The sequence below is a fragment of the Capra hircus genome, chromosome 15 (genome assembly GCF_001704415.2).
Source record: "Capra hircus breed San Clemente chromosome 15, ASM170441v1, whole genome shotgun sequence".
Classification (NCBI taxonomy): domain Eukaryota; kingdom Metazoa; phylum Chordata; class Mammalia; order Artiodactyla; family Bovidae; genus Capra; species Capra hircus.
Window position 1 is genome coordinate 67,078,416 of NC_030822.1, and position 144,179 is coordinate 67,222,594.

The 144,179-nt window shown below is 40.4% G+C and overlaps 1 protein-coding gene across 3 annotated transcripts; it reads right to left on the reverse strand.

Annotated features, from left to right (window-relative positions):
* SESN3 (sestrin 3) lies at nucleotides 12,042–93,542 on the reverse strand. Of its 3 annotated transcripts, XM_018059865.1 has the most exons (11): nucleotides 93,224–93,287; nucleotides 67,601–67,702; nucleotides 41,307–41,372; nucleotides 37,749–37,946; nucleotides 36,139–36,321; nucleotides 33,280–33,516; nucleotides 32,302–32,476; nucleotides 26,108–26,226; nucleotides 25,091–25,281; nucleotides 22,146–22,290; nucleotides 12,042–19,888 (listed from the first exon to the last, which is right to left on the reverse strand). In XM_018059865.1, exons 4-11 carry the CDS (start codon nucleotides 37,854–37,856, stop codon nucleotides 19,802–19,804), a joined length of 1,245 nt encoding a protein of 414 aa, XP_017915354.1. In that variant the 5' UTR covers nucleotides 37,857–37,946; nucleotides 41,307–41,372; nucleotides 67,601–67,702; nucleotides 93,224–93,287; the 3' UTR covers nucleotides 12,042–19,801. The 3 variants fall into 3 exon arrangements, with proteins under 3 accessions (XP_017915354.1, XP_017915353.1, XP_017915355.1); XM_018059864.1 differs by lacking the exon at nucleotides 67,601–67,702 and having other exon boundaries at nucleotides 93,224–93,542; XM_018059866.1 differs by lacking the exons at nucleotides 67,601–67,702; nucleotides 93,224–93,287 and adding an exon at nucleotides 64,577–64,595.

The window sequence follows — 144,179 nt, forward strand, 5'->3', positions numbered from 1 at the left end:
GAAATGCACGAGGCGCAATCCCTGGCTCTCCCTGCCCACTGGAGGAGATGGGCTTGTGGGGATAGGCGGGATAGTGCAGTGGTTACCGGTGCTGGCTCTGGGTCGGAAGGCCTGTGCCCTGGCTTGGCTGTTGCTGGGCTGTGTGGCATTGGGCAAGTTAGCTTTTCTGGGCCTTAAGCTTTGCATCCTAAAATGGGGTTCATTGCAATACCTACATCCGTTGAATGAGCTCAAATAAAGTGCTTCCACCCAGTGCTTGGTCCTCCTGTTTATTATGATCATTCAGAGGGTGGGGAGGAAGTGTGTGGGAGCATGGAGGAGCGTGCAGCTGACTGTCTGGAGGTGGCAGGGGTGGCTTCAAAGAGCAGGTGACATTTGAACTGCACCCGGAAAGGTGAGGAGGAGTTTGGTAGACCAAGGTGGTGCTGGCTGAACCCAGGGAGAGGGGAGCGTGGTCAGAGCCGTGAACTGGCTGGAAGGAGGGCCGGGGGGCCAGTGGGGTTGTAGCTGAGGACTTGTATCTGGCCTGGGGAGGGAGTGAAAATCACAAAAGGAGTCTGGAAATGCGAGGTCAGGCTGGATTGGGAAAGGCCTCCAGGTCCATTCGTTTGGTCATTAAGTCCCTGTGACCACATGTGATGTATTTGAAGTGCTCAATAAATATTAGCATTGTCATTATTATGATGATTTTCAAGTCTTCTACAGATATCATCTCACTGGATTCTCACAGTTCGGTTCAGTTCAGTTCAGTTTAGTTGCTCAGTCACGTCTGACTCTTTGTGACTCCATGAATTGCAGCATGCCAGGCCTCCCTGTCCACCACCAACTCCCGGAGTTCCCTCAAACTCACGTCCATTGAGTCGGTGATGTCCTCCAGGCATCTTCTCCTCTGTCGTCCCCTTCTCCTCCTGCCCCCAATCCCTCCCAGCATCAAAGTCTTTTCCAATGAGTCAACTCTTCGCATGAGGGGGCCAAAGTACTGGAGTTTCAGCTTTAGCATCATCCCTTCCAAAGAACACCCAGGCTGATCTCCTTCAGAATGGACTGGTTGGATCTCCTTGCAGTCCAAGGGACTCTCAAGAGTCTTCTCCAACACCACAGTTCAAAAGCATCAATTCTTCGGCGCTCAGCCTTCTTCACAGTCCAACTCTCACATCCATACATGATCACAGGAAAAACCATAGCCTTAACTAGATGGACCTTAGTCGGCAAAGTTATGTCTCTGCTTTTCAATGTGCTATCTAGGTTGGTCATAACTTTCCTTCCAAGGAGTAAGCGTCTTTTAATTTCATGGCTGCAGTCACCATCTGCAGTGATTTTGGAGCCCAAAAAGATAAAGTCTGACACTGTTTCCACTGTTTCCCCATCTATTTGCCATAAAGTGATGGGACCAGATGCCATGATCTTCGTTTTCTGAATGTTAAGCTTTAAGCCAACTTTTTCACTCTCCACTTTCACTTTCATCAAGAGGCTGTTTAGCTCCTCTTCACTGTCTGCCATAAGGGTGGTGTCATCTGCATATCTGAGGTTATTGATATTTCTCCCAGCAATCTTGATTCCAGCTGTGCTTCTTCCAGCCCAGCGTTTCTCATGATGTACTCTGCATAGAAGTTAAATAAGCAGGGTGAAAACATATAGCCTTGACGTCCTCCTTTTCCTATTCGGAACCAGTCTGTTGTTCCATGTCCAGTTCTAACTGTTACTTCCTGACCTGCAAAGTAGGTTGTATCATCCCCATTCTGTAAAACCAAGAAGGAAGGCAGAAGAAAGTTTCAGAACCTGCCCAGCATCTCTGAACCTGTAGAGTGGAGCCAGTGGGTGGTGGAGCTGGATTATGAACTTGAGTTTGTCTGACCCCAGCGTCTAAGCTCTTTCCCATGACTTTGTGCTTTCTTATAGTGGTTAAGGAGGATGCCTTCAAACAGAGCTTCCCATGTGTGTACTTAATGGGACTGTGTATGAATGACTGGGGCTTCCCAGGTAGTGCAGTGGTAAAGAATCTGCCTGCCAATGCAGGAGGCGCAAGAGACATGGGTTGGATCCCTGGGTTGGGAAGATCCCTTGGAGTAGGAAATGGCAACCCACTCCAATATTCTTGCCTGGAGAATCCCATGGACAGAGAAACCTGGCCAGCTGCAGTCCATGGGGTTGCAAAGAATAGGACACGACTGAGTGCGCGCACTTGCGCGTGCACACACACACACACACACACACGAATAATACTATATGATTTACTTCGTAAGAAATTTAATTAAAAAGATCCAATAGAGGAGCCTGACGGGGCCTTGAGAGAATAAATGCACCCTTCAGTTGGGGTGTCTTTCAGACAGTCTTCTCAGGCAGGGAACTCTTGGGCTGTATCCTCAAGGCCAGGCCCCAAGGCCCTGCCATCTAACCTCTAAAGCCTGCAGCACAAAAGTCACCATGGCAACCACAGTTAGCATTTCTTTGCAGACTGCTTGGCAGGGCTGAGTGGTACCTGACACCCTCTGGGGCACTCAGCTTTGAGCAAGGGCTTGGCTCCCTTAGGGGCCAGTGCAGGCCAGGTAATCAGGTCTCCAGGCTCAGACAAGAGCCCAAACATCTTCTGATTGGCACAGGGCCTGTGACAGCTTCTCTCCCACCCATTCATGGCTGGCCAGGCCTTTGTGTCTCCCGTTCTTTGGGGAGACTCACTGGGTGAGGACACTTAGTCCCTGGGCCCCCAGCAACCTCAGGGAAGATGCTGGGGAGGAAAGAACATTCTCTAGTGGGGAAGCACGTGGCAGGCACCCAGGAATTCCCCTTCCTCTAACACCTCCCTCGTCATTGTTCCCTGGTGCCACCAATGCCAAGGCTTTAAGAAATCACAGAGAAACCGGTGACCTTGGCCGTGGGACAGCTGCCCCAAATCAACATCCTGTGCAAATGAGCTAACCTGCATAAATGTCACCTCCTCCGAGAACCCTGCCAGACCACAATTCACTCTTGTTCCCTGTCTTTCCTTTGACAACGTTTATTGCGATTTCTAGGCTACGATACTAAGATTTTCTTGCTTACTATTCCCTGACCCTGCTCCTGACTGTAAACATCTTGAGGGCAGGGAGCTCCTGTTTTATCATCTGTTGCCCGCTGGTGGCATTGAGAGAGAACAGGCTTTGCAGGCGTGTGGGTCCAGTCTCTGGCAGCTCCTGCCCCACCTCCTTCCCTGGCCTTCTCCTCATGTTGGCATCGACTGTTGTGTTTCTCAAGATGGGCTCTTCTTCTGCACAGCCTTTCTGGAAAGCAATTCGGCAATGAAGAGCATTAGAGTGGTTTTGCCTTCTGGTCGAGAAGTTCCATTTCAGGAATTTCCACTTCAGGAGATATTTGTATCTGGAGTTTATGGTAGGGGATTCACTTTCACTGTGGGGAAACTGTCTCTGACACAGATTCTTCTGGAGGCCTTTGGATTAGCTGCTTTGTTAACATGCAGTCTTCTTTGGTTTCTCTGTCATATACTGAACATCCAGAGGAGGTGAAGACAAGGTGGATTTAACACTGTGTAACTCTGTATACTCTTGCCTGCAAAATCCCATGGACGGAGGAGCCTGGTGGGCTGCCGTCTATGGGGTCGCAGAGTCGGACACGACTGAAGCAACTTAGCAGCAGCAGCAGCAGCAGCAGCAACTCTTTGTATAAAGCTGTCCAAGGGAGGGGGTGTCCCCAAAGATAGATGGTTCTCAAAAGGAGCCTCTTGTGGTGCAGAGTGCATAAAAGTTGTGTGGGGAGCTTGTAAAAAGGGACATTGTATTGGCCCCTTACCTCCCATTCTGATTCAGTAAGTTTGGGTGGTTTCCAGGAACATCTGTTTTTAAGAAGCTTCCCTGTAAATTTCAGCGCACAGGGACGTGATTTGAACACCATTCTTCACACTTGTATTCCTCCAGAGTCCATTTCATTTTTAAAATTCCCCTAGGCCTTATTTTCATGGGACTGTTTTATGTCATACAGGATCTGTGCATTCAATAAATACTGAAATACCAGACAAGCATTCTTACCACAAAGTTAGAGAGAGAAGAGTTAATTATGAAAGACACCACATAACTTGTATACCACACTTTCAAGGGTACACACTGCATACAGAGACAGAGACATCTAGAATGACTCCAGTCTGCAAAACTTGCTCTGCTCACAAGCAAGCGTGGGCACGGGCCTTCTTTTCCTGGGGTCATGTGAACTGATTGTATGTTTCCATGTTCACCACCCATCTCAGCACTTCTGAGACTCTGCTATAAAAAGTGATTTTAGAAGGAGCTGGGAATTCCTTTTTGTCTGTCTCTATTCTGGCTCCCTTCTCTCTATTCTTTCTGGAGGTCAGAAATCAGGCTGCAGTTCTTTCCACTGTTAGGAAGAGGTCTACTTGGTGGGAGGGGTTATTAATTTCACTGGTTCTCAAAATGTGCTGGACATTGGAATGACCAGGAGAACTTTTCAAAACCAAATGTCTTGCATGCACCTCAGACTAACACCGCAAGAATCTTGGGGTAGGATTGGGGTTTTCAGAGATCAGTGTCTTTAAAGTCCTCATGTGATTCTAGGTGCAATGTGGTTGAGAACTACTAATTTGGCCTAAACTTCACTTGAGGTAGAAATCGAAGTAGGGCAGGAAACTTTATTGAAAAGCCTGGAGAAAAACATTTCTTTTCCTTGTACCTTATTTTCTGTGTCCACGTGTTTTCCTGTTGATTGGTTTGCTTTTTTTTCTTTTCTCAGACTGCAGTTATTACCCTGTTGTATCACCCTGTGGACTTCTCAGGTGGTGCTAGTGGTAAAGAACCCGCCTGCCAATGCAGGAGACCTAAGGGGCATGGGTTTGATACCTGGGTTGCCCTAGAGGAGGGCACGGTAAGTCGCTCCAGTATTCCTGCCTGGAGAATCCTATGACGGAGGAGCCTGGCGGGCTATGGTCCATGGGGCCGCACAAAGTTGGACACCACTGAAGTGATTTAGCATGCACGAATGCATGACTCTCTATTGTAGCTTCATTCCATTCAGAACTGGAACGCTCATTTTGTAACCCAACCATTTTCCCCTCAAAGTCTGAGCATGTGGCTTTCCTGCTGCCACAGATGCTTTTTAAAAATGGAGATTCCTGGTCTCTGCCCCAAATTCATTAAATCAGAATTTCTGGGGATGGTTCCATGAACCTGGATTTTTAGCAAGTTCTTCAGTGATTCTTGCTTCCCTGGTGGCTCAGATGGTAAAGCGTCTGTCTGCAATGCAGGAGACCCGGGTTCAATTCCTGGGTTGGGAAGATCCCCTGGAGAAGGAAATGGCAGCCCACTCCAGTATTCTTGCCTGGAAAATCCCGTGGACAGCGGAGCCTCATAGGCTACTGTCCATGGGGTCGCAGTCGGATACGACTGCATGACTTCACTTTCACTTTCAGTGATTCTTATAGTCTAGAGTTTGGGTATTTTGGCCCTAACCTCACCAGCCCAGTTATGAGTACAGTCATACTTTGGATCCAAAATATTGAGGATGAAGTCTTAAGAACAAGCTTAACAGGAATGCCATACATTTCACCCTGTGAAAATGGACATTCTGAGGACAAGGATGAAGAAAGTGCTGATTATTAAGTTACCAATGACATTGATTTTAGAGATTTGTAAGTGGAAACCCCTATGACTGTTTTCAAGGCTGCCCTTCATCGACTGTGATATAAGAAGAAATTTCCTGATCTAGTTTCTCTGAGGATGAAGAGCTAGCTGCCTCCAGCACTGGTGTTCTATCAGTTATCTATTGCCACAGACAAGCTGTGTGACATACAACCACAAAACCTCAATGGCTCACAATACATACTGGGCTCTCCTCATGAGCCTGTGGGTTGGTGGGGTGATTTTGCTGACCTTAACTGGGCGGGGTGAGGCACCACCCTCAAGTCAGGAGTCAGCTGTCAGGCTACCATCCAGGCTAAAACACTTCACTGATCATGGGTGAAAATACCCTGATGCTGGCAAAGACTGAGGGCAGGAGGAGAAGGGGATGACAGAGAATGAGATGGTTGGATGGCATCACCAACTCAGTGGACTTGAGTTTGAGTAAATTCCAGGAGCTGGTGATGGACAGGGAAGCCTGGCGTGCTGCAGTCCACGGGGTCTCAAAGAGTCGGACACAACTTAGCGACTGAACTGAACTGACTGAATCTTGGGTGAGCTTTTTCACATCTTAGCTAGAACCACTGCGGCAATTCAGCTTGCTCCAAGTGGCTCATCCTCTGAGAGAATGGAAATGTGCAAGGCCTCTCAGAACCTGTGTCTGTGACTTGTACGTTGCACCTCTGCCACACTGTTGGTCAGCTCAGCCATCGAAGGAGCCCACGTTCAAGGAGGAGGAGAAACAGTCCCTCCCTTTGGACAAGTGAAGTTGTCAAGTCATGTTCCAAAGCATGTGGCTATAGGAAGGACATCTGTTGGTGCCATTTATGCAAACACGTCGATTACTGAATCTTTTTCTCCTTAGGTACGACATGGTTAGAAAGCACCAAGCTCTGAAGGGTCTTACATTGGTTCTAGACATCAGGAGTGTCTGTGTGCACACAGGTGGGAGGGTACGCCAACCTGCACGCCAACAGTTTGCTTCGAGTGTCTTAGGCTTTACCAGTCACGGCCTGGAGTACATCACCGAGGGGGATGTGCAGAAGCATTCGAGAAATTACTCAAGGCATTCAGAAAACATCCCAAAGAAGGCATCACAGTCACCTGGCAGATGCTGTTTCTATGCGTGTGTGCATGCTCAGTCACTTTAATCATGTCCGAGTCTGTGTGCCCCTGTGCACTACAGCCTGCCAGGCTCCTCTGTCCCTGGGACTCTCCAGGCAAGAATACTGGGGTGGGTCACCATGCCCTCCTCCAGGGGATCTTCCCGACCCAGGGATTGAACCTGCATCTCCTGCTCTGCAGGTGAATTTTTCACCGCTAAGCCACAAGGGAGGCCCTTCTGTTTCTACACTGCCCTGAAATTCTAGTCGGGCTCTGGTTGCCAAGGAGATGCTATTATTTCAAAATAAGGGACAACTCCATGCCAGTGCTAAAGACCCATGGAAAATGGTTTCCATCTCCTTTTCCAAATGAATAAATACAAGTTCTTTAGCCTGACCGTTCAGACCCTGCACAGTGTGACCAAATTACAGCTTCCAAATCCATCTTCTAATGTAGATCCTGCACATGCACACTCCACACTGCAGTGGACTCTTGCCCCTCTGTCCTCCCTTCTAAAGGTGTAGCTCCTCCATCACTGCAAATCCCAATCTTGGCAATTCTACCAGCACCTGTCTCAACACAGGCTGCTTGAAAAATCATCACTATTAACAGCTAACAAAAATGTATGATTCTCCCAAGTAAATGGCAACCCACTGGGGTATTCTTGCCTGGAGAATCCCAGGGACAGGGGAGCCTGGTGGGTCAGTCCATGGGGTTGCAAGTTGGACATGACTTAGTGACTCACTCACACACACATATCTCTTTATTTGGCATAGAGGGAAAAGACGAAAGGTTAAAGCCAGACAAATCTGAGGATAGTTCTACTGTCCACTTGTTTGGCCTCAGACAAGTTGCTTCATTTTGCTCCACCTCTATTTTCATCTCTCTAAAATGGGGAAGATACCCACTTTCAAGGGGATTAGGATAAAATAATGTATTTAAAGTTCTTAATGTTTAGATAGGATACATGATAACTTGATAAATGATGGCTCTTTTTATACCACATTACAAGTTATTATCTTCTTCTTTCCTATGTTGTCTCATGTTGCCTCTCTTACCCACACTTCCCCCCCTTTCAACGACAAGGGCCATGTCTTCCTTCTTATTCCTGTTATCCACATGTATAGATGAACCATAAGATCTGGTGATTTGCTCATGGCTAAATAGTTGGCTGTGGTGGAGCTGAGATTTGAATTTATTCTAGGACCTGCCACCTAAACCCCTGCACTGCACTGCCTTATCTTGGTATGGACATCTGGGAAGCAAAGCCGGAGATTAAAGTTTATTTGAGCTTGAGGGGCAGGAGTGGAGGACAGGGAGAGTAAAGTAGGAAAAGGAGGAAACAGTGGACTGGTACTCAGTTCCACCAGGCTCTCTAAGTCTCTGAACTGAGATCCAGCAGATGGAAAGAAACAGTCATCCCTGGTCTTCAGTTAGTCACTGCACAGGGGTTGACTGCCAACTCCTCACCCTTGTGGTTGTATGCGATCAGCATGGAGGTGCTGGAGAAGACTCTTGAGAGTCCCTGGGCTCTTGAGAGTCCCTTGGAAACCAAGGAGATCAAACCAGTCACTCCCAAAGGAAATCAACCCTGAATATTCACTGGAAGGACTGATGCCGAAGCTGAAGCTCCAGCACTTTGGCCACCTGATGGTAAGATTCTGCTCCTTGGAAAAGACTGTGATGCTGGGAAAGATTGAGGGCAGGAAGAGAAGGGGATGACAGAGGATGAGATGGTTGGATGGCATCACCGACTCAATGGACATGGGTTTGACAAGCTCCAGGAGATAGTGAAGGACAGGGAAGCCTGGAGTGCTGTAGTCCACGGGGTCACAAAGAGTCGAACATGACTGAGAATCTGAATGACAACAACAAGGTCCTTCTGGTACCCTGCCACAAGACCTCAGAGCAGCCCCAGGGCAGGAAGCCAGACCTAAGAGGTGCTTTCCCACTGTCTCTGGGAAAACCTGGCCCCAGCCTGTGTGAAGCTGGTGGCCACAGCACGGGGCAGGAGGGGGTTAGCAATGGGCCACAGCCATGGTGAAATGGCTGGTGTGTGAAGCGGCTGGTGTGTCTGAAGCAGTTGGCACTAATGGCTCAGCAAACAAAGGAAATAGTCAATGGGTGGTCAAAGTGTAAGCAGGAGTCTCCCTGAGTTTCATGTTGATATGAGGATGAAGGGTTCGTTTATGTTTATTTTAAAAGCAGGCTAGTGCAAGAGGGATTATTAAGCATTCTTGTCTCAGATCCCTTTAAAGAATTCTATCAGTTCAGTTCAGTTCAGTTCAGTCGCTCAGTCGTGTCCGACTCTTTGCGACCCCATGAATCACAGCACGCCAGGCCTCCCTGTCCATCACCAACTCCCGGAGTTCACTCAGACTCATGTCCATTGAGTCAGTGATGCCATCCAGCCATATCCTCTGTCGTCCCCTTCTCCTCCTGCCCCCAATCCCTCCCAGCATCAGAGTCTTTTCCAATGAGTCAACTCTTCGCATGAGGTGGCCAAAGTACTGGAGCTTCACTAGCATCATTCCTTCCAAAGAATACCCAGGGCTGATCTCCTTCAGAATGGACTGGTTGGATCTCCTTGCAGTCCAAGGGACTCTCAGGAGTCTTCTCCAACACCACACTTCAAAAGTATCAATTCTTCGGCGCTCTGCCTTCTTCACAGTCCAACTCTCACATCCATACATGACTACTGGAAAAACCATAGCCTTGACTAGATGGACCTCAGTCGGCAAAGTAATGTCTCTGCTTTTGAATATGCTATCTAGGTTGGTCATAACTTTTCTTCCAAGGAGTAAGCGTCTTTTAATTTCATGGCTGCAGTCACCACCTGCAGTGATTTTGGAGCCCCCAAAATCAAGTCTGACACTGTTTCCACTGTTTCCCCATCTATTTCCCATGAAGTGATGGGACCAGATGCCATGATCTTCATTTTCTGAATGTTGAGCTTTAAGCCAACTTTTTCACTCTCCTCTATAGGTGAATTAAAATAAAAGCATTCTATGGAAGGGTGTGGACTCACCTGTGTTTTGAAACATGTCAAGTATGTGAGATTATGGGAGAAGAGACATTTTTCTGAGACCGACTTTCTTTTCAATTCACAGAAAATTACCTGAGTTAGAAACTATGGCTTTGGATTGGTAACTTCCACCACATAGAAAGGTCCTGAAAAAAAAAAAAAAAAAAAAAAGGCAATATAGTTTTAAGCTTTTCTGGGTCTTTTTTAAAAAAATTGTCAGTCGTTCTTTGCAACTGCATGAACTGTAGCTCACAAGTCTTCTCTGTCTATGGAATTCTCCAGGCAAGAATCCTGGAGCGGTAGCCATTCCCTTCTCCGGGGGATCGTCTTGACCCAGGGATCGCAGCTGGGTCTCCTGCACTGCAGGTAGATTCTTTACCATCTGAGTCCCCAGGGAAGCCCAAGTCTTCTTCAGGATCAGGCTTATTGTTCTCTTGGAAAAAACTTCCAACCTTTAAACTGACAGGTGAAACTCCCCCCTAAGATATCATGTTTTAAATCAAAAGGCTTATTCAGGACTGGAGGGAGGGGGGGAATAAAATCTATTTTTTAAAATTTTAAAAAAGTTGCAAGTTAGCCAGAAAAGTAAATTATCTAAACTTTTGTTTGGGAGCTTGAACTATTCTTTAATTTTTCAAGAAGGATGTCATGTTGCAAGCATAGTCATTTGTATCATTAACCAAGAAACTTAGCCTGGATTAAGGTAGTGAAGTTCAGTGTAAAAGTGGTGTCAGAAAGATGGAGTTCAGATCCTCACTGTGCTGATTCTAAGGCACCAACTCTTGGGCAAAGCTCTCAAGACTGTTTCTTCTTGTGTAAAATATTATCAGTTCTTTACAAAGTTATTATGAGGATTTAATGAGACCATATATGTGAAAAGACCAAGTACACACATAAAGGGTTTCATTTCACTTTTAAAAATGGCCAAAGTTATTAATACGTTCTTAGGGAACTAGGATCTTGAATTGGGGAAGAAGTGGAAATTTAGCTATCGACTGAGTGTGGTCTGACGTGCCCTGTCCTTTATCTCCCCTGCTACTGCTGCTGTTTGCTCGCCAAGTCATGTCTGACTCTTTGTGACCCCATGGACGGAAGCCCACCAGTCTCCTCTGTCCATGGGATTTCCCAGGCAAGAATATTGGAGTGGGTTGCCATTTCCTTCTCTGTTATCTCCCCTAGAGGTAACATGTTATTGAAAATGACAGACTCTAATCAGCAAGAAGCTGGTTTCTGCTGATCTCCCAGTACAGCCGGGGGCTTCCCAGGTGACACTAGTGGTAAAGAACCCACTTGCCAATGCAGGAGCAGCAGAAGATGCGGGTTCCATCCTGGGTCAGGAAAATCCCCTAGAGGAGGGCACAGCCACCCACCTCAGTCTTCTTGCCCAGAGAATCCTGTGGATGGAGAAGCCTGGTGGGCTACAGCCTATGGGGTCACAAAGAGCTGGACACGGCTGAAACCACTTCGCATGCATGTGTGCAGTATAGCTGGACATATGGCACAAAGGGAGAGTTCTTGCCTTTGCTATGAGTTTTTGTGTAATTAGTGAGCTAAGAGAAATAGAAAGTTAAGGCTCTCCTTGGAATACCTTGCACAAAATACTTTGCACATCCCCTCTAGCTTTCCCAAAGACTACCTTACATTTCTACTTGACAGTCTTACTATCACCTCATTACACGTGTATACTCACCCCCGCCTCCCAAAGTCTCCTTCCTAACTCTTTATTTCAATTAGCAACAGCACTATTCTCTGGGTTTTCTCAGGCATCCAATGAGACTCATCACTGTACTGCTTATTTCAAATCCCTTCTTACACATCACCCAATCTCAAGCAACTATCTCAAGAAGGCAGTTATCTCCCTCAGATTGTGGTACAAAAATCATGGATCCTAGAAATCAAGTTACTTAAGGCCACAAAGCTTAAGTGAAAAAGAATAAGCTTTGAATTCAAGCTCTAACCCCAGGTTCAATGCCCCTTTCCCCATTCTACCTTACTATTTTTGGTTAATAAGAGATAATAGTGAAATTAATTTTCCTATTTCTGAGATCACAATGGACAGTTTCAAAGGTAATAATAACCATTTTGCACAATTTACACTATTCCATTAATGCAATATTAAGTGGTTGTAATAAATGTCATAAGAAAACTGTGGGTCAGGAAGAAATAAGAGGGAAAATGACTCTTACAACAATGCTGATATCTTTCAGAATGCATATCCAATAATTAACAAAACCTACACAAGAATGCTTCTTGAATATTCAATTAAATATATATATAAAAGTAAACAGTCAGTGTTCAGTTTTGCCAATTTTATTGAACCAATAAAATTCCTACTAATAACAATGAAATAAATTTCTGCAAGTATAAATGTGATACAGTTTAACAAAACCCATTGTTCTGTACCTATAAATAGATTTTCAAAATGTCATAAAAAGTGCAGTTATGAATTGTTAACATGTTAATACACAGTTGCTTTATTTCAAATGTGTTTGCCTTGACTCACCAACGGTTCCTTCTGTAGCTGTTCAAATAATATTACCCATCCCTCCAAAAACAAAAAAAAGAGGCATTAAAGCACTAGAATATTACACATAAACTGATCCATTGAGGTCAGCTTTAGTCAGAATTGTAAAATCAGCAACATAAGAAAAATAAAACCTAGTTATACATACAAAAAGCTTTCATGGGTTCTATACTCTTCTTAACTGCTGACTCATGTGGAAGGCATAATATTTGAAAAGGCTTATATGGTTAACTAACTTAGACTACATCTACAGCAGGGTCTGATTTGCCAGAACAAGTTTAAAGTGGCTGTTTATCAAGTTTGTTGTCTTCAGAATTGAAGCTATAAATGTAAGATCGCCATTTGACACTGAAAATTGTGTGAATCCTAAATTGCATCAATGATCTATTTGATAAAAGCTTATTCTAATTGAAAACCTTATATAGTAAGAGACTGATAGATATATAGCAGTCTTAAAGATCACGTCATCCGCCTCACATTAGTCCAAAGTCACGTGCTTCGTAAAAAAGAAAAAAATTACAGTAACAAAGCACAGGACTACAAAGGCAAAACATCACAGCTTCTGATTACATGGAATAAAAAGTACCAAGGAACGCAAAAAGATAATTCTGTATTAATACTGATGAATTAAAGAACTATAACAGACATTTCACAGCATGCTACATATATCACTCACAACTTAAGGATAAAATGATGTCTAAAATTGAAAGATAAGAAGTTGGCAATCTGATTTCATGTGCAATTCAGCTACAAAGTCTTAATATATACATTCATGATGTAGCTGCCCTGCAAAATCAGGTTCTTTTTTAAAAAGAGAGATTTCAAGTTCAAATTCTATTTCATAAGCTAAAGGATACATCCAGTTCTTCCATGACCAGGAAAGTTATTTTCAGGGTTGAAGGAGCTAATCCAAGTAGCAAGGCCATGTTCCACGCTGACCTGACAGGGTTCTGTGTAACCTTGCTCCAACTGTGCATGTGGCTGTGAGTATTCTATCAGCATGGAGAAGATGCCAAACTGGCTTGTGGTTTGCTTTCTGTGTCTATCTTATCTGATTGAAAAAAGAGTAGATGTGAAAGAGAAAAGAGGAAGGGAAAAAAATGGCATTTTCTTTCCAGGGAAGATATATGGATGTAAAGGGAATATCTGCACTAGGTATAGAGTTAGGAAGGATGACTTCCCTTGGTGAACAAGGGTAGCATTTAACGCTTTCCCTTTATTTTAGAGAATCAGTGAAATTCAGGAAGGAAAAAACAAGTCTCAACGTTACAAAGGAAATTTCTTGGCTACCCAACTGATGAATTTCCTTGATCCTACTTTTTGATCCTTCCTTATCAGATTTGGGAATCAGTCGAGAACTTGTAAAGATTGATTAACTTAAGAAGGAGATGTATAATCAGTTTCATTCAGTAGGTGTCATAATGCATGAACTTAAGCTAATCAGGATTGATAAACAATACTTCAGCATTAAAGACTAGAGAATCTCTCTCCTTTTGATTTTTTTATGAAGTTAAACTGAGGAATGCAAGAAAATAGAGTGCTTTAGCAAATTTATATACCCAAAATTACATTTATCATAGTTAGACTTACTAACATTTGATGTTGTACTATGAGCTGTAAAATAGAGTGTTTGTTTTAATGGCCATTCTATAGTATGAATTTCATTACTTCAAAGATTTCCACAAGCATTGAAAAGAATCAGGTATTCATCTCCTCACCCCACCCCCCACCCTCATATTCCTTCTTTTTCAATTCTGGACCTCACGGTGGTGCACTCATAATTAATTTAAAGCTAGAAGGAACATTTTATAACATAGGATTTAAGAAAAGCTTCCTTTAGGCTCTATTTATTCAAGTCTCATTTCTTAACCAGGCATATATTCATTCCTGGGCCCTTAAAGGTATTTACTGGACTCTTTTCGAGTTGGGGTGTTCACAAATGGGCGTGGAAGGCACCCAGATACCACCACAGATCATATTTTAATGTGTTCTTTCCAACAGGGTGGGGTTTGTCTTCAGGTCAGACTAGTGTCTACAGATGAACACGCCCCCTATTAGAAATCTGACAGCGTTCATCTACGGACTGCGCTAAGCAGGCATCGGCCAGACCGGAAGCGCTGTGGCTTCTTCCCCTTCTGTGCGCTCCCTGTTCCTGGATGATACTGCCTGGATATCCTGGAAGTATGCCAGGGGAATAAGGACTATGAAGGAAGTGCATTCCCTTTTCATCTCACAGCTCATTTTCCCCAGCGAGAAACAGGGTAGGAACAGGGGCTACAAGCTTAGTCTAATGAGGGAAGCTTGATCAAACCCTTAGGTAGCCAATTTTGTGGTATTTTATCTATATTATAAATCCAGTGGGCTTCTGTGATCCAATGGGTTCACCTAAACGCCGTTTATCATATGTCCTTCTATTGGAAATATGTTTCAAGGCCTAAATGACACCCATAAAACAAATGTCAGAAATACCACCCATGTCTATGCCAGAAATTCCCTGTTCCACTGATTGGTTACAGATTAGTCTGGACTGCTGGAGTTCTTCACTTTACATTCAAATAACGTGGACTAATGCAGGTATTTACTACCTAATATAGATCCAGGTTAAGATGGCATGTCAATCACTTTAAAATCCTGCTAAATGCTAAATTCTGCATGGTAGAAATAGTTCGATTTCTTATCATGTATAAATATAAAGATTCATACTTTGATAGAAGGCAAAACTCTTCTATGATTTATTTAAAATATGGAAGTAGTACTTCTGAACAACAGAGAGTGAATCCATGAAAATGGTTGGATACTCTGAGTTTATAGGCTCTTCGGGGATGAGGTAGAGGAGAGCAAGATATTCTGGCAGCCGGGAAAGGGCAGAACAGTATAGGATGGATGCGATCACACGTGGTGCTACATAATTTCCGGTAGGGGATCAAGGTCAAAGGTGAGCCAAAATATACCTAGATGATTGAGGGATTTCAAGGGAGTTGGGACAAGGTGTATTCCTCATGAATGGAGAAAAAGTAACTGGGAAAAGTAAATGCTGGTGATGATCAGCAGGTGGCTGGTGATGTCTGGTTTGTGAAAAGGCATTCACACCAAGATGGGCCGAGGGGAGGGGAGGAGAGTGAGCATGGTTGAGGCTGAGGCACTTGCGAGGAAGAGCAAGCAGGCAGGAAAGGGTGGGCTGAATGCAGGCAGGAGCTCCAGCAACAGGAAGGGCTCCTTTAGACCGGGTGTGTGATGCTGAGGGCAGCCATGCTAGTAGTCATGGTTCATGCGTTCTTTGAAAACTCCCTTCCTCACAGGGCTCTGCCTCGACAGGTAGCTCTACCTCTGCGATCCATTTCACTCCAGCTGTTTCTGTTCTAGGTCTCACCTGAGCAGACACTACTGATGAAGCCAAATTAGCAGGGAAGTAAGTTCCACATGGAGGGGGCACTGAAGTTCTGTTGACTGAGATGGATACATTCATGTTACAGTACTGTTTTAAGGAAAGACTAATTTGATTCTCAGTCTTCAGATGGATATAATCGGGAAACAGAGTTTATGATGATGGCCACCTAGAATAGGTTCTGACTATGAAATTAGGTAACTTAAAACTCAGTCTGAATAGAGGAGCCACATATCTTTCAGCTTCCTGTTAAATTATACTATTAGCAAATTTCATATACTATTTATATAACATTATAGTTGCATAATTTCCACTCCATGCAAGACCGTCTATTTGCATAAAATAAGAAAAAGTCCCCCTAGATAAAGAGTTTAAGGTCTTGCTTTCCAGAGGAATGATTTAGAATTGTCTTTAAAACGCAACATAAAACAAAAATGAAAACCTCATTTTACTAGCACAGTGCAGATAATTTTCATAACATGCACTGAAATTTATTTTTTTCCCTGATGAACTGCCCTTAGAGTTTAAAAGAATCTTACCACCATATAGGCATGTACTCTGCACAAAAATGGTGAACTATATTTAAGTACACATTTTTAACTGCTGGTTGATAATTTCATTTTGCTCTAGCATAAAAATTTAAGATTTTGGATTTAAAAACTCTGTAAGGTGGGAAAAAAGTTGCTCAGGAATAATGTTAACTAGGTTTTAGAAGCATTTGAAATCTTTAAGGGACTTTATAGCACAATTAAAATAGGGGCTCTGGTTCAAATATGATTGTGATATAGAGCTGACATTGAGAGTGCTATTCTAAGACAGTCTTGTGTTGTTATTATTTGGGTTTAAAGCTATAATTACAAGCCAAGACCATGCCCCGGATTCCACATTAGCCATCTTTTACTTAAAAGGTACCCCAAATGGGACAAAGGTTCTTCCTGAGACTGAGACAATATCCTTAGCTCAAAAAGGTGAAGAAAGTTACAAGTTGTTCCATCTCAAAAGCCTGCTTTCCTCTAATTATCACCAGTCCATCTGAGGAAGCTGAATCCGAAGGATTTAAGGAGGCACCTGTCTGGCCACTCCCACAGTCAAGGGACTGGGCTCACCATTTAGTTTCAGAGAGAGGAGTATTTGGATTTTCTTAAGGTGATCTGAGAAAACTGAGCATTCTAACTCTAGCGGGAAAATTCGAAATTCCTAAGTAAACAGAGAACCATTTCAAGCATATACATCAATGGATTATTAGACTAATTGGAAAATAATAAGCAACGGAGTTAGAGACTTCACATTCACATGTGCTTTTTGTTTTTTTCACGTACATGTGCACATCTCAGTTTGGCACAATGTGAGCCCAAGGGGTAGGTTAGCAGATCGTATAGTCACATCATGACACCAATTGAACCAGAGAGCTCTTTTAAAAAATATCACATTTTAATATAAAAAGCTATACTATAAATTACTACATAGTAAATTCAATACTCTGAAAAAATACCACCCTGGAAAACCGCATCAGAATTTCAAGTTTGCAGTAGCTGAAGTTCACAGCAAACTCACTGTACAAACGGTATTCACAACCTAGAAGGCTGTGCAGGCTGCATCTTGGCAGGCGCTCTGGCACCTCCAAAGTCAATTTTTCTAGGCTGATTCAGTGAGGTTCATAAATATCTTGTTTTATTTTTATTTATAGTTCCAAGTCAACTGATTTTCCTGATTAGTGATAAGATACATCTATGCTAAGCTAAAAAGAAACTTTGCTAGGAAAGAGATCTAGTAAAGGCACTAATGATATTCCCATAACCCAAACTTCAACTCCTTACATTTCTGGGGCAGGGAATGCAAAAACAAAAACTAAGTGGCCATTTTAGTTACTTAAACCTTGTTTCCCCTTTTGGTTTAAAGCTCTTATGATGTTCTATGAGAATTTCTCCTCCTTTTCAATATATAAATTATTTTTCAACCTCTAATACAGGTCACCTGCACAAAAACAAAGGGATATTAGCTGAAAGAATTCTAGTTAAAACAACAAAATGTCAAGAGTAAAGGGTATCCTCAACTTGAAAGTTCTAAAATTAGGGAAGTCAAATGGACATGCACTTGTCATTTGTATTTTGCCATTCCCCTAAATACTTTCTTTGTAGTTAGTACCTATCTATATAATGTGATATGGAATAACATCAACATATGGTATATGCAATAAACCAAACAGACTCGATCTGGCATGAGTTCTTTGAATAATCTTTTTAAATAAACCACCCTGTCTTTAAAAGTATTAGCAGTTTTTTTCCTCACATGGAAGATTTCAAACAAGATCCTGGAATCTAAAAATGCAGAACTACCTTATATTCATAGGTGTACAGTCATCTTTCTATTTTCTTACCTAGAACAAAGCCTAACAGAAAGCAACCTGATGGATTGTACCAGAAAAGAATGATAAATGGAAGGGGAAAATGATTGACGAGAACACTAGCCCACAATTCTTTCGTGAGAGGAAAGAAAAAGTTAAGTCCTAGATTACAAGTCTAAAATGAAATCTTTGTGGGAATGCTAACGGAAAAATTTAACTATCTTCTTTACTGTGAAAAAAATGGATTAAAAAAAAATTAGCATGTTTGTGTAAAATTCAAGTCACCCTTAGTTAACTAAAAAGTGTTTAAGCAGTGCAGTCGTGTCCTACCAGATAGCTGTGAGCATCTCTTTAGGCACTTTACTGGTTCATTAACATAGTACAAATTAAAGCTATAAATGTACAGCGTTGTGCTCTGTGAAGATAGTCTAATCAAGCAACATAAACCAATGCAAAAATGTGACTTTGGGGATGCTTTTTCCTCCCGTAAGACTTGAGATCTTTTTTAAACCAGTTGTCCAAAGAGATTGTTCTGGGAATGGGGATGCTTTGGCATTGTAAAAGGAACATTGTTCAACCCCAGGAAGGCAAAAGCCTTGTGCAATAAAGAAATCTGAACTAAATTTCTTTATAGCTCTGTGGTAAAAGGACACTTCTGCAGTGACATACATAATAGGGGGAAAGTTTGTTGAGTCTTTCTCTCTCTCTCTTTTTTTTTTACATATTGCACTCTTGTGTTGTTGTTCAATCACATTAATGCATAGAAACACAATTTTTTACCTTTGAATAATCAACTGTTCAACCTATCGTAAGAAAAACCATGGAAAGTAAGTTCTAGAAGCCTAACAGGAAAAAAATATAGGCATATTAACCTTCCTCTGCTTACTGTAACATAGAAAACACTATGAGAAAAGAAAAATGTGCAAAGATAATTTTTGGTCAGTTTTGTGTGGGTACATGTTTATATGTGCCAACTAAATGAACTGTAAGCAGTCCTGTGAGCACTGATTACTCTGATGACTGAGGATTACTGTCAGTGATAGAAAGGAGTGTGCGTAATTCCACTTTGAATATATACATCTGATATGGAAAACAGAAGCTTCTGTTTCAGAAGAGAAAGAAACTAGCTGAATTTGGCATTTCAGTAGCATGCTATAGAATTCATCATGATCAATTTCACATTAAATTATGGACAATGGCTGTATCACATTTCATGTTATCGCCAATAGCAGTAAAAAAAAAAAAAAAAATAAAAAAAATAAACAGTGCCTGACAAATAAACTCCTGGAGACACAGATGCGTGTCCTGTGAGCAGCTTAGTTCAACAGCACATGCTTCTCCTCCACCAGGTGTAGGACACAACCTTAAAATTCTAGAATAGCCAGAGGAGGTCATTCATTGCTGAATTCTGATATCTGGAAAACAATTGCTCGAGTAGATTGTAAGCGCTTTTCCTTATTAAAAAAAAAAAAGGAAAGAACAAAAATACACATACAAACCCCAAAGCACTGAAGTTAAGCATTAACAAACCAGGTTCATGATTTATGATCAGTATCCAAAAACCCAACTACAAACAATGCCAAGTAGTGCTCCTCGGTATTATTTTTGCAATTGTTAGTCATGTTAAGCATCAAGGAAAAGAAAACACATCATTGCACATTACAGCCGCCCCCAAAAAACGGCTAAAATTTTGACACTAGAGAATTGAATAATGTTTGATGCTACATCACAAACAGCTTCTGATGTATATCCTATGTGAAAAGGTCTTTACACATATATGATATCTTCCCTGGGTGATGCTTCAGGTCAAATGCCGAGTTATGGCACGAAGAGCATAGAGAAGCTCAGCTTGCATCCGTGCTTCCATTAGAAGTAAATTGACATGAACCTAGAAATCAAAGTGTTACCAATTTAGTGACCATTATAAACAACTGAAAAAACTTTATTTCATATATCAGACATTCACAAATGTATTATCACATTAGGTATTATAATTTCACCAGTTTTATAGACACACATACAAACACACATGCCTGTGTATGTTTATGCATGCACATGATGTAATACTCATAAGAAAACTGTTTATTAAAAAAATGTGAGCAGTAAAAATGACCCCCTAGAATCTTAAAAAGTCCAGTAATTTTCTTAGGATAGCTGTAAAGTCAGACAATCCTTTGGGTTATAAAACAAAAATAATTTTTGCAAATTATGGTTCTCCTACAAAAAATACTTTCTTCCAGATATAAAATTTTACATGGCTGAAAATCAGCCTGTACTTATTCCTTGGAAAGTTCTTAAAAACATGTTTTACTATTTACAGGCATACCTCATTTTATTGAGCTTCTGCTTTAACGCACCACATAGACACTGCTTTTCTTTCTTTTTTCACAAACTGAAGGTTTGCGGCAACCCTGCATTGAGCAAGTCTATTGGCGTCATTTTTCCAACAGCATTTGCTCACTTCTTTGTCACATCTGGTAATCCTCACAACATTTCAAACCCTCCACCACAAAAAAGATTATGACACTGAAGGCTCAAATGATGGTTAGCATTTTTTAAATCAATAAACTATTTTTTTATTAAGGTACACATACTGTTTTGTTTTTAAAGACATGATGCTATTATACACTTAACAGGCTACAATGTATTATAAACGCAACTTTTACATGCACTGGGAAACCAAAAATTCATGTGGCTTGTTTTATTGTGATATTGACTTTGCTGCAGTGGTCTAGAACCAAACCCAGAATATCTTTGAGGTATGCCTGTACATGGGAGAAACCAAGGTAAAAATCTGAAGCTTAAAGCAATCTGAAATTAGTATCTGGTAGTTTACTGAGTGGTGGCTAAATTTTGGTTATGTGTTTTGTGGTGTGTAAAGTAAAAGTTTAGCACTGGGCTTTGAAGTATTATGCTGGGAGATTGAGGGCAAGAGGAGAAGGGGGTGACAGAAGATGACATGGTCAGATGGCATCACTGACTCAAAGGACATGAATGTGAGCAAACTCTGGGAGATAGTGAAGGACAGGGAAGCCTGGAGTGCCGCAGTCCATGGGGTTGAAAAGAGTCAGACATGACTAAGGGACTGAACAACAACAACTTAGACATGTTTAGCTTGCCTAGAGTCTCTCATATACAGCTGTGAACAAGCACCTGGGGGAATTTTTGAGGGGGATTCATCTCATCAGACAGGTTAAAATAAGCACCCACATACCTTCAAAAGCTTTTACAAAGAAGTATGATACATTTAAATTATTTTGATATCTTTCTATAGGTTAGATATGTCATTGGATCTACTCTCTTGATGAGTAAGGAGAATTTCTAGATACCACTGAGCAAAGGGAGAAACTGTAATGCAAACTTATAAGCAGAGCATACAGCTCTGTCAAGGAGAGATGCTGGAGGTAACTGGGTGTTCATCTGATGTGTGATTGGCTCTAAGACTTCAAGAAAGACTGCTAGGGGTCACGGTCATAACATTCTCTATCAAAGTCATATAGTTAATTAGTTAATATTAGGACTCTAAAAAGGTTTTCTTACTCTCAAGCTTAGGAACTGTGGTATAAATGGAAGATTCTTGTATCTAAAGGTCAATAGACTCATGATTTAAGGCCATACTTATACTATACCATTATATTGGTCATTTATTAGGTCTTAAATAATGTTTCCTATGTATTGATATTTCAATCCAAAAAATTCCTCATATAATAATATACTTGGCTCAAAGGTCTGAATTATATTGTCAAATCACTAAATTACCAAATTGGAATGAGAACTATTGTTCTGATAGGTTAACTGTAAAATGGCTAGAGTGAAAAAAATCTCTAAATGGATATGCCTTCTGGGCCAAGATCCAATTTTCAGATCCAATCTTTCAAAGGCCAATGCTAAGCTTTTACTTTATACACCACACTGGGCAAAACACATAACCAAAATTTAGTTATCATTCAATAAATTTTGGTTATATGTTTTGTCCAATGTGGTGTTTTAAAACATTATAAAAAAAACCCCCAAAAACTGATGGCCAAATGATGCCACGTCCACCTTCTCTGATGGTGCTGATTTATTACTATTTTCACATTTAATTTTTCAGAATCATTACTCCTTACATGGAATATATGTCTATGTTAAGTCATGAAACACACCTTTTCTGAGTGTTTGAACTGACGCCAGTAACTATCATACATGCGCTTGGTAGTCCTCTCAGGATAGCAGGTCACTGTCTTAATGTAAACCTTCAGGCTTCGTTCAAGTAATTGATTAACTTCTCCATAATCATAGTCATCATACCTAGAAGCAATATGATAACAAGCTTTAGAATGGCAGAATCAAAATTTCTGATTTCTAAAGTTATATCAAGACACAATAATTATCTAGTAATTAAATGCCAAAAGCTCATTCATTAACTCCTTTAAATAATAAATATTTGAGTGCCTACTATAAGCCATGTAGTTTCCATGTACTCCTTTAGGCACTGATGAAGCACAAATGAACAAAATAGACAAAAAGCCCTAGTCTCATGGAATTTGAATTCTATTGGAGAAAAAAGAAAAATGAAAAAGAACACCATATAATACATCAGACGGTGACAACTGCTGTGGAGATAAAATACAGCTGGGGGCTGGGAGGAGAGCTGTGATTTTAGATAGAGTGGGCAGGAAGGCTTCTCTAAGAGACTGACATCTAAGCTAATACTGGGAGGAGGAGAAGGAGCCAGTGTAAAACCCTAAGGGTCTTAGTGAAAGTGAAAGTCGCTCAGTCATGTCCGCCTCTTTGCGGCCCCATGAACCGTAGCCTGCCAGGCTCCTCTGTCCCTGGAATTCTCAAGGCAAGAATACTGGAGTGTGTAGTCATTCCCCTTCTCTAGGGGATCTTCCCGACCCAGGGATCGAACCCGGGTCTCCTGCTTGGCAGGCAGAGTCTTTACTGTCTGAGACACCAGGGAAGCCCCTAGTATCTCAAGGAAGAGGGAATGATCAATTATGTCTGACACTACTGAGTAGGCAAAGAAGACACCACGGAGAGCTGGCCGAGGCAAGGAGCTATGGAGAGATGAAGGGCAACCTCAGAAGGAACAGTTTTGTAGTTTTGCTGCTATGCAGGAGTAAAAGCCTGACACTGCAGTCGGTTCACAAGAGAATAGGGGATAAGAAAATGGTGACAGTAGGTATACAAAATGTTTTCAAAGGGATCTGCTGTGCATGAGAGCAGAAGTGTGAGGCAACAGTCAGAGGGAAATTAAGGATGAAGAAAGGATTTTTTTTGCGATGAGAGAAATAAAGGCATGTTTACATATTGATGGGAAAAATCCAATTAAGAGAGTAAAGCTAATTATGCCAGAGAGAGAAGGGAGAATTGCTAGAAGAGGGATCTTTAGATGAGAGAAGATGGGATTCTGTGCCCTAGTGCATAGGAGTTTAGATAGTTCATTCATAAGATGAGAGAACAACAGCATAAACGGGCACAGAAATAGCTATGACAGTAAACGGAGCGGTGGGAGCTTGTGGGCTTTTTCTGTATTTTCAGTTTATTTTTAACCCAAACATAATCCTTAGTTAAAAGAAAAAAACAACTCAGGGATTTTACATAAGCTTTATTTAGTAGCACCCAGCAGAGGAAATATCACCAATTTATTGCCTTAAATATAATATTATTTTGAATATTAATTTATAACATGTATTGAATTAAAATCTATTTGAATTAAAATCTATTAGTGTTTATTTTCTTAATTAGCTTGGTATATTAAGTTTTAAAATGTGATGATTCTTTCTAGAATAGTAAATGGGTAAATAGTGGCGCTACTATTTACCATCATAATGGTATCTTTTAGGTAGAATATTTCACATTAGTTGACTTTTCCAGGAAATCTGGGATTTTTAAGTCAAAGTTTTAGAAACCACTTTGCTTAACAAATAGAATTCTAATTCCATTCCATAAGGGCTTTGTGATACTATATCAGAAAGGATACAGTACAGAGTCAATTGAATATATTCATAACTGGAGATTTTCTCTTTCGGCAGATCTATCTCCATAGATGTCTTCAAAACCTAGCTCAAAAAGGATGTTCTCCAAGAAGCGCTTTCCTGATTAGACCATTCAGTCTTACTCCTTCACTTTCAGTCCTTTCAATCCTAACTTGCTAAATTTAGGTGCCACTAATTTATTCTGACTTACAATTTCATTTCGGTATTCTTACATGAGCTTATGTAAGTTTTATGAAGGCAGACTCTTAGTTTCATTTATACCCAAATTATACCATACCTTCAAAAACCAACCAACCAACCAACCAACCAGCACTTGCTATAGTTATCTAGCAGGATATCATGGGCTTCTCCTGTGGCTCAGCAGTAAAGAATCTGTCTGCAATGCGGGAGATACAGGAGAAACAGGTTTGATCCCTGGGTCAGGAAGATTCCTTGGATGAAGGCATGGCATCCCACTCCAATATTCTTGCCTGGAGAATCCCATGGACAGAGGAGCCTGGAAACCTGTAGTCCATGGGGTCGCACGCAGGCAGACATGACTGGAGCAACTGAGTACGTCTGCACAATGGCATATCATATATACTTCAGAAAGGTTCAGTTCTTCCAGGAGGGATTCTCAAATGGAGAGTTTTTCTACTGTCCCCAATGATTACTTATGTTTTTTTCCCTCCTTAGTAAAATTTTACTACTGTATTTATATGTGCATATTAAGACTTTTAAACAAAGAAAAATGCTCTTCTATAAAACAGAATTAATTTTTTATAGTCAGGAGTCCACATGTAATTTTCTCCCCAGAAGTATATACTCTTAAACAGGAAAAAGGTAAGACTCCTGTCAGAATTTTCATTTAGAAACATGTACAACTGTCTCTATATGGCTTTCCAGGTGGCGCTAGTAGTAAAGAACCTGCCTGCCAATGCAGGAGACATTAGAGACACGGGTTTAATCCCTGGGTTGGGAAGATCCCCAGGAAAAGGGAATGGCAACCCACTCCAGTATTCTTGCCAGGAGAATCCCATGGACAGAGGAGCCTTGGGGTCTCAAAGAGTTGGACACGATTGAAACAACTTAGCATACACACACAACTGTCTCTATGACAACCATACCTGATTCCAAACATACAGTGAACGTAGTTAAATAAAGCTCTGCGCAGCATGGTTGTGTCAACATCCTCATGGGTGGCCATAGTGTTATAGGTGAGATTGTAGACCATGCGGAACTTCTCGTCAAGAAGATGTCCAATATCAGAATAAAGTCTGTTCACCAGGGAGAACCCGTGATTTTCCCAGGTATAGTCCTAACAGAATAAAATGTATCACAAAATGGTCACTCTCCATTTCAAGTCTATATTTTTGTGAAGTATAACCACTGAAGCAAGTGGAGATATTTCAGTCTGTAATCCTTTCACGGATTCTAAGTCTGTCACTTTACCAAGATTGCTATACCAACACAACAGTTTATAGACGGGAGGACCATGCTGCTTCCTCACTGGGTCCAGGATGAGGCACACTGGTGATAAACTCTGGCTACTTCCTGTGGTCATGTACTATGCAAACCATGCCCTCATCTGGAAGAACCCCAGAAGGCCCTGGAATAGTCCTACATGACTAAACCTGCTCAGCGACACGGATGGCTAGCAGATCATCTGAAACAAGCACAGAGGAGTATGTCTTTGATCTCGCCTGCACTGTCTTTATGAACCACATCACTACTGTGGTTCTTATCTAGGGATGGGGAACAGGTGGCCCTTCAGCCCATAATTATAGACATATGGCCTTTCTATAAAAATGCATTCTTATTATAAATGCGAACATGTCACTCAGTTTCTTGCCTGCTTCTCTCCAAAACATGAACATGATACTACTACCATGCAATAATGCAAGTAACCACATAAAGCAGTTTCCTTTTGCCTTCTTGAGGTTGGAGGTAGAGGGGATGATGAAATAACAATCCATCAACTGGGACATTGAATTAGACAAGGCTAAAAAGTAGGTTAAAAAAGATATTTATAGATTCTATCAAAATGATCAATTAGTTTCTTTGGGAGTCAACTTATTAAACATTTCACAGTTAAAATGACAGTATCTCTTCTCCAATTTCTCTGAATTAAAGGCATCTCATACCTGAGCTCGGAATGTTGGCAAATGTTCCTCCCCTCGTCTGGCAAAGTCTTCATATCCAAAACCAGGGTCTTCAATATATCGGGAGACATCAGATGTTATAATCATGTCATCCTCAAAATCTAAGGACAATAAGAACAATCTGGTATTAAGGAAACTGTACAGAGTTAGAACAATGAATTAACTGCATTTTCTTCCAATTTTTCACTATAGCTTTTCCAAGGATTTCCACAGTGATAATATTGACTATATGCCTTCCATTCACATAAAATACCTTTTGCTCAAGTTTTGAATATAATTTCATTACTAAATACTGGCAACTGTAACATTTAGCTGTAGCAAAAAAGATCTTCATGACCCAGAAAATCATGATGGTGTGATCACTCATCTAGAGCCAGACATCCTGGAATGTGCAGTCAAGTGGACCTTAGAAAGCATCACTACGAACAAAGCTAGTGGAGATAATGGAATCCCAGTTGAGCTTTTTCAAATCCTGAAAGATGATGCTGTGAAAGTGCTGCACTCAATATGCCAGCAAATTTGGAAAACTCAGCAGTGGCCGCAGGACTGGAAAAGGTCAGTTTTTATTCCAATTCCAAAGAAAGGCAATGCCAAAGAATGCTCAAACTACCGCACAACTGCACTCATCTCACACGCTAGTAAAGTAATGCTCAAAATTTTCCAAGCAAGGCTTCAGCAATTCATGAACCGTGAATTTCCAGATGTTCAAACTGGTTTTAGAAAAGGCAGAGGAACCAGAGATCAAATTGCCAACATCCGCTGGATCATGGAAAAAGCAAGAGAGTTTCAGAAAAACATCTATTTCTGCTTTATTGACTATACCAAAGCCTTTCACTGTGTGGATCACAATAAACTGTGGAAAATTCTGAAAGAGATGGGAATATCAGACCACCTGACCTGCCTCTTGAGAAACCTGTATGCAGGTCAGGAAGAACAGTTAGAACTGGACGTGGAACAACAGACTGGTTCCAAATAGGAAAAGGAGTACGTCAAGGCTGTATATTGTCACCCTGCTTATTTAACTTATATGCAGAGTACATCATGAGAAACACTGGGCTGGAAGAAGCACAAGCTGGAATCAAGATTGCTGGGAGAAATATCAATAACCTCAGATATGCAGATGACACCACCCTTATGGCAGAAAGTGAAGAAGAACTAAAAAGCCTCTTGATGAAAGTGAAAGAGGAGAGTGAAAAAGTTGGCTTAAAGCTCAACATTCAGAAAACGAAGATCATGGCATCTGGTCTCATCACTTCATGGCAAATAGAGGGGAAACAGTGTAAACAGTGTCAGACTTTATTTTTGGGGGCTCCAAAATCACTGCAGGTGGTGACTGCAGCCATGAAATTAAAAGATGCTTACTCCTTGGAAGAAAAGTTATGATCAACTTAGACAGCATTTTGAAAAGCAGAGACATAACTTTGCCAACAAAGGTCTGTCTAGCCAAGGCTATGGCTTTTCCAGTGGTCATGTATGGATGCGAGAGTTGGCCTGTGAAGAAAGCTGAGTGCCGAAAAATTGATGCTTTTGAACTGTGGTGTTGGAGAAGACTCTTGAGAGTCCCTTGGACTGCAAGGAGATCCAACTAGTCCATTCTGAAGGAGATCAGCCCTGGAATTTTTTGGGAAGGAATGATGCTAAAGCTGAAGCTCCAGTACTTTGGCCACCTCATGCGAAGAGTTGACTCATTGGAAAATCTCACTGGGTGGGATTGGGGGCAGGAGGAGAAGGGGACGACCGAGGATGAGATGGCTGGATGGCATCACTGACTCAATGGACGTGAGTCTGAGTGAACTCCGGGAGTTGGTGATGGACAGGGAGGCCTGGCGTGCTCCAATTCATGGGGTTGCAAAGAGTCAGACATGTCTGAGCAACTGAACTGAACTGAACTGATTCAGGAAAAAATTGACTGAATTAAAATATCTAAATATTAGTTTAGCCAAAAAGTTCACTTGGAATTTTCTGTAAGATGTTACAGAAAAATGTAAATAACTTTTTGAACTTTTTGGCTGACCTTATACAAACATTTTTTTCCTAAATTGACCTTAAGAAGTTAATTTTTTTAAAAAAAGGAGTTAAATTAATATTCTGACAAATCTAAAACTCTAATTTTAATTCTATTTAAACAAATATTTCAAACTCTGGACCAAAAGGAAATAGTACTTTGCATATTATCCACATTGTTCTGCTCCTAGGAGATGGATACAAATAAAATACAGAAAATACTATGTTACAGTAACGGAACATCATTCTAATTTGAACAGCAAAAAAACTAATAAATGCTAGTCAACTCTGTTACCAAGCTATAGAATAGTACCCTTGTAGAAAACTTCAAACATTTTCTTCAAAAGACTTGAAAAACTATTCTTAGAACCTCTAAATGGAATCTGAAATGCTTTATCATACTGATCAAACCAAGAAACTTATTATAGGGAAAAATAAGTTTCTATTTCCATTTTAAAACACGGTAAGTCTACGAAAATAACTCAGCCACATAGTGAGTCATTTTTCTTTTATCTTCGTGTGACCAGCAAATTTCGTACTGGAATGGTGAAGAGTAAAGAATGAAACAACTTATTTCCTAATTTATAAATGATGTAGCCTCTTGTTAAAATCAGAATATAACTTTCCACCAAGGTCTAAGACTTGCTGGTCAAAATTCACTTTAGAAGGCAAAAGTCCTTGCTCAAGCATCCAAGAAGGGAGAGACTGACATTCTAAAACATACTTTCAACAATAAGAAAAGGGCTTCCCCAGCAGCTCAGTGGTGAAGAATCTGCCTGCCAGTAAAGGAGGTACAGGTTCGATCCCCAGTCTAAGAGGATCACACACGACATGGAGCAACTGAGCCTGTGTCTCAACTACTGAGCCTGTGCTCTAAAGACTGAGTGCTGTAGTTACTAACACCCGTGCGCCCAGAGCCCCTGTTCTACCACAAGAAAAGCCACAGAAATGAAGTCTGAGCGCTGCAACTAGAGAATGGCACCACTACAATAGGCAGGACATGGAAGCAACCTAGATGTCCATCAACAGACGCTTAGGCAAAGAAGCTGTAGTATGTACATACAATGGAATATTACTCAGCCATAAAGGAACGAATTTGAGTCAGTGATAGTGAGATGGATGAATCTTTAAAAAATTTTAAAAAGAGAGTAGCCCCCACTCACCACAACTAGAGAAAAAGCCTGTGCAGCAATGAAGACCCAGTACAGTCAAAAATAAATAAACAAAAATTAAAAGAAATAAAACATTTATGTCCTTCAAGCTCTAGTCGTCTTAGAGAAGCTTTAACAAATCAATGTCTAGGGAATTTCCTGGTGGTCCATTGGTTAGGACTCTGAGCTTCCACTGCAGGGCACCTGAGTTCAATCCCTGGTTAGGGAACTAAGATCTTGCAAGCTGCCCAGCATGGCCAAAAAAAAGATAAATAAATAAATAAATACTGTCTGTGCCATCTTTCACTGCCATTCAGCTCCTAACATTTCAATTTCCACTGCAACTTTTTATTTCTCTGTGAACTATTTGGAAGTATACTATTTCATTTCTAAACATTTGAGAAACTTCTAGTTATTCCGTACTGATTTCTAGCTTACTTCTGTTACAGTCAAAAGTTATACCCTATAAAGTTTAAATCTCTTAAAATTTGCTGATATTTGCTTTATTAACAGTATATGGTTGATATTAGTAAATTTTCTATGTGCACTTGAAAACAATGGTATAGGTCGCAGTTTGGGATATAGTGTTTTATTTATGTCAGGTAAAGTATGCTAAATAAGTTTACTCTCTTTTTCTGGATTTTGTGTCTACTTACTTTTAGTTATAAAGAGATGTATATTAGAATTTTTCACCCCATGTGACCCCATGGACTGTAGCTGCCAGGCTCCTCTGTCCATGGGATTTCCCAGGCAAGAATATTGGAGTGGGTGGCCATTTCCTTCTCCAGGGGATCTTCCTAATCTAGGAAAAGAACTTCCATCTCTTGCATTGCAGGTGGGTTCTTTACCACTGAGCCACCAAGCAAACCCAAGTTTTTCACACTTACAAAAATTCATGTCTAAAAGTAAATGCATACTACTTTAATACAATGCTTGCATTTTAAAATATTGGCTTCCCTAGAAGGTTTACCCTGTGCTCATTACTTTCCTTTGTCCCAGTTGTTTTCTCTGGATGATTTTTTATAAACAACTCTTGATTTTAACTCCCAAACATATACCGATAACTTCCAAAACTTCATTTTGGGCTTAAAACCCTCTCCCGTTCAACCCTGGCTTTCCAAATGTGCAGATCAGGAGCATGGGCATTATGTGAAGCCATGACTGAAACGTAGCTTCTCAGGTCCTGGCACAGACAGACTGAACACAAAAATCTTCTGCATTTCAACAAGATTTCTCAGTAATTCACATGCATATTAAAGTCTGAGGGGTACTTGTAGCTGTTTCCAGACTGGAGGTTTTATAGACATTACAACTCAACATGTCGCAAATATGGCTGGCTACATGATCTTTAAGGCTGGAAAGGTCATCATGATAAGGCCTCTATCTACCTAGTCAGCTTCCTGTTCACAATACCTACCTTATGTGTCACATCCTAACGACGCAGAACCAATTGCTCCTGCACCCACCATCCTGTTTCCTCACCACTGTGTGCTGGCTCAGGCAGGTATGCTATTTACCACCAACTCCCCACCCCCTAGACACTGCCTGACTCCCCTGCACTCAAGTCTCTAAGGTTTAGCTCAGAGCCAAGCGGCTAGGGGAGGTCTCTCCCTAGGACCACTTCTGTCCACCTCCCTCCCTCTCAATCACTGGCTCCATTTACTCTTCACATTCTGCTTCATATTGCATTTCTTTCTCTCCCACTAGCAATGAGAGCCTGCAGAGGGCAGCAATCATGTCTCATTTAGCCTGGAAACATTAGTGCCTACCACCCTGCTGAGACTATGTGGAGTACAATAAATGTCTATAGTATGAATAGCAAAGCAATAACCAAAATGCTTCTTTATATTTGGGATTTCCTGCTGGTCAGAAGTTCTGAGAAATCATTATTAAATATACTCAATTTGGTAGATAAAATCTTTCATAAAAGAAATCACTGGGGAAAAGATAAAAGAGGGATCTTGCTCTTCCTGGTAAAATTTCTGAAAGCTATTGGTCAGTGTCATATTTAATATTAACAAACCAGTCATGGCCAAATCAATTACCCTCAAGATTTATGAGTCTGACTAACCTTACAACTAGTCATTTTGAAGCCCTCTTTTAAACCTACAGAGCTCTACTTTAAAAACAAATGTTATGTCGATTGATGACTTGGAAGGGTTTAAGCTTTCAAAGTCTACTGATTCCATGCTATTTTAATAACATGTACTATGTGGTGTTTAATATCTTTTTAAGTTGTAATTGAAAAGTTTCTCTCCTAGTTCAAAGTCTCTCAGAGTATTAGGAAAAGAAATGTACTTTAAAGACTAAAGCAAAGAAGCCTTTTGATACAGAAAAGCCTAACTTTTAATACAGGATGAATTCCTCCAAATTCAACCTAAGAAAATGACCTAAATAATACATTTTTATATAATTCCAAAGGTTTCTGCAAAGAAATCCAAATGCAAGTGCAATGTAACTTTAGTGTAACTTCAGAAATAATCTGGAAAAAAGCAGCATTGTGAGAACAATTCTCCCACATACTCCACACCTACGAAAAAGGAAGAGATATTTCTTACAAATTACATCTATTGAAACAGGATTTTACTTATCATTTAAAAAAAATCACACAAGTAGGATGGATTAAATACTCTTATCTAACTTTATAAGCAGTTGGTCTGCTCTGAATAACACTTTATCCAGGATAAGAGCATGAACTACATACACAGCTGAAGTACCTCTCAATTGGATCTGAAATATATTCAAAGATGCAGCAACACAAGAGGGGAAGCAACAGCATCAGCATCAGGTAGAGGAGAACTAAATAAGAGGAACACGAAGTGGAATCATTCCATTACCCACATGGAAAATACTGAAGGTGGTCTGAGGCGGTCAGTCTGGGTTCTAAGAACAACAGGGATCTTCCCGACCCAGGGATGGAACCCGGGTCTTCTGCATTGCAGGCAGATTCTTTATCATCTGAGCTACCAGGGAAGTCAAAGGCAAAGAGAAAAGGCAAAGATAGTGAAATAGAAAAAGCACCTGAATGAGGAAATGAATGAAAAGTATCTCCAGAGACCACAAAAAGACTTTCTTTCTTCTCCTTCTCAAAGCGAGTGGTCATTTCTTCCTGAGACGCCTCTTCATCTTCCCTTTCTTCTTGAAGCCTTTTCATTCTTTCCATTAAGGCCTCTAGCTCACTTAGAGAATCGACAATCTGGAGCCAGAGAAGATAATATTGGGTGTTATTAATATTAAAATTTGTTCTAGTAAATGTCTCCATCTCCTAATATCATCTTATGTACAGTGGCACTAGCATAGTCATTAATTTCCTAAGTGGGCTTCCATTAACTCCAAAGAAAATCACATGGCAAAATCAAACATTTTCAGAGGTATGGTGTTCCTGCTTCAGCTGTAAACACAGAAAGTTTATATGAATGGATTTATTTAATCCAGAATTCTACTGGGTTGGCCAAAAAGTTCATTCAGGTTTTCCCATAACAGCTTTCAGAAAAATGCAAACAAACTTTTTGGCCAACCCAATACAACAGAATTTGATATATATTAGATTATATTATCACTTGTTTCTAAAACTGGGGCAGTCTTACAAGCCTTATGATTTGTAATTGCTTTAAGAGCCTCCTTAAGACAATTCAAAACTTCAGCAACAGGTTAAATTTTTAGGGTAATAAAAGATTATACAAAATATTTCAAGCATATAATATCCTATTTAATCAGATAATTTCTCTAGATGTTTTTAATGTAGCAAGTTTAAAGGCAAAGTAGTAGACAAAAACAGTTAAGAAAACAAACCTAACATGTATACTATCATGTAGAATTGAATCGCCAGTCTATGTCTGACGCAGGGTGCAGCATGCTTGGGGCTGGTGCATGGGGATGACCCAGAGAGATGTTGTGGGGAGGGAGGTGGGAGGGGGGTTCATGTTTGGGAACACATGTAAGAATTAAAGATTTTAAAATTTAAAAAATAAAAAACTAAAAAAAAAAAAGAAAACAAACCCCGAAGTTGCTGCCTGTAAGGGATGCATTCTCTATGTTGTTGTCATTAGCGAGATCACACACACAGAAGTTGTTGACTGGTATTAGCCTGAATCCATTGGAGATTTCTGGATCTCTTTCTGGATTGATGCCACTACCAAAAACAAAGCTTGCCAAAGCATGATAATGAGCCAGTAGGACCACAGCATGTACCAGTTCAGGCAGAGACCAATTATTTTCTCCAGTTTTGACAAGTTTCTGAAATGAGAAAGCCAATCAAGAATAAAAGTGAAAGTCATAGAACGTTACAAAGCAATTTTATAAAGTATGGAAAAATGTATAAAATTTCATATGTCCATTTATAGTAATAATACTAAAAATTTAATTTAAACTGTTTCATATATTAAAGATACAGCTTTGGTCAAACAATATTACATTAAACTTATCAAAACTAACAACAGAATTACATTGTAGCTTCTCTGAAATTCCTTGTACATATAATGGAGTTTCTGTTTCCAAAGTACTTTTCTGTATTATGCTATTTTAATAAGGTATTTTAGAGAATCCAAGAACATTGATGCTAGAAGGGACTTTAAAGTTTCTCTAGCAAGACCATTCATTTGAAGGTTTTAAAGGTAGAGACTGTACCTTAAAAATAACAAATATTTAATTCAGTAGGTAAACTTTTAATTGTCTTTTAGACATTATTTCTGACAGAGGAAGAACCTACAGCAGATGATAGACACTGTAGAAAACTACCTCACACTTGAAGGGACATTTAAAAAAAATCTGCTCTATTTAAAATGGATAACCAACAAGGTCCTACTGTACAGTACAGGTAACTCTGCTCAATGTTATGCAACAGCCTGGATGGGAGGGAAGTTTAAAGGAGAATGCATATGTGTATTATGTATGGCTGAGTCCCTTTGCTATTCACCTGAAACTATCACAACAATGCTAACTGGCTATAATCCAATACAAAATAAAAAGTTAAAAGAAAAAACAAAACCAACAAAAACAAAACAAAAATATCAGAGCATTTTTTTAATATGCTATTTTATTGGATCCTCCAGATGAATGGGCTTCCCTGATAGCTCAGTTGGTAAAGAATCCATCTGCAATGCAGGAGACCTGGGTTTGATCCCTGGGTTGGGAAGATCCCCTGGAGAAGGGAACGACTACCCACTCCAGTATTCTGGCCTGGAGAATTCCACAGACTGTATAGTCCATGGGGTCGCAAAGTGTTGGACATGACTGAGCGACTTTCACTTTCACGTTTTCCAGATGAATGTTGGAATCATAAGTGAAGCCATTACACACAATAATCATTACAATTCCAGCTATTAATCCATTCAAGGTTTCCCCCATCAATCTTTATCTAATTAATTTATCTCTCAGTGTGTGTATGGGGATCTGTTCTCAAATCTAAAACTTTCACTTGGCTCACTTCACATCTAAAAACTAAAACCAAAAAACTGCTTTTGCTTTACTCTCCATTATTTAACTACATACAAATTTAATACATTACCAAAAGCTCAGGGGGAAAAAAAGGAAAAATCAATCATATTCAACCACTTTAATGTAACTTTTACATATCTTCTTTTATTTTTCAAAGTATAATTAAATAATCAGAGTATACATCCATTTTTCTCTGCTTTTCAAACTTTTTGAAAATTTTGATTTTCATGAGGCTCTACTGTCTTCAGTTAATTATATTAGGCATGGGCATATTGTAGCCCAGAACTACAGTTCCATTTCCTTACACATTTAAATTGCTTCTAAATTTATTTGCTACTATAAATAGCACCTTTCTGCTATAGCTTTGTTCATATTTTATAAACAAGCCCTAATAGATAATACAAATCTGAGAGTATACAGACTGACAAAAGCTAAGTTTGGTTTAACTGGGCAAATAACTAACAAAATGAGGGAAAAAACAAAACCAAGGACATTTCTAATGCATTAGAAGAAGGGATTTTAAGTACCTAAGGCTTCTACTGATAATGATTTAGCTGATGACTCCTACTAACTGAATAGTGCCAAGCATGGTGCTAAGCATTAATTCAACAACCTGATCCTGGAGGCTTTTCACAGATGCTGCTTTTGAACGGCAAGTGCTCCAGTCAATCACAGTTCTCTTTCTTACCTAAGTTCTAGTCTCTAGAGGCATGTAAGTATATACACATCAGTTGGCAAATCACTTTTATTTGCAAAATCATTTTTTAAAAAATCTTAAAATTATGAAATGTTAGAACTGCAAAAGAGTTTAGAACTCATTTAATCTAGGCGTCTCATTTATAGAAGGATGAACTACCAAGGCTCACAAAAGTTTACTTACTAAAGGTCACATACTTTGTAGTTAAGAGTTAAAGACTAGAACCTACGTATGTTATCCTCCTAATGCATTTTCTTTGTTCTGCCTACTGCTTGAAAATAGAAATCAACTTTTCTTATAGCTATTTGCTAATTACTGATTACTTAAAAGAGAAGTGGGCTTTCCTGGTAGCTCAGCTGGTTAAGAATCCACCTGCAGTACAGGAGACCCCTGTTCAATTCCTGGGTGGGGAAGATACACTGGAGAAGGGATAGGCTACTCACTCCAGGATTCTGGCCCAGAGAATTCCATGGACTGTATAGTCCATGGGTTCACAAAGAGCTGAACATGACTGAGTGACTTTCACTTACAGAGAAGTATTCATTTATATTTAACTTAAACCCACTGACTTATGTTTTCTACACATTTTAATACACTATTTTTTTATTTCTCAAATTCCTAGCATGCAAGTATTTCAAATTAAGTCTTAAGCAAAATACTTAACTGAAAATAACTCAAAGAATCATTAGTAAAATTTCTTTCTCCCCTAAAGAAATACTCGGTACCTGAATGTGCTCTTTTGTGATCAGCCAGGGTCGGTGTGCTAACAGCTTGTTTATTTCATTAAGATTTTTCAGTCTTTGTGGTACATATTGCAAACCATTCAACCATTCAGCAATACCTCCTGTCTTTAAAAATTCATCCACATGCATGTTTATTAAGTAAGAACACTGATGTCTAGCTGCAGCCTACAACACAAAGAAAAGAGTTGGTGGATAAAACAGTCATGGTATGGACTTATTCTACAATTACTAAGACAGTCATTTAAAGTTCATTTTTATAGCTAATAATTCTTTTCTTGGAGAATGCTCTTCCTAAAATTTTCATCACAATGTTGTCATAGATTCTTGAATCAATACGTAAAGCTGAAATGTAAGTAAATGTCACATGGAGCCAATTACTTCCTCATCCAGAAGTGGTAGGGGTCAATCCAGAACCCATTTTCTATTTATGTGAAGGAAGTATGTTCATTATGGTAAGTGAGATCAACTGTATTCTATTTAAAACACAATAAAATCTCATTAACTTGTACGAATTCAGAATGTATACTATTTTGAGTATTTTTCTTATTCCCTTTGAGATAACTGTGAATCAGCCTTATCTGTGCCCATACTCCTACTGAAATGAAACTGAAGCTCACTGACCCTTTCTTTCCTAGGCAAGCCAGAATCAGCCTTGATAAATTGGTAAATCCATGCAAAACAGACATTTCACCGCTTGTTTCCTCAGGGCTGCTTCTCAGTGAAATAGTACTGTTTTACTCTGTTTTCCACATCTTATTTCTCTCTTCGTCAGTGACCATTCTAAGTTGGCTTTCAGCCTTAGTGTGGCAAAACCTTAAGCTGAGTAATCTTAGTCAAGTTCATCATTTAATAGAACACAGGATGCAGCCCTTTTTTTGTTGTTTAAAACTTCAGTGAGAGCATAAACAAATTAAACTTGATAAAAAGCAACTCCTGGCTGGCTTTGATCGCTCTGCCAGCCCAGATGTTCCCCTAACTTCTCCAAATATACTGCACTTGCATCTTGTTGTTTTCTCCAGCAACAGTCCAACTGTAGCACTGTTTCTACCTTCTTATTCCTGCTGCCCATCATCCTAATTTATAATTTTCTCCCTCTCAAACATTAACTAGTTAACTAGCTTGTACCAAGTACTAAACTTAGAAGTATTATAATTTAAGAATTCTTCTCTGACAGGGTCGCCTTTGGTGCTAATACTTTGCTCTTATTTAGCCAAATTAGTGATATTCTTCATGTACAGAATGACTAAATAAAAAGTCACAACCAACCTGTTTTAATACTGAAAGAAAACTATCAGGAGTAAAGGGAAAATTTGAGGGACACTAGGAACATTACTTTCGACCCTATAAACATCTTTAATCATGAGATTAAACATGGAAAACTTTACTAATAATTTAATCAGAAACATTCAGTATATTAAGTGGGTCACAACATTCAAAATGCAACAAGTGGACTTGGAATCCAAAAGGTCACAAGCTTCTTGAATTGTTGTTTCCGTGTGATTATACTTAGCTCTGTACCACAAGTAATACCATCAGGAGAGGGACTAAATGAGGACAAAGTCACGTGAACACAGGACCGGAAGTGAGCGCACCATGATGGCGATGTAGTGCCGGTGCGGTAGAGGAAGGGGGCCGTCCATGCGCAGCATGTAGAACTGGCTCCTCAGGAAGGACTCCAGGTACTGCGTGTGCAGGCTCATGACCTGGGTGATGTTGTCCAAGCGACCGGATGTAGAGTATTCTTCCACAAGAAAGTTAGTACGTTCATCCACTGTGTTTGCCTGGACAACCTTTCAACCAAGAAACAAAACAAAATCATGGCTGAGAAGTAAACACACCAGTGGTTTACACGCATTATTCCACGACTGAAGCTGATGACGGTACTTTTGACATTAACAGATACCGAAATAATGCAGTTGTTCGTAGTAGAAACGGAAATGAAAATGAAAGCACCATTCATTTTTGGCTCTGGGACCACAATTTATTAAACAACAAATGTCATATTATCAAACATTATACACACAGCTATGAAATTGGAGAAAAGAAGCTTCCATCTGGTTTGCCAGGCACAGAAGGCAAAAATTTTCAGGGCCTGCTTGCCTGCTATTGTCACACTGATTCGTGGAGAGGGAAAGCATTTAGAATTTTCTCTCAATAGCCTATGAACACACTTAATGACTGTATCTTAGGACAGACATTTTTCAGTCTGATCCCTTGCTTGTTTTCATTATTCAACACAGAAAAAGCTTTCTGCGGTCTTTTTGAGGGACAAAGAAAAATAGGATAATTTGTGGGAAAGTGTTAATTGAAAAATTAATAGGACACTAGATTCCCATTTTGAGCCTATCATATTAATTACTAGAAACAAGGTAAGTTATTAAAATGGACGTGCAGCATCTGAGAAAATCAAAAGGACTTTCTCAAAAATAGATTATTTACATACAGGTTTATAAACAATGACAGCTTGGGCGTCATACCAACAATTAGCTTCTGAAGGTGTTAAGAGCTTATTAGCACCCGGTGGAAGGACTTGTTTCACTGAGAATCGATAGACGTCAGATGTGTGTTTCTCGGCTTGGTTCCTTATTTATTGGCATTTTAGAATGAGAGTTCTAGCCTTAAGAAGAATTTGTCCCTTATTTTAGATAAGGTAATGGACTCAAGATTAAATGTCAGCTCATACAGCTATTTAATAGCAGAGCCTGGTCTAGAATCTGCTGCTGCTGCTGCTAAGTCACTTCAGTTGTGTCCGACTTTGTGTGACCCCATAGACGGCAGCCCACCAGGCTCCCCCATCCCTGGGATTCCAGGCAAGAACACTGGAGTGGGTTGCCATTTCCTTCTCCAATGCATGAAAGTGAAAAGTGAAAGTGAAGTCGCTCAGTCATGGCCGACTCTTTGCGACCCCATGGACTGCAGCCCACCAGGCTCCTCTGTCCATGGGATTTTCCAGGCAAGGGTACTGGAGTGGGGTGCCATTGCCTTCTCTGGGTCTAGAATCTAGATCTCCTCAAATCTAGACTCGTGGTCTTTCTAAAGATCCACACTGCTCTTAAGAAGCTCTGTTTACTTTTCAGGGCTGGCCTCACAATCTCTTCTGAAGATAAGTACAAATTACACAAAGGCACTACTGATTGAGGAAAATTTAATCCAAAGGAAATGTAATGTTTGAAAAGTGTTAATTGTGAGGAAATGTTAATTACAACGGTGTAAAAAAAAGGCAATTCCACTTTGGCTCACTATAAAACCAAATGTATTTCCATTTGTTCATGTCCTCCCATTTTGTCAACTACAGGGAACCAAGATGACAGTAAAAAATGGAATAGGATCATGATAAACTGTATATAATTAGGGACAGAATATTTGTTGTTTTTGTTTTGTTTTCCAGCAGAAGATTCTTCTGCTTAACTGATGCCTAAAAGACATTCATAGATTCGTATGATGCAACAGAGCCTGGAAACAGCCGTTGCTTCTGCAAACCAGATTGTCTCCAAATACATTCTGTGTAAATGGCAGCATTTCAGGAAGTCTTTATATATGTATTAGGCAATCACTCTGCTAAGAGCAGCCGTGTACTCTATGAGGGAAACAGGACAAGCCCAGCAGTTTCTCTAATGCATGGTCATCACCTAGATCAGCTACAGTCTCTGAGCTCCTAAAACATTACAGGTAACTCTGGAGTTTCATGTAAATGGCAAGGTCACTAAAAAGTCAAAATGAACATGATGGAACTGCTGACTCTAGTGTGACCTGACATGTATTATTATTCAAATTCTACTCATTCTTTAAGGGATACCTGAAATATCATAGGTATTCTAAATACATGTTGACTAATTTCTGAACAATATAGGAATAATGCTAGTGCTTTAAGATAAATGATATCTTTTTGCAATCAATAGTAAATCAGTATAGATAACCACGGTTAATATGAGTTAATAACTCCTTGAAGCAGAGAAAAACTCAATTAGTGGGCCTTAAATTTTTCTTAGCCCAAGTATAAGTTAAAGGCAGCTAGGAATCTCCAGGTCCTAAACAGTGCCGTGATCTTTCATAGAGATATATACCCACTAAACAGGCATGCAGATTTCCTTATAATATCTTTTGTGTCATTTCACAAACATTCTTTCTGCATTTACCATCTTGACTCCCCCAGCTTCATCAAAAGTGCAGCTTGTAGTGGAGATTCTCTGACATTATGTCTCATCAGAGACTTAGAACCAAATGAAAAGATTAATTACTAGTGATTATTACTTTGCCAACAAAGGTCCATCTAGTCAAGGCTATGGTTTTTCCAGTGGTCATGTATGGATGTGAGAGTTGGACTGTGAAGAAAGCTGAGTGCCAAAGAATTGATGCTTTTGAACTGTGGTGTTGGAGAAGACTCTTGAGAGTCCCTTGGACTGCAAGGAGATCCAACCAGTCCATTCTGAAGGAGATCAGTCTTGGGTGTTCATTGGAAGGACTGATGCTAAAGCTTAAACTCCAATATTTGGGCCACCTCATGCGAAGAGTTGACTCATTGGAAAAGACCCTGATGCTGGGAGGGATTGGGGGCAGGAGGAAAAGGGGATGACAGAGGATGAGATGGCTGGATGGCATCACAGACTCGATGGACATGAGACTGAGTAAACTCCGGGAGTTGGTGATGGACAGGGAGGCCTGGTGTACTGTGGTTCATGGGGTCGCAAAGAGTCAGACATGACTGAGCGACTGAATTGAACTGAACTGAATATCATGTTTTCTTCAACAGATTTAGTTGGGAAACTCACTTTTTCATTTTAAAATGTATTTTCTTAACATTTATGTAACCTACAATCACCATGAAACACTGGCCATTTTAAAACCTTAAACCTACATGATAATATTAAGTTTTATTACTTTAAGCAGCTTTGTTCAGAAATATTGCATTTGAAATCAAATATGGTAAAATTTATATTTTTCTAAACTTGCAGTGCTAACTCCAAATAAGATGATTATTACACATATAATCTTTCAAGTGAAGTTGAGAAGAAAATACTTCTGTAGTTTTCTGACAAATAAGAATAAGAGCAAAACACATGTTTACTTCCATATTAAAAATGCAAATATTCTTTGACACAATTGAGTTATTTTTAAAATCACTTTATATATATTAAGACAGATTGACTTACTTCCTTCTCTGGAATAAAGGCACTTGGTCCTCTTGTCAAGGGTTGAGATACTCTGATTCTTTTATCCTGTTTTTAAAAGAAAAGTTTTATGTATTAATGATGACTTTCTATGAAAAGTTAAATTGGTATAAATTGCTAAAGTATAAAATAAATGGAATAAGTAAATAGAATTATGTAAAATCAAAGCACTAGGTCTTGGATTCCACCCCCTCCAGCCCCATAACAAACAACAACAACAACAACAGCAGACAACCTATGATGTCACTGCGTGAACAAGATAACGAGACAGATAAGCTCCTGCCGCGGTGCTGGGTGCACAGGCAGGCTCCTCAAATATTATTTCCCTCAGTCATATTCTATAGCACCAGAGATTTTTTAGCCCGTATTTGACATGACTGGAAACCATCAGCCTCCATAATAAAATCATATCTAACAGCATACTAGGACACTGTTGAACCTCAATTTGAAACCTAAAGGAAAAGTTAGATTCTAAGAGTATTACATGCAACCTCCTAAAGCAATGGTCTGATTTCTGTTTTCCTTTCTGAATAAAATAGGAGTAAGCATATCTAATATAAACTTCTGAAGCTTTAGGTAAGAAAGGTGTAAAACATGGAGAAGTAGAGGTTAATTTCACCTGAGAAATGGAGACTATAACAATGTTTATTGTTCTATTGCTATTCTATTTAGTATTAATAACTGCCAGATTACCAGTTCATCCTGTGTTCATTTTAACTTTTTAAAAATATTGTTTTTGTGTACCCATTTAAGTACATTCATCTATAAGTCAGAAAAATTCCCATCAGGAACAAAATTCCTCCTCTGTAGGCATAAGGAAGAATAGGAAGAGTCAGAGGTAGGCTCTCAGGTTTTGAGACCCTTCTTACCAGGAGAAGAGATAGGAGGAACAGCCACTTGATTTTCTATAATGAAAGTAATGTTTGTGAAATAGAAGCCCTCCAAAGTTGTAACATAAAAACAGGGACTCTGCTATGGTTTATGAATATTATAAAGACTGAGTGAGAAACTGAAGAACAGGGGAACAGATGTCTCCTGTTAACATTAAGCTTGCCCTTCTCCCCGCTCCCTTCTTCCCTATCTCTTTCTCCGCAAGGTACCTGAATCTTTTTTGTTCCTTACAATCCAAGAGCCTACCAAACACAAAAAGGTATTTGAATTCCTTACTTCATTAGGAAGCAGTCAAGTATTCAACAATCTTTTGAGAACCGAACCAGATACTGTGGTAGCCTCAAGATACAGGGTGAGCAAGATGGACGTGGGCCCTGCCCCTCAGAAGTTTGGCACACAATCTCCAACAATTTTCAGGGTGCTACTGAGATAAATACATTAAATAATGATCATCTTAAACTGCTTCTGCTTTAGGAAGAACTAATCATCTAGGTTATATTTGTGAAGGGATGACAGAGATCTCAATCTGCTGGTGAAGTACGTTAGAAGATTCCATGTCAAAAGAAACAATTTAGAATTTCTAATATTAGTATTTCTTGCCTGCATCAACCATGATCTGGGTTTACCTAGAAAAATAATTTAGAAGAAAATGACAGACTTCTTCCCCTTGCTAGTCTTAGTAAATTATAGGAAATGAAAATTTGAATACTCTCTATATAACACAGCCTAATGCACCAGTATGTGAAAAGCAATTTCCTTGACAACTGATCACTTCAAATAAACAAAGCAGTTAGAGGAACTGATTATAAGGACAGATCACAGGTTTGAGGGGAAAAATATCAATAGGGAGATAAGTGGAGTCTTTTATATATATTTATTTAAAAAATACATGAAATTCAGAGAAAGTATGGGGAGAGAAAAATAAACTAAACGTGTACAAAGGGACTTTGGAGATAGAGAATGATATGATTTATTTTTAAAAATCATTACTTGATATATTTATCAACTGATTTATCTTTAAAGGTCTGAAATAGTTATTTTGCCTACAAAAATATTTTCTGGATTGGCCAAGGTTTAAATCTGAAATACATTTTCATCACAAGTGGAACTGCATACTACTATACTTAAAGGAATACAACATCTGTTAATTTTAACCTGTTGATAAGCAACTGATAATGATTCCATTTGTGTCAACACTCATTTGTTCATTTATTCAGCAGATATTCACCAAGCATTCACAATGTGCTAAGTACAGCCAAAGAACTGATGCTGGTGAACTGTGGTGTTGGATAAGACTCTTGAGATTCCCTTGGACTCAAGGAGATTCAACCTAAAGGAAATCAGTCCTGAATATTCAATGGAAGGACTGATGCTGAAGCTGAAACTCCAATACTTTGGCCACCTGATGCAAAGAATTAACTCATTGGAAAAGATCCTGATGCTGGGAAAGATTGAAGGTGGGAGGAGAAGGGGACAACAGAGGATGAGACGGTTGGATGGCATCACCGACTTGATGGACATGAGTTTGAGTAAGCTCCTGGAGTTGGCAATGGACAGGGAAACCTGGAGTGCTGCAGTCCATGGGGTCGCAAAGAGTTGGACACAACTGAGTAACTGATCTAAAGTACGACGGGGACATGAAAAAGTAGTAGGCTGGCAGAAATGCCTTAACTATACCATAGTTTGGATATGCATATACAAAGCGGTATGGGAGCACATCATTTTATGAATTATCATTTACTTAGTCATTTGCTTCCTCAATGGCTCAGCAAATAAAGAATCTGCCTGTGATGCTGGAGACACAGGAAATGTGGGTTCCATACCTGGGTCAGGAAAATCCCCTGGAGAAGGCAATGGCAACCCATCCTAGTATTCTTGCCTGGAAAATCCTGTGAACAGAGGAGCCTGGTGGGTTCCAGTCCATGGGGTTACAAGAGTTAGACACAACTTAGCCACTAAACCACCATGGTTTATGTTGGTGTATAGTTTATATTGGTGTATGTACAGTTTCATTATTGTAAATAGTGCTATGATGAGTATCTTTGTATAAAGAGACTTGGGGGCATATTTTGTGGTATTTAAGATGGTTTCTTTAGAAAGATTCCCGGATGTGGATTTACTGGGGTTTAGGTTATAAATCTTTATAAAGTTCTTGTTGCATACTAGCAATATGCTCATGAAAAATGTTTTACCAATTTTATTTTCATCAGTTGAGAAAATGTTCACTTAACTCACTAACTTCAAAAGTGAAAAACAGCCTTCAAAAAATGTTTCTGAAACCTTTAATTGTATACACGGTAGTGGTGGTGACTTAGTCACTAAGCTATGTCTGACTCTTGCAACCCATGGACTGTGGCCTGCCAGGCCCCTCTCCCTATGGGATTTCCCAGGCAAGAATACTGGCATGAGTTGCCATGCCCTCCTCTAGGGGATCTTCCCAATCCAGGGATGAACCCTCATCTCCTGCATTGGCAGGTGGATTCTTTACCACTGAGCCACCAGGGAAGCAATTGTATACATAGTTCAGATAAAAATTCCCTAAGCAGAGTTGTGGGTCAGATCTGTGTTTTTAAAAATACAATTCTTGGTGTGATACAGTCACTCCAGAGGGGGGAAATAAAAACAAACCCACACAAACAAAAATACCCCAAAGCAAACCAACCAACCAACCCCCAGCTAGGAAGCTACTGCAATAGCCAAGGGGAGAGATGATGTGGCCTCACCTAAGAGAGCTATTTATACACTGAAAAGTGAGAGTTGCTCAGTTGTGTCTGACTCTTTGTGACCCTATGGACTACAGTCCATGGAATTCTCCAGGCCAGAATACTGGAGTGGGTAGCTGTTCCCTTCTCCAGGGGATTGTCCCAACTCAGGGATCAAATCCAGGTCACCCACATTGCAGGCAGATCCTTAACTGTCTGAGTCACCAGGGAAGCCCACTGAAGAGAAGGGAAAACATGTTTGTATAAAATTATACAAACATGTAGACTTCTTCAGTTATAGTTTTAAAATGGTGTCACTATTGAAAGAATCAGCCTACTTCCTGCTTCTGTAAAAGAAGCATCTTTTCTGGTGAGGATACTACTATCCTCTCAGTTAACTGCTTTGTTTATTTATATGAAGGTGGAAAAGTTCTTTCAATGATTAAGGCAGTTTATAAACTCTCCTTAAAATTCATTTTACTGAACGTTTATTCCCCACCTACTTTCTATCTCTGTATGTTTTTAAAGTTGATAAAATAAAACACAAAAGAAGTAGGATAGTACTGTTGACTTAAAAAACAGTCACGACCTAAAAGTTGAGTGAGTGAGTGAAGTCTCTCAGTCATGTCCAACTCTTTGTGACCCCATGGACTGTAGGAGCCTACCATGCTCCTCTGTCCATGGGATTTTCCAGGCAAGAGTACTCGAGTGGGTTGCCATTTCCTTCTCCAGAGGATCTTCCTGACCCGGGTTTGATCCCTGGGTGGGGAAGATCCCTTGGAGGAGGGTATGGCAATCCACTCCAGTATTGTTGCCTGGAAAATCCCATGGATGGAGGAGCCTTGGCAGCCTACAGTCCATGGGATCCAAAGAGTCAGACGTGACTGAGTGATTTTACTTTGTAGCTCAGTTGGTAAAAAGTTGAGAGTTATGTTTTATTTGATGGAAATTTTTAGGACTTAAGCCCAGGAGGCAGCATCTCAAGTAACCCTGAGAGAACTGCTCCAAGAGGGGAGAGGAAGGAGTCAGGTTATACAGAAGTTTGCAACAAAGGGCAAGTCTGAACATCAAAGTATTTTTGTGAATTAAAGAAAACCAGATACCTCAAGTCAAGGAATTTAGTGTTTTTCTACACATGGGAAGATGCAAGAGCCTGGGCTCACTGACATCATTCTTTTCATATGCATCTCAGCTCTCTGGGCCAGTATCCTGCATTTTTTTACATCCTGAGCTTCTGTGCTCACCACAGGGAGTGGCTGCAGCCATGGCTGCCAGATCACTTCAGCTTCCTGGGTGCCCTCAGGGCTCAGAAATTCACATTTGGAGAGATGAAATCACTGATGACCCTGACATCCTTTTTTACTGATATGGCAGGAAAGACTCCATTTTCTCAATACCATATCCAAAAGATTCCATTTACAACCATAAGCTGGAGTTCTGGTCTCCGGTAATACTTTGTAAAACCTTTCCTCATCTTTCATTTCAAATCCAAAATGCCCAAGAACTGGGTTCCTACTTCACTTATGCTCTGATTAACTTTCCTGAAGTCTCTAGACCTGGGTTGCCTTATATAGTAGCCATCAGCAACATGTGACTACATTTAAATTTATTAAAATTAAATATAATTCAAAGTCCAGTTGCTCAATCACACTGGCCACATTTCAAGTGCCCAACAAACACCTGTGGCTCTGACTCTGACTGCACAGCCTGCAGAGATATCACCATTGGACAACGCTCCACCATCACAGACATGCTACTCAAGACTACATTTGGTTTTTGTGAAATCACATCTTCAGGCATCTTAATGCCTTTTGAAATGTTAAATGACTCCTCTACAGAGTTACTGGTTTGATGGTCACACCTACTCAATCCCATAACCAAGCATTTTAATCTAATTGCAGAAATGCTCTCAACCATATTGAGAGTGAATTCAGACAGAAGCAATTCGGGAAAAGAAAAAAAAAATCAGCCAGTTCTAAGAATCTTTTGTCTCAATGTCTTCACATAGTACAGTTTGCAAAAAAGTTAACAAGGACTTTGTCTTTTCCCCTTTTAAAACTTACGGTAAAAAATATATAACATGAGCTCTACCCACCTAACAAGTTATAGTAATTACTGTACAGTACATTACTGTTAACTATAAGCACAACGTTGTATAACAGATGTCTAGGACTTTGTCATCTAGCATAACTGAAACTTCACACCCACTGAAGGGCAGCTCTTCACACTCTTCAGATCCCAGCTGAGATGCTACCTCTGTGATCTCCAGCCTTCTTGCCTCTGTGCAAAACTCAGATCTGCCTTTTGCTAGGCAACTCTCCCCTAGTTTGGCTTTTGTGGCTCTGAAGCCAGGAAACCTCCAATTTCTTTCACCACTTGTACCCTCTTCCTAGACATTCCCTGCATCTCCTTCATCAGCATTCATTCTCTCAAGTGAGTGTTCTGACCCAAGGCTTCCATCTTCCTGATACAAACAAAACTCTGCTGGACTATGTGAGCCTCACCACACTGGTGGGAGGAGGGTGGAGTGGGTAAAGGAGAGAGAAGGGTATGTGCATGAAAACCAAGCAGGCTCTGTAACAGACTCCTGTACCTTTGCTAAAGACCTCGAGTTAGCACTGCTCTGCCCTTCCATCGGACCTGGGCCATTTTGAACTGCCTGTGACATGCTGGAACCTTAAAATTAACATGTTTAAAACCAGTCTCCTACCATAAACCAGCTGGTCCTTACTTTCCTCTTGAAGTTATAAAATCACCACAATACCAGTAACCCTGGCTCTGATTTACAGTTATCCTGGACCCTTTATCTTAGGAATCTGCATTTAGTTAGTCACTAAATCTGATAATTGCCTTTTCGCAACAGTATCTTTCAGCTCTCCTTTCCCCAGGTCCGTCTCAACTGTAAGAGTGTTTCTCATGCTAAGAAATATTTCCCCCTCACAACTGAGAGTCATGTCAATTCTGCTGCTAAGTCACTTCAGTTGTGTCCGACTCTGTGCAACCCCATAGACAGCAGCCCACCAGGCTCCCCGTCCCTGGGATTCTCTGGGCAAGAACACTGGAGTGGGTAGCCATTTCCTTCTCCAATGCATGAAAGTTTAAAAGTGAAAATGAAGTCACTCAGTCACGTCCAACTCTTAGCGACCCCATGGACTGCAGCCTACCAGGCTCCTCCATCCGTGGGATTTTCCAGGCAAGAGTACCGGAGTGGGGTGCCATTGTCTTCTCCAGTTATAAAATAAGAACTCATACTTTTTATATATCAGTGTCATGTGTCCTAAGAGATTATTTTACAAAGGTTATGATCTCAAGAGTGCTACAAAAATGTATCTTTTATCAGATATGTTATTATAGCTGAAAGAAGTTATGCTTGAAATTCATCAGCTGAAATTATGCCTATTAAGTAATTATCTACTGGAAAACAAAACACCAAAAGCATAAAGATGAATTATATTTTAAAAATTGCTTATTCTGACACTTTTCACTTTATTCTGATACTAGATCACTTTATATAAATTAATCCCACTAGAAAATTAAGATATGTGAAAGTTACAAATTCTTAAAATTATGAGTCTTTAGAGGTAATTAGCCAGAGAAGGCAATGGCACCCCACTCCAGTATTCGTGCCTGGAAAATCCCATGGATGGAGGAGCCTGGTAGGCTGCAGTCCATGGGGTCACTAAGAGTTGGACATGACTGAGCGACTTCACTTTCATGTTTCACTTTCATGCATCGGAGAAGGAAATGGCTACCTACTCCAGTGTTCTTGCCTGGAGAATCCCAGGGACGGGGGAGTCTGGTGGGCCGCCGTCTATGGGGTCGCACAGAGTTGAACACAACTGAAGCGACTTAGCAGCAGCAGCAGCAGCAGCAGAGGTAATCAGCAAATTACTTGCCTCTAAGAGGCTAAATGTTAAAGAGAACTAATTGCTGCATTTTAAGCTACTAAGTATCTTTAAAATAAATTATTCAATTTAATTTTTACATTTTTCTTCTTGAGTTTATTTCATTAAAAAATGGAAAAGCAAAAAAAAAAAAACCCACAAATTCTATCCATTAAAATGTAAAAGAAAAATATACAAATTCTATCCATTAAAATATAAAAGAAAAACATACAAATTCTATCCATTCTTGAATTTATATCTATAGGAGAGATACAATCTCTATAGGAGAGAATATTACTGAGAGTAACGTGTGTAATTAACTTTACATACAGACACTTGAAGAGGTTAAAAAATGTGTTTAACATATAAACAATTCTAGCAAAGCAGAAATTTTTGATTCCACTGAACATACTAATCCCTCAATTTTTGACGATTTTTAAGGGCATCCTTAGAAGATAATTTAATAGCTTCAAAAAAAATTTAACACACTGCAATGACAAAATATCTTAAATATAAAAAGCACGCTCAAACAAACATTTTAAGTGTGACTGTAAGAAAAGTAACTGAAATTATCAATACAAACAGTAAATTACAGTTGCTGACTCTCCTCTCCTTTCTAGATGTTCCATTTTGGCAGAAACCACTGCAAAAAGGACAGAGACGGGCAGGTGGCTCAATGCTTTGAAATAATACTGATGTCATCTTATTTCTTGGCAGACAATTACAGGCAATTACATCAAATATAGAAATTGATGACATTACACATTTCAGAAGGAATGGACAAATGGAAAGGAACATAGAGATGTTCTAAAAACTCTCTATCCCTAAATGAGAAAAGCATGGGTTTTAAATTAGATTGTCATAGATGTGTAATTTTATAGTAAACTCATATTTAAATGTCTGCCATTACCTGAATATATATTATTTTCCACTATTCCAAAATGGCCTAAAAGATTATAAAATTATTAGTTCTCTTACTCTAGATTACAATATGAATCGACCATCAAAACAATTAAAATATGTATTATAATAAGTAACTGAGACCTAAGGTCATTTAGTGATAGATTGGGAAATAGAAAATCGTAATACCATCAGAGGCAAGAATCTTGCAAATTACACAACATCTCCTCTATTCCTTGGAGCCTGAGTGGTATAGGGACCCCAGGAGCATCAGGAGCCCAGCCCTGAACACAGGGTGTGACAAATATTCGCTGAGGATCTAAAGAGCACTGGAAATTCCCCTTTGTAAGTGGGGAATCCTGTCGCCTTCTAAAGGTCTGAGACTTTGGTTCCCCTTTTTAACTGAGCTCTTAAAACCAAAGCAACCAAGCCCTTTCTGCAAGAGCTCTACTGCTGGGTACGATCATTTGAGGAACACTGCAAAAAAGATCTTGTAACTAAAGGCATGAATTTCAGCTTTCTTCAACAACACATACTAATTGACTTTTAACTTCCAATCTCAAAACATTTCCACTAAAAGGAGTGCATTTGTCAGCTTCTCTACCTCCTTCTTCCCCCTAGTAAACTGTCAGGAACGAGTGGACTGGGACAGTACCTTGTTCATTTTGGAGTACATCAACTTTAGTATGGAGTATGGTGTCAGGTAAACTTAAGATTTACATTAAGACCACATTAGCTACTCCTTTAAACAGTACATCTAAAATCAAGTTCAAGTCCAGCGCCATCCAGAGGTAAGCAGCCAAGAGCGCACCTACTTTCCCACTTTCCATGTAATACACCTCAAAGGAGCATAAATCAAGTTAGATTCCCTTGTAAATGAAAACTTGGGAATTCTAACGTGGCAGATCTTTTCTGTGTTGTGCAGATTTTAGACCTTTGAACCAGTATTTCCTGAGGCGCTGTCCTCCCTTTTTGATGTCTATTGAAATACTACCTATTCTTCCTTTAAGACCCAGCTCAAACACCAACTCCTTTGGTCTTCCTCCACTCACACCAACTCCCAAGTTCTTCTAGGAAATTAAAATGATTCTCCTTAAGGTGCACAATTCTATTTAGTTTTTCTCTCTCTTAGAGCTACTGAAGTATACATTATCTTATCACTTTCTTCAGACCATAAATACCTTAAACAGCAGGATCAATTTCTAACACAGAATCTGTACAGCAACATGAAAATAGTAGACTCATGCATATGATGAGTTGAACTGAGGAGACAGAAGTCTGGTACATGCTCTTCCATCCCTTTTCCTTCCTTTAAAGGGGAAGAGTATCCTGTGGACTTGAGGCAGTTCTCTGTACTCTTATTGAGTCATACCAATAAATTAATAACCACAGTCCTAGACATCAATCTACAACCTTCCTTGTATCATCTGGGTTCCCTATGTGACAAATATTCCCTTTTCTCTATTTATCTTCTAGTGTTATTAAAACAAGCAGTATGTGCAATTTCCTGTACTTTGTGCTACCTTCTTAAAAATCAGTAATGATACTTCATGCCTTGACACTGATCTTGAGCAACAAAGGCTCCTATATCATCTTTTAAGTGTTAAAACACTTTCTTTAGAAATGCAGAATGACAAAATATACTTGTTGAATATATTAAAACTTTGGGCTAAGTACCCTGAAAATGAGATTTCTCTCAGGTACAGAAAACTCTGCACTTGAGACAAAGTCCTTAATAACTACTTAACTCAATGTTTCCCTAATAACATATAGATAATATACTTTTCTACCACAAATTATAAAATTGCTCCCCAGCTCCCCATGAAGTATTAAGAACTGCTTTACATTTACACAATTTTTAATGTTGTCTATTGTGTAGTAGTAAGAACTTGGCTTCAATTTTATAAAGTTTTACCGATTAAAATTATGTCCCAATTAGAAAAAAGAAATTTAAAAATGGGAATTTGAAATTAAGACTCCTATTAGAAACAATCACAGTTACAGAGTCCCTTGGACAGTAAAGAGATCAAACCAGTCCATCCTAAAGGAAATCAACCCTGAATATTCATTGGAAGGACTGATGCTGAAGCTCCAATACTTTGACTACCTGATGCAAAGAGCCAACTCATTGGAAAAGACCCTGATGCTGGGAAAGATTGAGGGCAAAAGATTGAGAAGGGGGCAACAGAGAATGAGATGGTTGGATGGCATCATTGACTCAGTTCAGTTCAGTTCAGTTGCTCAGTCGTGTCCGACTCTGCAACCCCATGAATCGCAGCACGCCAGGCCTCCCTGTCCATCACCATCTCCCGGAGTTCACTCAGACTCACGTCCATCGAGTCCGTGATGCCTTCCAGCCATCTCATCCTCGGTCATCCCCATCTCCTCTTGCCCTCAATCCCTCCCAGCATCAGAGTCTTTTCCAATGAGTCAACTCTTCGCATGAGGTGGCCAAAGTACTGCAGTTTCAGCTTTAGCATCGTTCCTTCCAAAGAAATCCCAGGGCTGATCTCCTTCAGAATGGACTGGTTGGATCTCCTTGCAGTCCAAGGGACTCTCAAGAGTCTTCTCCAACACCACACTTCAAAAGCATCAATTCTTCAGCACTCAGCCTTCTTCACAGTTCAACTCTCACATCTATACACGACCACAGGAAAAACCATAGCCTTGACTAGACGGACCTTAGTTGGCAAAGTAATGTCTGTGCTTTTGAATATACTGTCTAGGTTGGTCATAACTTTTCTTCCAAGGAGTAAGCGTCTTTTAATTTCATGGCTGCAGTCACCATCTGCAGTGATTTTGGAGCCCCCAAAAATAAAGTCTGACACTGTTTCTACCGTTTCCCCATCTATTTGCCATGAAGTGATGGGACCAGATGCCATCCATGATCTTTGTTTTCTGAATGTTGAGCTTTAAGCCAACTTTTTCACTCTCCTCTTTCATTTTCATCAAGAGGCTTTTTAGGTCCTCTTCACTTTCTGCCATAAGGGTGGTGTCATCTGCATATCTGAGGTTATTGATATTTCTCCCGGAAATCTTGATTCCAGCTTGTGTTTCTTCCAGTCCAGCGTTTCTCATGATGTACTCTGCATAGAAGTTAAATAAGCAGGGTGACAATATACAGCCTTGACGTACTCCTTTTCCTATTTGGAACCAGTCTGTTGTTCCATGTCCAGTTCTAACTGTTGCTTCCTGACCTGCATACAGATTTTCTCAAGAGGCAGGTCAGGTGGTCTGGTATTCCCATCTCTTTCAGAATTTTCCATAGTTTATTGTGATCCACATAGTCAAAGGCTTTGGCATAGTCAATAAAGCAAAAATAGATGTTTTTCTGGAACTCTCTTGCTTTTTCCATGATCCAGCGGATGTTGGCAATTTGATCTCTGGTTCCTCTGCCTTTTCTAAAACCAGCTTGAACATCAGGGAGTTCACGGTTCATGTATTGCTGAAGCCTGGCTTGGAGAATTTTGAGCATTACTTTACTAGCATGTGAGATGAGTGCAACTGTGTGGTAGTTTGAGCATTCTTTGGCATTGCCTTTCTTTGGAACTGGAATGAAAACTGACCTTTTCCAGTCCTGTGGCCACTGCTGAGTTTTCCAAATTTGCTGGCATATTGATTGCAGCACTTTCACAGCATCATTTGAGCAAACTCTGGGAGATGGTGAAGGACAGGGAAGCCTGGTGTGCTGCAATCTCTGGGACCGTGGAAAGAGTCGGATACGACTGAACAATAGTACAGAACATTCTAATATTACTCAGTATATGGCTGATAGTCTTTAGAGAAATAAAAAGAAATACGCTGTGAATGTATGAAAGAAAAGTAAGGCTTTAAGTCAAACCTCTGTACTTAGCATCTACTACCCAGGTTGTAACAAAATCAAAAAGTCTTCTAAGTTATTCTAATGAAACAGAATGATATGATAGTTTCCAGTTTTTTCAAAACACAATGATTAACAAAATAAAGGTCACTTGCTCAGCTTAGAGAAATTGTGAAAAAACATTAAAGCTGTGTTTTAATGTATACAGGTAAACTTAAAACCCATTGTAATCAAAATTAAAACATGACATTATGCTCATGTAAATAGATGGTTCACAAACTTTTTGATATTAGAAACTCTTTATATTCCTAAAAATTATTGATCCCAAAAGCTTTTATTAATGTGATTTTTTTGTTTTGTTTTGTTTTAGTTGCTAAGTTGGGTCTGACTTTTTTGCAACCCCGTCGACTGTAGCCTGCCAGGCTGCTCTGTCCATGGGATTTCCTAGGCAAGAATACTGGAGGTGGGTTGCCATTTCTTTCTCCAGGGGATCTTCCTGACCCAGGGATCAAACCTGTGTTTCTTGCATTAGCAGGTATATTCTTTACCACTGAGCCATCAGAGAAGCCCAATGTGAGTGATATCTATCAATAATTATTATATTAGAAATTAAATCAAAGAAAAATGTAAATATTTAATTCATTTAAAAACAAAAATAGAATAAACCCATTACATATTAACAGAAATGAATTTTTTGAAACTGTAATTTCCAAATTAAAACAAAAATTTTACTGAGAAGAGTAACATAATTAAACATTTGTGCAAATATCTGGCTTAATTAAAGACCATTGGATTCTTACATCTAATTCTGCATTTAATCTGTTTCTATATGTTTTATAACGTGAAGACTCAGCCTAACAGAAGTATTTTAATAACCTTTTAAGATAATTTTGGATATTCTATGATACTACATTAAGACTTGACAAATGGTAGCTTTTAAATTTGTTGGAATGTGGAATCAGAAACCACATCAATAATAGCCTTACTTTGTTACATTTAAAATCCATTGGTTTATCTTATACTTTGACAAGATTGATTACTCATGAGTGATTTTGTATTATTAACTATCAGCCATTTAGAAAATATTGGATCAGGGAGGTGGGAGGGGGATTCAGGACGGAGAACACATGTACACCTGTGGCGGATTCATGTCAATGTATGGCAAAACAACTACAATATCATAAAGTAATTAGCCTCCAATTAAAATAAATAAATTTATATTTTAAAAAAAGGAAAATATTGGATCACTGAGTTTGGCAGGCTTTCCAAATGTTCATACATTGAATATATTATTTACAATAAAATATGTTAATGTCACCACTGTTAATATCAGAAAAATCTTTCAGCTTTGAGAAATGGACAAGCGCACGGTAGAGGATACCAGTTTTCCAAAATTGTTTTCTCCTCAAAGTCCAGATTTTATTTTGGCAGTAAATCCTATTGGTTGTTTTCCTGGAAGTGATGGATTCACTTTGTTTATTTTTGTAGAAATGTCTGCCAAATACCCATCTGAATAACATAACTATCAGTCAGTCATTTTTTCATATAAAGTAATGTTCAATAAAAAGAGACTAGTTTAGCTCACAACTCAGTCACACAGCTGCGTTTTCTCAAGACAACCACCATACTTTGGCATGAAGAAGAGCTTTATGTATATACTCCCCATTTTGAAAATGATTAAGCATTTCATGGTCAAGATTTAATAAAATGCCTAATTTTTACTGTTTTATCAAGGATATTCTTCAGTGAAACCATTTTTTTTTTTTACTGTGACTACAGAGCAGTGAAGAAAATAATGACTACTATGTCAGTAGAATGCCACTGCTTTGTTTTGTGCTAAACATTTAGCCAAAGTTACACAGCCACACTTTGGGAAGCACTGACTAAAATGAATGTTTCCAATATACTCTGCCTCTCTTCCTTCTAATTATGTATCCTTCTGAAACTGTTTCAGTTGCAAAAACATTGCTACAATTAACTTTCATATGAAGACAAGGTATGAAGGAATCATTATGAACAGTTATTACTTTACTTTTCTCAATACTGCCATGGCCCTGGAACTTCTATGGAAGTGTTCATTTCTTTATTTGTAAAATAAACTTAATTATAAAACAATTAAGCATGAATGATCAAGAAGACCCTGTAAAAGCAACGTAGGAGGGGTGCTAGCCTTACCGTATAGTAAAACATAATAGTTCTATATTTAAAGGAGCTGTATTAGCAGAAAGTATAGAGGAACTAAAAAGTCTCTTGATGAAAGTAAAAGAGGAGAGTGAAAAAGTTGGCTTAAAGCTCAACATTCAGAAAATGAAGATCATGGCATCTGGTCCCATCACTTCATGGGAAATAGATGGGGAAACAGTGGAAACAGTGTCAGACTTTATTTTTGGGGGGCTCCAAAATCACTGCAGATGGTGACTACAGCCATGAAATTAAAAGACGCTTACTCCTTGGAAGAAAAGTTATGACCAACCCAGATAGCATATTCAAAAGCACAGACATTACTTTGCCGACTAAGGTCCGTCTAGTCAAGGCTATGGTTTTTCCTGCGGTCATGTATGAATGTGAGAGTTGGACTGTGAAGAAGGCTGGGTGCCAAAGAATTGATGCTTTTGAACTGTGGTGTTGGAGGAGACTCTTGAGAGCCCCTTGGACTGCAAGGAGATCCAACCAGTCCATTCTGAAGGAGATCAACCCTGGGATTTCTTTGGAAAGAATGATGCTAAAGCTGAAGCTCCAGTACTTCGGCCACCTCATGCGAAGAGTTGACTCATTGGAAAAGACTCTGATGCTGGGAGGGATTGGGGGCAGGAGGAAAAGGGGATGACCGAGGATGAGATGGCTGGATGGCATCACAGACTCGATGGACGTGAGTCTGAGTGAACTCCAGGAGATGGTGATGGACAGGGAGGCCTGGCGTGCTGCGATTCATGGGGTCGCAAAGAGTCGGACACAACTGAGTGACTGAACTGAACTGATTAGCACATAAATAGACAACAAATGGAACTTCCCTAATTATGACTCAAAATCCAGAAACAACAAACAATTGATAATTCAACTACACATATACATACACACACTTAAAAATTTTTTTCTGTATGTTACAAAAATATGATAAAAATCAGAAGGCAAATGTTTGCAATTTAACACACAATGGCTAATATATTACATTAGGAGCTCCTGAAAATTAAAAGGGAATAACCAACAACCAAATCAAAGACGAACAAGGAATGGGCAGTTAACAGAAGAAACAACTCATAAAAAGAAAAGCAAATATTTCACACATCAGATTGGCAAAAATCCAAGGTAGGCAACATATTTTTGACAATAATACAGGGAAACAGGTATTCTCAAAAACTGTGGAAATGCAAAATTAAACAACCTTCCTGGATAGGGATTTGACAATGTCTAGAAAAATTACATACGCATCTGCCCTTTGACCTGTAAGTCTCACTGCTACTGCTGCTGCTAAGTTTCTTCAGTCATGTCTGACTCTCCAATGCATGAAAGTGAAAAGTGAAAGTGAAGTCACTCAGTCGCACTACTAGGGCTCTAATTCATCAATACAACCATAAAATACGATGAAGAAAATGTCTATATACAAAAATAATTTGAACATGATCAGTCATGTCAGACTCTTTGCAGCCCCATGGACTATACAGTCCAGGTCAGAATACTGGAGTGGGTAGTCTTTCCCTTCTCCAGGGGATCTTCTCAACCCAGGGATCAAACCCAGGTCTCCTGCATTGCAGGTGGATTCTTTACCAGCTGAGCTACAAGGGAAGCCCATTTAATCAAGCTTTTAGCCCCAACTTCAAATTCATAGGAAACAGAAGTTTAGAGGAACAAATTAAATGACAACATGAGGACAACAAGCATAGAAAATGATCCAGGTTATGAAATATTCTAGAGGACAGCTGATAACAACCAGTTAAGGGCCTGAAAAACAAAAAAGCAATTGGAAGAACAACTCCTAAGAGAGATTTAAAAGACCTACCTACCAAATGGAATGGTGAACCTAATTCAGAAAAAGTTATCTCTAAAAAGACACTAAACAATTAGGAGGAAATTGAATAAGATGAGGTATTAGATGATTTCAAGCAATAATTGCTAAGTTTGTTAGGTGTGACATTGGCACTGTAGCTAAACAAGAATGTGTCTGTATATTTTAGAGATGCATACTGACATATGTAGGGGTAGAAAGAAAAGAATGTTAAATTACTTCAGCAACAATAACAACAACGTGCGTGCTCGGTCACTTCAGCCATGTTCAATTCACAAGATTGATAAAGAGTGGCAAAATCTTGTCAATACTGAATTTGATGATGGATTTTGGAGGCTCATTACACTGTTCTTTTTGATTTTGTGTAGTTGGACATTTTTCACTATAGTTTTTTTGTTAAAGCTGCATAGCAAAGTCCCTGATATGAAATAGGCATTTAATAAACGGCATCTATTACAATAAAATTTTAGTACTTTATGAGTTGGAAAAAAAAAATGTGTCAAGTATATTTTAAACCTTACTAAAATTAAACATTGCAACTTTTATAAAGAAGAACTATTAATGCATCCAACAGATTTTTTTTTCCTTTTTTAAAATTTGTTATCTGGAAGTTCTTGGGCTAAAAATTGGAAGTGTAAAGATAAATAAAGCATAGGCACTGACCTCAAGAAAACATGAGGTAAATAAATTTGGATGCACAGTTACAAAACCTGTGAGGGTTGAACAGAATAGGAAAGCCTAATTCTGCAAGGGGATGAAGCAAAATTGCCCTCCAGATAGTATAATTCTTTAGGAAGAAATAAAAATCTGCCAGGTTACCTAGAAAAGAATGGCCAGGTCTGGGAGAGTGCAACATCCCAGGCAAAAGGAATGGAAAATACAAAGACACGACACATTTGGGGAACTATATGCTGGTTCTACATAATTCCTGAAACTGTCTCAGGGACTAAGATTGATACACAGGCAAGAGTCATATCATGAATGTCACACTAAAGAGTTTCAACTTCACAGAAATGACAGACAACATCAAAAGGATATTTGTCTTTTGAGAAAGCATTTCTGACATCAGTTAGAAAATGGACTGGGATGGGGGAGGCTGAAGGAAATCAAGTCTCTTAGAAGGCTACTACATGTTCTAGGAAAAAGATTTGACGTAGCTAAGCAGTATAAATTAAAAAAGGAATTAGGTTGAGAGTTACTTAGGAGATAGAATAAATGGAATTGACTGGCCATGAGGGTAGTGAGAGACATCTAAGATGTATCACAGAATTTGGCACTGGATGAATGGATGATGCACAATGGTGACACCAGCTGGTACTAAAGAAATCAAGAGACTGAGGCAGCTTGGATTTAGGTTGATTCTAATAATCCAGGGATATATGTTTATGAGGTAGATGTGTGGAAGGATATGAGGTTCAGGGAGATGAAATTGCTGCCAAGAGTCAAGAGTTTCATTCTTTTAATCTGCATCTAAGGTCCCAAATTTCCTATCATGAATAACATCCTAACATCTAACAACAACTTCACGTCAGGTTCTTTACTCCCTGTTCACAAAGTTTCTCTCCACAGCACTAATATGCTTTCCATTTCCTTCATCACTACTCCATTCTGGGCTATGATTTATCCCCGGCTACGGTGGGGGATGGGAGGGCATAAATACAGTAGAAGCAAGAAAGGAAGATTTTCAACACTCTGGCCCATATCGAGCTTTCCCACGTTTGTTTTCCAAGCATTTCTGACATGAACACTTCACTTCACCTACACTGATCTGCTGACTCTCCAAGAGTCCCGGACTTCTGCTCCTTCATCCTTGGAACCCCCAAGTGGAATTACCACATCCCCTCTTCATATTTATTACAATGTTACAGCTCATTTGTCTCATAAGATCCAACTGAGTTCCTACATTCACTATACTGAGTCATTCAAATACTGTAAATTGTCTCTTTTCAGGTTCTCATTTATACAGATACCTTGTCATATCCTTACATATCTTTATCTTCTCTGTCACCAATTTGATTATGAAAGAAGTGTTCCACCTTAATTAACTTGAATAATTAATTCAAATCAGGTGCTCAATAAATGTTGATCACAATTTTTTTATATTACTGAGTCTATTACACATTTAATGATACCAAGCAATAATTTTTAGACAACCACCACCTTAAAAATTGTTTCTTGGCATGCTGGATTCATTCTTGTCCCAAAAAACACGCCACACACACAGACATATTATAAATGAACAGGATTATTTTACAACATCCAAGGTTTTGAATTTGTTTTGGTAACAAAATTCTCATAGTGTAGCTTCTGATGGAAAAGAAAGTGAAGTCACTCAGTTGTGTCCGACTCTTTGCAACCTCATGGACTGACTGTAGCCTACCAGGCTCCTCCCTCCACAGGATTTTCCAGACAAGAATACTGGAGTGGGCTGCCATTTCAAAGAGCTGTAACTATGCTACAGTTGAGACCTGTGAAAATAATCATTTTCTAATAATCAAAAGACTTTCCTTAATTTGTCATTCTCCTGATAGCTCCTCCCATTTTACAAGCTGGCTTATATACAGACGTTATCCATGCAACTTTTTGTCCTTTCTTATTCTGTCTGAACTAACTTCACTTATTTTAACTAAGGATGCCCTGTACTTAAGGTGTCAATATTAGCAGACTGGGTTCAGTCTTCTAGTTACCTCGAAATAAATAACAATCATTCATATAACTTACGCATCATCAATTTTTAAGCACTGAAATGATATTCAATGGGAACTAGAACACTGCACTAAGCATTCTAAGTTAAAAACACATATTCAAATCAACCACCCACCCAATCAATATGCACTAACTGAACTGTTTATTGTTAAACAGTTTATGCAATAGCTCTTTTAGGAATATACAAAGTATAAAAAGCTACCCAAAAGAAACTTTCAAACTAGCTGGTGAAATTAGGCATATATACTTCTAACAATAATAAACAGATATATAACTGAATGGTATAGGCAAGGTGATACAATGAAAACAGTACAAAAAACCTGAGTTCGTTTCCCTTCTCAAGCACTGAGAGACCTTGACCAGCTTCTGGGGCATCAATTTTCTCATTTGAAAAATAAAAAATGAGAAAGATGATCTCTAAGGGCCTTTTTGCATTAATATTTTCTGGTTAATCACAATGTGGTGACAGGTTCTAAAAGCTCGTAGAAAGTTTTCAGAAGAAAACCAATTTGCTTTAAAATTGCTTTCTCATTGCTTTCACTAGTTTAAAACAAATATTGTTTTAAAAGTAACCATTTTTTTTATAGTGTATCAATCAACTGAGAAAGAGTTTTTGGTAAAATGTTATAAAGCCAAGATAACCTATAAATATATACTATATAATGTATATATCTTTATAACAGAATGACTTTAAAGTATATCTAAGATTCTTTTCAATGATCCAGGTAAGACTGAATCATACTCTAAAGAAGCTAAAGAGAAAAAGATCCATTTCTTGTCAGGATCCATGTTGCTTAAAGGTTTTCTTCTCGTTTTGTTTTTTTTTTCCTGGCCAAATAAATCAAGGGATCATGTTAAGCTCCTTTGTGTGAATGATGAAAGTAGTCTTGTAAGTAATCCTCATAAGATTTATACTTTTATAAATATCATAAATAATTTTTCAAATTCATCACAAAATAATACATGGATCTGTTGACTTGTTCTCATATAACTCTACTTAACAACGTGTTAGAGAGTTTTGGCTTTCGCATTAAGAATTACTAGGCCTGTTTATAGGGCTTCCCTGGTAGCTCAGCTGGTAAAGAATCCACTTGCAATGCAGGAGACCCTGGTTTGGTTCCAGGGGTGGGGGCTTAACGGTCCCCTGCAAGAAGGGATAAAGGATAAGCTACCCACTCCAGTATTCTTGGGCTTCCCTAGTGGCTCAGATGGTAAAGAATCAGCCAGCAATGCAGGAGACCTGGGTTTGATCCCTGGGTTGGGAAGATCCTCTGGCGAAGCACATGGCAAGCTACTCCAGTCTTCTTGCCTGGAGCATACTACAGTTTATGGGGTCACAGAGAGTCAGACACGACTAAGCGATTCAGCACAGCACAGCACAGGCCTGTGTATATTCATGGATTTTAATTTTCCCTATTGTATTTTTAGAGAATTTACACAATCTTAAGAGGTCTTCAGCTGTTTCTTCCCTTGAAAACAGTCACCAAAAGATACAGGACTTTTCTCTTCTATGTTGTTGCTGCTGTTTATTTGCTAAGTCATGTCCAACTCTTTGCAACCCCTTGGACTGTAGCCCATCCGTTTCCTCTGTCCATGGGATTTCCCAGGCAAGAATACTAGAGTGGGTTGTCACTTCCTTCTCCAGGGGATCTGCCCGAGCCAGGGACCAAACCGACATCTCCTGCTTAGCAGGCAGATTCTTTACCACTGAGCCACCTGGAAAGCCCCTTTCTCTTCTATAGGAAGAAGAGAACCATACAACCATTGCTATGCCAAACATGTATACAACTATCAGCATGTTGGCTGACAGGTCAAGATGTCTCACTCAAATGCTGGCACCTGTGCTGGTTGTCTAATAGGTGTCTTGCTTCCTCTCCACTTGGGCGGCATTTGCTTCCTCCAAGTATGGCAGCTAGGTTCCAAAAAGAAGCCTATGAATGCAAAGGTTGAAGCTGCAGACCTCCCTCATGAGTTTTAGTGTTAGCCCTTCGAAGTGTAATTTTACTTTGTAAAGCAAAGGATTTTAGTTTTCTTAGTCATGCTCCAAACTATCTTTTCTCCAAGAGGAGTGTACAAGAAGTGGGAACAACACTTGAGTTTCTTCAGGACAATTATATAAGTGATTACAAGATCTAAGGATTAAGTTCACATGACAAAGTATATGTCTAAATCAATAAACTAGTCCCAAAGATAGCTTTTAGAGGATTTAAACAAGAATCAAATGGTGATTTTATATTATGCTTGAGTGGAAGTGAACTTAATGAAGCTAAGACATTTACCCATGAGGATACAATTATTTTCAATAACATTTGAATAGACAAATATGATTATCTAATGAGTAGAATTTAGTTGGCAAATATTTTTAAACCATTTCAAGGTATCAAAGGACAGCTGCATTTCCGATTGCCAACAATTTCTTTTATATTTTGTTAATGTTATTACTTGATTTCTCAGAGAAAAATATGAAAATGTCAAATAAGAATGATATATGGAACAGAGGCCCCAATTCAAATTCACAGATAAACACTGAGGCAGTATTTATTTCTATTGTGGCAAAACATGAAATATACATTCATGAGTCTTGAATGGCAATGTTTTACAATATTTTAAGGCAATGAGTTTCAAACAAGTGTTTCAAAAATACACTTGTCCTCAGGGGAAAAAGTAATGCATTATAATGGTAATAGTGCAGCACCCAAGGCAGCAGGTAAATAATCTCTTCAAGCCTTGATTTATTCTTTGGTCAAGTGGGGATGGAATCTCAACTTTATAAGATATGTTCTGAGGATTAAATGAGATAAGGTACAAAGGAAAAAAGTCTAGTAATGTGTCAAGAATATAGTGGGCACAAAAAGAAAAGTAGCCCTATATTTAAGTTTTGGATAGAATTCCTGGCAAGGGTTACTAATTTCCCCCATTATGGATCGTGTTCCCCTTAAGAGCCTCATGAAGAAACACATTACACTATTGTTAGTACAATACCCCCCATATTTGTGTGCTCTCCCCACCTCTGTAGTTTTTCTTTCTTTGATTTAACTTTTTATTATCACTTTTACTCATGATGGAAAAAAATATACAGAGAGCAAACAAAAGTTCCTCATAATTTTATCATACTGAAACCACTACTACTGCTAACATAGTGATTTCTCTCCTTCCAATATGGTTTTCTAGGCTTATTATATATGCAGATGGATAAAAACAAATGTACTAGAGATCATGATTTTTTATAATTTTTAAATTTCTTTTTATCCTAAACATATATTTTAATAATGTTATAATAAATTATGTTTTTAGCCTTTAATTTGGTTGATGGGTTCATGACAGTTCCCTCTGGGCCCCTCACAGGTGACATATTTTAAAGGCATCTGTGATCTCCAATAGCCCAATTATTTTAAAAAGTCTACTGAATTTCTATATGCAATTTATAACATCTATAATTAGTAAATTTACTAAAGTAATCACAGTATTACAATGAATTAACTAAAAGCCAAGGGTAATTGGAAAGAAAAAAAAGGGAGGATAACCTTTTCAATTACAGTCATTCTGCTGCATCACAATATATGTGCCCCTAAAAATTTCACTGAACTGTGCAAAATCATGCAATAAAACTAACGGCTTACAGGGAAAATGAAGTTAAGGGCACAACACTTAAAAAACTGCATCAGTTTTACATTTTAAAAAAGGAACCTAATAAAAAATGATATCAAAAGTTTCATACATATTAAATTGCTAAAAATGACATAAGGATTAAAATAAATATGGCACATTACCTTGAAAAAGATCTGACAGTTGTTTGTGGAAGTGGGTTGGGAGTTACAAAGCAGTAAGGAGGAGGATGATCTGAAACTGGATGGAAAGCTGTGACACCAGATCTGGAGGGTAAAGGTTTGAGCAACATGTGTGTTTAGGGTATTCCTAGGCAGCTCAGGTCAGCTGAGTGTGGTTTTCTGAATTCACTGAACATTTCTCTCTGATGGAATTGCCCATAAGCAAATGCAAAATTCACCATCATGCCCAAATTATTCCCTGATACATCAATTGGAACAAACTGATGTGTTACAGTAGAACTAACAGCACTTTGCACTCTGACACTACATCAATGAGGCACAACTCTCATTAAGACAAAAAGTAAGACTAGAAAAGTTTATTATCCCTGTGGACCACATGACTCAATACTATTTAATAAGTAGATGTGAAATTGTTTTTATTTTTTAAAAAAGTTAATTTGACAATGTTCACAGACAAGGGGAAGGCAATGAACAAACTCAAATGTGCAAATTCTGTTTTTGATTGTCAGACAGTTCCTGATAAGTAATACTCTATAAATATATACTTATCTTACTTACCGGAGAAGGCAATGGCACCCCACTCCAGTACTCTTGCCTGGAAAATCCCATGGATGGAGGAGCCTGGTGGGCTGCAGTCTATGGGGTCACTAAGAGTCGGACACGACTGATGCGACTTAGCAGCAGCAGCAGCATCTTCCTTATATTAAAGGTTTGGTCATACCAAAAAAAAGTAAAACAAAACTAGAGTCAATTCAGGCAGTTTATAATTTGATTTGCATTACTTGAAGACCAAATCTAGAAAAATATATCCAATTTTATCCAGGAAAATGAGATATTCTGATATTATTAGCGTGATAAAATAGGATATAAATCACAGATAACCATCAACTACTTCCTGTTGCATAGTTAAAGTATGTTTGTTAAAAAATAATGACAAATCGCGTTTGGGGGAGAATGGATACATGTATGTGTATGGCTGAGTCCCTCAGCTGCTGTCTACCTGAAACTATCACAACATTGTTAATCAGCTATGCTGCTGCTGTTGCTAAGTCACTTCAGTCATGTCCGACTCTGTGCGACCCCACAGACGGCAGCCCATCAGGCTGCCCCGTCCCTGGGATTCTCCAGGCAAGAACGCTGGAGTGGGTAGCCATTTCCTTCTCCAATGCATGAAAGTGAAAAGTGAAAGTGAAGTCGCTCAGTCGAGTCCGACCCTCAGCGACCCCATGGACTGCAGCCTTCCAGGCTCCTCCGTTCATGGGATTTTCCAGGCAAGAGTACTGGAGTGGGGTGGTTGATCGGCTATACTCCAATATAAAATAAAAAGTTTAAAAAAATAATGACAAATAGGATTTTCAAATTCCAAAGTTGTAACCCAGTAAAATTTCTATTGATCAAAAGTTATTTTTAAGAAGTATAGCTAAGTTACTCATACAAACACTAGATCAGTGACTGTTTCCTCTCATGTTAGACAGAATAAAATCCAAATAATCTCAATATTTCTTCTGCTTTTAAAGGCCCTGCTGCTGCTGCTGCTGCTAAGTCATTTCAGTCCTGTCCGAATCTGTGGGACCCCATAGACGGCAGCCCACCAGGCTCCCCCGTCCCTGGGATTCTCCAGGCTAGACCACTGGAGTGGGTTGCCATTTCCTTCTCCAGGGCATAAAAGTGAAAAGTGAAAGTGAAGTCACCCAGTCGTGTCCGATTCTTAGCCACCCCATGGACTGCAGCCCACCAGGCTCCTCCGTCCATGGGATTTTCCAGGCAAGAGTACTGGAGTGGGGTGCCATTGCCTTCTCCTTTAAAGGCCCTAGAAATAGAAAATAAAATCTATTACCTCTCTTGATAATGACTGTGTCCAGCAACTCTCAATCAAGAAATTAAAACGTATTTACTTAATTTCAGAGTTTATACATTTATAAGAAAAACAAAAATCATGACACAGAGATGAAAACTCCTTGACAACTAGTAAACAAACGAACGTGAAAGCAGTTCGTTTCTGTTTATGAGATAGACATGGGGGTGACCCACTGAATTTCTATATGCCTTCCTTTTATTTCTGGATATTGAGAATTTCTATCTACACTGAGGGAAAGTAAATACATAAGGAATAGTTGGAAGTGCGGTCATCATAGTGTTAAGCAGGTTAGCTTGTATACCTGGTCTTCTCATCTATGAAATGGAGTAAGTAATTCTACCTACCTCGTAGGGTAGTATGGTGTAAAGCCTAAAATTAAGGCTCGATATTATGTGCTCCTTAGACATATGATGAAATCAGTTCAGTTCTGTCACTTAGTCATGTCCAACTCTTTGAGACCTCATGGACTGCAGCATGCTAGGCTTCCCTGTCCATCACCAACTTCCAGAGCTTACTCAAACTCCTGTCCATCAAGTTGGTGATGCCATCCAACCATCTCATTCTCTGTCATCCCCTTCTCCTCCTGCCTTCAATCTTTCCCAGCACTAGGGTCTTTTACAATGAGTCAGTTCTTCGCATCAGGTGGCCAAAGTACTGGAGTTTCAGCTTCAGCATCAGTGCTTCCAATGAATATTCAGGACTGATTTCCTTTAGGCTGGACTGGTTGGATCTCCTTGTAGTCCAAGGGACACTCGAAAGTCTTCAGGAAGACCTCAAATGGCCCAATTTGCAAGTTCTTCTCCTTACTCTGCTCATGAAGATAAGGTCTCTTAGCCAAATAATCCTTCTTATCAAATGGACCAGGTGCAATTCCTGCTGATCCCTGAGTAGCAGGTTTCAGTTCCCTACCAACCCATGGAATTACTTAAGCAAGACATGCACAGATTCCCACAGGAACCAGGAGGTACCTCACTCTCTTGATAGTACAAACTCTCCCTCCCACGGTCCCTGATTGCTCACTCCTGAATACAACCTCCATATGGCCTGTAAGGCATGCAATGTTTTCCTCCCCTGGGCTCTGGTATATGTAACTAATAAGCTGTTGATCTCATCTATCTAGTTTTGAGTGTTGTTTCTTTGGTGATCCCCATGACCTAAAGCTAGGAATCCCTTCCTCACTAACTGGATGAATAGGAGGCTATTGAAACAGGTAGTAAAAATACTATATGAGCTAATACCTGTCAAGCTCTTAAAATAGTGTCATATTATCTATTATATATGTGCTTGCTATTATAATTACGCAACACTGAGTTCACAAAGTTCAGTGTAACTAGTCAAAGAGTTTAAACATTAAGTTAAAGAAAAGATTTATAGAATAGATTGGATTTAGAAAGCTACTGACTCACAGCAGTCCCTTAGTTCAGTATTTTGCTCAACAAATAACCAAATTAAAAATGGAAAATAAAATTAGAAAATAAAGCTACTTAAGTGAGAAATACTCATTTACAAAATAATTGATTATACTCTATAATGAGATGATCACTTTCAAGAATTAAAATAATTAAAAATGTAGAAAGTCATCAAGATCACATCACTCTACCTTAAAAGTAATACACTAGCATATTTGGGTAACTGAGGCTTTATTCATGCCTTTATAAATAATAAGATAAATAATCTATGAAAATCTATAAAAAACCAAATACATACATATTTTCTATTTTTACCTGCTTTCATAATAATTTAGTAAAGGTCTTCCTTTCCAACCACACAGTAAGTTCTCCAAAATCTAGTTCATATTCTGTATATTTTTGTATTCTTCAAATGCCCTAAAACATAAATACTAATTAAATACTATCAAATTAATACATAAGTACTAATTAAGCTGTAAATTAAATTACTTCACAAATTAATTAACTTTTCTTATCTTCAGGTCCTAACTGAAAACACCTCTAGATGAACATATAATATTCAAATTACAGATTTCACACATTTCTGAAAATTATACAAGTCTCATCTATCATACAGTATACAAAAGCAGAATACAGTTGTAGCTATCTTTTGAATTCTAAACTAAAGAGAAAAAGTAATTTTCTGATTAAATATTAGTAACAACATAAATAAAATTCTGAAATGACTGCTATAACATAAAGGAATACTGTATAGAAATAGCTACAATACTGTCATTCATTTCCAGATTGTATATATCTGTGTCTGCATATCTGAGCACTCGTTAGTGTCAACTACAAATTGGCACTTACCAAGAGCGTTGTCAATGACTGAACTGTAAAGGCATTTGCCATCTGCCATGGAGATTGAACCCCATGCTGCTATAGCTGTTGACCTTCAACAACCCCTGAGGGAGATCAGGGTGGAGTGAGGCATTCTGTGTTCCAGGGAATCTGGTGGGACAGGTCTTTAGATAGTTGGATGTTTTTAGGAACACATTTTATGATCTCAATCATTGCATCTCCTCAGATCTAGAGAAGCACTAAAACTCTTCATGGTGACATCAGATCCTCATGACTAACAAAAAACCTTTTGTAAAATACGTGCTTCATGGTACTGAACTACCCTTTCACCAAAACCTTATATACAGACTTTCCCCCACTGCCACTTTGGAGTAGTCTCTCAGTTATCTGAGATGCTGCCTCCCAGGCTGCAGTCCTCATTTTGTGGCAAAAAAACTTAACTCACAACTCTCAAGTGGTACATCTCATTTAGTCAACACGAGCCACTTACACACGTTATTATTCCCTGAGCAATCTATCCATAGCTTCTATTAGTTCAGTAGCTCATTTGTGTCTGACTCTGGGATGCCATGGACTGCAGCACAACAGGCTTCCCTGTCCATCAGGAACTCCCAGAGTGTACACAAATTCATGTTCATCGAGTCAGTGATGCCATCAAACCATCTCATCCTCTGTTGTCCGCTTCTCCTCCTACCTTCAATATTTCCCTGCATCAGGGTCTTTTCAAATGAGTCAGTTCTTTGTATCAGGTGGCCAAAGTATTGGAATTTCAACTTCAATGAAGAACCTTCCAATGAACATTCAGGACTGATTTCTTTTAGGATTGACTCGTTGGATCTCCCTGCAGTCCAAGGGACTCTCAAGAGTCTCCTGCAACACCATAGTTCAAAAGCATCAGTTCTTCGGTGCTCAGCTTTCTTTATAGTCCAACTTGCACATCTATACATGACCACTGGAAAAACCATAGCCTTGGCTAGATAGACTTTTGTTGGAAAGTAATGTCTCTGCTTTCTAATATGTTGTCTAGGTTGGTCACAGCTTTTCTTCCAAGGAGCAAGTTTCTTTTAATTTGTCACCATCTGCAGTGATTTTGGAGCCTAAGAAAATAAAGTCTCTCATGGTTTCCATTGTTTCCCCATCTGTTTGCCATTAAGTAATGGGACTGGATGTCATGATCTTAGTTTTCTGAATGTTGAGTTTTAAGCCAGCTTATTCACTCTCCTCTTCTACTTTCATCAAGAGGCTCTTTAGTTCTTTTTCGCTTTCTGCCATAAGGGTGGTGTTATCTGCATATCTGAGGTTATTGATATTTCTCCCGGCAATCTTGATTCCAGCTTTTGCTTCATCCAACCTGGCATTTCACATGATGTACTCTGCACATAAGTTAAATAAGCAAGATGACAATATACAACTTTGACGTAAGTCGCTTCAGTCATGTCCAACTCTGTGCCACTACATAGACGGCAGGCCACCAGGCTCCCCCGTCCCTGGGATTCTCCAGGCAAGAACACCGGAGTGGGTTGCCATGTCCTTCTCCAATGCATGAAAGTGAAAAGTGAAAGTGAATTTGCTCACTCGTGTCCGACTCTTAGCGACCCCATGGACTGCAGCCTACCAGGCTCCTCCATCCATGGGATTTTCCAGGCAAGAGTACTGGAGCGGGTTGCCATTGCCTTCTCCAGGGTATTTTATTTAGGTCATACCTGAATGGTCTAGTGGTTTTCCCTACTTTCTATGATTTAAGTCTGAATTTGGTGATAAGGAGTTCATGATCTGAGCCACAGTCAGCTCCCAGCCTTGTTTTTGCTCACTATATAGAGCTTCTCCATCTTTGGCTGCAAAGAATATTATCAATCTGATTTCAGTATTGACCATCTGGTGATGTTCATGTGTAGAGTCTTCACTTAGGTTGTTCGAAAAGGGTGTTTGTGATGAAGAGTGCGATCTCTGGGCAAAACTCTGTTAGCCTTCAACCTGTTTAGTTTTGTACTCCAAGGCCTAATTTGTCTGTTACTCCAGGTATCTCTTGACTTCCTACTTTTGCATTCCAGTCCCCTATAATGAAAAGGACATCTTTTTTGGGGTGTTAGTTCTATAAGGTCTTGTAGGTCTTCATAGAACCGTTCAATTTCAGCTTCTTCAGCATTACTGGTCAGGGCATAGACTTGGATTACTGTTGATACTGAATGGTTTGTCTTAGAAATGAACAGAGATCATTCTGTCATTTTTGAGATTGCATGGAAGTACTGCATTTTGGACTCGTTTACTATGATGGCTACTCCATTTCTTCTAAGGGATTCTTGCCCACAGTAGTAGATACAATGGTCATCTGAGTTAAATTCACCTATTCCAGTTTATTTTAGTTCACTGATTCCTAAAATGTCGAAGTTCACTCTTGCCATCTCCTGCTTGATCACTTCTAACTTGCCTTGATTCATGGACCTAACATTTCAGGTTCCTATGCAATATTGCTCTTTATAGCACTGGACTTTACTTCCATCACCAGTCACACCCACAACTGGGTGTTGTTTTTGCTTTGGCTCCATCTCTTCATCCTTTCTGGAGTTATTTCTCCACTGATCTCCAATAGCATATTGGGCACCTACCCACCTGGGGAGTTCATCTTTCAGTGTCCTATCTTTTTGCCTTTTCATACTGTTCATGGAGTTCTCAAGGCAAGAATACTGAAGTGGTTTGCCATTCCCTTCTTCTGTGGACCACATTTTGTCAGAACTCTCCACCATGACCCTTCCATCTTGGGTGGCCCTACACGGCATGGCTCATAGTTTCCTTGAGTTAGACAAGGTTGTGGTCCATGTGATCAGTTTCGTTAGCTTCTATGGATATCTATTAAATCCACGAACTTCTGTTTTCACCTGAAAGCATCTTCAATTTCCATCTCTCTTGGACTTGCTCTCTGTACTATCCTTCCCTTAATTTGTTCTAGTCTATTATTTCAAAATGCTACAAGCTCTTAATATTTTTATGAAATACATATTGTTAAAGGGAACAAAAGGTAATGAAGAGAAAGATATGGTAAAATAAGCTTCAGTAACCTCACTACCCAGAAATACTATGAATGAATACTATTCATTTTGGAGTCAATCCTTCTGTATTATCTTTTTACATTTTTAAAAAATTAAAAAAAAAAAACCAGTATCATTTAAAAAGGTCTTTTCCACCCAGTAACCTACTATGGATATCAGTTCATGTCAACCCATCCTAAGAGTTGTCCAGTATTTCATGGTACTTATGCCACAGATTTTAATCAACTCCCTTCTTAATAATAACATCAGAGTATTAAGTATTTACTGATGATATTTTACAAAAAAGAAACCTGTATGCAAAAAAAGATCTTATGACCAGATAACCACAATGGTGTAATCACTCATCTAAAGCCAGACATCCGGGAGTGCAAAATCAAGTGGGTCTTAGGATGCATCACTACAAACAAAGCTAGTGGAGGTAATGGAATTCCAGCTAAGCTATTTCAAATCCTAAATCATGATTCTGTGAAAGTGCTGCACTCAATATGCCAGAAAATTTAAACACACCCATGACCACAGGACTGGAAAAGGTCAGTTTTCATTTCAATCCCAAAGGCAAAGCCAAAGAATGTTCCAACTACTGCACAACTGCACTTATCTCACATGCTAGCAAAGCAATGCTCAAAATTCTCCAAGCCAGGCTTCAACAGTAAGTGAACGGTGAACTTCCAGATATTCAAGCTGAATTTAGAAAAGGCAGAGGAATCAAGAGAGCAATTCCCAACAAATGTTGGATCACTGAAAAAGCAAGAGAGTTCCAGAAAAATATCTACTTCTGCTTCATTGAAATGGGAATACCAGACCACCTGACTTGCCTCCTGAGAAGTCTGTATGCAGGTCAAGTAGCAACAGTTAGAACTGGACATGTAACAACAGACTGATTCCAAATCGGGAAAGGAGTATGTCAAGGCTGTATATTATTACCCTGCTTGTTAAACTTATGTGCAGAGGACATCATGTCAAATGCCAGACTGGATGAAGCACAAGGTAGAATCAAGATTGCTGGGAGAAATGTCAACAAGCTCAGATATGCAGATGACACCACCCTTGTGGCAGAAAGTGAAGAGGAAATTAAAGAGCTTCTTGATGAAAGTCAAAGAGGAGAGTGAAAAAGCTGGCTTAAAACTCAACATTCAAAAAACAAAGGTCATGGCTTCCAGTCCCATCACTTCATGACAAAGAGATGGGGAAACCATGGAAATGTGACAGACTTCATTTTCTTAGGCTCCAAAATCACTGCAGATGGTGACTGAAATTAAAAGATGCTTGCTCCTTGGAAGAAAAGCTATAACCAACCTAAACAGCATGTTAAAAAGTGGAAACATTACTTTGCCGACAAAGATCCATACAGTCAAAGGTATGGTTTTTCAAGCAGTTATGTATGGATGTGAGAGTTGGACCATAAAGAAGAGTGAGTGCCAAAGAATTGATACTTTTTAACTGTGGTGTAGGAGGAGACTCTTGAGAGTCCCTTGGACTGCAAGGAGATCAAAGCAGGCAATCCTAAAGAAAATCAGTCCTGAATATTCTTTGGAAGGACTGATGCTGAAGTTCGAATACTTTGGCCACCTGATGCGAAGAACCAACTCAATGGAAGATACTCTGATGCTTGGAAAGATTGAAGGCAGGAGGAGAAGGGGACAACAGAGGATGAGATGGTTGGATGGCACCAACGACTCGATGGACATGAGTTTGAGCAAATTCTGAGAGTTGGTGATGGATCAGGAAGCCTGGCGTGCTGCAGTCCATGGGGTCGCAAAGAGTCTGACATGACTGAGCGACTGAACTGAACTTGTAAGAGATGATTCAGCTGGAAATTAATCCCACAGTTAGATAAAGCTTAGTCAAGGAGGAAATGAATATAGTGAAGGACAAAAGATTACAAAGGATAATTTGGTCTTTTTCCTTAGCCTCTAATACACAGCACACTGACCAACATTTCCTGAAGGCTAGGTGGCCTAGCAGTGAGAACTATAAGGCTTTTCCTCTTCAGTGGGTGTGGGCACAAGAGGTAAAAAGGGTCGCAAGTTGCCAAGGGTGTCTTTAACAAGAGAAGTAACCCATAAATCCGAAATTGTAGGAACTGGTTAGAAAAAAAAATCGCATAATTTGTTAAACTTTTGTTTTTAATCTTGTCATTGCTTCCAGTGTTCCAGAGATAATTTGGTTTAAATATAATCAAGAACGGCTCATAATTTAGTCACTATTTTTATTCTTTATGAGAATAAAATTACAGCCAGTCCTAGGCAAGTATTTTTTCTCAGGGTCCCAATTCTAATCTTGGATCTGAGCTCCTCAAATTTTCTATTAATCTGAAGATAATGATTATCACTCATTAACTAAGTGAAGGAAATGTTCTATAGCATTTTGAAATATTCAGACAAAAAGTGCTATGTGAAAAAAAGATATGTTAGCTTAATCAGTCATGCAAGAACTGACAGGAAATATTCTCATACTTTACTTTTGCTGTACTGCTATTTTAGACCATGAAAATGCCTTTTAAAATTTCCTTTTTTATAAGTCTCAGAGTCAAAAGCTGACTGGCCATTGCCATGGAGACAATTCTATTTAAGGTACTATATTAGTCCTTTCCTCACAGAGGGAGGATAAAAAAGTGGTCAATAAAAAAGCACTGCTCTCCATGGTTGAGATTAAGTCAGTAAAAATGCTTCTTGGGCAGGCAACAGAGAGAAATTTGGGAGTGGGGTGGGAGGGGACAATTTAATATGGTCCATTACTTTTCCTGAGTAAGATCAACACAGGTTAAATTTTAGTACTAAAAGCAGAGAAAGTATGAGGAAAATTCCATTACCTCAAAATTAGATGCAACCAAATAGCAAAATAAGATTTCTTACATTCATTACCTAGATAGAACTATAACTAACTGAAATGATCTTTCCTTTTCAAAGGGTAATCTTTTTTATTCTTTTCATCTAGCTAGGGCCCATGTATAAATCCTTAAGTTTAATTTTCAGGCTTCCAGACATCCCATTTGTAACTGAAGAGTAAACTACCAGTTTACAAGTAAAAAAAAAAAAATAGTCATAATTCATATACATATTTAATCTTGTCTAAGAGACTCAAAATTATTTTTAAAAATGTGCCTATTCTAAATCTGTCTTGGAGACAAATATAGTCATTTCTCCTTCTATTTAAGAAAAGACATTCAAAATAATTTTATTTTCCATGAAAATAAAACATCAATCTTCCTTGAAATAAAAGTAACCTAAGATGGTAAAACCCATCAGAATCTACCAATGTTAGCACTAAAACACTTGTTTTTATGTAGAGGACGGATTTCAAGAGATATTTTCACTTGATTTCAGTCATAAACAAGTTTAAAAAACCCATCTTTTTTCTCTTAGAGTTCAGTATCTAGCAACAATATAATGATATATTTTTTCTCAAGGTGAGAGCATACTGTACCTAAAAGTCTGAAATCTATATTTTTTAAAAAGGCAAAAGAAATCTTCCTGATTCTAGAGCTGGTACTTGTCATTATTATCTCTAAAGAGTAGAGATTTAGTGTTGACTTAATTGGAAACAATATCTTCCTTTTATGATATTTCTCAAATAACTGATAACACAGACTGAACATAAAATGGATGCATAAATTTTAATTTGCAGAAGTATTTAGTTATTAATCCTAGACTAGCAATTTTCAGTCCAAGAGTGCTTCATGATCACCCGAGGGTCTTATTCAAATCCAGAGTGATGGGTCCCACCTCCAGAATTTCTAATTCAGCAGGTCTGGGATGGGGTCCAAGAATCTGCATTTCTAACAAAAGTCCCAGGTGATGCTGATACTGCTGGTTCCAAGATCACCCTTTAAGAACCATTGTTGTAGACCTTAAACAAACTTCTCAGACTAAAGAACTGTTATTCCTTATTAATAAAATACTTCAATCTTTCCCCAAATGAACTATTTTAAATAGAACATCTTCAGTCCCTGGGGAAAAACAGTTAATCACAGCAATTTGGAAAGGCTATTCATTCAATCAAGACTATATTAATTCCTAAAAATTGCTATCTATTGGCTGGATAACTGCTGTGAGGTTACAGTGACATTCAGGAAAATAAACCTCTGACCAGCAATAAATAGCTTGTGTTCCCTGTGAATCCTTGAAAAACAAGTATCTACTATCAAATCATGCAGAGGAACTTAGTACTTGAATGTAAATTTTTCTTAGAAATAACTGCAAGCCAATGATGCCAATTACATAGGTTCCAGAAAAATGTACGTGTATTGAGTTTCTGTGAGTCCAGTGTAGCTTTTCCACTGATTTCCATCTTCATTTTAGAAATCTTTGATCTTGGACTGATTGATCCATAACTGACAACACATTATATATACATATTTTTTCTTTGTGTCTCATTTTAATGTAATGAAAGACATTATGGATATAGACAGAGACACTGAGGCAGGCACAATTACTATGAAAATGGACTTGTTCCTCTGTGACACTGTTACTGTTGGCATCTGGGTTTGTATAGTTGGCAACCCACTCCAGGGATCTTGCCTGGAGAATCCCAGGGATGGGGGAGCCTGGTGGGTTGCCGTCCATGGGGTCAGACATAGACGACAGACACAGACACAGTCTATGTCGGACAGAGAGTTGGACACAACTGCAGCAACTTAGCAGCAGCAGCAGCACTTAGGAGATAATCTAGGTTTGGGTTTGTTGTTACTTTGGTTATCCTTCAATGTACCACACGCTTCACCCATCTCTGATAATGCCTTGGACAGCACTTTATATTTTAGTTTTCATGTGCTCTACAGCTCTGTCAGTTAATTACCCGTAAACACTAAAATGCATTAAAATGACTATAAAGATAGAATTTTAAAAAAAGACCTTTTTATAGTAACAATGTACTCCTCTCCTTTTTTTATGGTCATGAAAAGCATACCTGTCACTGAACAAAAAAAGTAATGAAGAAGCCAGGAGTTCTAGAGGACAAATTACTTCATTTTTACGACATCAGAGTACCTTTCAGGAAAGGTAACACAGTGGTTTGTTAAAAGCTAAAGTTACTAAATGCACACTGCCACATAAGGTTCAAATTTTACTGGCACTCTAAAAGACGCAACACCCTACTAGCACACTGGTGGTAGGATCCTCAGTTTCTCAGTAAGAAACGGCTTCTATAAATGTCTGAAGTTAAATGAAGCTATCATCCAGGTAGTCATTAATTTTCAGTTCTTTCCATTCGCCGTTGTGGCAAATACATTCCCTGCAGAATCTTTAATACAGACCATTAATAAAGGAAGAAACAGAAAAACACATGTACTTCCCATCAGAAGTTTAACATCAATTAAAAGTAAAATATTTTCAATTAATGGCTGCTTAGACATTATGGAAATTTGTGTTTTTTTTTTTTAAAATCAAGTGCATAAGATTCAGGATTACTTCATAAGATAAAAAAGAATAAGAATGATCATTTCATATCAATACATGGATTATGTAATTTAATTCTCCCATATATAATCATAACCAAGCAATCATAACAAGGGTTGGTCAAGGGAACTCTCTATCAGATCTAGTTTGAAGGACACATTATTAAAATGCATAGCTACCAATCATCATTTCAATGAAAGCTCTGATTGACTGACCAGGGTTTGAATCTTGCCCAGGACACTGGCTGGGTCATTGCTGTGGGTATCAGTAGATCTCAACCACAGAAAACATCATATATTGATGCTTCTAAAATGTGTGACTTGGATAAATGGTGTCATATTATATTCACTGCTTAAATGCTCAGTGTGAAAATTTTTTTAAGTTCATCTCCATAATAAGTATTCTGAATAGCTAATGATTTTCCATGCTTAAATTATTGACAGTCATCACTTCCCCTCACTACAGAAGGATTCTGTTTTGATGGAACTGTCCTCCCTTCACACAGCCTCCAACACCAACATTCAGGTATCATTGCATTCAGATGCCAACCCTTGTCAGCTATGGACCATGCGTTTATTTCACTTATATGACACATTTCTCAAGTGTCACTATGTGCATGTTTGTGGAAGGTAGGTAAAGAATTAGGACTTTAATGGAATAAAACAAGGAGTTCAACACTTTACAATTATTTACTATAAAAACTACAGTGCTAGTTGTACTGCCAGTTTGTAGTCATAAGGAACATCTATGGAATTACCATATATGCTTTTCATGTGACACCTCAAAGACAGTAAGAGTAACAGAGCTCTGAGATCCTAACACGGGTTTTCTGACCAGCACAAAAAGAGATTCTTAATTAGTTATGCATTCAGTTCAGTTCAGTTAAGTCGCTCAGTAGTGTCCGACTCTTTACGACCCCATGAATTGCAGCATGCCAGGCCTTCCTGTCCATCACCATCTCCTGGAGTTCACTCAGACTCATGTCTATCGAGTCCGTGATGCCATCCAGCCATCTCATCCTCGGTCGTCCCCTTTTCCTCCTGCCCCCAATCCCTCCCAGCATCAGAGTCTTTTCCAATGAGTCAACTCTTCGCATGAGGTAGCCAAAGTACTGGAGCTTTAGCTTTAGCATCATTCCTTCAAAAGAAATCCCAGGGTTGATCTCCTTCAGAATGGACTGGTTGGATCTCCTTGCAGTCCAAGGGACTCTCAAGAGTCTTCTCCAACACCACACTTCAAAAGCATCAATTCTTCGGCGCTCAGCCTTCTTCACAGTCCAACTCTCACATCCATACACGATCACAGGAAAAACCATAAACTTGACTAGATGGACCTTAGTCGGCAAAGTAACGTCTCTGCTTTTGAATATGCTATCGAGATTGGTCATAAATTTTCTTCCAAGGAGTAAGCGTCTTTTAATTTCACGGCTGCAATCACCATCTACAGTGATTTTGGAGCCCCCAAAAATAAAGTCTGACACTGTTTCTACTGTTTCCCCATCTATTTCCCATGAAGTGATGGGACCAGATGCCATGATCTTCGTTTTCTGAATGTTGAGCTTTAAGCCAACTTTTTCACTCTCCTCTTTCACTTTCATCAGAGGCTTTTTAGCTCTTCTTCACTTTCTGCCATAAGGGTGGTGTCATCTGCATTATCTGAGGTTATTGATATTTCTCCCGGCAATCTTGATTCCAGCTTATGTTTCTTCCAACCCAGCGTTTCTCATGATGTACTCTGCATAGAAGTTAAATAAGCAGGGTGACAATATACAGCCTTGATGTACTCCTTTTCCTCTTTGGAACCACTCTGTTGTTCCATGTCCAGTTCTAACTGTTGCTTCCTGACCTGCATCCAGATTTCTCAAGAGGCAGGTTAGGTGGTCTGGTATTTCCATCTCTTTCAGAATTTTCCATAGTTTCTTGTGATCCACACAGTCAAAGGCTTTGGCATAGTCAATAAAGCAGAAATAGATGTTTTTCTGGAACTCTCTTGTGTTTTCCATGATTCAGCGGATGTTGGCAATTTGATATCTGGTTCCTCTGCCTTTTCTAAAACCAGCTTGAACATCAGAGAGCTCACGGTTCACGTATTGCTGAAGCCTGGCTTGGAGAATTTTGAGCATTACTTTACTAGCATGTGAGCTAGTAGTGCAATTGTGCCGTAGTTTGAGCATTCTTTGGCATTGCCTTTCTTTGGAATTGGAATGAAAACTGACCTTTTCCAGTCCTGTGGCCACTGCTGAGTTTTCCAAACTAGCTGGCATATTGAGTGCAGCACTTTGACAGCATCATCTTTCAGAATTTGAAACAGCTCAACTGGAATTCCATAACCTCCACTAGCTTTGTTCGAAGTGAGGCTTTCTAAGGCCCACTTGACTTCACATTCCAAGATGTCTGGCTCTAGATTAGTGATCACAACATCATGATTATACATATCAATCCAAACAACTCATATTAGATTTTGGAAAAATCTTGAAATGTACTTTCAATTAAGATGTTAGCCTTTGTAATATATAATGGCACTTGCACTGAATTCAAACAAGGCATGACAACTTTAAAAGAGGTACACAGCACTGTTGACAGATGCCAACTGACCTGACAAATATGCTTTCAAGTATATTCAGTATCTACAGATGTGGATCCATCCAAATTACATGCTATCTTTCCAGGTACTAAATAGGCAGGTCATCCCAGTTACATGTTTTTACAAATGGTAGTGCTTATTACATAGTTGGCTTCTGATTAATTTTGTATACCAGTAAAAGTAGATAGAATTACATAAAAATATATTTTAATAGGTCCTATTACTATCGATATTTTAATAATAAGCAATGCACAATTCAGAAAGGTCACCTAACTGAGGTGATGCAAAAAATTCCGTGTACTGATTCTATACCAAGAGGTCAGCAAACTCCTAACTGCTGCCTAAATCTGGTCTGCCATCTGTTTTGCTACTATGTGTGAAGTGAAAGTCACTCAGTCATGTCCGACTCTTTCTGACCCCATGGATTGCATAGTCCATGAAATTCTCCAGGCCAGAATACTGGAGTGGGTAGCCTTTCCCTTCTCCAGGGGTTCTTCCAAACCCAGAGATTGAACCCAGGTCTCCTGCATTGCAGGTGGATTCTTTATCAGCTGAGCCAAAAGGGAAGCCCAAGAATACTGGAGTGGGTAGCCTATCCCTTCTCCAGTGGATCTTCGGACCCAGGAATCAAACTGGAGTCTCCTGCATTGCAGGGGGATTCTTTACCAACTGAGCCATCAGAGAAGCCCCCTTTCCCCTGCTACTGCTTGAGTGCTAAGCATGGGGTTTATATTTGTAAATAATTGGGAAAAAAATCAAAAGAATGTTTATGATGTCAAAATTATATAAAATTAAAATTTCAAGACCCCTAAATAAAGCTGTATTGGAATAAAGTCACATCCATTCATTCTTAGTCACGTCTATGGCTGGTTTCACAGTACCGAGGCAGATCTGAGTAGGTGTCAAAAAGAGAGCTATGTAGGCCTTACTCTAGACCAGCAAGCCTCCAATGCTTACTACCCACCTCTTTGTAAAAAGTTGCCAAACCCTGATCTATACTATCTGCCAAGTAAGGGGCATAATCTTGAGGATCTCTTTGTGAGATCCAGAGGTATGACGCAAATGATCACACTGCTTAGGCAAGAACCCTCATGTTCTCCCTTTGTGCTTTTTCTGTGTCTAACAGGCAAGGACACTTGGTGTCTTTTGAATGAACAAATACATGAAAGATATTCACATAGTATGTGAATGGTTTCTAAATGTTCACAGCTTTTATATATCTTGCCTGCTTAAGAATATGGAAGCCATTAAAGAGTAATATCAGTGAGACCTAGAATAAGTGTAAAATGGCAATCCATACATTTTTACCAAAAAAGGACAACCGTTTCTACATTCTTATTTGCCGAAATAAATATTTTCCCTCATTTTAAGGGCACTGAACACAAATAGTTCTCTTGCATAGTCAAAAAATGTTTATAAGTTCATGTTAACTTTGAGTACTCAATAATCAATGTATTTTGCATAAAGAATATTAGAACCAGGACCTCGTAGTCATTTTAATAGCTATACAATATACAATAACTAATATCTCACAAGATTATTAATATATTGTCATATTTTCAAAAAAAACTATAACACAATCCTATAAATAGGATTCCACCCTTCAGCTGAGAATTCATTAATTTCAAGTAATATATTAAACAAAAAAGCTTTGATAAAAGAATTTGAACACTACTTGGAGTTTAGTGCTAAGATACCTATAGCTTACATGATTTTTTGTTTTAATTCTTTCTGAGTGGAGTAAATTTGCTGGCATAATTTGTTTTATTTGTTTACACCAAAAGAATTAGGACATACATATTAAATTCCTAATTGCAAATAAAAAGGAAACTTTCTCGGGAGTTAAAATTATTTGTTTAATTTATATTAAAGACATCAGCAGGTAGTGATAGGAGAAGGCAATGGCACCCCACTCCAGCACTCTTGCCTGGAAAATCCCATGAACGGAGGAGCCTGGAAGGCTGCACTCCACGGGGTCGCTGAGGGTTGGACAACTTCACTTTCACTTTTCACTTTCATGCACTGGAGAAGGAAATGGCAATCCACCCCAGTGTTCTTGCCTAGAGAATCCCAGGGACGGGGGAGTCTGGTGGGCTGCCATCTATGGGACCACACAGAGTTGGACACGACTGAAGCGACTTAGCAGCAGCAGCAGGTAGTGATATGCCTTACCATATGCCAGCATATGTCACCCAGCTTGTAATGAACCATTCTGGGCCAGTCTGACTGAGTACAAAGTGAGCAAAGATGAGCAAGCTTGATGGTGGCCCTTGGTTATCTCAACACTCTGATGATCATCACCCAATTTTTATCCCTCCTATCAACTCTTACTTGAATGTTGGATAAAACTGCATTAACACAGCTTTCTTATGAGACACAACAACCAATAGCCAAAAATACCCTCAGAGTCAACATACTAAATCATTAACCTTCTTGGTGTTAAGCACACAAATTAGGAAAGACAGCTCCTGTGAAGCAGTTACTTAGATTTCACAATGTATGTTTTTCCCTGGAAACGATGTTACCTCTAGTGGTTAGGTTTCTTGCCTAAACAGTAAAAGCCTATTGAATACACTAGTTATATTAATAGTCCTCTGGAACTAAATTAGATAGCTTACTGTGTTTCTATGGAAAATTCTGAGAGTTTCAACTAAGAAATAGCAAAACCACATCTTCCCACATACCCCTCTCCCTAACATAAACGCTGTGTAAGACTAAAAAATTCTTCTGGAGACACAGTATTGTAGGGATACTGGTAGGGGAAGAATAAAGTCCCAGGGTTTCTTTGCTTTTTTATAATCATCATTTCTTCCTTAACACAGAAAGCTGAAATGAATAGCAGGAACAAACGTTCACGCTACTTCTTATCTCTGTAAATTGACTCTTTACTGCAAAAAGTTTACCATAAAGTGAGACTGTTTCTTAGAGGTCCTCTTTAAGAGATACAATACTTAAGCTCAAAATGTTCCTAGACAGCATCTTTTGTCACAGACATCATAGCAGTACTGAATGAATCAGTATTAGTGAACTAATGAATGGCTGGTTGGCAAAAGGAGTGGGTCAAAGTTTGCTAGGAAATTAGGAAAAATATATCCTGGGATTAGGAAAGAATGGTCACACGATTAACAACAGATTTACACAGACAAAATAGCCAACTAGATACGTCAAAACTGTTTGACCTCAATTTAACCTTATAGAGAGAAAAATGTACATTTTTCATGTAAAATTAAAATAGTAGAAAATATCCAAACTTGAAATCACTCCTAGTAATCTCTTAGTAACCAAGTCCTATTAAGTTTTGTTAATTTTTACATTTTCTGAGTCTTGTAGATAAGGAAAACATGTGGAGGATAAGGAAATGCAGGGTTTATAGGTGTATAAAAGCCAGGCTTTGGAGTCAGACTGGTTTCAAATCCTGAGCCTGCCTCTTATTGGTACTATGACCTTAAGCAAGTAACCAAGGTTCTCTGAGTTCCAGTTTCTTCATCCATAAAGTATGAATAATAATTCTTTATGGGTTTGTTGTGACAATTAATTGTAATACACATGTAGGGCTTAAATACTTAGCACGTCCATTGCACATATGTGATATTCAATAGAAGCTATTATTGTTGTTGATATTATAAAATACATTTCAAAACTATGAGTTACAGTCTTAGATAATTATCATAATCTTCCACAAAATCCCGTTTTAGTTCCCAGTGAGGTAAATTTGACCTTTTAAATTCTGCATATAAAGAAACAGATTTCATTTAAGTGCCAAGTTCCATCTTTGCAACATAGGAAGATGCGAAAATAAAACATAAATCTAGAAATGAGAACATATACCTCTAGTGCCAGTAGCTCAAAGCTATACTTTGAGAAATCCCTGTTACAAGAAATGATATGGCCCTAGTCAGCCAGTTTTATGGCCATGCTTGTTATACACAGGATATGTTCGATACATTTTTTGTGAAACATAGGCAAAATGCCTGTCACTCCTTACTAACTTCAGGCAGCAAAATTCAAGGTGCTTCAACCCACTGTTGAATAACCTGTAATAGTCATGTGCTCCTTAAGTGGCAGTCAATATTCTGGTCCATAGACCAACAAATGACTTCTGGGAGGATCTAAAAAGCAAAGGCTAGCTAAAGGGTAGTCCAGGCCAACAACAAGTCTCTGGTTCACAGTTGCCAAGGGAGTGCCTGCTGGCTGAAGAGATCACAGCCAACTCTGGAATATCCCAAAGTAAAACACTCCTGGTGGGGAGGGTGGTAGGAGAGGAAAAGGCTTAGCCAGAATTATCTGGTGAAACAAACCCCTGGAGGAGACTTGCTGTGAAGCTTGAGGTTTTAAGATCATACCTCTAAAATAGCCTTCTCTGAGAGAGCTCTAGCTGACTCCAGGAGGTGCAGGATGTGTCCCCATTAAAGCAATCACCATTTCACATTTCTGAGAAGGACCAGTCCCTAAGGGCTGTGTCCTGATCCTCTTAGTGAATTAACATTCTGACTCCCTCCAAAAAGGGGTATGATATTCAATAGAAACATTCTCATGGTCACAAAAATGACCATGGTCACACCTTCTCAAAGTGGAGATGTCACAAGAGTTTTGAAGAAAACTTTTGAGCAACAAATAGAAAATTTGAGCAACAAATAGAAAATTTCAACTTTTGTTATTAAAATTCTAAAAGTGTTCAGATAAATCTTATTAATAAAGAGGGCAAAGTATGGCTATAAAGAATAGACATATCCTGGAAAATGAGAAAAATAATTGTCATTTTCTTGGATTATACTGTATCCAATATACATGTACTGCCAATATTTGCTAAAAACAAGCTTTCCAATAACTAGATCACAAATAAGAGGCAACCCAGTAGAGGAAAGATGTATATGTATGTAATATATATATACATGCAAAATACAACAAATCCAGTATACTTAAGTAGCGTGGCAGTCCAGACCATAGAAGGAAAAAAAAGAGTTTGAAGATTAGGAAAGCCTTTTTGGAGATGTTACAAGAGTTTTGAAGAAAACTTTTGAGCAACAAATAGAAATTCTACATGTTAATTGCAGGTTTAGATGGTATGTGTGTGTGTGTGCCCAGTTGCTCAGCTGTGTTCCATTCTTTGTAACCTATGGACTGTAGCTCACCAGGCTCCTCTGTCCATGGAATTCTCCAGGCAAGAAGAGTGGAGTGGGTTGCCATTTCCTACCCCTGGGCATCTTCCCAACCCAGGGATTGAACTCACGTCTCCTGTACTGGCAGGCAGATTCTTTACCACTGTGCCACCTGGGAAACCCTTAGATGGGACAGGACAGATATTTTCAAATAGTTTATAATGCAGCTACTTATAGATTTAAGGTAACTGCTATGCAACACAGGACTAAATGTCTTGGTTTGGCAATGTACGTGTTGTGTATTATGAATTCCACCTCCTCCTTCTATCCCTACTTCCACCACAGTGATGTCTAAAACAGACAGTCAGCTACTGGTAATCATTTGTAGGTCTTACCAGATCTAATCAGGTAGATCCTTATGCCCATGTCTTCAAGACCACGCTGAATTACAGCTGCCACAGCTTTGTGTACAGTGTAAACCAACCCCCCAAGCACACACCCACACCCACCTAAATAGAAAATGCACTATACCTTAGTGGGCTGCAATATTTAGGGACTTTCACATTTAGAGCTGTCCTATCTCCTATTTACCTTAGTGGTTTTCTTTTTCTTTATTGAAGCAATCTAGTTATCAGTTTTCTACACTGATACACATCTTTCTTCTGATTCTTTTCCCTTCTTCTGTATTGCTTCTCCCACACTTCTCGGCTTTCAAGAAAAGTAGGCTAACCTTGTTACTTAGGGCCTTTATTTCCTCTCCAGCCAAAAACTGACCAATTAGAGCACAATGGCCATAATCTTTGGATCTGACCATTCTTTGCTCGTTGCATAGTAAGTACTAAGGAGGACATTCCTTTAGAGCCAAAGAACTTTGTTTTTGTCCATCTTTGATTTCTACCAGGTAAAAGGATGCTCACAAAACTTAGAGAAAGATCATCTCTAGCTAGTCTAAGCTTTTACTCCATTTATTGGGATACACCCCAATAAACTCACTGCAAGTTGAAAAATATCGTAAGTCAAAAATGCATTTAATATACCTAGCCTACCTTCAAGCTGCTTAGAACAATCATCTGAGTCTACAGTTGGGCAAAATCAGCTAACACAAAGCCTGTTTTATAATAAAGTATTCAATGGCACCCCACTCCAGTACTCTTGCCTGGAAAATCCCATGAACGGAGGAGCCTGGAAGGCTGCACTCCATGGGGTCGCTGAGGGTCAGACAAGACTGAGCGACTTCATGGCAACCCACTCCAGTGTTCTTGCCTGGAGAATCCCAGGGACGGAGGAGCCTGGGGGGCTGCTGTCTATGGGGTCGCACAGAGTTGGACACGACTGAAGTGACTTAGCAGCAGCATTAAATATCTCATGTAATTTATCGGACACTGTACTGCAGGTGAAAAACAGAATGGCTGTATGGGTCTGAAAAGGTTGCACAGTAAGTGAGTTCGTTAATTTATGATCGCATGGCAGACCTGGAACTCCACTCAGTGCATCATAGCACATATGGCTATTTCCAGAAAAGATCAAAGCTCAAAATTCAAAGATACAGTTTCTACTGAAAGTCTATCACATTTTGTTGCTGTTCAGTTGCTAAGTCCTATCCAACTCTTTGTGACTCCAGACCCCTCTGTCCTCCACTATCTCAAGGAGTTTGCTCAGATTCATGCCCATTGTGTCAGTATGTTATCTAACCTTCTCATCCTCTGCCACTCCCTTCTCCATCTGCATTCAGTCTTTCCCAGTTTTTTCCAATCACCTTTGCACCACAAAAACTGTACTGAACCATCCTCAATCAAGGACCATCTGTACTGTGGTACTAGAGAAGCTTCTAGTGTGTCACTGACAGGTTCTAGGCAGCATCTGGAAGTGAGTCCCACATAGAACAGAGACGGCGGGGTAGGGTTTATCTATGCTTTCTGCCAGTGGTATTAGCCTTTCATTTCTCCCATAGTCACGCCAGAGAATTACATGCATACACATCATATGTTGCTGCCAGCAACTGACTCAGCAGTTCTCAAATGCTTTGGTCTTGGAACTACTCCACACTTTTAAAAACACCTTAAAAAACAATTTTGCAAATCTCTTCAATGTCTATTTAACGTAAGACAGCCAGATTTCATCTCTCTTCTAGATTCAATCTGTTGTGATAGGTTTTGATTGAACGTATGTAAGGAAAATCTTGTCTCACACAGATATGTAGTTGGATGATGCAAAAGATAACTGTGAATGTTCTGCTTTGATACTACACCAAAACTCGACAAGCAGAACTTCTGAAAGGTTAGCTGCAATGTGGATTCCTAACCCCAATCAGTAAACTTAACTTCCTATATTAAAATTCATTTGTCTATCTTGTACTTTGAATGGATCTTTTACCCATGCATGATTTTGAAAAACTAAACTCAGCCTGACAGGTGTTAAGTAAAAACGGGGTTCATTTTAAAAGTGGCTAGTTTAGCCTGCAACTGAAACAACTACACAAATCCTTTCCCTAGAGACAACCAGACTGCTGTGCAGTAAAAACACAAAGCATACTTCTCCTCACTCAAGGATCAGGATTTAACAAAATTTAACAGTGATTACTGTTTGGTGCCACTACCTTTACTTATTCTAAGGGGCCAGTACAGTTTTACATCCATTGCTTTTGCACGTGAAAAAAGCTATAAAGTCTTGTATGATCATAAAAGGGTCTCCCAGGTGGTTCTAGTGGTAAATAATCCACCTGCCAATGCAGAAGATGCAACAGACATGTTCAATCCCTGGGTTGGGAAGATCTGCTGGAGTAGGAAATGGCAACCTGCTCCAGTATTCTTGCCTGGAAAATCCCATGGACAGAAGAGTCTGATGGGCTACAGTCCATGGGGCCACAGAGTCAGAAATGACCCATCAACTGAGCATACACATGCACGCACATGAGCACGCACACACACACACAATCATAAAAATTGTTTTGACTTCCCAGACCCTCTGAAATGGTTTTGGACACTCCCAAGGTCTGAAGATTGTCTTTGAGATTTGCTGCTTTATATCATTCAAGAATTAACCAAACAACAGTCAAAGAGATAATAAAAATAGCCAACTAACTTTTCTCCTTCCCCTCCAGTTGACCTGCAGTCATGCATCAAAGAGTGACTAAAAGTCAAATTTCTGACTATTATTACCTGGAGAATTTTAGGACCTATAAGCATTCCACAGATGCTAAAGCTGGCAGAGTGGGGATGGACGTTCCCTGATAGCATCAATACTGCAGGGGACAATTTGAATGTAGTTTTATTACAGAGGTATATTAAAAATTAAGTGGACTTCATATTAGTTGCATGACAGAGTCCATTCCTCTTAAATTTTCTCAGTTTGTGAAAACCAACTGATAATGTGAAAGCACTGTAAAAATTGTGAAAAGTGAAAGTCTCTCAGTTGTGACCAACTCTTTGCCACCCCATGGACTATACAGTCCATGGAATTATCCAGGCCAGAATACTGGGTAGCCTTTCCCTTCTCCAGGGGATCTTTCCAGCCCAGGGATCAAACCCAGGTCTCCTGCATTGCAGGCAGATTCTTTAGCAGCTGAGCCACAAAGGAAGTGCAAGAATTCTGGAGTGGGTAGCTTATCCCTTCTCCAGGGGATCTTCCCGACTTAGGAATTGAACCAGGGTCTCCTGCATTGCAGGTGGATTCTTTAACAACTGAGCTACTAGGGAAGCCAAGGTCTAAACAAACATAAGTTATAATCCAACCCGTTCAAAGGGGAAAAAGAGGATGAAGACATGGGGAGAAAAAGGTTAAAGCATTTTATTTCCCTAGCTCTTCTCTAAATTAAAAGTTAAACTTTCTTTGCTTTACCCTAGATTTGCCCCAAATTCTAGTAAGCACAATCTTCCTTAACTCTTAAGTCTTTTCAAATCAAATACCAATTTCCCTCATCTGCTGAAGTGTCCAAAAGGCAATTTTTTTATTTGGAATGCCAGAAACACATTAGATTATTATTTAAGGAAAGGGAGGGGTAGAATACAAATATAAATATGCAAATAAAAATTAGTTGCTCACCCTAATTAAAAGCATAATGTTGTTACCTCTCATTTGTAGGCAATAATTAGATAAGACAGAAAAGTGAAGACTAACCAAAATTACTCAGTATGTATTGATATATATTCCCACAACATACAAAGGTCCTACTCTAGGAATAGGGAAAACACATAGGCTTGTCCTTCTTACATTTGTAGTTGGACTTTATGGTTTACCAAGTACTTTAACACACATTACCTCTCTCCAGCTATGCAGCAACCAGCAAGGCAAGTAGAAAGGATCAACATTTTCCAGGGAAAACTAGACTCCAAGAAGTTAACTAAGTTGCCTGATACTCACAGACCTGTCAGAGACCTAAGGATGAGCATACCTTGTGACTTTCAGTGTTACTATATTTGCAGTTACATTTTAGCCATTTATTTATTTGGTGGGGGCTTCCCTGGTGGTTCAGTAGTAAAGAGTCCACCTGCCAAGCAGAAGACCTGGGTTCGATCCCTGAGTTGAGAAGATCCCCTGGCGAAGAAAATGTCAATCAACACACTCCAGTATTCTCGCCTGGGAAATCCCACAGACAGAGGAGCCTGGCGGGCTACAAAGGGTTGCAAAGAGCAGGACACGACTTAACAACTACACAGTTTATCTGGTGGTGGAGAGGTTGTGGAAGCAGTACCATCCCTTCTATAAATGAAATCTTATATTGAACCTGAACTGTGAGACACATAAATATACTAAAGGGCTTTTGTAAGTGTTTAATTATAAACGTAACAACTACTGATAATAAGTTTGTGTTCTCACAAATGAAAATTGATCATGAGCAGATATGTAGAGGAAGGTTTTTCTAAAGGCCTGTGCCTTCATAATCAATGAGAGTCTTTCTCATCAATGTCTTATTAGCAAAAATGTTCAAATACATGTACAAAGTGAACAGAACAAATTTTTCAAGGCCTGCACAAGAATAGTCTTATAATGAATGATTTTGGGGGTAGTTGTAATTTTGTACTTAAAATTTAATCCAACTCAAACATTTTTGAATACTGAAGCATCATAGGGCTCCATAAAAAGCAGTCTGAAAACCACTGCATAATGACTTGCTGCCATAAATTCACTTGCTTGCTCTCCACTTGGCTCATTTTGAGATAAAACTAAAACCTACTTTGACAATCCAAAAAATGTATATAAGAAACCTGATTAATAAAAACAAAGTATGATTACTATTTCACAGTCAAAGCAATACCACTCTTTTGGTTGAACCATATAAAACTGCCATTAACTGACAATTTTGACTATAAAAATAAGGTTCATATGGTTTAAACTAATATTTCTCATTTTATTTTCCCAGTCTCCTCACTCATAAAACTATCAAAAAATTGTCAAAAATAAACGGATATATAAGCAAAGTGGAAAAAGTACAATATCCAACAACAACAAAATTCACTGGAACTACCTAACCATATTAAGTATTTTAAAATGTTAAACCCTCTAACATAATGTGCAGAGTTTTATTCACCTCAGTAGCACTAACTGCTCAACACTCAAAATACATTGTCTTATGCCCCCTTTTATTTACTGGAGGATGTGTGGGTTGACAGTTACCTACCTTTCTTAAGGGCTTCCCTGGTGTCTCAGATGGTAAAGTGTCTGCCCGCAAAGCGGGAGACCCAGGTTCAATCCCTGGGTTGGGAAGATCCCCTGGAGAAGGAAATGGCAACCCACTCCAATACTCTTGCCTGGAAAATCCCATGGACAGAGGACCCTGATAGGCTACAGTCCATGGGGTTGCAAAGAGTTGGACATGACTGAGTGACTTTTCTTTCTTTTCTTTTTCTACCTTTCTTAATGTAGATTGGCACTCCATTTTGAAATGTATCTAGTTGTCAGTGGAATTTCTTCAAGCGAAACATATAACACTTCGGAACTCATCAACTTTTCCAAAGTAAATAGAAGCATTTCCTTTTTTATTAAAAACTTTATTGAATTATTTCATTGATAACAGAGCAAGTAAGAATAAGTAGGAGTTATAGATTTGAAGAGAGTTTTGTTTCCTCATTTCTTTCCCTCTCTGGTTTACCTCTCCATTCTTCCCACTGACCTAAGATTACCAAATTAGGTATATTCAATACTTGAAGAAGTTTCTCTTTTTTTGGAAGATACTGAATCAAAATTATAAAGGTACTTCTAAGAATAAATGGGATTCTCATAAAACATAAAATTCAATTTTCAAATATTGGGTTGAACCAAATCATTTACTTTGATGGAGAATCCGGTGCTTTTGTAAGTTCCCCCTCAAATTCAATACACTGCAACAAATTAAGCCACTTAGACAAAAAGGCCCTCACGCCACATAAATAAAGGTGACTCTTTCCCCATCATTAGTGAGGATTATACAGCAAAGAGTAATTCACACTGGGTATGCATGAGTTTCACTCTTCCATCATGAACTACACTGAACTAAAATTCAAAATGCTGTGACTCACATAGTTATTACTGAACACTTAATATTAAGTGGAAAACACAAGATAAATCCAAAGAATCCCATTTTGAGAGTTACAGATGAATTCTGCTTAGAGTTATATACTTTCTATCAAAAAAAAGCCCATTTCTTTATTAGAAAAGTCTTACATGCTATTTTTAAAATGATAAAGAATTTAAAATGCTAAACACTTGATATCTTTTAAGAGCACTTAAGGCACTCTTTAAAAGCTACAAATGTTGCCAAGTCATGTCATAACTGGCTCAAACAATCCCATTCCCATCTAAAGTTATTTCATGCTACTACATGAATCAATATTAAATACCTTGGAGTTACCAAAAACTGGAAATTGGCACAGATATGGCACAGCAATTATAAGATATGAAAATAGTGAATATTCGTTTCCATATATTCTTTCTTTTAATAATAGGAGGATGTTTTTCCTCTAGGTAAAAAGAAATTTCTTAAAAGCCAAAGAATCCCTCTGCAATGCAAGAGACCCCAGTTCGATCCCCTGGAGAAGGGAAAAGGCTACCCACTCTAGTATTCTGGCCTAGAGAATTCCATGGACTGTATAGCTCACAAAGAGTTGCAAAGAGTCAGACACAACTGAAGGATGTTCACAAGAGATAAAAGATGTCTTGAAAGGTAGCAAAATGTCATGGATCATAGCCTTGGTTCTCTCAAAAGAACAACAGATTTTGAAACTTAACATTACCTCCCAACATTTTATTAGTCTACCAAATTGCCAGAATCATTAAAAAAAAAAAAAAAAAAGTTCCAAGTTAATACAGGTCTTCCTCCCTCCTTATTCAGTTAAAAAAGAAAAAGCTGTTTTTTTTAAACCAGGCTTGAGTTTAATCAAATGTGTCTCAAAAAACACTTTCTTTTTCATATTAAAGACATAACATCACTTTTAAAGCTAGAAAATCATCATCATCATCATTTTTTAAAAAGCTAAGTTCAGATGACATCTGGCCCAGAAATGAAAGAGTTAACATTCAACTAAGCTGCTCTGCACTTCTGATCCTTTACATTTCTCACAAGTTGCCCTACAATGAGCTGAGCAAGTATCAACTGTAATTTGATCCCGGAGTTTATGGAAAAAAATAACTGCACATACTCAACATGCACATTTAATAAAAATCTGTTTCAAGAAAAACATACCCGATAAACACAATTTAAGGCAGATTTAACTGTTTGATTAACTTTAAATATGCAATCCCTTTGCTTTCTTCATGCTCTCAAATAAAACTGGGGGGAAAAAAGCAGCGGCTCTACTGCAGGGAAAAGAGGCTTGAAAAACAACTTTGATTGGCACTTGGCCTGACCCACAGAGGAAGAAAAACAGTTTTTGGACAAAGAGCGCAAATATTTGAGCTTGCTTACTTACATGTTTCTTTTTTTTTAATATAGAAAGAACAATCTCAATTGAACTGTAGTTAAAGAAATTGACTAAAAACGGTGCCGTATTCATCTTAGCCTTTCAGTCCAGAAGCATTTGCAAAGCTCAGCAATTTTAATTCATTTGTACTGAACAAACAGAAGCACCTCAACTACTGTTTCCACTTAATGAAATGTAAAAATAGTCTCGAGAAGAATAAGCTAATTATAATATAACCCAATGGCGGCTGTTAAAGTCTGATTAAAAGCTTTTCTAGGTCTAAAGCGACATCTTTTCATACTGCAACCCCCGCCCCCGCCCCCGCCCCAACCCTTAACAGAGCGATTAAGCCAAGTGAGCTAAACAAAACTGGAGTAAACTTTCTATCAATCACTCTGGGAAGCAATAAACTGATTGCGCGTCTGATTTTTCTGGAGCAACACCAGGGTGCGGGGGTTGGGGGGGAACGGGGGATGGGGGGTGAGCGCTAAAAAGGGACAACTCACGTCCACCCTCGTCTCCACCTCCCCCAGTCCCAGCTTGAGGAACCGTAACGTCGAACAGCGTTTCCCATGGGCATAAAGTTCAAGCTGCTTTACCAGTTTCTTTCGGGATCGACCCGGAGCCACAAGACGACCATCAACAAGAAGGTTTTTAAAAAAAGAGTATTCGGGTAGAGCGTGCAGAAGCAAAACCGAAATAAACAAAAAAAAACACCCGCAGGCATTAGCCGCAGCCGAGAGGGAACCAGGTTCCTCTGGACCAGACCAGTTCTGATTTCACACCGACTTGCACCCAGAACACCGGGAGGAGGACCGAACAGGTCCATCACCCCTCCGCCCGAGGAGAGGGAATGAGGGGGGGCAAGGTAGCTAGGTGAACGGAGGGACGGACAGCAAGCACTCCCAAACCCCTGTCCCCCAAACCCCCAGCCCCGGGGGCCAAGCGCTGCCCCGGCAGGAATCAAAAGCCCAGCAGGCTAGCGCCTCCGTTCGCGGCTCAGGCCCCCTTCTGGGGGTCCGGCGGAGAGGCCCCGGGGTCCCTCGGCCGCCGCGGGCAGGAAGCGCCCCTCGGGGCCGGCCCCGAGCCGAGCCCGTACCTTCCGCAGCACTTTCCGGCAGTTGGTACAGAGCAGGTAGCTGGCGGCGGCCGACGGGCTGCTGCCGCCGCGGTTCATCGCGGCTGCGGGCGCGCGGGCACCGCGGGCGGGCGGCGGGCCGGGGCCGGGCTGTCACTGCGGCCGCCCGCGCCGCTGCGGGGCCCAGACTGTCCCCCTCACACGCCCCGCAGGCCGCGCCTCTAGCCTCAGCCTCCTCGGGGCAGGAGGACGGGACGGGGCGGCGACGGCCGGAGAGCGGGCGGCTGCCCGCAGCGACCCCCGCGGCGGCTGCCGGAGCGACGGCGGAGACGGCGGCGGCGGCTCCTCAGCGGCGCGTCGTCCAGCCCGCCCCCATCCCGCAGACCCCCGCCCCCGCCCGGCCAGGACCAGCAGCCGCCGCCGCCGCCGCCGCCGCCGCCGCCGCCGCCGCCGCCAGCCGCAGCGCCTCAGCGCCTCCGCGCGGCCCCGCCCCCGCCGCCTCAGCGCCTTCACCACCTCCGCGTCCCGGCACCGCCCCCTCCCGCCAATCGGGCCGCCCCGGCCACGCCCCCCGGCTCTAGCCCGCAGCCAATGAGCGGCTGTAGTCGGCTGGGCGCGGCGCCCGCCAATCACAGGCGCCGAGGACGCCTCGAATCTCCGGGCAAGTTAAGTTTGTCTCCGAGGCTCCGAACTGCAGGGAGACTGCGGGTTAGTTCGGTAGCCGGGTAGGAGGGAACCGAGTTTGTGCTGCTCCGCCAATAGGGGGAAGGGGGTGTGTCACATGCAAATAACCCCGTGGAACCCAGCCCCTCCCCTAAGGCCAGCCACAGCCCCTGCGCTAGGTCCCTGCAGAAATGGGGAGGGAATGAGATAAATAGCTGGGAGCTAGAGTTCGCTAGAGGGTCTAAGACTCGACTAAATGTTTCCTATTTCTTGAGAAAGACGGTGGGGGTGGGGGGAGCTAAAACGGTGGTTAGGCTTTCTCTTTCTTACCTAGAATCTTAGCTGGAAAGAAGACTGCAGTCCTGTAGCAGTTGGCAGCCAAGGATCTCAAAGAACTTTATGCATCGCTTATCCTTGTTTTGCAAAAGACCAGTTACCTAAAGCTTCGGCACCAGGTGGGGGATAAATGTTTAGGTATATTTACACCATTAGTCGGTTACAGGGAAACAAAAGCCTCAAAACCTGTGGGTTAGCGGTTTCCTCCTCCATCTAAAGCCCCTTCTCGTCGTAGTCTCTCAGCAACGAAAATTCTTTTATTTGTCCAGCTCTACAAGGCCAAAGAGACAGGTTTGTCTTCCACCCCAAAGTCCTTCTGGGGCAGCTGGTTAGATAAACGCAGAGCTCGGAGCCCTGCCTGGGAAAGAAGCTTCGGAGAACAAATTGCCATTTAAAGCTGTTGGGCTAGACCTGTCTCTTGCAAAGCTACAAATGAATTCAGGATTTTGGTGTTCACGTTCTGGGGAGAGTAAGCAGATGTAACTGGGGGAAACTCAGGCTTTCAGGGTGTGGAGGGGGACAGACAAGTGGGAGAGTAAGGTCTCCAGAGGGGCTAGCAGCGCTCATGCTGGTCGAAGGCGGGTTCCGACGCGAGACACCCCGAAACCTGCTCCCCTTGTGAGACAAAGGCAGGTGCCGAGCGAGAGCCTGATTGGTGCCGGATGCTCCCCGGCGTCCTCCAGGCCCCGAAGATTTCTTGCTCTGCCCACTGGGGCCGAATTCCGTGCACACTGGAACCCCAGCTCCCCACCCGGCCCTGGCTGAAACCACACAGGACTGTGCGTTATGACATCACCTGTTTTCGCGCTGGAGAACGCGATCAGTATTCTCGGCTTCTGCTTTTCTTAAAGGTCGCTAGCGTACGAGGATCTATGAAGGCCTGCAGTTGGCAGAATGAATCTGTGCAGATGATTTACACGAATGATTTCACTGGTTTGCACTTCTTTCTTTTCTTTCCTTTCTTTTTTAATTTAAAAAACTACTCTGGTTGCCTTAGGGATTCAGCGTGGTGTTGTGATGCAAAATCAGAAAGGTACACTTGGAGGAGCTAGCAAGTTTAGCATATCAAAGCTATTAGACCAAATTATGTGGTTAAAACTGCCAATCTCCTCATTTTTCGACAGCTGCCCCCTCTCTGTCCCTTTTAGAGACCAACGGGCATAAACCAAGTCTACACAAGGAACAAAGGAGATGGAAATCCGCCAGTGTCAGGTTTAAATAGATTAAAATAGACTGGAAAACCCCCAAAGGGTCTAAGTGATGTGGTGGGGTAAATGTGTTGATCCATTTAACTAAAGTTAAATGATAGCTAAAGTTTAGTGATAGCTAAAGTTCTCTTGGGGTTGTGAGGATTTATACAGCCTAGGAGAGCAATGGCTTGGGGAAGGTGTATAACATTCTGTTAGAAGAAACTAAAAAAGAAGATTCAGCAGAGGGAGAAATGACTTACATACACTTCCATGCAGAGAACCAAGAAATCCAGGGAGAAAGTTAGGAAGGCACAGTTGTCCTAAGAACTGAAACACATATGTGTCCCCATTTAGTGGTACATTTCTTGAGTTATATTCCTGGCTTGGAAAGCAGATTTTATGTGAATACATTTTAAAGGCAAGTTGAAATTAAAGGATGAAATGAATTTTTGTGCAGAGATTGAATTTTCCCAAACAATATTTTAGCTTCAAATTATTTTCTATCATATACTTTTTATATCCTTTCCTTTTATTTAATAGCTAAAATTCTTTCACAGTGAAGTCCGTTAAGTTCTTCAATAACCCAGAGAGGAAGGCCAAGAGAGGCCAGCCTCGTACAATTGTACCTTCTAAAAAAGATTGCTGAAAGGAGATTTTAGAAGAATCTCTTCATTGATCCATGGTCATGTACATGTATGTGACCAAATGATGCCCCTCTCCTCCAAAATTTTATAAAATTAATTGTCTACACTGTCATTTATTTGGCAGTCAACCATGTAACATTTCTCTTCTTGAATCACCATATATGTGTAATATTTCTTCTAGTGAGCCACAATATGTGTTTATGTCCCATCTCTGAACTTTCCAATCCAGTAACTCATTCTCAATACACAATGACCATCCTTTCCTCCGGTTTCTCACACCCTCAATTCCATCATCCTTCTTCTCCCCTCTCCTGGTAATGTTCAGCTTCTGGACTTCCTTTCTTTTCCATCCCTCACCTGGCCTCTTTTTCTTTCCCAGCCAGCCTGGATACTAGGAGACTGTGACTTAGAAAATAAGTGACTTGCAAATCCTGGACCTCATTGTTAGTTAGAAGGAAACAAAAGCCCATTCTTTGAACTTGTTGTGAGTAAGGAAAAACTCCACCCCTTTCGTTGTCTGGTTGCCTAAAACAAGAAAGAACTTTAGGAAAGTAAGACAGTGGTGAAAATTAACAACCAATATTGAGCACTCTTTTTTAAGTTTTAATTACAAATTGAGAATGATACTTCATTAAACATTTTACACAGTTTAAAAATAATTTTTGCTTGTTTTGAACTATTTTTTCAAGTGTGACCTTTTCCCCCCTAGTCGTACATAAAATCACACGGCTTGGATGTACCATAAATTATTTAACCATTATGCCATCATGGAACATGGAGTTTATTTCCATTTTCTCCTGATTATAAATAATACTCTGATAAGCTTCCTTATATGTAAGTTTCTGGCAGCATCTTTGATTCCTAGATATGAAATTTCTAACCAGAAGAATGTGAATATGTTTTAAGACTCTTGATATAATTACTAAAAGGTTTTGTGGAAAGATTTAGCTAATTTGCGCCCAACTCACCATAAGAGGGCTTCCCAGGTGGCTCAGCGGTAAAGAACCTGCCTGCCAATGGGGGAGTCCCAGGTTCAATCTCTGGGTCAGGAAGATCCCTTGAAGCAGCAAATGGCAACCCACTCCAGTATTCTTGCCTGGGAAATCCCATAGATAGAGGAGCCTGGTGGTCTACAGTCCATGGGTCCTGAAGAGTTGGACGCAACTAAGCGCCCGGGCGCGCGCGCACACACACACACACGCACACACACACACACACACACACATACTCAACAAATAAGCACAGAGGGGAGAGATCTTTTGGTAGATTAAGCATTTGTCAAAGCATCCTTTCCTATACTTCTTCCTTAGCATCAAACTGAATACTGATATGAGTGGTTCAGATTCTATTTTCTCACTGGACTGTGAACCCCTGTAGGGCACGGAATGGACTGCATTCGCTTATTCACTCCCAGCTCCTCGCTCAACCTATTTTAAGAGAAATGCTTTAAAAATCTTGGAGAAAATAAGGAGTTTTCACTCTGACTTTCCTCAATATACTGTAAGTCTAGGGCATCTCTTTTTAATCTCTAATAATAGCTACAGGATCTTACAAAAGGATCCCAACACATATCTGTGAATTGAATGGTTCAAAACGACTATTGCTGCAGAGCAGAGATTAGATTCATGTCCTTACCTGTCACCAAGTCCTTCTTGACACTGAACATCATGATCATAGCTGAGGCTTGCTATCTCTCTTATAAAATGAAAGTTCTTACCACAAACCAAGGGTATAGGGAAAGAGGGTTGGGCACATTTTTATGTTCAGCACTTTTGAAAGAAGATACTGTGTTAATAACATGCTGTGACTTTTGGACTTGAAATTGTTTACTTCTCCAGATATTCTCATTCTACTGACCTAAGAACTGGGCCCCTTTATAGTTCCTAAATAAGGATTCAATTGAAAAAATAAATCACTGAAGATATTTTTAAAATTCCAGTTCTGGAGACAATAGGTCATTTTCTAATATTTTGCCTTCTCAGACTTCTTCATCTTTCCCCTGGGGGCACCCAAAGCCTTGGATTGAGGGCAAGTGCTGCATTATTCACAAATTTGCAAATACTGTAATTTGTTTTGTGCACAAAGGAATTTGCACTTCACACAATTGTAAATTGATTGCTCCCTTTGAGCTGTTAATTAGATTCCTGCTAATTTTTCCTAGGGCCCAATACCAGTACTACTCCGAAGGAGGAATTGAGACAATGTGATCCAAAAGTGGCACTGCTTGAGTGCCCCGTCCCCTTCCACCCTCTCCATCGCCCACCTCCACCAGGAAAATTATTCTTGCTGAAGCTCATTTTCCAATATTTCATCAAGATCCAGATTTCTGCCAGCTTTCTCTTCTAACTTCCCCTTCCAGAGTTTCCTGCATTAAACCCTGTAGAAAGCAGACTGCAAAGAAGGGCCTACAGATGTGGGTTTGTCATTGTTTGGCCTGCAAATGTTAGCCAGCACAGTTCTTTTTAACACTGTATTACTTAAAAATACTTGTAGTAGGAGATTTTTGCCACCACCCGCAACCCCACCCACCAACAAGTCTAGATTTCTGGTGTCTCTTGAAAAATGGTTAGATCTGGTTACACTGGATGTATACTGGTATATGGCCACCATCTGCTGGAACCCAGTACCTCTTATCTGCGTTTGAACATGCATTTTCAGGTTTACCAACGTCTCTGTCACTCTTCTGGGGTTCCATTTTGCCACTTTATGTACATTATCTTCTTGACCTTTGTAAGGATTTGCCATCTCAAAACTTTCTCTGGCACTCAAATTACTGATCTGCTGACTGATCCTCTTAACTTTATCATAGAATATGAGTTAAAAAGAAACATGTCATCTCTTGGCTATAGCAAAAGTTGAGGAAAAGGATCCAGTGTAAAGAATATCATGATACGCAGTTGCCTGGGTGATAGTAAATAAGGGATGGATTGTAAAGTGGCCTGAGGAATCTTTTGTTGGTGGTGGAAATGGTATGTATCTTGATTGTGCTAATACTTTCACGGGTGTACATAACTGTCAAAATGCAATAAACTATACAGTTTTATTATGCAGTTAACTGTGTGTAAGTTATGTCTCAATATAGTGGACTTTAAACAAAAACAATAATGGTTGTATAATTTTTTAACATTTGTATGTATAACAATCTGTTCAGTCAAAAATCTATAATCGGATATTTGTGGGAATACTTTTAGTGAAAGTAAATAATATCAAATATGCAAATTCACAAAAAGAATATTATGATATGTATATCAATTATACATCAATTAAAAATAAATTAAAAAAGCATACTCTGGTGCTCTGACACACACGTGTATGTGTGTGTGTGTGTGTATACACTTCTGGTACTCTGATACATATGTGTGTGTGTGTGTGTGTGTGTATACACACAAGGGGAAGGACAGTTGTCTAAGAAGGGACTATTATGTCCTTTATACTGGTAACCTCACTCCTTATTCTAACTCTGTCTAACTTCCCATTCAAATTGTAGCTTTAGGAGAAAGGGACCAAGGGGAACATGGCAATAGTGGGAGGACCACGAGGGTGTTTTCTTTGATAAGCATTATCGTGTGGGGACTGAGAGCCTGGGCTCTGGAGTCAGACATGGATTTGAGCACTGATTTGGCCCCTTACTAGATATACGACCTTGGGCAAGTCACTTACTGTCTCTAGGCTTCAGTTTCTTCATCTGTGAGATTGAGTAATAATGGTACTTTCTCAAAGGGTGATTGTGAAGATTGAATGAGACCATGCCCTGTAGTGTTCAGGAAGCGACTAGAACCTTGCAAACCCTCAAAAAATGTTTGCTGCTAGCTGCCACAGTACAAAGGATGTTATGCTCTGACATTGGTCTATTTACCTAACTTTTCTATGTCTCAATTTATGTCATCTAAAAAGAAGATATTAATGTTGGCTTAATTATAGACAGTTGTTTTGAGGATTAAATGAGTTATACGTAAAGCACTGTAAGAATGTCTTGCATATAAGAAATGCTATATGAATATTTACTCTTATTGTATACTGTGGTCAGGAGATCTTTTTTTATTTTCCTCTTTGTTTTCCTGTGAAGATCTTTGATTTTCAAGGTACTTCTCAAAAGTAAGGTAACGTAGTGTTGTAGAAGTAGCAATGGACAAAAAGTCGGAAGACCTAAAGTTTAGTTCAGTAGTGCTGTAAACTAAGTGACTTTGGGCCTCAGCTGCCTTATATGTTAAATGCGGAAGGGTCATTAGGTGGGGTCATGGCCAATCCAGATTATAGGAAAATTGAAACTAATACGGAGACTTTTCTTAAGAAAAAAATATGAAACTATGGATGCAAAATTACTTATGAAAGTGAATACTTATTTAAAATAAATACTTATTTAAAATAAATAAATGGAATCAATAAACTTTAAAAAGCTGAAAATACTATAAACATCACAAAATCCAAATAAATAACAAAATTTTATCAATCAACGACCAGACACAACCCTATATTACTTTTTTCCTCTACATATTTTTGGCTGTATATTTTTATTTCCTTTTCGTATGACAATGATTTTTGCAATATTATCTTCTATGGAGAAAATAGAAGGATGATTCACTTTTTTCTCTAGTCTAGTGCCCTAGGACACTTATGCATCATAAACATTTTTCAGCCTACATCTTTGTGACATGGTGCATGTGAATTGGCCTGGTGGCAGTAGAAATATTCCTAGAATCCATTCTTACATTGCTGCTACTGCTGCTGCTGCTAAGTCGCTTCAGTCGTATCTGACTCTGTGTGACCCCATAGACGGCAGCCCACCAGGCTCCTCCGTCCCTGGGATTCTCCAGGCAAGAACACTGGAGTAGGTTGCCATGTCCTTCTCCAATGCATGAAAGTGAAAAGTGAAAGTGAAGTTGCTCAGTCGTGTCCGACTCTTAGCGACCCCATGGACTGCAGCCTCCCAGGCTCCTCTGTCCATGGGATTTTGCAGGCAAGAGTACTGGAGTGGGGTGCCATTGCCTTCTCTGATTCTTACATTGGAACAAAGTCCCAATTCTTACATTGGAACAACTCAAAACCAACAACCACACATGAAATGACTATTATCTCTCTCTCTATATATATAACCCACTAAACACAAGCTAAAGGTATCTCCATCTCAACTTCCCCTTACCTAGAATAACAAAAATACCCATGGCTTCCCAATTTCTCTACCATGAGGGAGAGTTTGAAAGAGGTAACTTGAGTGCAAAGAGTTTGTGGTCCTTACCAATAATACCTTGTTTTTAAAATTTAATTAAGAATATGACTATGTGGACACATTTCTCTGGCCTCTCCAAAGGGCCTGGGAAGGGGCCAGTGCTAGTGATGGACACTAAGGTTTAAATGTCATTAAATTTGTGGTTAATTCGTATCTGAGAATCACAAAGACCTATTCAAGGTCTAAAATTCTTTGAATTTGTTTTGTCTTATAATTTCCATGAGAATCTAGTGCAAGCAAGACTAGGAGAGGAGAAGCAGGAGAGTATGTGCAAGTAGGGAGGGAGAAAGCAAAAGCAGCTCTAGTCTCAAAAAATCCCCAAAGTTGCCCAGGTTTTCCTTTGTTCCCTTATTTCTTCTGTGAGTCTCTTCCTTTTTTTTTTTTTTATTAATCTATTTGTACTCACCCTTGTTCTTAATATCTTTCTTATAGATGTGAGGAAACTAAGACAGAGAAATAATTTTATGTATTTTAAAGAAAGATCATTGTGGAATACGCTAGTTGTCTGGGTGTTAAAAAGGAAAATGGGTGAATAAAACAAAAACCCACATTTGAGTAAGGGAGTTTGGAAATAGGATCCTGTGAATCAGAGTATAGAGGAGTTATAATTTTTAGACTCAAGTGTCTTAGATAACATATAACAGTATTTATTCTGTTGTGAAGAATTCGCAGGAAATCAACACATAGTTGAAGGGACCCTTAGAAGGGAACAGCCTACACTTCAATTTTCATCCCTTCTGAAAGTGACAGTTACATACAGATTTTGAGCATCTTCAAGGATGAGCCTTTATTCATCTGAGTATGTCAAGTACTTGGAACCTAACAGGAAGTGCTTGAAAAAGCTTGTTGGATGAAATAATTGGATGTATTAGAGTTTGTTAACTAGAAAGTAGATATATTTTTACCAACAAAAGTTCCCAAGTTGTCTTAAAATTGTAAAATGATTTTCATGCAAAGGTAAAATTTGCCTTGGTAGCAAGAAGCAACTTTCAATAATTATATAAACAGTAACAACAAACAGCAATTTCAAAGATAAAATGTTGGCATTCCTACATGAGCTGCCAGCTTGGAATCACAACAGCGTCTCTTAAGAGTTTGGAAGGCTAGAAGCATTTTGGAAGACTATGCTTTGAAATACGTGCTGTCCAGATATTCTTTTATTCCCTCATTTATTTATTGATATTCAGCAAGTAGTAAGTCCTGGTGATTAAAAAAATAACAAAAGATAAGTTTACAATTTAATAGAGAGACTAAGGTATAATCTCTGCACTGGTGTAGAAGATAAATAGATAATGGAGAACAGAGGGTAAGAGAATTATGAGCAAAGAATTCAGAAAGCTCCTTTGAGTAACTATACGCCTCTTAGTGGTAGCAATGGAAATTGATTCCTGTGTTCATTTGCTCAACATGTGTCTGTGGAGTACAAGTACCAGGCTCTTGGCTAGTTAGGGAACACGAGAGTTGGGGTCTTACAGAACAGATAATCTTTTAGAGAAGAGGGACTTGAAACAAGTAACACCAATATGTAATAAGTATTTTTATTTTTGGCCACACTGTGTGGCACGTTGGACCTTAATTCCCCAACCAGGGATCAATCAGGGGCCCTCTGAAGTTGAAGCTTGAGTTCTTAACCACTGGACCACGTGGGAAGTCCCTGTAATGATGATCATAGTAGGGGAAACACAGGAAGGAAATATACAGCATGAGAATCTAACATAATCCAGGCTTCCCTGAGGAAGCAAAATGCAAACCCAAGTAGTGGACTGTCCACAGTTTATGACAGTGACTACCTTGTATGCCAGCCAGTAGGTCCTTTCCATCTGCAACTCACATCTTGATGTTTCAGTTCCTCTTTTAATATAGTTCCTGTTACAATTATAAAACTCCTATTAATCCTGAGCTTTTACATTACAGTAAACAAACTTTGGGCTTCCCTGGTGGCTCAGAGGGTAAAGAATCTGCCTGCATGCCGGAGACCTGGTGGAAGACCCAGGTTTGATCTTCCTGGGTCAGGAAAATCCCCTGGAGAAGGGAATGGCAACCCACTGTAGTATTCTTGCCTAGAGAATCCCCTGGACAGAGGAGCCTAGTGGGCTACAGTCCATGGGGTTGCAAAGAGTTGGACATGCCTGAGCGACTAACACTGACTTTCAAACAAACTTTAATACTGGGAGCAAGCCTCCTTTCTCTTTTATGAGGCAGTATCCTTATTTAACTTCTTTTTCCTAATTAAAGAATATCATTTAACGTCATTTCACACTTGATATTTCTCACTTAGCCCACCACCATGCTGAGTTCCATCCGTGTATGTGCAAGTTAAATGTAGGCACCATTTCTAAGAGGTACATCTATTTTATCTCTCTTAAGACTCTCAGGTATTTGAAAGTAATCCTCCTATCTCTAATCTATATTTCTAATCCCCACAACACCCATTGTAATGATACTATAATCATAATAGATGTAGTAATAGAAGCAACCACTGCCATTTACTGAGTGCTTACTATGTACCAGTCATTTCACAATCTCCTTTATACATTATCTTACCTAATATTTACAAAATGCCTATGAATGGCTATTATTATCTTCATTTTTACAAACAATTTATAGGAATTAAAAGTTTGGTCAGAGTTATTACTAGACATTTGAGATCTGAACCCAGATTTGCACTTAATGCCAGTATTTATAGATAGTATTATGCAATCCTGTCTTTGCATTGTACAATCAGAATATTGTAATTATTCTTTGAAATAATTCTCTGTGATAGGTTACCGAACTATGAGGTCTGCTGACTTAGGTCTCCCAATGTCCACCAAATAGAGTGCGGGCATTTCTGGTAGCTGGATTACTATTGAAATCCATGCTATGGGAGTAGAAAAAGCAATATGCGTTATTCTCCCTTCTAATATTTTATTGCTCATTGGCACGTTACTAAAATAAAACAATTGAATGATCCTGGGATTCGAAAAATCCTTTTGTTGACACTCCAAATGCTGAAATTCCAAATGTTTTTGATATTTAAGTCTGACGATCCCTAAGCAAGTGGTTAGTCATGGAGATAAAATGGTGTACATACTGAAGTTGAAGGAGAAGGGAGACGAAAGAAGTTACCCTTGTTCCTCTTATGTGCTGTGTCAAGGATGGTCCAGGGCCACTGTGATTGGTTGAAACTAGCTCGTCTAACAGAGAAGCTGAATGAACTGGTTTCCATGTATCTGCTGGTGAACTAGAGGTATTTATCTCAAGCTGGCCCATCCAGACCCTCCTCTAAGGAAATCTTCCTTTCTGTGGGCTCATTCTAAACAGTGATGTTCTGTACCATGTGTCTGCTCCCTGTCTCACATGAGTAGACCAAGGAGTAGGCACTTGGTGGAAAACAGCCATTCTGTGACCTGGCCAACCATCTGGATGGACTAGCTTAAAATGATGATCTGGGCCAATCAGTTCCCTTTCTGGGAAATTCGGCAATTGGAAACTAAAACACCAAGCCAGCTGGCAGCAAAGTCAGATTGTGAGAGGATGCCATGAACCAAAAGGAACCTAAAACTATGAAGGGCAGAACAGATAGTAAAGGTTGAGGAAGCAGGTTGGACAAGAAGGATGGAGGCAATGCACAGAAAGAAAGTGAAGACGCTAAGACACTTGCAGGTGCCTTCAATCTTGGCTATTTCCAGTTCTGGTCCCTGCCATGTATCCTTGTGACAATCTACCCCCACTCCTCTCTACCCCCTCCCCCATCTAAATCTCCTTCCACCACTAATTTTGTGAAGTAACTTGAGTGTGCCTGTTTCTTTCAATCAAAAGAGATTGATTAAAACCATCTTCCTTCCCTTGCATGTCAAGCACTTACAAATATGAAGTATTACTCTTAGTTCTCATTAGCAAATGGATGTGAAAGTCTGACATTCGAAAGAAAGAACTAGAATGCAGTGAGCCAGAAAACCCCATTTTGCTTTTTTCACACAGAAAAAAAATCTTCCAGTGTACATTTCATTAAGAAAGTCTGCTCTCGAATTTTAAGGACATTTTGTGCCTCCAGTTGGAGAATGAAGATCAGTAATCTATTACCTAAACTGCTTTTCTCCAAGTTTAACATCAGCGTGATTCCAAAGTGTCTACCTGAGCAACCGCCCATTAAGAAAACTTTGAGAGAGAAAGGCTTTCTCTCTTTCTGCTCTTATCCTTCCTTCAGACCTCATGTCTGCTGGCCCAGTTTAATGATTTTCTAGAGTTCTTGAACAAAAAAAATATTTTTTTTAAAGTAAAAACAAACAGAAATGGAAGTTAAATGTTTCTGAACATTTCCAAGAATTAAGTGGTCAAGAAAAAGATAAAGTAAATGAGGGCAGCTTTGGGTCAATTTGCAAAGTTAAAGATCACTATGGTGGTCTTTATGAAATAATGAAGAGGACCAGCTATATAACTAGGAACAGGTGTAAATATTTTCATTTCACTCAACTTGCCAGATGAGAAATACGTCTGAACAAGCTATCTGTTTCTGTAGGGCCAATCAATAGCTTCGGAGGAGCTCAAGCTTAACTCAAGCAGCCTCGATAAATCTGGAATAGTCTTGGTTTCCGTTCCTGTTCCTCACACGCTTTGTCTCTGCGGAAGCCACTACTTTTTCTTCCTTTTCTAAGTGTCTCTCTCTCCCTCTCTTCCTCCTCCCTGCACTTCCTTCTCCCTCCTCCCCCTTCCCTCCCCCTTCCTCTTCCTTCTCCCCCCTTCTCCCTCCTCTTTTCTTGCCTCCCCTCTTCCACTTCCTCCCCTCCTTCCTCTCCTCCCCTTCCTCTGTTCTCTCTTTACTCTTCTCCCTCTCTCTTTCTCTCCCACTTATATTGGGTTTATTCTAAACTCAGCCACCCTTGAACCCATTCTTTCTCCTGCAGGTACAATAGTTCATAGGATTTGCTAAGATCTTGGAAAATAAAGGAGATGCTTCACCTGACCAGTGAGGATCCTCTCTGCTACACCTTTGAAAACGTTATGGATGGGGAATTAAAGGAAGTGGTGTTCCCTCACCCGGGGCCATCCCAGAAGGATTGTGGTTGTGCTGGACATGCTGTTGGTATGACAATTCTACTGCTCTTTCTGTCTATTCGAGACCTGTCACTTTGCATTTTTTTCTCCAAGAAGACCCAAACATCGAGAGATTCACATGTCTGGGAGGAACTGGAATGCCGAGGAATGGAAACAAATGGAAATACATTATACCAGTGGAACTTCAGCTATGACCTGAAATGTGTTACCTAAGAACTCTGTAAGGGAGAAATTGAAAACTTTTTTTTCTATCTTAATATTCTATAATCTAGTCACTGTTGAAAAACCCTTCAAATTTCATTTTTTTTAGTAATTACTTTGTAGAGTTTTTTGAGGATTAAATGAAAAAAATTATGTAAAGTGCATAGAACAGTGTCCCTCCTGTTATGAGCACTCAATAAATGTTAGCTATTATTATTACTTTTAAAAGTTGTCATGCAGCAATAATATATTTGTTCAATTGCAATTGAAATTTATTTGAATTTTAATGTTTGGGGCTCCCTGGTGTCATTTACCACTGTATTTGATTTAAAAGGGCTCAAGTACTTGGTAACATGCAAGGTGGATCATCAAGCATCTTTACTGCAATTTGTTTGCAAAGTACATTTTGGTCTTCTATTAGTTAGTCTGTTTGGTCACATTAAAGATAGAGAATTCTATGTCAGAGATCCTGTTGAAAAATGAAGAATCTAAGTGTCAGGAGAAATTAAATGACAGCAATTAAATGACAATATTCTAACCTCTCTCTAGATGAAGACAGACCATCTTCTCTGGGACTTGGGCTCATATGTGAGGTATATGCATCCACACTGGAGTTGGAAGTGGCAACCCACTCCAGTGTTCTTGCCTGGGAAATCCCATGGACAGAGGAGCCTGGCAGGCTACAGTCCACGGTGGTTGCAAAGAATCAGACGGGACTGAGTGATTAGACAACAATAGCAGTGCATCCACACACATGAATATATGCCTTTATGTGTCCTACTCTCAACAAATTCTCTGTTTTTTTTCTTTTTTGGCCATGCTGTGCAGCTTGTAGGATCTTATTTCCCCAATCAGGGACTGGACCCAAGCCCTCTGTCGTGGAATTGAGGAGTTCTAACTCCTGGCCCACCAGGGAATTCCCAACAAATTCTTTTTCCTAGAGTATGGAAAGGCAAAAAACTAGAGCTAGTGAGTCATAATCATTCATTAAGCTTTTGACTGAAGAGCTTCAACTTGTCAGCTAATTAAAAGGAAGTATTATTCCCATTTAAGAGCTGGAATCCTGAGATAGAGTGCCCTGGCTCTTGCCATCAAGATCTTTGCCTGCTAGCCAATAGCTGATGATCTCAGTTTTGCTCTACAAGAGGCAAGTAACTACCTTTAGGAACATGGACAATATCACAAAAGATAACATGCCTGATGTATTTTGTATGACTCCAGTAAGAAGCTAACCATACTATAAATAGGTCTGGGTTTTTTTTTAAATATAGGTCTGGGCTGAGAGGGTCTTCAGGGAAGTGTAAATGGGGAGGATATATAAAGCATGGACCAAGCCATGGATTCTTTCATCTTTGCTTTTTACAATTGCCCTCTGTTTATAGAAGTCTATTTATGAGTCTGCCTTGGTCATCAGGCAAAATGCCTTATTTATTTCCTGGCTGTTTACAAAACCAAGGACCCAGACTACAGGATATTTATACTGTTGTCTATCAAAGCATTCACTGGGAGAAGAGATAAGCGATTCATCTGCCAAAAATATTGCGGCCTGCAAAATAGGAGCACCCATGAAAGAAGGCACTACAGTACCATGTCATGACAAAATGAGTGTGTTTTCTTGGATGATGTAGCTCATTTAGGTTGATTTCACCTTCCTCGGATATCATGAACATAATTTTTGCTTTTTTCACTATAGCTCTTCGTTGCTTGGACAGGGACATCTCAGGTGGAAAGGGCCTGAAGCCAAGTCTGAGTTGGATCCTCCTGAGAACATCAAGAAGAGTTTAATTCCCCCCCCACCTTTTTTTTTTTTTTTCAAAGAACTGAGGAGTATATTTAGCCAGGCAAACATAAGTTTCCAAATGTGGAGGATTACGAGGAACGGTAAGATTTTTCTAGGTGGAAAAAAAGGGAAGGCAGATGCTTGGGTGTGTGCAAGGGCTTATAGCCCTGGGGCTGCCCTAAAGAGCTTCAGGGTGAAGTCCAGCCATGTGTCCCCCGAGGCAGGACAAGGACCTGGGGTGAAGAGCGGCTCCAGCCCCACCTGCGTGTTCCTGAGCCAGCTCAGCACCATCTCAGCTTTGTTCTATTTGCTGTTTGTCTTCAGGGCTTCACTGACATCATTCGACCCTATTTCTGAGTGAGATCAGATTGATTCCTCAGAGCCCAAGGATCCCAATGACATGTCAGCTTCACCACCCTCGAGTCATCTCTGCTTCTCCAGAAACACATGCAACAAGATCATTATGATTTCTCAGAGCCTTTTAACAACAACGCCTTTGGGGTGTCACTTATCTGACTGACTTCTGACTTCTCATGTGCCAGTGTCCCATCCCTTTAATTTCATCTGGCTCTTTTCTCCATCACCAGCCCTGCTTCCTGGCCCCTTTTCGCTAGAGCAAACTGCCAACCCCAGGGCTTTTGTTCTCCTTTCCACATTCCCCTCAAAAATCACCCGAAGTATCCTGGAAGCAAAGTAGAAGAGCTTATACTATTTTTGTAGTGGGGAGCCTCGCGATGACTCGTCTAAGCATGGCCTGTTTGCCAACTGAAGTGGTTAATGCTCTGGCCAGGGGGAAAGTACAGTGGGATTTTGCCCAGGCACGTTTTGGCCATCCTGTGTTTTATGCTGCCTGTGCTGAGTCGGCTATTGTTTTTCCTTGAGGAACAGTGTTGGAGGCACAGTTGGAATTCACAGAACTGTAACCTTTCAGGTTGTCTCTGGTCCTGTCCAAGAACAGAATCTCAACTCCAGCCAAATAAGCAAAGGTCATTTGTCATAGACGGTAAGCACCCTGAGAGCACACATTTCTGTCTGGGTTCTCTTCATTCCAGGTACACAGAATGGAGCCTGTCCCTAAGCCTGTCCCAATAAGTCTTTGTTAATTTGAATTCCTGCTTGATGAAATTATTACTGTAGTACTCTAGTACTGCATTGCAGCAAGGCTCTGCTGCATTAAATAGTGCAATATGAAATGAGTATGGCAGGGCAGATTTTAATATGCTATCTAATATACACAAAGGAGAAAAAGATCTTTGTATGTATCATGGACTTTGAATGAACATGAACTTCTGAGGTCTGCAAATATCTTTCAGAGAACAGGACTGAAAATGGGGGAGAAATATAATAAATTTTAAGGAGCGTCTTGAACATGAAAGACAGTTGATAAAAAGAAAGTTAAGCTTTTTAATTATAAAAGTATGAAATTGATAGAGTTCCCTGCTTATTTGAAACACCAAATTTTCCTAGGACCTTAGTATTGCTATTTCCTAAAAAAGGAGGGGGTGTGTGTTTATACTAGGTAAAATTCCTTCCAGTTCTAAAAAGTTGAGAGACTATAATTATAAATGATCAAAAATCATAAAAAAATAAATAAAACTGATATCTTTATTCTCTCTCAGGGGAATAAGTCTAGCCCTAGAAGAAAAAACCTGAAATAACCTGAAGTCTATGGTTGTAGTCTTTTGTGTATTTGAATTCTTTAAACTGTGTACAAAAATTTTATGTATTTTTTCCCTTGAGGAACAAGGATCCATAGTTTTCATCCAGTTGCCAAGGCAGTTTGAGACCCTCCCAAAACCTTGTAAGCTACTGGGTTATAACATTTTAGACTGTTTCCTTGTAAGGCTTGAAGTAACACTTTCTGCATGTCAGGCATTATGCTATACATTTTATATGTATTTCCCATTTAACCCTAACTTTGCAAGACTGCTGCTTTTCTGAGAAGTTAACTTTCTCAAAGACTTACAGCTGATAACTGGTAAAGCTAGGACACCTACCCAGGCTGAACCAGGGTGCCACGCTCTTATTCATTACATAGAACTATTTTCTTTTTGGGAGACAGAACATCTTCTGGAAATCAGAGCCTTTTCATTCTTAGCCATTATTTTCCCCGTTATTCGTCTTTTATATTTATATAACTGCTTTCTGAACACCCTAAAGCCTTTCTACACCCAGGAAGCATTTCTCTGTGGAACCAGCCTTCTAAAGCACTGAAGCAATCCTCTCCAGACCTCTCACCTTGGTTTTCTTCCATTGTACAACCAGGGCAGCAAGCATAATTTTGCCTTAACTATCTATTGTAGACTCAAGTCTGGCCACGTGGCACTAATGGACAACCCATACATTTGGAGAGACTCCAAGAAATCCATCCCAAACCCTGAATGGTCCTGGCCCTGTTCCAGAATTTTACTAACTTTCCACAAATTGTGATTCCAGACACGTTCATACCTTGCCCCCCAGGATAATGGAAGCCGCAAAAGAGACAGAAATTAAAACATCAGCCCAGCTGGGCCCACATTGTGGGCCAGTAATTACAGTGGAACCGTTTGCCTCTTCGATCATCTGAGTGGAGCACATCTGTGCCTCCTGCAAAAAAGGATAAAAGAGTAATTCAGAGCAGTTTTTTTAAAAAAGATATCCCTTAACTCAGTGTAAGTAGAGTGAGCTACTTAACAGTGGCAACTAAGGTTTTAATAAACCACAGGAAAATTTTAAAAAGCGAGGTAAGAAGCAGAGATAAGTCTTCTGATGAGCTTTGTAATTCAGTGACCACTGTCATCACTCAAGACCTAAATTACCTGAAATGTGTCATCAAGGCCTCAGCAGCAAGTAAAAGAAAGCATTGTTATTCTCTGCCTGAGAACAGAGTTACCACCCAAACCTTTCAGCTACAGCAGATTCTGAAGGACAAGTTGTATGCCATGTCACTACGGACAGGGAAAAGGATGTCCGCAGCCAAGGTGACACCTGAGAGGTCATATACTTTGTGGGATCATGATAGAAGTTCAAAACATCAGCCTGAGAAAGGTAAGGGAAACTGACAACCAAGTGTGAAGTATGGGTGGCACAAGGGATTAAATGGTGTGGGAATCAGGACATTCGCTATCTCCTTACTTTCTCCTTTAAAAAAAAAAAAATTTATAGACCCAGCCACTGATAGGAGTGTCTCATTACACATGAAGTGATCTGTTGTTTTCTGTGCCCTGAAGGTGCTGATTTCCAGCATCTGTGATGTTACATCCCTGAGTTTTTCCAGCTTTGAAACTGAGCGCTCCAATCACTTGGATCCCTTTTCTTCGGCTGCCATGCCAGGGAAACACTGAGATGACTCCAGCCAAAATAACCTTTCTGCCAATTTATATCCTAATCCAGAGAGGCAACCGGTTGTGTTACCAAAGGAAACTGATGTTTGGTCATGAAGGAGTGTGATGAAACTTTCCTTGTATCTTTTTCTCTCTCAATATAACAAGATGGAGATGGGTTGTTTTCTTAAAGTGCTTGTCACCTGCTTTTTGATTGTTGTTTTACTTGGCTGCTTTCTCTGCGAGATTACAGGTTTTATGAGGACGGTTTTCCCCTTCAACCTATCTTCAATACAATAACAACTTATATTTTTGGAGAAAAAAATAAAGAAAATCTTCTAGTCTATGTCATGTGAATAGTGACATCTTTTCAGGTTAGTAAAATATGGGTTGAAATGCTCAACCCGTGGTTGTCAGTTGAGTTTACATTAGGGGTGAATGTAATAGTGAGTGCAGTTACAAGTGCTAGAATGCACAATAAGCTCAGGCTGTGGCGGCTAAGTGCTATTTTTGTCCTCCGGCTTTCATTTTGCCTTCAGGTAACTCTTAGCCAGTGTTAGCCTTGGGAATCGCCCCTCCTTCATTCTCACTCTTGTCCTGTTCTCCGCCTCAGGTACGCGGGGTCCTACACTGGTGCAGCAGAGAGCCGCCTTCCCGGGGCCACTGGGCTTTGTTCAGTCATGGTCCCAGCTGGTCCCATCAGCGGAGCGTGTCCTGTCTTCGCTCTGGTGAGAAGTGAATGGAGTTCCGATGTCCTCTACACTGAAGCCAACACAGGAGAAACCGGGGGGTGCAAGGGAAAGGGAGATTGTGGGGGAGAGAGAGTCCTGATGACATTATTGGAGACAATAAACTACCCACAACTTAGCTTCCCTGGTGGCTCAGATGGTAAATAATCTGCCCCCAATGTGGGAGACCTGGGTTCAATCCCTGGGTGGGGAAGATTCCCTCTCCACTGTTCTTGTCTGCACAATCCCATGGACAGAGGAGCCTGCCAGGCCACAGTCCATGGAGTCACAGAGTCGTTAGACTGAGAAACTAACACACACATCCACAGCTTAACTTTTTTTTCCTGTCATTTGCCACAAAAATAACTCTAACTTGGACCAGAGACTCTGTTGTGTTATTTTGTTTTTATCTTTATAAAAGAAAGATAATCATTTAGATGGTTCACAAAGGAAGTACAACTTGGTACATCTTGGTCTTCTTGCTGCTGCTGCTGCTAAGTCGCTTCAGTCGTGTCCGACTCTGTGCGATCCCATAGACAGCAGCCCACCAGTCTCCCCCGTCCCTGGGATTCTCCAGGCAAGAACACTGGAGTGGGTTGCCGTTTCCTTCTCCAATGCATGAAAGTGAAAAGTGAAAGTGAAATTGCTCAGTCGTGTCCAACTCTTAGCAACCCCATGGACTGCAGCCTACCAGGCTCCTCCGTCCATGGGATTTTCCAGGCAAGAGTACTGGCCTTCTTAGGAAATTCATTATTTTCTTGGACAGAAACTTCTGCTTTAGATATAATGTTGGAGCCTCTGGAACTACAGGTGACTCAAGATGCGTGTACACGCTCTTCTACCTGAAAGCTCCATATGAAGACAGCTATTATGACTCATTTGTTCACTCATTCAGTAAATAGTTGTTGAGCACCTACTATGTGTGGCCGCATCTTTTCTTTAGGGTTTATGTTCAGATTTTCCTTTGAATTGTTTCTCATGTCACAGGGACTTTGGACCAATGCTGGAGTTCCTTCCTTAGAAGGACTCCAGTGTGTCAAAGACTCCCTCTTAAAATATAGCATCTGGAGCAAAGCAAGACACCACCCATCCATATATTTTACACATGGCTTCAGTGTCAATTGTGTGCCTGGTGTGACGGTAACAGTGAATGAGGGACACTTGTGTGCTCAAAGGACTCACTATCTAGAAAGAGGAGTACATGCATGCCTGCTAAGTCGCTTCAGTATTGTCCATCTCTTTGCAACCCTGTGGACGTAGCCCACCAGGTTCCTCTGTCTGTAGGATTCTTTTGACCCAGGGATCAAATCCAAGTATCTTATGTCTCCTTCATTGGCCGGCTGATCCTTTACCACTAACTTGGGAAGCCCCTAGAAAGAAGAGGCTGCCCTGTAAATAAGATAGGGAGCTATAGTGAAACCCAAATTGTAATAGGGAAGAGCAAATTATTTTAATCTTTGTATTCTATTGCTTTTGCTACAAGTCAGTCACTAAAGAAGGGCTTCCCAGGTGGTGCTAGTGGTAAAGAACCTGCCTGCCAAAACAGGAGACGTAAGAGACTTGGATTCGATCCCTGGATCAGGAAGATCTCCTGGAGGAGGGCATGGCAACCCACTCCAGTATTCTTGACTGGAGAATCCTACAGATAGAGGAGCCTGGTGGGCTACAGTGCACAGGGCCGCACAGAGTCAGACACAACTGAAGCAACTTGGCATGCGTGCACACAGTCAGTAAAGGGATGTTGCCTATAGCTTAAAGCATACATAATGACCCACATGTAGGACTCCTGCCTCCTGTGTAATGAGCACTAAGCTAAATTTCCTTTGTTTGGCCCACAGGAAGCTTCCTGACCAGGCCCACCTGCAAATAGCTACAGGAAGGAAGAAATGAACACATCCAGATCCAGGACTTTACCCCATCCGTTCAAGTAGTAAGGAAGCCTGAATTTAACTTAGGAAATATGGTTCTTTGGGACGCTAGTCCACCATCTCCTTGGCCTGCCAACTTTCGGAATGACGTCCTGATTTCTTGTCCCAACAACTCTCTCAATTTGTTGGCCTGTTGTGCAGTGACCAGTATGAGCTTGGACTTGGTAACAAAATGAGGGAGCTGCCAGTCCTCCCTGGAGAGGGGAATCCTTGGAAATGCTTCCCACCTGGGGGAAGTAAGTCAGAGTGTGCCTGTGGACATGTGATAGGCAGATGGAGTTGGGGGATGGTCCTGTAGGGAGAGTCAGCAGCCTGAGCAAAGGTAGGGAAGAATGAAACAGCCTAGTGAGTTCCAGGAACTGCAAAGGCTTTAATAGGGCAGGAATGTGGGGTGTGAGAGCATGCTACCAAAGAGCTAGGGCCAGAAAACTAGGCAGGGTAGAGCCTTGAAAGCCATACTTAGGAGCTTGGGTTTTTTTCTACAAGATGACAAGGAATCTGAAGAGAGACAACATGATTGGGTTTATATATCATCCATAGAAAGACGCTTTGAAGCTGTATGACCCAGGTGTTGGACCTCCAGGAAGCTGAGGCAGGAAGCGCAGCTGGGAGATCAGATCATCTGGATAAGAGATGCGAAAGGATTCCAATAAGGCAACAGCTGTGAGGATGGAAAGAAGGGGGTGTACTGCAAGCAGAGAGGAGGCACGGGCAAGCAGTGTGGCAGGACTTGGCTACTCAAAGTGGGTCAGAGGACCCATAGCATCAGCATCCCTTGGAAGAAAAGCAGGTTCTCAGGCCCCACCCTACACCTACTGGATAATGATCTGCAGCTTAGCAAGATCCCTCAGGACATTCACTCACAGACACACTCAAGCTTGAAACACACTGGTCTGGGTACTGGGGATTCAGTGGTGAAGACACAAGGCAGCTGAGATCCTTGCCCTCATTAACACTGCATGGTGATGGTAAGTACCAGCAAGGAGACATATCAGGAACTGAGACACACCCTGGGCTCAGGGCTCAGGGGAGGTTTCCCCGTGTAGGTTTCAGTGACAAGTCATGGAGAACCAGGAGGAGCAAGTGGAGCATGGGTTCGTGTGAGGGATTGGGGAGAAGTCTCTCATCAGAGGCCAGCACGTGTTCAGGTTGGAAGGGATGCCAGGGCCTTGGAGGAAAGAGCTGGGGCAGCACATGAGGAAGAAGGAGGGCCCTGGGAGGTGGGGCTGGAAGTCAGCGGGGATCAGGTCAGCTGCTCAATCATGCAGATGAGTCTGATTTTCACTGCCAGAAGAAATCTGGAGGAGAAAGCCCAGAGCAGTATCAGGAAGGTGGTATGTACGAGGAGAGTTGATAGCCTACCCTAATGGTCTGACCAAAGCCCCTTGGTTAACGGAGCCTATTGCTTTGGGCTTCTTCAGTTTTGACCCCACTTAAGAAAGCTTTATGGAGCACACACTCTGTGTTAGCCCTCTGTGAGGCAAGGGAGGGCTATTCAATATTTGAGATATGATTTCGGCCCTCAAGGATACCACAGCTTAGTCATGATATTTTGCTTTATTAAAGAAGCTTAAAGTCAAACCAAGAAGAACTTCTGGTTAATCATTCCCCAGGTCTTCCCACATAGGCTGCTTCTGAGACAGCTTTCCCTCTTTCTATTCTTATGTACTTTTTATACAAAATTTTACATTTTTCTTGATTTCAGGCCATCCTCCCAAACTGTGATATCATTTTAAATCTTGCTTCAGTCATCAGTTTTTCAGCTCTCTCTCCCAACTTTATGCCACATGCAGATCTGATGAACATATCCTTTAAAAACAAAAACAAAAACAAACTTAAGATCCTATGTTAAAAACTGGTGACAGATGTCAGAAGGCCCTTAAGCTTCTTAGCATGGTCATAATAGAGTTTCCTTTATGAGTGATTATTGATTAGTTGATCAATATATCTTGGGCTCCATATAGTATTTTTTTTTCCCCCTGGGAGGAGTCTTTCCGTCTTGTAGCTAGAGATAAATGCACTCTTTATGGGAACCCACAGCATTGGTGAATACCAGTGTTACAGTATTTGTAACATTGCATTTTAATTTTGTTACCTCTTTGACCATCATTATGGGGCTATTTTACTCATCACCCTATTCCCAACACTGAGCACAGTGTATTGCATATGGTGGGCACTCAATATACACTTTATTCAGTGACTTAGCCTGCATAAAATATTGTATGAGTTTGCAGAAACAGCTATTTGGTACATTTCAAGGGTTGAAATATAGAGTTTAGCCCTCCAGACCTTTCCCAGGTCTGTGGCCAGCTTAGCTCTACATGGGTCAGTAACAAGGCCTCACACTGATTCCCCAGAGTTGGCACCACAGTATCATACCCTTTGCTTTCTGGAACATTTCGTGATATTTCATAAAAGTTTTTAGTGTCTTCAGCTTATCCTAGAGATTCTGAAAGTGATGCAGTGAAATCTGGAGAGAAGAGATATGTAGCCACTTCTACACATAATTCGTCCCCCAGTTTCATGGCCAGGGTAAGTCAGCCCCATACTGAGACTCAGATAGGAAACAAAATGAAAATGCAATGTCACACATATCGTGATATGAGTATTCACAAGTACTAGGCATTCTTATAAAGAGTACACTTACCTCTAGCCAAAAGACAGGAAGACTCTAGGGAAAAAATATCGTATGGTGCCCAATATATTGGCTGGATTTTGCCAATAGAACCCTGCTTAATGGATATACCAAATATAATAACTGCTACTGCTAAGTCACTTCAGTCGTGTCTATAGATGGCAGCCCACCAGGCTCCCCCGTCCCTGGGACTCTCCAGGCAAGAACACTGGAGTGGGTTGCCATGTCCTTCTCCAGTGCATGAAAGTGAAAAGTGAAAGTGAAGTTGCTCAGTAAGTGTCTGACTCTTCGTGACCCCATGGACTGCAGCCTACCAGGCTCCTCCCTCCATGGGATTTTCCAGGCAAGAGTACTGGAGTGGGGTGCCATCGCCTTCAGAGCCCTACCTACTCCTTATATTTCCCCACCTTCCTATTAAGTTGTTCTTGTCTTTCAGTCACTATTGTCATTCAGTCACTAAGTCGTGTGCGACTCTTTGTGACCCCATGGACTCTAGCCCACCAGGCTCTTCTGTCCATGGGGTTTTCCAGGCAAGAATATAGGAGTGGGTTGCCATTTCCTTCTCCAGTACAGCCATGGTTTAATTTGGCAAAAGTCATTACTAACAACAATCAAAAAACCCTTCTTTTTGATGTTAATCATATCGACATATTTCTAGTTTTTCATATTATCCCTCCATGGCCATGCTGTGCAACTTGAGAGATCTTAGTTTCCCAACTACAGATAAAACCCAGGGCCTGGCAGTAAGAACACTGAATCCTAACCACTGGACCACTAGGGAATTTCCATTTGTGTTTTTAAACCAGATACAGATAATCACAATAGTGTGATCACTCACCTAGAGCCAGACATCCTGGGAATGTGAAGTCAAGTGGGCCTTAGGAGGCATCACTACAAACAAAGCTAGTGGAGGTGGTGGAATTCCAGTTGAGCTGTTTCAAATCCTAAAAGAGGATGCTGTGAAAGTGCTGCACTCAATATGTTAGCAAATTTGGAAAACTCAGCAGTGGCCACAGGACTGGAACAGGTCAGTTTTCATTCCAATCCAAAAGAAGGCAATGCCAAAGAATGCTCAAACTACTGCACAACTGCACACATCTCACACACTAGTAAAGTAATGCTCAAAATTCTCCAAGCAAGGCTTCAGCAATACGTGAACCATGAACTTCCAGATGTTCAAGCTGGTTTTAGAAAAGGCAGAGGAACCAGAGATCAAATTGCTAACATCCGCTGGATCATGGAAAAAGCAAGAGAGTTCCAGAAAAACATCTATTTCTGCTTTATTGACTATGCCAAAGCTTTTGACTGTATGGATCACAATAAACTGTGGAAAATTCTGAAAGAGATGAGAATACCAGACCACCTGACCTGCCTCTTGAGAAATCTGTACGCAGGTCAAGAAGCAATAGTTAGAACTGGACATGGAACAACAGACTGGTTCCAAATAGGAAAAGGAGTACGTCAAGGCTGTATATTGTCACCCTGCTTATTTAACTTATATGCAGAGTACATCATGAGAAACATTGGGCTAGAGGTAGCACAAGCTGGAAACAAGATTGCCAGGAGAAATACAATAACCTCAGATATGCAGATGACACCACCCTTATGGCAGAAAGAAAAGAAGAACTAAAAAGCCTCTTGATGCAAGTGAAAGAGGAGAGTGAAAAAGTTGGCTTAAAGCTCAACATTCAGAAAACGAAGATCATGGCATCCGGTCCCATCACTTCTTGGGAAATAAGATGGGGAAACAGTGGAAATTGTGGCTGACTTGATTTTCTGGGGCTCCAAAATCACTGCAGATGGTGACTGCAGCCATGAAATTAAAAGATGCTTACTCCTTGGAAGGAAAGTTATGACCAACCTAGACAGAATATTAAAAAGCAGAGACATTACTTTGTCAACAAAGGTCCGTCTAGTCAAGGCTATGGTTTTTCCAGTAGTCATGTATGGATGTGAGAGTTGGACTATAAAGAAAGCTGAGTGCTGAAGAATTGATGCTTTTGAACTGTGGTGTTGGAGGAAACTCTTGCAAGTCCCTTGGACTGCAAGGAGATCCAACCAGTCCATCCTAAAAGAGATCAGTTCTGGGGTTCGTTGGAAGGACTGATGCTGAAGCTGAAACTCCAATACTTGGCCACCTAATGTGAAGAGCTGACTCATTTGAAAAAATCCTGATGCTGGGAATGATTGAGGGCAAGAGGAGAAGGGGATCACAGAGGATGAGATGTTTGGATGGCATCACCGACTCAATGGACATGGGTTTGGGTGGACTCTGGGAGTTGGTGATGGACAGGGAGGCCTGGTGTGCTGCAGTTCATGGGGTTGCAAAGAGCTGGACACGACTGAGAGACTGAACTGAACTGAAATTGCCTATACTCATTTATATTGATTTCTGTCCCTCCTCCCAGCCTCCTGGTGTGTGGAGAGCTGAGGTCTGAATGAGGCCTAATTCCAGGGCCCAGACTCTTAACCCAGGGCCCAGAGAGCTTAGAATACTATGCTAGAAGTGCCCTTTGAGAATGTCTAGCTTGGAGCATTATACTTGTGGACCTGATTCTGTCACTTTCTGTGCAAAACGACTCTCCCAACAGAGAGTGAAAGGCTGAGTGCGGATGGGAGGAGTGGGAGAAGGGGGAGGGGATGACTCTAACTCTTAGGATCCCAAGAGAGGACTTTGATGGTCAAAGCTCTGGAACTGAATGGATATAATGCAAATCTTTAACTTACATTAATGTATTACACTTCACCAAGAAAATATTCATTGAATAATTAAGTGAGTTTGGAATCACATTTTAGCATTAACCACCATACAACTAGCTATGTGTCCATAGTATTTAGAGGAACTAAGAGCCTCCTGATGAGAGTGAAGGAGGAGAGTGAAAGAGCTGGCTTAAGACTAAATATTAAAAAAACTAAGATCATGGCATCTGGCCCCATTACTGCATGGCAGATAGAGGGGCAAAGGGCAGAAGTAGTGAGAGATTTCCTCTTCTTGGGCTTTAAAATCACTGCGCACAGTGACTGCAGCCGTGAAATCAGAAGACGATTGCTTCTTGGCCGTAAAGCGACAACAAACCTAGACAGTTGTTGAAAAGCAGAGACATTACTTTGCCAACAAATGTCTGTATAGTGAAGACTATGATCTTCCCAGCGGTCAGGTACGGTTGTGAGAGCTGGACTGTAAACAGGGCAGAATGCCAAAGAATTGATGCCTTAAACTGTGGTGCCGGAGAAGACTTCTGAAAGTCCCTTGGAGAGCAAGGAGATCAAAGCAGTCATTCTTGAGGGAGATCAACCCTGAATATTCACTGGAAGGACTGATGCTGAAGCTGAAGCTCCAGTATTTTCGTCACCTGATGTGCACAGCTGACTCACTGGAAAAGTCCCTGATGCTGGGAAAGATTGAGCACAGAAGGAGAAGAGGGTGTCAGAGGATGAGATGGCTGGATGGCATCACTGATGTAATGAACATGAACATGAACTTGGGAAAACTTCAGGACATGGTGAAGAAACAGGGAAGCCTAGCATGCTGCAGTCCATGGTGTTGCAGAGTCGGACACAACTGGGCGACTGAACAACAACAATGAGTTATTTCATCAAGAAATTTTTTGTTGAATAATTAAGTGAGGTTGGAATCACATTTTAGCTTTACCATTTAACTAGCCTTGTAGCCATAGCATTCCCCACCCCCGCTGCCCCAACATTTGCTGAGTCTTAACTGTGCATTTTTAAAGACATACATTTCAGGCAAAAGGACAGCAGAAGTGAAGATGTGATGTGTTCATGGAGCAGAGAGGGGAGATCTGGATGTAAGAACTGTCTTGGTTCACTCTGGAGAGTCCGTAAGAGGGAAATGCTATTTTTTCAATATGAAAAATTATTCGTTACCTTAAAATAACACACCAAGGCAAAAATCAATAGTTTTGTACCTCCACAGGCAGTGAAAGCGTGAACATGTGAGCAGTGTGAAACGAATAGTTTCTGAGAGAGCATTTTGCTGAAATCGAGAGTGATGTGTGTATCAGTCACACACAGCGAGAGACAGGAAGATGGAGGATGACACACAGCCTCACAGTGTCCCCAAAAGGAAAGAGGGCAACTCTTGGGAAAATTATGGAAGCATGCAAAGTCCATGAAATCAGCTGTGTCAACTGTGAAACATAAACCCTCGTTGCATGTGTTTGGAGGCTGCAGCCACAAAGATCAAGAGAGAAGATTAAAAACCTACACTTTCACGTCTGAGTCATCTGTGCCCCTCACCCCTACAATTCCCTCCTCCAGCATTTTCATCTGTCTTTTGTTGAAGGATTCACTCTCACTGAAAAATAAGGATGGGTGAGGCAGAATTTTCACCTGAGCAGATCAGATGTGGGTTGGCTCCATGGCAGGACTCCATGTTTTACTGGTCTGCTTATGTAAAAGTCACTGGGGGAAGCTGAACTATTTCAATCGTGTATGAAAAGTTGAAGAGAGAAGGTTTTGGAGCAATGAATGAGATGAAAGAGAAATCTGTGCCAGGCAAACTGAAAGCCAAGCAAAGGGCAATTAATCATCCCAGCTGGAGATGGACAAGAGAAATCCAGTGTCTCTTTAGAGATGAGGAAGAACCCCACTTGTCAGGGCAAAAGCATCTCTGACATCTAAGTGCCTGAGCTGGGTACTAAGCCTGCTATTTCTGCTCTGTCAAAGTCATTCTATTAAAAGTTAAAATAAGCCTGCAACTAGAGACTCTTACCCCTTATAGAAGCCTTATGTAATGTATGCAAATGTGCATCTAAATTATTAGTCTTCTATTTTTTTCCCCTTCAAAGCTGCACTTAATAAGTAAAAGCCTGTGAAAGCTTAGAGATTTCTAAAATAAAATGTATCTAAGAACACCTTTAAGGAACACTCTTGAGAGCTAGCAAGAGGTCTAGGAGAAAAGGCCCTGTATGAAGAGAGGGGATTGCTGGGTCCTGGCACTGGTTTTAGCCCCTGGCACTGGCTTTTGCAAACCGCATAAATTCCCAGGACCAAAAGAGGCTATGTCTGAGTGGGAAGAAAACTAGAAACAGGATCCGAAAGTCTGGGTTTGAGTCTCCACCTTGTCATGGATGGGCCATGTAGCTGACAAAGAATTTAATACTTGGAGGCTTGTTTCCTAATCTTTCAAATAGAGGAAGTAATAAACCCAATGGCTGAGTGGGTAAATAAGCCACCTGCAATGCAGGAGGTACAGGAAACGCTGGTTCCATCCCTACGTGGGGAAGATCCCCTGGAGGAGGACATGGCAATCCACTCCAGTATTCTTGCCTAAAAAATTACTTGGACAGAGGAGCCTGATGGGCTACAATCCAAAGGGTCGCCAAGAAGCAGACACAATTGAGCACGCACACAGGCACAACAGTACCTCATTCATGTTGCCGTGATGAACAAATAGACGATGTACATAAAAGGGGCTTTGCAAACTGTAAAGGGCAAGAGACAAGTGAGCCTTCATTTCCCTTGGTTATCTGTGCTTCACAGAATACTAGGAGAAAAAATGAAAACTAGAGAGGGTTGATTATAGAAAGTCCAAAGCACTACTTCACAATCATTATAGCGAGGAAGGACATAAAGGGAAACGTAAACCAGTCAGAAAGCCAGTCTCAACTGGGAGATGTTTAAAACACCTTCCACCTACACTCACAGGAAAACGGTGTTCTAGAGGGTGCTAGGGGGGTGGGTGGCCTGGAGGAGAAAGCGCCACACAAAAGAGGTGGCGAGGTGGCGGGGCATGGGGAAGCACGCTATAGTCTAAGAGGCCTAAGGGAGCTGGAACGATCGCACAAAAAGGAGGTCTTCTAATTCCGTTTGAGCTGTAATCTGATTTCACGCTGGGTACACCGTCCCCTCCAAGGCAGCGCTGAGGGCGGTGCGGCAGAAGTTTTCCACCCAGCAACAGGATGACGTCAGCGGCCGGAGGCCCGCCAATCAGGAGGCGGCATGAATCAGAGCGCGAGGGGGTTCTGCTCAACGGTCTCCTAGCAAAGCAACCCCAGGTCTGAAGCGCAGAGGCTGTTTGCACTTCCTGCGCACTTGAAGCTGAGACGGAACGGCCCCTCAGCTGAAAGGGTACCAATGGGGGTGCAGCCGTTAAGATTATTCGCATCCAAACGGCCAGTCCTCTGGGTCATATAAGAGTCATAGCTATGCTTTCCTGCGAGTATTTTCGGCAATTAAAAATTCAGAATTAATAAATATTTTAAAGGCTTGATTTCTAGGGCATGCCTTATCATTGTTTGAAAACCTGCTTCATTTCATGCATTATGTGCTGCGAGGCGGCTTACAGGTAAACACTGTCCCTTACAAAGCTTGAGCTTGCTTCTTAGGTTTCAAGTCTCCTCTCCAATGACAAGCAGTCTGGAAGTCAACAGCTGTTTCATTTCTGGGTCAAAAGCTCCAGTTCTCTAATTGCACTAAAATGTGTTTTGTGTATGCTTTAAAAATAAGCATAAGTGGGAAGGTGATGAGGTGACTTGCAGAAATGCACTCACCCTGGGGAGGGTCGAGCTTTGTGGTACTGCTGAGAACATGCGGTTATCTCCTGGCATTTTGTTAGTTTTTCTGACCTTAGTAGACAGTGACAGCAGCCCTGGAAAAGGCCTCAGAAGGTTAAACCTCCCCACCCAGCATCGCAGTCTCTTTCTTACACTTCCCAAGCAGGCTTCTCACCTACCCAGCATGCCCTATGCGAGGAGGTCTACACTAACTGTCCTAAGGCCAGAGGACTCTCTCCTGTGAGTGAAGGAAACATCTTCCCTAAAGCAAAATATATTTAACCAAGAAGGAGTGATTTTCCACCTTGTCTCCTTTCAGAGTCATCGGTCTCAGGAAGGAGCATGGACTAGGATTTATAAGCCCAGACCTGCTGCAACCTCTTTCCTTCCACAGCTTGCTTCTTGGATGAATGCCTCTTCTTTTTTCCCTCATTACTGAAATGAAGACAGAGTTTACAAAAGCTAGCTAATTAGGGCTAATTAGGGGCAAGCCATTCTGAAATATTGAGAAGACAGACTTGGGAAATATATTTTAGAGAAAGACAGACCTAACATGTCCAAAGAGGGGTGCTGCTGGAGGAAGGCACATGGGTTCTGGGGATCAGGCTCATGCAAGGTTGAATCCCAGTTCCAGGACTTACCAGCTCTGCCCTCGAGGGCCAAAGCTCCCTTCCACAGGTGCAGACTGGGGCAAGGCGTAGCTCCAAGGATGGCAGTGAAGAGAAACAGTCTCTCACTGAGCACAGGCAAGCATGTTGTAGCTACTCAATAATTCATAGACCCACCGCCCCCTTTACACTGGAAATAAACAACTTGTTGGCAAATAGAAATCCCAGAAGGACTGGCTTTCACAAATACCCGAGGGTTTGTAATTAGCATGAAAAAGGATTGTTTCCAAGCCTTGAAAGCGGGTCGTTCTTTACAGGCTCAGGCTTACTTGGGAAGCCTTGTTTACACTCTAGCATTAATTTGCTCAGCAAATCCTTATGGCTAGGGTGAAGTTAAATTTCAGTCCAGGCTCTGTTTGAATGACCCCAAACTCAAAATGAAGGTGGCTTTAGTGTGATCTAAGTTTCACTTTTCAGAAGCCTTGAGATGAACTCAGTGGGCTTTCTAATACTTCTAGAAAGGCCTGACACTCTTGGCAAGAAAGATAAAACTGTCAAGTATCTGACCCCATCCTGTTCATTCCCTTCTTCATCTTCATCTGGTACATGCCCCTGGTGCCCAAAGGAGTTTAGAAAAGATTCTGCCGACTGGGACAGACTGGGAGTTTCAGGGGGTGTGAAAACCCCAGGGCAGGTTAGAGGTCAGAGCAGCTGTGATGCCTGGAGGAGAATGCAGGAGGAAGTCCGGGTGGGGGATGTATTTCCTGGGCGAGACTAAATCAGCTATTTTAGACTCTTTGGTTCCTCTTTAGTCAGCAGTCAAGAAGACTACAGAAATGGTAACATTCTATTATTTCCACAGGGCCTTTCTCTTGAAAAATTCATTTGCTGTCTAAGATAAAATGCTGTAGATTTTCTGTTCCCTTGAGATTTATTGCACCAGAGAGAAAGTAATGAGAAGACACCTTCTTCCCACTTTACAGAGAGGGAAACTGATAGCTGGTGGGTGAAGCTCAGAGATTTGGGAAAGATCAGTCCATCTCTGAAAAGTAGAGTGGAGATACTGAATCGGGAAACAGTGAAACAGAAATGTGAGCTCTCCTGACCTTTCTCTGCTATTATAGTCATTTGAAATCCAAGCAGAGAAGTTAGAAATGGGTAAAATTGCAGCTATGCTTTAACCAAGAGTCCAGACTTGCCTGTTTTTGATTGACTGAACCTCTGTACACATGCACACAGGGAAAGCAAATCTATCCCTGTATTAAGATGCGGGGAAGCCAGTTTATTCCGAGTGCCAGTTTGTGTCAGAACAATTTGATATGGGGTTATAGGTTGAATCCTGTCTTCCCCCTCCAAATATGTTGAAAATATGTTGAAATCCTAACCCCCAGTACTTCAGAATGCAATCTTATTTGGGAATAGGTTAATTATAGATGTAACTTGATTCCCAGGTGGCTCAGTGGTAAAGAATCCTCCTGCCAATGCAGGAGACACAAGAGACATGGGTTCTATCCCTGGGCTGGGAAGAGCCCCTGGAGAAGGAAATGGAAACCCACTCCAGTATTCTTGCTTGGAGAATCCCATGGACAGAGGAGCCTAGCAGGCTATAATCAGTCGGGTCACAAAAGAGTCAGACACAACTTAGCGACTAAACAGCAACAGATGTAATTAGTTAAATTAGGTGAAGTCATCCTGGAGCAAAGCTAGTCCCTTATCAAATATATGTGGTGTCCTTATAAGACAACAACAGTGTAAAGACAGACATGTACAGGGAAAATGCAATTCGAAGACAGAGATTTGGAGAGCTTCATCCACACACCAAGAAACACTAAAGATTGCCAGGAAATTGCATCCTTCTACAAGGTTTGGAGGGAGTACAGCTCTGCTGACACCTTGATTTCAGTCACACTCTAGCTTCCAGAAAAGTGAGGTGGTAAATTTGTTGTTTTAAGACACCTAGCTTGAGGTACTTTGTTGCAGCAGCCCTAAGATACTAAGGTGTACGGCATTAACCAAAATTACTGACGTCACTTTAGACTGGATAAAACTGGCAGCTGTGTGCTTGGGCAAGTTATCGACCTTTCTGGAAGGTTTTCTAATTCATGAAATAGAGATGGAGTAGATGATTCAAAGGGCTTCCTTGCTGCCTCAGTAGAAAAGAATCTACCTGCCAACACAAGAGTCATGCGTTCAATCTCTGGTTCAGGGAGATTTCCCGGAGAAGGAAATGGCAACCTACTCCAGTATTTTTGCCTGGGAAATCCCATGGACAGAGGAGCCTATAGCCCATGAACAGTGGGCTATCGCCCATGGGGTTACAAAGAGTATGATATGATGTAGTGGCTAAGCATGCACGCACGTGGTTTAAAAGAACTCTAACTTGTAGTTTCCCCCAACAGGTGCTAGCTTTTCTTCTCCTGATCTAGTTCTTGAGTCCTTCCCCATCTCTCTCTACACATGCCCATGTCTGAGGTCAGGCCATCACTGCTTGCTTGGAAAATTGGAAAACTATTGTCCCCTGCAACCTATACATTAATACAAGTGGCTGGGGGTTCTTTGTAGACACAGATCCAATAACATCATTCCTCTATACATGCTTTCTACAGCCTGACTTTGCCTAGAGAATACTGTTAAAAGTCCTTAGGTTGGCATGAGGCTGTTCACGACCAGACCAAACCTCTCGCATCAACTCCCACCAAGTTCCACACACCCCACATTTCATATATTCTAACCAGCCTACAGTACTGAACAAGCCATGGACTTCCCTTTCCTAAAATCCTGCACCCATCTGCTCTGCAGAAACTTTCCACCTACCCTTTCATTCTCCACACGACCATGAGCAATTTGAAGGCAGGAACTGTGTCTTATTCACCGTTTCTCTCCATTACCTTGTACTTTCCTTAGCATAGAGTAAGAGCTTAATAAGTATGAATTGAAGAAAGGAATCTGTTATTCCCCAAGACCCATTTCAATGTTTCTCCCCTGCTCCCCACCCTGTATAACTATCTAAATTAGGAGTTCCCTTCCAGCTCCTGTGGTGCTCTGTCAAGATTTTATAATATCCTTTCTCCCATCTATGAATCTGCTTTGCACATGGTATCAAACAAATGGTTGTGGGGTAAATGGACAGATACATAATGGACACCTTATTACCATATATGTGTGGGTGAATTTCCCTTGCTTAGTGTGAAACTCTGAATCATTTGCAGTAGGTGAAAAAGGTAAACCCTAATTTGATTGATTTTCCTTGTTTCATCAGATTGTGATCATGGCAGTTTAGTTCAGTTGGCCAAGACATGTGTTTGTGCCCTTGCTTGGGGTCAGGCACAGCTAACTCCCACACCCCCAGGCAACACTGGGGAGCTGCAGGGCAGGGCCTCTCCTCGGTCACTAGAGTCCCAGAGTGAAGGAGGGCAGAGGGGTTGGGACAAATTCATGATGAGGGTCAGTAGCCTAGCTTGAGGGTGATGGCCAGGAACTGAGGTGAAACTAGAAATGAGCTTCACGCAGTGTGGGTCTCTCCTTTGGGAGGCTCCCCTTTCTCCTTCTCTATGGCTAAGTTTGGCCAAACAAGACCCAGAGTGAGTGAGGGGAAGGACAAAACACCCTCCCCTCCAGGCAGGTCTTCAGAGCAACGAGGCCCAGGGCAGAGCATCAGATGCTGGGCTGAGTTTCCCAGAGGTCAGGAGATTCATCTATTGAATTGTAATACCTGTAGCGATAATGACCATGTACTGGACGTTTACTGTGTACCAAGAACTCTCTCTCTGTCTTTATATATATAGATACAACATACAAAATAAACATAAAAAAATATATAAATATACAGTATAAAATATATGTGCTATTAAATATATATGCCATATATATATACACAATACAATAAAATACATACAATGTGATATAAAGTGGGTATATATGATCTTGCATATCTTTATATATGATTAAAGAAAAATTCTGATAACTCTGTCAGTTCAGTTCAATTCAGTAGCTCAGTCGTGTCGACTCTTCGCGACCCCATGAATTGCAGCACGCCAGGCCTCCCTGTCCATCACCATCTCCCCAAGTTCACTCAAACTCACGTCCATTGAGTCAGTGGTGCCATCCAGCCATCTCATCCTCTGTCGTCCCCTTTTCCTCCTGCCCCCAATCCCTCCCAGCATCAGAGTCTTTTCCAATGAGTCAACTCTTCACATGAGGTGGCCAAAGTATTGGAGTTTCAGCTTTAGCATCATTCTTTCCAAAGAACACCCAGGGCTGATCTCCTTTAGAATGCACTGATTGGATCTCCTTTAGAATGCACTGATTGGATCTCCTTGCAGTCCAAGGGACTCTCAAGAGTCTTCTCCAACACCACAGTTCAAAAGCATCAATTCTTCAGCGCTCAGCCTTCTTCACAGTCCAACTCTCACATCCATACATGACCACTGGAAAAACCATAGCCTTGACTAGACGGACCTTTGTTGGCAAAGTAATGTCTCTGCTTTTGAATATGCTATCTAGGTTGGTCATAACTTTTCTTCCAAGGATAACTCTGTCAGGTAGATATTATTCCCATTTTCCATGTATGGACATTAAGGCAATGAACACTTTTACAGTTAGTGAGTGGCAAAGACAGGAATTTAGGGGCTTCCCTAGTGGCTCAGTCGGTAAAGAATGTCTGAAATGCAGGAGATCCCTGTTCGATCCCTGGGTTGGGAAGATCCCTGGAGAAGGAAATGGCAACCCACTCCAGTATTCTTGTCTGGGAAATCCCATGGACGGAGGAGCCACGCAGGCTATAGTGTATGGGGTCGCAAAAGAGTCAGACATGACTTAGCGACTAAATCAACATCACCATTTGATTTAACAGACTTTGCTTTTGACCACTGAACGACTGCCTTCTCAGTCAAGTGTAGTTTTAATTAATTAATTAACCAAAAATGTTTATTTAAAACCTACTATATATCATTACAGTTGAGGTTCTGAAGATAATCTGGCAAACTCCCTGACCTTATGGAGTTTACGGTTTAGAGACAGGAGATAGACAATAAAAAACATAAGCAAATAATTCTAGCTGACAATAAGTGCATTGAAGAAAATAAAACTGTAAAGGATAGGGTTTCCCTAGTGGCTCAGTGGTAGAGAATCCATCTGCCAATGCAGGAGACACAGGTTTGATCCCTGATCTAGGAAGACCCCACAAGCCACGGAGCAACTAAACCCACGCACCAGAACTCCTGAGCCTGTGCTCCAGAACCCCTGGGCCCACGTGCCCTGGAGCCTCTGCTCAGCAAGGGAGGCCACTGCAATGAGAAGCCCATGCACCACCTCTCAATAGTAGCCCCTGCTCTCTGCAACTAGAGAAAAGGCCACGTAGCAACGAAGACCCAGCATAGCCGAAAAATAAACAAATAAATAAAATTATTTTTTAAAAGCTGTAAAGAAAGGATAGAGTGTGATTGGCAGCCTCTGAGATAGTCCCCAACAGTCTCTACCTTTCGATAATCATGTTCTTGTGTGATCACTTGGGTGTGAGCTGGACCTACTTGCTTCTAACTAGTAGAATATGGCAAAGGAAAAGGGATGCCATTCATTTCTGAGAAGAGACTGTGAAAATCTTTTTAAAGTACTTTAAGATACTTTATGCATGTAAGATTCAGTGAAATGCATGTTCCATTAACTGATGTTACTATGCTAATTTTTATGCTAGTGTATTAACTAACCTTAGAGAAGAAACCAAGATTTAAAAAATATTTTGTAGAAAGAAGAACGTCAACTATTAAGACAGTTAACTTCCTTCAGCCAAGAGACCAACAGATTTTATGCTTCTGCCCAAATTTGTTTAATGTCCCTGGTCCAGGCAATCCTAAGTGTTCATTTCATACAAGGGGCCCATTTTTGATGTTTTCCAATAATCCAGATTTCTGAGAGCTAGTTGCATTAAAAGCCTGACCTTGACTATTATGAGTACTAAAAGGCAACATTAGGGCTTTCATGGAGCATTTTAGCATTTTCTCATGCTATACGGAAATACGAAATGAGAAGTTTCTTCAATTAGGTTAGGCCTGAACAAGAATTTAAAAATTAAACATCTGTGAGATATGCCAGAAGGGATAACCTCATTCAACATCAAAGAAATACAGAGGCAACAATGAAATATAACTATCCTCTTTCAAATTGGAAGATATGATTCTTAATCCATATAGGATTCAGTGAAATGCAAGCTATTCAAACAGCTCACGTAGGATCAATGACTAGAACAAACCTTTGAGTGAAGCGCTGGGCCCACGCATCAAGATTCTTAACCATAGTCCTCCCCAGTGCCCCAGTAACACCATAGTATATTCAGCTCCTAAACTGCAGCTGGCACATTATAGATATTTTAGTATTTGTGGAATTAATTAATTAGTTAATCAAATCTGATATAATCTTAAGAAAGCTAAAGAAAGTAATATCAGCTATAAAACTATATCTAGAGGTTTTGTTGTTTTTGTTTAGTTTCTCAGTTGTGTCCAACTCTTTTGAGACTCCATGGACTGTAGCCCACCAGGCTCCTCTGTCCATGGGATTCTCCAGGCAAGAATACTGGAGTGGGTTACCATTCCCTTCTCCAGGGGATCTTCTTGACCTAGAGATTGAACCCACATCTCCATGTCTACGCACTGTAGGTGGAGTCTTTGCTGCTGAGCCACTGATACATAATACATACATTTTTATCAGTTGTAATAATGTTCATAGATGTTTATTGAAGCATTTATTTCAATTAGGAAAATGGAAGCAGTCTAAATGCTTAAAACTGAAGTTTGATTAAATGAATCAAATAATATACATTTGGTGGAATATTTTCCTGTCCTCAAAATGAGGCTTCTAAAGAATTTTTAGTAACAAGGTACAACATGGACAAAGATCAAGATTCTAAACTGGGTGTAGCATTATCCTTAACATGCATATCTAGAAGGCAAAGCTGGAGCTTTACATGAGAAAAAATAATTAAGCACAAAATACTCCAAAGTGTAAATAGGGGTTATTTCACAAGTGATTTTTCTTTTTTTGCCTCTTCTGTGTTTAAAAATATTACTTCAAGACCTTTATTTACATTTTTAGTCAGGAAAATAGCAATGTAAATATTTTTAAAGTAATTTTTCTAAGCCTACACAATTGAGGTCACTAAACTATGACGCTGCACTGAACCAAAAGTTTACAGTAAAACAAATGAACAGACAAAAAGCACACTTTGAGTTTTCCCCAAATGTTAGAATTATGCAAATTTTTCTTCTTTCATTTGTTTTAAACCAGGTAAATTAATCTGGGTCAGCATAGAATGAGGCTGTGTGGGATAGTGGTGATGAGCCTGAACCAGGCTTTGTCAGTTTATTCTTGGGCTCTGACTTTTACTAGCTTGGATGACCTTTGGCAAGTTATTTAATGTCTTAGAGTTTCATCTGCAAAATGGAAATATTAATAGTATCTGCCTCATAGAGTGATTGAGCTTATTAAATGAAAATAATATGTGTAAAGCACTTAACACCATGCCTGGCAAATACTGAGTATCTTTGTGTTTGCTGTTGCCATAGTATGACTTCTATCCAAGCAGAGCTCTGTTTAGTGTCAAGGGTTTGAAATCCAAAGCCTGTGCCCTCCACAAGTCATGACGAGAAGCTTGATGTTGAGGTTTCTGTATTATTTGGATGTCCATGTGTCCATGATTTATGGAAGAAATGACAAAGATGATGAATTGAAGAATTTAAATGAACTGAACCTTAAATGTCATGGCCTTTTGAAGCAAGCATTTTGAAGTATACTTTATTATGGGCACTTGGAGTTCTCTTGCTATCAAATTGTCCAAAATAATAGCAAGTTCTCAATTCACAGAGGGGTTCTCTCAACTTGGAGAAGCAGAATTAGCTTGGGAGTTTCATCCCCTGAGAAGGAGAGTCTCCTGCTTTGGACACTCAATTGACAGTTGAGGTCTAGATCAGGCTCTTCCTTCACCAGGAAGTCTCTTTTCATCTACTTAGCAAGACCAATTATTTTCTCTTCTAAAGTCCCTGAGGCCTTTTTCTAGAGCCCCTTGTGAACTGTCCCTGCTTCTATCTTGTGTTATTATTATGTGTGTCCACATAGATCTTAAATTGCACATTTTATTCTTCCTGGCATCACCCAACTCTATCTAGCATAGTGTATTAGTCTCAGTGGTATTGGACTCTCTGTGACCCCGGGGACTGTAGCCCTCCAGGCTCCTCTGTCCATAGAATTCTGCTGGCAAGAGTACTGGAGTGGGTTACCATTCCTTTCTTGAGGGGATCTTCCCGACCTAGGAATTGAACCCAAGTCTCATGCATTGCAAGCAGATTCGTTACCGTCTGAGCCACTAGGGAAGCTGTATCTAGCATAGTAGAATCTCACATTTTTTTTTGAAGGAATTGCATAATAAATCACTAGATATTTGGAGGAAAAGATTTGAAGATGCCATTTTAGAGCTGAAGATCTGGAGGTATGGTGCTAGGAACCATAAACTGCAAAAAGACCTCAAGTTTTAATCAGGCTGTGATTAAAACACAAGGCATGTGATCTTGGGGAAGTTTCTAACTTTCTAATATCCATCGTCCTTATCTGCAACCAGGAGGATAACAATAACTATCTCAAAGAACCGATAAGAGGTAGAAAGAGTCAATTATCTTCCAAGTGGTTGTCACTCAGTTACACAGGTGAGAAACACACTCAAGGCCACCCAGTCTGGTAGCTGCTAAAGCTACTGCCTTGCACTCTTGTTTCTCTGTCTTTGACCAACATTTAGGTTTTGCCCAAATACCATGGCTGTGATATGAGAATCTCTTATAGGAGAGGAGTAAGGAGAGGCAGTAACATTTCTTGAGAGTCTGCTCTGTACTGAGGACCTGCACCCTGAGCTGTATCTATAGTTCTTGAAGCAACTTTATGGCAAAGCCTATGGAAATGGGTGAAAAAGTCAAATGAGCTGATATTACATTATCACATTTCAAGCATTCTTGAGCATTTTCTCAAGATTGTATTCACTTTAGTTCCTTTTATTTGGACTCTAGGATATCTGGAGATAAATCAGATACTGAAAACCTCTGTGAAATGAAAGTAACATTCACTTATGTGGCATAATTGGAATTTCTGGTTACTTGAAATTTCCTCTGTTATAAAACTCTTAAAACTAAAGTGCCAAGTAACTTACAGTGTTCCTGGGAATCCCACAGCTGTTTCAAGTAGCACAACAACTTGGCCATCATGAGATAGTGTGCCATGGCTAATTTCCCAGCAAGTAGAGTAACTCAGCATTTGTCACTGGTCTATCAGTGGCTTTTTAAAATTATAGATACTGGCTCGCCTCCAAATTACAAGAAATTTCAAGAGAAGACAAGAGTGCACCCCAGATCTAATCTAACTCTTTTTCATCTATGTTTAACAGAAAAGTGAAACCCAAACAAGTGGATTTTCTTTTCTTATTTTTTTGGAGAAAAGCATTAGTGAGGACCTAAAATGTACCAACACTGATACGTGGTATACCAAGTTATTCCATTTTTTTCTTCTCAGCAATTGAGCCAAATAATATTATCCTCACTTTATAGCAACTGTGAGTCTGCTTATTTACTTGCATGATGTTACACGCAACAGAGGTCTTAAGAAGTAGAGCCAGGAATTAAACTCTTTTTTTTTTTAAGTTTTTTTTTTTTTTAACCTGCAAGATCCATGTTCTTTTGGTCACACTATACACCTTATCTTAAAATTACTTTCAGAGAGATTTAAAAAATCATTTACTGATTCATTTATTCAACAAATATTTATGAGGAGTGTTGATATTGAATGAAGAGTGTGTTCTAGACGTAGAGCAGACAGTGGAGGTAATAAATTTGAAAGACAGTCATTCTCCACTAGGGGCTGGGTCTACAGTGCTTTACATCAAGGACTACATGAGCCTGTCTATAAGTTTAACTGATTCTGTCAGATCTGGTTCCCACGGGGATGGTATTGGATAAAATCATGAAATTTTAGGTGGGGCATCTTATGTTGAAAATTGTGAGTCTTAGAAGGTAATTTACAAGTTAATTATTGACTCCATATATGGAGAATGAACATGTCGTGAGTAGCTTGCCATGTTAGAGGTGTGAGGTGTGAGGTGTGGCAATCTTGCCCAAGGAGTTAAACTGTTGCTGCATGTGACATGGTGAACTCCAGGTTTGATGGCCCAACATGCGATCTTTGGAGAAAGGAACTGCTGGAATCATGTTCTAAATGTAGCGGTTGAGCTGGTTGATATTTAGGGAGAAAATATTTCCAGTTGTTAATGTTATGTCAGAAGGGGTGTGCAAAGCTTTGGCAATGAGGGCTGGTTTCAGGGAAATTGCCTAGTAGAAGATGAAGAAATGCAAACTGTGGGTCATGTGGTTTATGGCACCGAGACTCATGTGCTAAAGTTTATGATGGAACAACACAAAGGCTGAGAGGTGGTATGTGTGGAGTCAAGCAGAGTGGGGTTCAAACCTCCGTGTTTTCATTCCCTTATGCTCTTGTGTTCAGGTGGGCTCTTTAGCCTTCATGAGTTATGGTTTCCTCAAATGTAATACTAATTTCTGTTTCTTAGCCTCGCAGTGAGGAAAAAATTAAATGTTTTCTATGAAGCACTTAGCAGAGTTCCCAGTTAATACCAAACCATAAATGGTAGTAATTTAAATCAAATCTCAGTCAATGGGAAAATCAGGAATAACAAAGAGGGTATATATTTGCAATAGTTTCTTTTTCTTTTTTAAATTTTGCAATGCTTTCTTGTCTTGTGATAACAGCAAGGTTGGTATTTTTAAAAGCATCTCTTGCCTTTACTTAAAAAACAATCTATTTATTTATTTGATGGTGCCAGGTCTTAGTTGTAGCATGTGTGATCTAGTTCCCTGATCAGGGGTTGAACCCAGGCCGCCTGCATTGGGAGTGCAGAGTCTCAGCCACTGGACCACCAGGAAAGTCCCATTACCTTTCCCTTTAGACAGTTCTGGAATTTATTCATGCAGAATGTGAGACAGTTCTGGAATTTATTCATGCAGAATGTGAGCTCCCAAGAATAAGGTCTTTGCCTCTCTAGTCACCTCTGTATCCCACCTTGAACAGTGCCTGGCCAATAGTGGGCAGTCAATAAGTATTTGTGGAATGAATGAATTCACTCAATCACTCAACCTTCAGTGTCCACAGTTAAGTTCCATAAATGTCATGAAAGACACGAAGTAACAAAGATTTCTCTCCCAGTGTATTACACTGAACTAGGAGAAAGAAATGTATACATGGAGAAATGATACTCCAAGTAACTCTTTGAATAAGACGAGGACTTTAAGCTGAGAATTTAGAGGAGGAAGGTTGAGTGGTATTTGGATTGAGCTTAAATCAAGTGGGAAGAACATTGACAAGTGGAGATACCAGGGTTAGGGAGGGAATGGAGACTGTATTCCCAGAAGTGAAACAGCACCAGTTAAGGTCTGGAGGTAGGAAAGAACCAGGTATGTTTGGGGACAAGGAGAAGTACAATTTTGCTCACAGACAAGACTGGAAGGGAACTTAAGGACAGGGGCTGTTTCTGGAACACTTTCCACAGAGCCCAGAAGCCCATCCAAGGTTCAGTAAACAAGCTATGAGTCACCTCCATGGAGGGCTGTGAAAGGGAGCATCCCCAAGGCCTGGCGAGAAGGTTCCACGCTGTGGAATTAGCTACAGACAAGGAATGAAGCATGGGATTGATTAGCCTGTTGTTTCCAAACCCACCCACCAGCAGTTTCTGGGACGATTTCACCAAATTCTAAGAAATTAAGACTTTGGAACCCTGGGTTTATTGGCTTGGAAGTAGCTTGTCTTTGTATTCAGATTCTAAATAAAGAATAATGGGACTTCCATTACATGAGTCTATTTGTTTGGCAGGGCACAACACAGACCTGAAGCACATCTGTGTCTAGCAAGTGGTTCAGCCCCATCCATACCACTTCACCTTGGCAGTTAGAGCTGCTGGAAATTCTGTCTCAATTCTGCACCACCAAAGAAGACACAGAACTGGGACACAGAGGACAAACATCAGAGTTTCTTTATGTCCAAGATCTCTCTATGAGATCAACTCACAGATGATTCCGTCCTGCCTGGATTAGTGGAAGATGTAGGGTATGCTTTATTGAGCATATGTTATGTCCCAGACACAACATCATCTCTTTGAATTTAATCTCCCCAACAACCCAATGAGGTGACTTTTATTATTACCATTATTATACAGCTGAGACACCAAAGTTCTATGAGGTTCAATTGCTAAAGTAGTAAAGCACAGCTCAGCCTCAAAGGCAAGTCTGTTTGTTGAGTTAATTGCATTTCATTGCAACTATAGACCACTTTTCTCTAAGGTAAAGAACATTTCCTTTGATGGGTACAAAGAGCTGAGGGAAAATGAGAAGCTTCCCAGAATTGGGGTTGATTTAGTGGGGGTGGAAGGGTGAGTTTCAGAATGCCTAAGAGGCAGAAGTCAAAGGTCAGCAAATGGAGTGGAGAAAATTACAAAACTAACAGCTCCTGCTTTTTCTCCTAGGGTGACAATAGCTTCCTCCCCCCACAGTGAAAGAAGCTGGTGTCTTAAGACTGGCGTCATGGTCTCCTTGTCAAGGAACAGGTGTTTTGAATAACATACACATCGTGCATCAGCCCCATGTCTGCGGCCACAGGAGCAAGGCTGCCAGGCCTCCCTCAGGTATACTTGTGTTTGAAGCTTGGGCACCCACCTTGAGCTGGGCTTCATTGTCATTCCAATGAGTCATTCGGCCTGGGGTTTTGCATACACCAGACATAAGCTCTGTGCATGACCTGGGAGCTGAGTTTCCCTGGCCACACCCAGCCTGGGGTACTTCCCCTGGGGTACTTCTGCACAACAGCCCAGAGCTGCAGTCACTACTGGAGTCCAGGGAAGGGAGTTGCTCCTCCAAATTTCATGGCATCCAGGGCAACAGGCAATTCAGAAGGAAAGGAGAGGAGGCAAACCCCTCTTGGACTGAAGCAGAGGCAAACCCTTCCACTCTGACAAAGAGAAATGTTTTCGTACCATCTTCTGTTGTGATATTGAAATTTAAGCTCACCTCTAAAACTTCCTGAGTGCTCAGCATACCAGCTCTGCAAACCCCATGTTCTTAATAATGTCAGTTTCCTCTAAGGACTGCTGTCATCAATTGGTCTGAAAATTGGAAGGGGGAGAAGTAGAAGACTGTCCCAGACAAAGTGAATTGTGAGGGTGGAAGGGAAGTCAAAATGCAGGCCTTGCTCAACAATACTTAGAAGAGCAAAACAAAAACCAGATCTGCAGGTAATCTGCCAGCTGAGAGATGCCTCACTAGGCACCACAGGATAAACAATCGGATAAGTAGTCAGACGCTGAGGTATATCCAGGACCGGCAATCTGCTCATCAGTCTCCTATCCAAAATGGCTTCCTTTTGTTCTTGGGAGAGAGATGAATATCTTTAACCTGTCTACAAGGCCCCCAGTCAGGGCCTGTCCCCTTCCTCACTGGGCTGTGCTCACACTGGCTTCATCTCCCTCTCTGGGACACATGAGTACCATGCTCCATGTCATCCAGGGTCTTCAGCATGTACATGTTCTTCTGTCTTCCTGAATGCCTATTCCCAGCCCATCCCACATCACTCAAAAATCAGACCAAACAAATAAAATCATCTCTCTTTTTCCTCCAAAGAGGATGGTATGGTATCTCCTTGAATGCAGGGACCCTATCATTCCTGTTCACTCTCAATTCCCATGCCTCAACTAGTGCCTGGCACATAGTTGAGGCTCAATAAATATTTGCTGAATGAATGAATGGATTTAGATTGCTTCAGACATAGAGACCTGTTTCATTGTTTCATTGCATAGAGTTGTCCTGCTGGACAAACAGTGTAAACACAAAGCTGGCTATACAGCATGAAGTGAAGTGTAAGTCACTCAGTTGTGTTTGACTTGGTGATATCATGGACTGATGCCTGCCAGGCTCCTCTGTCCATGGAATTCTCCAGGCAAGAATACTGGAATGGGTAGCCATTCCCTTCCCCAGGGCATCTTCCCAACACAGGGATTGAACCTGGGTCCCCTACATTGAGGCAGATTCTTTACCACTGTTTCACCAGGGAAGCTCAGCTAGATAGCATACTTCTACAACATATCACAAGCTCGATGACAACCAAGAAACAAATTGCACCTACAGGGTGCCAAGTGCCATGCTCAGGGCTGTCAACTGGACAGTTCAGCAATTCCCTGAATGCAGAAGCTCTCCAGGGAAGCCTTGGTGGGTGTGGTAGGAGGCAGAGAATATAAGGAGAGTGCCTTGTATCTTTTCTGCACAAGAGACAGGCAGCAGTCGAAATGACCAGTGTTGCACTCTCAACTCAGGCAGTAAATCAGTTCATCTAGGTAGAGTACTTTTTATCCCCACGTATGTTTATTCATTTATTATTTTAAAAATCAAATTGTAATTGATTTACAATATTGTGTTGTTAATAGTTTCTGGTATACAGCAAAGTGATTCAGAGATATATTCTTTTTCAGATTCTTTTCCGTTATAGGTTATTACAAGATACTGAATACAGTTCCCTGGGCTACACAGTTGCTGCTGCTAAGTCGCTTCAGTCGTGTCCGACTCTGTGCGACCCCATAGACAGCCCACTAGGCTCCTCTGTCCCTGGGATTCTCCAGGCAAGAATACTGGAGTAGGTTGCCATTTCCTTCTCCACAGTAGGTCTTTCCTGCTACAGAGTAGGTCTTTATTATTTATTTTATATATAGTAGTGTGCATCTGTTAATTCCAAGCTCCTAATTTAGCCCACCCTACCTCTTTCCCCTTTGGTAACCATAAATTTGTTTTCTATGTCTGTAGGTCTGTTTCTGTTTTGTAAATAAGTTCATTTTTTTTTAGATTCCACATATAAATGATATCATATAAGATGTGTCTTGCTCTGACTTAACTTCATTTAGTATGACAATCTCTAGATCCATCTGTGTTGATGCAAATAAAAAGATTTCATTCTTTTTTTATGACTAATATTCTTTGTATGTATCTATTACATCTTCTTTATTCATTTATCTTTTGATGGACATTTAGATTGCTTCCATGTTTTGGCTGTTGTAAATAGTGCTGCAATGAACATTGGGGTGCATGTATCCTTTCAGATCATGTTTTCCTCTGAATACATGCCCAGGAGTGGGATTGAAGGGTCATCAGTCAGTTCAGTTCAGTCGCTCAGTCATGTCCGACTCTTTGCGACCCCATGAATCGCAGTACGCCAGGCCTCCCTGTCCATCACGAAAACCTGGAGTTCACTCAGACTCACGTCCATCGAGTCCATGATGCCATCCAGCCATCTCATCCTCTGTCGTCCCCTTCTCCTCCTGCCCCCAATCCCTCCCAGCATCAGAGTCTTTTCCAATGAGTCAGCTCTTCGCATGAGGTGGCCAAAGTACTGGAATTTCAGCTTTAGCATCATTCCTTCCAAAGAAATCCCAGGGCTGATATCCTTCAGAATGGACTGGTTGGATCTCCTTGCAGTCCAAAGGACTCTCAAGAATCTTCTCCAACACCACAGTTCAAAAGAATCAATTCTTCTTGAAGGGTCATACAGTAGCTCTATTTTTAGTTTTTACAGGAACTTCCATAGTGTTCTCCATAGTGGCTGCACCAATATACAATCCCATCAACAGTGTATGAGGGTTCCCTTCTCTCCACACCCTCTTCAGCACTCACTATTTGTGAATTTTTGATTATAGCTATTCTGATTGGAGTGCCATTCATTCAGAGTACCTGAAGAACTATGGACGGAGGTTCATGACATTGTACAGGAGGCAGTAATCAAGACCATCCCCAAGAAAAAGAAATGCAAAAAGGCAAAATGATTGTCTGAGGAGGCCTTACAAATAGCTGAGAGAAGACAAGAAGTTAACAGCAAAGGAGAAAAGCAAAGGTATACCCATTTGAATAAAGAGTTCAAAGAATAGCAAGAAGAGATAAGAAAGCCTTCCTCAGTGATCAATGCAAAGAAATACAGGAAAACAATAGAATGGGAAAGACTAGAGATCTCTTCAAGAAAATTAAAGATATGAAGGGAACATTTCATGCAAAGATGGGCACAATAAAGGACAGAAATGGTATGGACCTAACTGAAGCAGAAGATGTTAAGAAGAGGTGGCAAGAATACACAGAAGAACTATACAAAAAAGATCTCTATGACCCAGATAACCGTGATGGTGTGATCACTCACCTAGAGTCTGATATCCTGGAATTTGAAGTTAAGTGGGCCTTAGGAAGCATCATTATGAACAAAGCCAGTGGAGGTAATGGGATTCCAGTTGAGCTATTTCAAATCCTAAAAAATGATGCTGTGAAAGTGCTGTACTCAATATGCCAGCAAATTTGAAAAACTCAGCAGTGGCCACAGGACTGGAAAAGGTCAGTTTTCATTCCAACCCCAAAGAAAAGCAATGCCAAAGAATGCTCAAACTACTGCACAATTGCACTCATCTTACACACTTGCAAAGTAATTCTCAAAATTCTCCAAGCCAGGCTTCAACAGTAAGTGAATGGAGAACTTCTACATGTTCAAGTTGGATTTAGAAAAGGCAGAGGAACCAGAGATCAAATTGCCAACATCCACTGGATCATTGAAAAAGCAAGAGAGTGTCAGAAAAACATCTACTTCTGCTTTATTGACTATGCCAAGGCCTTTGACTGTGTGGATCACAACAAACTGTGGAAAATTCTTAAAGAGATGGGAACACCAGACCACCTGACCTGTCTCTTGAGAAACCTGTATGCAGGTCAAGAAGCAACAGTTAGAACCAGACATGGAACAACAGACTGGTTCCAAATTGGGAAAGGAGTATGTCAAGGCTGTATATTGTCACCCTGCTTATTTAACTTATATGCATAGTACATCATGCCAAATGCCAGGCTGGATGAAGTACAAGCTGGAATCAAGACTGCTGGGAGAAATATCAACAACCTCAAATACGAAGATGACACCAGCCTTATGGCAGAAAGTGAAGATGAACTAGAGTCTCTTGATGAAAGTGAAAGAAGAGAGAGAAAAACTTGGCTTAAAACTCAACATTCAAAAAACTAAGATCGTGGCATCTGGTCCCATCACTTCATGGCAGATAGATGGGGAAACAATGTAACAAGTGACAGACTTTATTTTGGGGGGCTCCAAAATCACTGCAGATGGTGATTGCAGCCATGAAATTAAAAGACACTTGTTCTTCAGGAGAAAAGCAATGACCAACCTATACAGCACATTAAAAATCAGAGACATTACTTTGGCAACAAAGGTCTGCTGGTGAAGGTTATGGTTTTTCCATTAATCATGTATGGATGTTAGAGTTGGCCTATAAAGAAAGCTGAGTGCTGAAGAATTGATGCTTTTGAACTGTGGTGTTGGAGGAGACTCTTGAGGGTCCCTTGGACTGCAAGGAGATCCAATCAGTCCATCCTAAAGGAAATCAGTCCTGAATATTAATTGGAGGGACTGATGCTGAAGCTGAAGCTCCAATACTTTGACCACCTGATGTGAAGAGTTGACTCATTTGAAAAGACCCAGATGCTGAGAAAGATTGAAGTTAGGAGGAGAAGGTGATGACAGAGGATGAGATGGTTGGATGGCATCACAGACTTGATGGACATGAGTTTGAGCAAGCTCTGGGAGTTGGTGATGGACAGGGAAGCCTGGCGTGCTGCAGTCATGGGGTCACAGAGAGTCATCATGACTGAGTGACTGAACTGAACTGATTCTGATTGGTGTGAAATGGAATCTCATTGTAGTTTTGACTTGCATTTCTCTAAATAATTAGTGATGTTGAACATCTTTTCATACATCTCTTGGTCATCTATAGGTCTTGTTGGGAGAAATATTTATAACAGGAACATACTTCAACATAACAAAGGCCATACATGACAAACATACAGCTAACATCATGCTCAGTGGTGAAAAGCTAAAAGCATTTCCTCTAAGATGAGGAACAAGACAAGGATGTCCACTCTCACCACTTTTATTCAACATCATTCTCATTACACCCTTCACTGCGCTCTGTTCTCCCCGGACTCAAGTGTTGACCTCAGCTCTTATTTCACGAAAAGTGAAGCCACGGGCACCGAAATGCCTCAACTTCCTCTGTATAACTGTATTTTCTGTATAACTATATTCCTCTGTATAACTATTTATTCTCATCTCTATCCTACTTTATATTCTTCTAAGTTTGGAAGGTTTAGAAATTTAGAGATGGTGTTTGAGATTGAAGACTCTTTCATTCTAGTGTTCTTAAAACTCTGGGCCCTGATCCAATCAGGAAGGAATGCGATCTAGCAGAAATTAACCTGCATTGGGTTAATGGAATGAAAATAGAATAAAATGGAATGAAAAGAAAATATCAGGGTACATAAAATGTAGTAAGGGTAAATATTGTCTTATAAACTTTGCTTTATATCTCTGATTGTATGTATATCTTTGTGGATGTCCTGGGTTTTGTGAGAAATATATTTCTTATAGTGGGCAAAAGTAAAACATATTAAGAGTGTCAGCCTGTTGAAAGCCATTCTCCACCCCCTTCACATTTCCACAGCATCCTCACCCCTTCCACTATCTTCTATCTTCTCTACACAGTCTGTTTCTTACTCGCTAATGATTCTTTCCCTTTAGCTTATTAATGCTCTCTTACTTTAACTTAGGCTTCCCTCATAGCTCAGTTGGTAAAGAATCCACCTGCAATGCAGTGCATTGCAACCCCAATTCGATTTCTGGGTTGGGAAGATCTGCTGGAGAAAGGATAGACTACCTACTCCAGTGTTCTTGGGCTTCCCTTGTGGCTGAGCTGGTAAAGAATCTGCCTGTAATGTGGGAGACCTGGGTTTGATCCCTGGGTGGGGAAGATCCCCTGCAGAAAGGAAAGGCTACCCACTCTAGTATTCTGGCCTGGAGAATGCCATGGACTGTATAGTCCATGTGGTCACAAACTGTGGGACATGACTGAGTGACTTTCACTTTACTTCAAGCTTTGTTCAACTCACTCCTCTTCTGAGTCAAGAAGCACAATTTAAACTCTAGCTCCCCTTCACATTCCTCCAACCCCCACACCGTTGAAATGGCTTTTTAAGAGATTGCATATGTTTTTCCCATGGCTAAATGGGATGCATATTATTTTAGTCGGGCAGTAGTTGCAATTTTGTGTTTATTGGTCATTGCTGGCCATCTCGGAACTTTCAACAGTCTAGGTTTCTTTTCTGGTTCTACTTCTACCATTCTGATTATTTCTCTGCTGCACCTTCATGAATTCTTCCTTTCATTCCTACACCTTAAGACTGAATATGCCTCAAGGAATCAAGCCCGCCTTATGACATTTTCCCCTCCCTGTTTCCCTGTCTTACTCTCCTGCCCCATTTGATGACGTCTAAATTTCCATTCCCAGTCCTAACTCTCTGCTCAGCTTTGTTTTTTTTTTTTTTTCTCTATCAAGATGCCTGCTAGTTTACCTCATTCTCCCACAACAAGCTGAGTTCCAGATCATTGTCTCCAAATATTTGGCTCCTACATATCTTTTGATCAACCTGTTTCCTGTGTCTGAAATGCCTGCTTTATTCATCTGTGTGATTAACTCTAGTGTGTCTTTAATATTCAGCTCAGGTATCATCTCTTTGAGGAAGCGAAGGTGTGCAGAAAGTTCTGCATCCCCCTAAGCAGGTATCACATTGTGTCAGTGTGGTTTGTGTGTCTTTCTTATTAGACTCTAAGTACCTTGAGAGCGTGTGTGTGTGTGTGGGTGTGCCCTGTCGTGTCTGACTCTTTGTAACCCCATGGACTATAGTCTGCCCAGTTCCTCTGTCCGTGGAATTTTCCAGGCAAGAATATTGGAGGGGGTTGCCATTTCGTACTCTAGGGGATCTTCTCAACCCACATCTCCTGCATTGGAAGGTGGATTCTTTACCTCTGAGCCACCTGGGAAGCCCACTTTGAAGGCAGAGAAGTTTAAATCATTTTTGCACTCCTAGTTTTTGCACACCTATCACAAGTTAAATAATTTTGCACACCTAACACATTTGAATCATTTTGCGCACCTAACACAAGTGTCTGGCTAAGTTTTCAATAGATATTTCTTAAAACTGTTGTCATGGTGGAGAATCAGAAAGTATTATGTG

What these genes read in the sequence shown, in the direction of transcription:
- SESN3 (XM_018059864.1), bottom strand. Translation starts at nt 93,301, where the DNA reads ATGAACCGCGGCGGCAGCAGCCCGTCGGCCGCCGCCAGCTACCTGCTC. An exon ending in TCATTCATTTCCTCATTCAG is followed by an intron (nt 26,227 to 32,301) that starts GTGCTTTTTCTA and finishes TATTGTCCTTAG; the next exon opens with ATTTTGAGGATGACATGATT. An exon ending in TGCCAACATTCCGAGCTCAG is followed by an intron (nt 25,282 to 26,107) that starts GTATGAGATGCC and finishes TTATTCTGTTAG; the next exon opens with GACTATACCTGGGAAAATCA.